This window comes from Pongo pygmaeus, chromosome 1 (assembly GCF_028885625.2).
Source record: "Pongo pygmaeus isolate AG05252 chromosome 1, NHGRI_mPonPyg2-v2.0_pri, whole genome shotgun sequence".
Taxonomy (NCBI): Eukaryota; Metazoa; Chordata; class Mammalia; order Primates; family Hominidae; genus Pongo; species Pongo pygmaeus.
Window position 1 is genome coordinate 173,753,901 of NC_072373.2, and position 144,179 is coordinate 173,898,079.

The 144,179-nt window shown below is 42.9% G+C and overlaps 1 protein-coding gene across 1 annotated transcript; it reads left to right on the top strand.

The window, feature by feature from the left end:
• The first annotated feature begins 5,598 nt into the window (after positions 1-5,598).
• PLPP3 (phospholipid phosphatase 3) lies at positions 5,599-90,875 on the top strand. Its single transcript, XM_054485682.2, has 6 exons — positions 5,599-6,694; positions 48,448-48,605; positions 61,130-61,407; positions 61,820-61,877; positions 73,439-73,615; positions 88,946-90,875. The coding sequence occupies exons 1-6, from the start codon at positions 6,556-6,558 to the stop codon at positions 89,069-89,071; spliced, it is 936 nt and encodes a 311-aa protein (XP_054341657.1). The 5' UTR covers positions 5,599-6,555; the 3' UTR covers positions 89,072-90,875.
• Positions 90,876-144,179: the final 53,304 nt, after the last annotated feature.

The window sequence follows — 144,179 nt, forward strand, 5'->3', positions numbered from 1 at the left end:
ATTTAAAAGTAATAGTAATAAAGACTTGATGGCTCCTATCTCAGACTGCCTGGGTTCAGATCCAGGCTCTATCACCTAGCAGTTAAAGTTACTTAACTTTCCTGTGCCCCAGTAGCCTCATTTGTAAAATGAAAAAAAACCTTCCTTACAGGGTTGCTTGGAATATTAAAGGAGTTAACACATATCAAATAATTAAAGCCTAAAGGTTCAATGAGGACAGGAATTTTTGTTTTATTCATTGCCATATCCCTAGCTTATAGAAGAGTGTTTGGTACATAGCAGATGCTCAATAAATTTCTATTGAATGAATAACCAATATTAGGATAGTCAAAATCGAATAGCTGTTGGCTATTATTTTATGTATGCTATAAAAGTTCTTAATTCCCATTTCAATCATTCCCCATCCCCCAATTACTGCCATTTTCACTTTGGGAGCCATGGCACTTTCCTATAATGACACAAGATGGCAGCATCACTCTCCTTTTAAGTTATCAGCCAAGCTCTAGTTGGACCAGTTTTGGAAATCTCTGAAGCATCTTTATTTGCAAGTTCCTCCATCCATTCTAATTGTTTTTTTTTTTAATGAACAACATTAACTGTTTGAATTACCATAAGATTATCTCTTAACTGCTCTAATTTCTAGCTAAGAAAAGATTACTACTTGTAAAAAGGTATAAATGTTGACATGAATCCAAGACTGCTTTCCAGTACTACTATGATTTTGTGTTCTTAAAGCTCCCTTTTTGTAACAAAAAAACTGCTTGACAAATTATGAAGCCAAATGTGTTTCAGAGACACAAGGTGCAACAATGTTGTTCCCTTCCAAGCCTGTAAGAAATTACAAACAAAATACAACTTCCCCTCCGTCTCTTTACTAAAGACATGAAGCTAATTCTTCAGTCCCTCTAAGTTACTCTGTGAATTCACTGTTGAACAGCAGAAATTTCTGAGCACCTTTGAGTGTGAGACCTTGTGGGGTAAAGAAAAAAACCTTAGTTTAGAAATTAAGAGACCTGGATTCTAGTGGCTCTTCAGGAATCTCCTCACCACCAACTGTAATCAAATCTCCTATTTTTCCAAGATTCAATTTCCTTATTTCTAAAACAAGGATAATAATCTCCGCCTTACCTATTCGGAAACAAGATCAGTGAATGTAAATAGCATTATAAACTCTAAGGGGTATAACTGTATTATAAATATTATAAACTGTAAAGCATTATACACTTCACCCTGCAGGAGCTAATGTTAGAATCATTTTCATTTTACCTATGGGGAAAACCAGTTCTATCCAGTTAAGTGAGCTTGCCTCAGTTTTCTCATCTGTAAAATGGGACTAATGATAGCAACTCCACCTACTTCAGTGAGTTGTAAAGATAAAATAAGATAATAGATGTGAAAGTGCTTTTAAAATGAAAGTACTTTCACTTGTACTCTCACAAGATTATTAGCTTAAGCAAATGGCTTTTCTTGGATTTCACAAAAAATCCTAAAGAAAACAACATATAAGTAAATCGTTCAAGAAAGTAAGTATTTTGAATTATTACTTTCTGAAACCTCAAGAAATTGCATATTTTAAAAAGACAGGAGTTGAGAGGCTGAAGATGTTATTTTATTTAGGGAAGGATGACTATAATTAAATGGTTATATTCAAGGTGGTACTTAATAAATGCTTTTTAAATAGCTGTATTTAAATGAGGTATTTTGTAGAAATAAAGTGTTCATTGAAAATATTAACATTCAACTTGCCAGATGCAGTGGTTCACACCTATAATCTCAGCACTTTGGGAGGCCAAGGTGGTCTGACCACTTGAGGCCAGGAGTTCAAGACTAGCCTGGCCAACATGGCAAAACCCCGTCTGTACTAAAAACACAAAAATTAGCCAGGCTTGGTGGCCATGCCTATAATCCCAGCTGTGGCACGAGAATTGCTTGAACTCAGGAGGGCTGCAGTGAGCTGAGATCGTGCCACTGCACTCTAGCCCGGGTGACAGAGCAAGACTCTGTCTCAAAGAAAAGATTACTTTCTTTGACAAAATTAACATTCAACTAATATTTATTGATTGCCTATTGTGTACCAAGCATTTTCAAATGTATTATTTCATTTTATACTTTTAAGCCCTCCTCACAACTACAGAAAAATGTCAGCCCCATTTAAAAGTTGAGGAAACTGAGGTTCAGGGAGGTTATTCAGCTTGCCTCAGGTCAAACAGCAGAACCCCTTCTGCTAATCCCCTGCCCCTTCCTGCCTTTTGTCAGGAGTATTACTGTAGATGTTTCCATTCAGTCCTCTGGAAGCATTCGTGATATCAAATCCAACACTTATAGCAGCAAGCTAGCAATTTTTGTTTAGTAAAAACCAGAGGTGGAATATGAATATAACAGTTTGGAAGAATCTGGATAAATAGACACTTCTTAGTCAAAACGTCTATGTCTTCTTAAGTTAATTTCAATGGCTTAAGAAACTTAGGCTCTTACTTTTTAACCATACAATCTTATATAAAGGGACTCAGCTACTTTCCTCTTCAATATTTCTAGAGCCAATTCATACCTTTTCAAAACTAAAAATAATTAATTATTAAATATTAGGAGTCAAAGAGAGAAAGAAAATTATGAGGTAATGAGAGATCTTAGAAATGAAGACCATTTAAATCTGTTGGGAGGTATCAGTTATGTAAGAATGATGTGCTGTTGTTGTCACACATAATAAGTCAATCTTAAAAAGGCATTTATCCCTGCTGATGTTATAGTTTTTATACAGACCAATTTAATGAACTGGATGTCATTTTAATGTGTGAATTTAGGTAAGTTTGTTTGCCAGAAATTCTAATTACTTAATTACCTTGAAATGACACCATTCTAAATTATCAAGTCTGTTTTGCTGCAATTTATTTGCTGGTAAACTTTAGGGTTTAAGGCAAAGAGGCCTTCAAATTTATATGTCTGGTTAGCTGCTTTATTTCCCATTATCTAAAGAAATATGTTGACACTATATTTTATTACTTGTTCAAATCAGTTTTATAATAACAAGTATTTGTAGCAGTCCCTTGAAGAGTTACCCAAATATAATACCTGTTTGCATAGAACTACATACATCAATTAACACTATGATCTTTTAGTTATGGAAAAATAGCCCACAGAGCCTTATAAATGGACATATAAAACTATTATTTAAACATCCATTTATTATCCTTTTTATCTGCTTTTGGAATAACAGACTTTTTGAGACAGAGTCTCCCTCTCTTGCTCAGACTGGAGTGCAGTGGCGTGATCTGGGCTCACTGCAACATCCACCTCCCCAGTTCAAGCGATTCTCATGTCTTAGCCTCAGGGAGTAGCTGGGACTATGGGTCTGTACCACCACACCAGTATTTTTAGTAGAGATGGGGTTTCACCATGTTGGCCAGGCTGATCTTGGAGTCCTGGCCTCAAGCCATCTGCCTGCTTGGCCTCCCAAAGAGCTGCGATGATAGGCGTGAGCCACTGCGCCCAGCCAGTCTGACTTTTAAAAATACGTGTATTCTTAAATTAATAAAAGTCATTTCACAGATAAGGAAAAGCAGACAGGAAACATACAGGGAGGTACCTATAAAATTCATGTAGTCACTATTTCTTTCTTTGGCTTAGGATTTCACCATTATTTATTGTGGTACCAAGGTCAAGGCGCTAGCCTCATGGAGTTAACAATCTTTGAGGGACAAATTATGACCACTTGCAAGTAAGACAAGCCACTATATTCCACTGCACATGACCCTGTCTGATTATTTCACTTTGCAAGTAATTTCATGATTTGCAAAGTGAAGTAATCAGACAGGGCCGTGTCCAGTGGAATAAGACCTTGAGTGTCTACTCAAGGTCTTTTAGAGCTCAAAGGAGGGAAAGATCAGAGAGACCTGCAGTTTCAAGAAAGCTTGCTTTTAGATTGGAATTCCAAAAGCATGGTTTGGTGATTTAGAATTTCAAAGATGACTATAATTACAAAGACAACTGAGTAGGCAAAGACCCTGGAATCCTGAATTCCTCTTAGAATGTCAATAATTATGAACCTGGCCTTGTTTTGTTTCCACTCTTAACATTTCAAGAGAAGGTGTTTCTCAAGAAAAAGCTATCTCAAGAATCTGTCTTCTGAACTACCCTGGCTTTTACCTGTGCTATTTGAATTGAGAGTGCTGTGTCTGCTTTGCAGTTGGATGCTTCAGCTCCAAAACTTCTTGGAAGAGTCAGATCTTCTTGCTTCCAGAAGATAGCAATGTTGTCTTTCTTTGCAAGCCCCACTTACTAACCGGTCCTAACTTGAGCTTAATTCAGTACACAGCAAATCCCGTGCTAGGTACTAGAGAGATGCCGCGGTGCTGATAACCTACACAGTTTGCTAGTCTTTACCATCTGTAACACCAAATCAGGCTGAGATAGGCTCATGCCTGTAACCCTAGCACTTTGGGAGGCCGAGGCAGGCGATAATGAAGTCAGGAATTTGAGACCAGCCTGACCAACATGGTGAAGCCCCATCTTTACTAAAAATACAAAAATTAGCCGTGTGTGGTGGCACGCGCCTGTAATCTCAGCTACTCAGGAGGCTGAGGCAGGAGAATCCCTTGAATCCGGGAGGCAGAGATTGCAGTGAGCCAAGATTGCAGCACTGCACTCCAGCCTGGGCGACAGAGTGAGACGCTATCTCGGGGAAAAAAAAAATAGTTATAAGCAAAGAGTTGACAGTGAAGTTAATTCTGTGCAGGAGTGAAGAAAGTACTCAGAGAGGAGGTGACATTTCAGAGGATACTAAAGCAAGAGAAGCATTTCCCTAACTAGAGGAGGAAAGGGTATGCATTTAGGCAGAGTGTGTAGGAGAGCAGGGGTGTGGAGTGTGAAAGGATTGTACCAGAAAGGGCAATTGTACCAGAAAGGGTTGATGGTGGCTGCATATAAAGTTATCAAAACCCAAAACAAGTCAGTGTCAGAAAGAATATGATTCATATAATGTATCAAAAAGCTACAAATATTTCCATTTCTGAATGCACACAAAGAGTCACCTGGAAAAAACATCCATTTATTGTCCGCTGTGCCCAGCTCCATGCTAGGCACTATAGAAGACACAAGGGAAGGCCCTTGCCCTGGAAATGTTTATTCTCTATCTGGAAAAAAGATTAACTCACATAAAATAATTAAAAATAAGATGCCAGCCTCTAAGGAAAAATGTTAGATTGTCTGAAACTCAAGCAGGGAGCATTTTGGCTGCCCTGGAATTCCCCATAGCAGTACAATTACTCTTGGGGCCAGGAGAGGGGTTGGATGGCCTGAGACTCCTTTACCCAGAAAAAAGGTAATTGCTAACCCTCATAGAGCACTTCCTATGTACTGGGCACTGTTCTAGGAGCTTACACGGATTAACAAATTAAGTCTTCACAACCACCCTATATGAAAAGGAACAGTTATCTCTAGTTACATATGGGGAAACTGAGGCACAGAGTCACAGGATTGAAATCCAGGAGATGTGATTCCACAGTCGTGCAGTCTTATTCATTTTAGTATTCTCAAAATCTAGCACAGTACCCGGTGCTGGATGTTAAGATCTTAAACAAACAAACAACTCGTTTTCCTTAAAAATTATATTTTCAGGGTAATACAATTCAAGTCACAATAAAGAACTGAAAGCCTCACGTTTGTAGGTGAGGAAAAATACATTTTAGCTGTACAGCCCTAACTTTTACTTGACCCAAGGCCAGCAAGAAAATGTTTTTTATTTACATATATTTTTTCTTTGGTGACAATTTGGTGTTTCTGAACGCTAGGGGCTCCCGGTTTCTCTGGTTTTAGAGTAACTTTTCCTTTTAGGACTTTTTTTTTTTTTTTTTTTTGAAGGGGGTGGGGGAAAATGTGGCCTTAATTATCCTACGTCTTAGGCAGCTTAAGGAAGGGGCTGTGCTTTCGGAATCCCATCCGAGCCAAGTAAGGAGGTCCCTCTCTCTCTCCCCCCCCGTCTTCTCTTTTTAAAGGACCTCGTGAAATAAAAGTGCAGAAAACAAACCCAGGCGATCACAGCAGCAGCCGCCGCGGCAGCAGCACCAACAGCAGGAGGAGCAGGAGGAGCCGGAGGAGGAGGAGGAGGCGGCAAAGTTGGAGTTGGGGCTGGCGCTCCGGAGTTGCTGGGCTCAGCGCAGCTCCCATTCATTAAGGAACCAGCTGCGGAGGAAGGTGGCCGAGCGCCCGCGCTGCCCACTCGCTCGCTCGCGCACTCAGACGCGCGCCAGAACAGCGCGCCCCAAGCTGCGCAGCTCTGCAAAAGTTTCTGCTCGGGATCTGGCTCTCTTCCCCTTGGACTTTCGAACGATTTAGGGTTGAGAGAGGAAAGCAGAGGCGCGCAGGAGGAGCAGAAAACACCACCTTCTGCAGTTGGAGGCAAGCAGCCCCGGCTGCACTCTCGCCGCCGCGCCTGGAGCCGGGGCCGACCCGCCACTCTCCGCAGCAGCCTCGACCAGGAGGCGACCCGGGCGCCTGGGTGTGTGGCTGCTGTTGCGGGAAGTCTTCGCGGGGCGGGAGGCTCGCGCCGCAGCCAGCGCCATGCAAAACTACAAGTACGACAAAGCGATCGTCCCGGAGAGCAAGAACGGCGGCAGCCCGGCGCTCAACAACAATCCGAGGAGAAGCGGCAGTAAGCGGGTGCTGCTCATCTGCCTCGACCTCTTCTGCCTCTTCATGGGTGAGCCCAGCCCCGCTGTCCCTCGGCCCCTCGGCCCTCGGCGCGCGCGTCCCAGCCCAGCCCGGGGCCGCGCAGCGCCGCGCCGCGCCGCGCTGTCAGCTCCGGGGGGCCCCCGCAGCCTTCCTGGGGAGCCTTCGCGCCGCCCGGCCCCGAAGCCCCCGCCCTCCCCGATCCCACCGACTTCTTGGCCTGTACTTGAGTGGGTCTGGGCGTGCTTAAGCGTTCGTGAGCAACTGTTAAACCAGCTCAGTAAAAGTCGTCTCCACGTTGGAAGCCCGGGCGGAATCCCGCGGAAGGTGTGGGTTCGTCCTTTTAGCGTAGGGGAAGTTGGTTGAGCCGTGCTCTAGAGCCAGCCTATAGCTAGCTGGTCGCCCTCCATCCGAGTGAAATGGATCGCCCCGAGAGTCGGGCTCCTGCCTGGAGCCGAGCTGCCTTCCCGGCGGCTGTATGTAAACATCCAACCCTTCCGCCTTTGCTGCCCAAGCTCACCAGACTGGCTAGCCGGCCTTTTCACTTGCTTCTCTCCTGTAGGTGCTTTCCCTGGGCTTGGTGCTGGGCACGGCTTCAGCAATCACTTGAGTGCCTACTGTGTGCCAGGTGGTAGGCGGCTTCACGGGCATCAGTTTTAACTCGCCCACTCTCTGACTCGGTGCAGTAGGAGTGATGAGCCCCATTTCCCTGATGGGCACATTGAGGCACTGGGAAAGCCAGCTGCGATCTTGTTTGGGGACCACAAATTTAATTGCACTCCCAGAAAGTTGAGGCGATGGTCCACTTCTGTTTTCCAAAGTCGTTGGAAGCCACAGCTGGAAGAGCGGTGGGAGTTAAAGGAATTGGAGTGGGAGGGTGAGGAGGATTTATGAACTCGGTAGGGGAGGGAGAAAGCGCTTCACACGAATGAACAGGACTTCCAAGGTTGAAGTCAGCCTAGGATTCTTTTTTTTTTTTTTTTTTAAAGCGAATCATGGTGTAATGGAAAACGCACAGGACTTGTCATCAGAACACTGCCACTCTTGCCACTTGCTGGGTGTGCCACCTAACTGCCTCATGGGCCTCAGTTTCCTCAGCAGTTGAATGAGTGGGTTGAAGTAGATGCTCTCCAAGGCCCCTTCCCGCATTAAGAACTCGGATTTGGTCCAGAAGCTGTTCTGCCAACTCTGCTAACTGAAGAAACATCTGTGTTCCCAATTCAGTTCCCTTAAAATAGAACTCCTGCACGGAGACTTAAGTCCCCTTTGAAATGGATTTGTCCATGCAGATTTTGCAGACCAGAGACTTCTTAGGCTGGAGTTATACCTCCCTGGTGTTCATGACTCTTTCTGTAGCAGTGTCCTTACTGTGCAGTGTCCTCTTGATGGCCCATAGTAAAGAAAGATAGGATTCTTAGAGTTTAAAAATAAGAACGGCCCTCTTCAGGTAAGGAGAGACAACTGAAAGTATAATTGTGCTCTGGAAGGGTGGAAGGGTGGAAGAAGAAAAGTCACTGTAGTTCAGGTGGCACATCCCATTTCCACATCTCTCAATATTAATTCAACATTAAGATGCTATGTAAAGGAATTGTCACTGGGGGGCCTACCTTCCTGAAGGCAGCTGGCTTATTATCATGCACAGTGGGACAGATTACTACTTAAAGTCTTGTAATCAAGCTGTTGAATTTTTAAAAGACCCTCACTGGTCCCAGGGGAGTACAAGGAAGCACTAAACACATGGAAGCTGTTTGCTGTAAACTTGCCTGGAACTCCCTGTGTTTACTCAGTGTGTTTTGTTGGTGGCAGGGTAAGCTCTTTCTAGAGTGCCTGTGCAGGATACCCTCCTACCTCCTACTTTGTGATTAAGAAAGCAGAGCTAGAACGTGCTTGACAGCCTTTGTACAATTTCCTTTCCACCCTTGTGATTTTAGAAGGCAGTCCCAAGAGATGGTGTTTTATGAAAGTGAAAAGGAAAGAGATGTAAAGGAATTTGCAAAAAGACACAACCATCAGCTATAGTTTAGCCAGGGATGTAAAAACCCAAGCTACTCTGTTGTACATTGAAGGTGTAAAAAAGGTGTGTGTGCGTGCATGCATGTGTGTGCACATGCACATTTCAGTTCTTCATTTGCCCCACCTATCCCCCGTCCCCCCAAAGCTAATATTCTAACCTGTTTATTATACTTATTCACTGTTGGTCTTATGTTTGAACAAAATGATTTTGTTTATCTCCAAAAAGCAATAAGGTGTCAGGACCATGTATTTTATTATAGAGGCACATAGCTACTTGTTTTAGGGGGTGCTTTGCCATTAAAACCATGGCAACATTTTCAAAGTGACTTATTGATCAATGTTTCCCCTGAGCACAGGCCAATTACAATATCACTAATTAAATGTCTCTCAAACACCTTTAATAGGAAAAATTCTTTGTAAGAGAAATATTTAGGTGAGGTATTTTTGCGGGAGAACTCTATTTGGCTTCCAAAAGAAAAATTAATAGCACAACATGTGATTTTAATATTCCGCACACCACAGTCCTAAAAAAAATTGTTTCCACTTTTTGCCTAAGACCGTCAGTATAATTTAATTTTTATATAGTTTATTGATCATATGGTCTGGATTACAGGGCACTAATATATTAAGAAGAGAGAGTTTTCTGTTTATTCTCTCACAGGAATATGTACCAAGCCTCATCTAGTATCTGGAAAAAATAAAAGCTGATGTGCTATGTCAGTGTTATGTAAGTGGAAATATGCAAGTAGTTTAACTTGTTTCACATACCTTTTTAGAACATTAAATTCTTGGTGAAAAAGCAGAAGTCTACTCTTGTTTGAAAGCCAAGACAATCTGGTGTCAAATAACACCAGTGGGAGTTTACCTTTCATTGGACAGCTATCTTTACCGATTAATTGCTTTTAAATACAGTTACAAATCTGCATGATAGTTTTTCTGAAATTGATTTTGTTTTCCTTTTAATTAAGTAATATTTATCACCTCCTGGTTTTTGTACATTGATTGTGGTGTATGGGGTTACAGGAGAGCGACAGACGATTCCCAGGTAAGAAGGGAGGAACAATTATTGTCTTTCTAAGCTCTGTTAGTCTCTTTTTTTATATAAATTCATGTATGCACGCTTTAATGCAACCCCTATGAATAAATTATCTCCATTTTATAAACCAGAAACCATGTCTCAGAAAAGGGAAGGCTAGACTAACACTGAAGTCGATTTGAATTGATTCCCAATTCTCAGTTTAGCATGAGTGGAGTCCTTTCCCCACCTGAAGAATCTTGAAATTCAGGTTCTTATCAGAAAATTCTGAAGCTCGGTTTGCAGAAAGTTCTGCCTCTCCCGATTTCCCAGTTACCCATTTGCACCAAAGCAGAAAAATAAAGTTGGTCCCAGTCTTCCAGTCAGTGATACAGAATTTGGGTGGTCAGCAACCGTGCTATTTAATTTGGTTGCTCCACCACGTTTTTGGATGTTTTTTGATTTCCAACTAAATGGTTGAGCTAAAATTCTAGAACTGGTTCTATATATGGGATACATAGAGTCATCATTTATTATTATTTACTTTTAATAGTGAGAGAGGAGCAGCATGGTATAGTGAAAAAAAAGACACTTAGAGTCAGAAGCTTCAGGTTCCAGATTGGCCAGTGCCACTATCGAGTTGCATTGTGTGGATGAGTTGGTTTTCTGTGTGTCTCAGTTTTTTTCCATCTGCAAAATGACTGTGTGGGATTATGTCTATTGTTGCCATTAAACATGCGGTGACCGATTTTTAGTAGAGGCTTGACATTAGAGACTTGACATATGCTGAATGTCTACTTTATGCATCTACTCTGCTGAGCTCTTCATTATATATTAGCTCTGTGAATCATCACAAACTAGAGACAGGCATTATAGTCCTGTACTGCCACTGCACTGTACAGCTTTGGAAAAAGTCATTTAAATTTTCTGAGTCTCAGTTTCTTTACCATTGCAAAAAAGGGAAGGAACTAGACCATCTTTCAGTGTCCTTCTAGCTCTAACAATTTTATAAGTCTAGACTGGTAGATATTGTGATGTGGAAACCTACCCACTGCCCCTCTTAAACCATTTGTCATTAATTGAATTGTTATATATGTATGACCAAAGAATTAGTTGAAAATTAGCTTAAGTTGGTGTTAATTCTGGAGGGGAGGTAAGCACTGCTTTTACTAAGGTTAAGGCAATATGTTGAGAAACTGACTAGATTTTTCCTAGGCCGGATGTGTCCTTTCACCTGCTTCCTGAATTTACATATTTTCATTAATCAACCAGTAAATTGCCTAGCCAACCATCCTTCGTAGATTAAAATAAAGAAAAGAGTCTCGTTGGGTGCAGTGGCTTACTCCTGTAATCCCAGCACTTTGGGAGGCAGAGGCAGGAGGATTACTTGAGCTAAGGAGTTCGAGATCAGTTTGGGCAATATAGTGAGACCTTGTCTCTACAAAAAAATCAAAAATTAACCGGGCGTGGTGGTGCAAGCCTGTAGCTGTAGCCCAGCTTCTTGGGAGGCTGAGGCAGGAGGATGCCTTGAGACTAGGAGTTGGAGGCTGCAGTGAGCCATGATTGTGTCACTGCACTCCAGCCTAGGATCATTTAGTAGGTAAGCCCTGTTGACTTTTCTAGTATGATTAAAAACTTTTTATTCACTGTCCAAAATGGTTAGGGTTTTTTTTTTTTGAGACAGAGTCTTGCTCTGTCACCCAGGCTGGAGTGCAATGGTGTGATCTTGGCTCACTGCAACCTCTGCCTCCTGGGTTCAAGCGATTCTCCTGCCTCAGCCTCCTGAGTAGCTGGGACTACAGGCACGTGCCACCATGCTTAGCTAATTTTTTGTATTTTTAGTAGAGACAGCGCTTCACCATGTTAGCCAAGATGGTCTCGATCTCCTGACTTTGTGATCTGCCCGCTTCGGCCTCCCAAAGTGCTGGGATTATAGGTGTGAGCCACCGTGCCAGGCCCCTTTTCGCTTTTAACCCTTTTGATTACCTGTCAATTTTAGATTCTTCCTTTATCCTTTCCTGTGCAGTTGTTTGGGCTAGGAAGCCCAGTTGGTCACAGCGTGATGCTAATGAGACCATAGTCAAGGGCTTCTTCCCTGCGTAGGCAGTTATATTTATGGAGAAACCCTGTCCTGTGTGTCAGTTCAATCCAGTACACATTATTTGAGGAGTAATACTTTGTTTTGGGGTTGCCTATTACACCAGTATTTCATAAACTCACCTAACATGGGGCCTATCTGGTATGAAATACAGATTCTCGGACTCTTCTCCAGGATATTCAGATTCAGCTGACTTTGAGCCAGGACCTGGGATTTTGTATTTTATAAACACTGCCAGTGATTCTTATCAGGCCAATTTTAGAATCACTATGTTGTTTAACAGCTGATATCTTAAGGGCAATTTAATTATGTAGTGGGCTTTTTGTCCCTGCACTGAATGTTCTGGCATTTTCTGCATTGTTAGGTTGTCTGTCCTTTTTTTGTTTGTTTGTTTGTGACCAGTGTACCTGTCTTTTTCAGTAAAGATAATCAAGTTTGCAAGAATTCTTCCTAATGGAAAATTACCCCTGGGTTCAGACCTGAAGGTGTCCTGTGTCTTTCAGTGCAAAGACTTGGTGTTGTTTCTAATGCCAAGAGGCTAAAATCTTTATGTATTTTCTGGTTGTAAACCGAACTCTATGTAATTGAAGTTGCCAGCCATGTGACCCCTTTGGATAAATGAGGTGTTAATTTTAAATATTTTCTTTTGAGATATTGAAGTTTGTGCATGAGTGCAAGGTGAAGCAGGAATAAATTAGATTCCTAAATAGAGCCTTTAGAAGATAAAATAAGCTTGGCAAAGTAGTGTAGAAACAATACAAGCTTTGGATTTCCCCAAATCTGTGTTTGAATCCTGACATAAAGCTAACAGCCACCTTTTGCCAGCATGTAATTTGGGCAAAAATTATTTAACCTCCTCCAGGCTTCAGTTTCCTCATTTGTAAAATAAGCAAACCTGGTAATACCTGTTTGTTGTGAAACCCAGGTGAGATCATGGATCTGAAAGCATTTTGAAAAGTTCAAAATCACATTATCATTATCAGGTAGGAATGAAGTTGCTATTGTTCTTCATAGAGTCGAATTTTCATTTTCCTCCCAGTCCTCTTACTCCTCAATGGTGCTATAAAATCCTCTTTTATTTCTTGGCAGCAAAGTTGCCTGAACTATATTAAGGAAAAAAGTTCTGAGAAGAATCCCAAGAAAACACCAAGCAGAGTGGACACAAATGTTTTCCATTAGCTAAAGAAAAGCAGTGGCAGGTTTCCTGACCCTTTCTGGGAAAGTCAAAGTGCAGGAACCTCAATAGGCTTTGGTGGTTGCATTCTTCCCCTTTGAAAGGGAGAAGGCCATATTATCTTGAGAGAAAGACAGATATGCCTTAGGAAGGGTGAGAGAGAATTTAGACACATGGTCTGTTTTAGGGTCAACTCTCACTTGTGTCATTCGTGTCATTCAACAGCCCAGAGGAAAACCGAACTAAAAGAACAGCAAGGCCAGGTGTGGTGGCTCATGCCTGTAATCCTAGCACTTTGGGAGGCTGAGGCAGGTGGATCACCTGAGGTCAGAATTTCCAGACTAGCCTGGTCAATATGGTGAAACCCTGTCTCTACTAAAAATACAAAAATTAGCCGGGCATGGTGGCGTGTGCCTGTAATCCCAGCTACTCCAGAGGCTGAGGCAGGAGAATTGCTGGAACCCAGTTGGCAGAGGCTGCAGTGAGCCAAGATCACGCCACTGCACTCCAGCCTGGGTGATAGAGCAAGACTCTGTCTCAAAAAAAAAAAAAAAAAAAAAACACACACAGAAATGATTGGAAATGATCGAAACGCTGGTCATCTAGGGGACCCTCTGTATTTGCTGAGGAAGGAAGGTACTGAGCTAGGCTACCATATTTATTATACGGGCCAATCATGTGGTATAGACACGATCCTTTTTATAGATGAGGGAACTGTAGCTCAGAGATGTTAAGTAACTTGCACAAGGGTACCTAGCTAGAAAGCAGTCACCAACTTTTCCAGAGCTCTCGTCAGGTTACCTTGCTGCCCCACTTTTCAATTTGCAATTAATTGATTGCAATTAATGCAATCAAAGCAGTCTTTTTCATCTCTTTCCATTTTATTTATTTCAGTCTTAAGGGTATTATTGGGCAGTGGAGTAGACAGAGTAATATGTAAATAATTGCAAAACAGCTTAAAGCTTGATGAATAAGCTTCTCTGTAGACATAATAAAGAGAATACCATTGGAGCAATTCCTCATTGCCTAGATTCATGGAATCTTTAGAATTTGGAAGTACCTTGGAGATTTCATTATCAACGATACCAAGGTCATTTTTTAATGTCAGTTAGAAAAATAGGCCTTTTTAAGCTGGGGAAGGGAGAGAGGTGTGAGGGGAATAGCACGGGCTTTGGAGTCAGATTGCAGTTTGCTCACTATTATTAGCTATAGAAGCTTAAGCAAGTTCATTTGATCTCTGTGATGCCTCATAAATCCTCATTTACGAAATAAGATTCTGTGTGCACTGTGACGTGGTGGGGACGTGCCTAGTACAGTGCCCGGTGCATAGAGACACTCAAGAGGTAGTTGCTGCAGTCATTATCGTCACCACGTCCTAGACAATGCCCTTGGTTCACAAACCGGAACTAGAGGTCTTGGTTGGTCAGTAATTGTCCAGTGATAGTGAAAGAGCAGGACCTAGAACCAAGGTCTTGCCTTTCTACCATTCTGCTTTTCGGATGTATACTTGTTGGTTTGAAATTTGATATTATTCACGAGGTAGAGTTCCCCAGAGAGCTCTCTCTCTTGCCTGCGTCAGTAGAAAACGGAACAAGACAAACAGGTTTAACTTTTAATCCATATCAGTGGATGTTAGCTGAGTGAAGCCAAAGATACATGGGGCAAATGTGAAGGACTAGGCAGTGTTTTGAAATATTACTTTTCTTCCAACTGGTATTTTTTCAGGAAAGTACTTCTTACCAAGATCACTACTGAATGATTTGAGCTGGAACAGGTGCCGCCTTTTTCAAATGATGTATCTCAGGGGAGAAAAAAGAGAATCCATGTTTTCAAAGGTTTTGCTTTTTATTTTATTTATGTATTTATTTATTTATTTTTGCTTTTTAAAAGCCTCTCAACAAACTCTCCTTATTCTCATGTGACTGAGGATGAAACAGTCTCGGATTAAACAGATTTCTCAAGGTCACGCATTAATTGTCAGTGCCAACATTCAAAAGAAGGCTAGGTCAGGTTCTTGAACATCCTTGTGAAACTATTCTTCTCTTAAGTCTGGGTTAAATTATAAATTATGATCTGCATTTAAATTCCCAAATTTAAAACAAACCAAACAAAACAACGCACTTCAGAGTCTTTTGGAAACCTTTGAAAGGAACTTGATTTCTGTGTGCTTTGAAAGTATATATTGCAATCAAGGTATTGGTGGTAAGTGTGTTTTTGAGGTTTGTCACAAATTAACAAAATTATATGCCTAAAGAGTTTTGCAGAGAAATGCAAATCATTGTAAGCGCCTTGTCATAATAAGTAGTGTGCTTTGGTTCCTGTTTATGTATCCCTAAAACACATAATACACATGATTACATTGACACGAAGGAAGCCATTCTCATTGATGGTTTCTTTATATCTGGCCCCCAAATTAGTTTGTGGTATCAATCAGTATAATTTCTAGAGAGCCTATTAAGCCTGTGTTTGTACCTGTCTTTCAGGTATAAGCCTTGTCTTCTGCAGATGATTCTTGAGCACCTACTATATGCCAGGCCCCAGGGTTTCCATGACCTTAAGGAATTCCCAGGCTGGTGAAAGTGAAACAGGCTTTTGCCTAATGACAAACACTATGTAAGTGATGACTTTGGAGCCTTAAGGAAGGGCCTACTCTAGTAGCACAGTGAAGAGTGATGAAGCTTGCCTGAGGGTGTGGAGCTGGGTCTTGCAAGATAAATAATAGCTCACAAGCCAGGAAGGGGGAGAAGGTATTGCAGCAGAGTGAAGCACAGGTGCTGAGACTTGGAAGCAGGGACCTATTTGGGAAGGGTGAGTAGCTGGAGGCTGGAATGTCAATATCGTGTGTTTGCACTGTGCGGGGGAAGAAAGGAGGACATTGGAGATGAGGCTGGAGAGATAGGTTAGATCTAGATTATGAAAGGGGACTGGGTATGGCAGGCAGCTAAGGAATTTGAGTTTTATTTTGGTGAACCAGGAGAGCAAATGAAGTTTTCTTTTTGTTTTTCTTTTTATTTTTATCGTGGAAGATTTCATAGAGAAACCTACTACCTAGGAGTGAAATTGCTGGGTCCTATGGTAACTCCACATTTACCTTTTTGAGGAACTGCCAAACTGTTTTTCATAGTGGCTGCACCATTTTAGAAATATCTAAAGGCGGCTGGGTGCAGTGGCTCATGCCTGTAATCCCAGCACTTTGGGAGGATGAGGCGGGCAGATCACGAGGTCAGGAGTTTGAGACCAGCCTGGCCAACATAGTGAAACCCCTTCTCTAACAAAAATACAAAAAATTAGCCAGGTGTGGTGGCAGGCGCCTGTAATCCCAGCTAATCAGGAGGCTGAGGCAGGAGAATCACTTGAACCTGGGAGGCAGAGGTTGCAGTGAGCTGAGAGAGCCATTGCACTCCAGCCCGGGTGACAGTGCGAGACTACATCTCAAGAAAAAAAACAAAAACAAAAAACTAAAGGCTAGTTACAATATGTAAGAAAAATACAATAGTTTTATAAAAGACCTTTGGAATGAACATGTTCATGAAAAGATTGGAGGAGGGAATTAATCAAATCTTATTTGGGTTTGGGAGAGATGACTGGATTTGAGGGTAGGCAACTGGGAGGCAGAGGAGCAAAAGACCAGTGGGGTGGCAAGTGCAAGCTGAACCAAGGGTACTGTGGTGGGAGCAGAGAGGGCTGGATAAGAAAGACATGACAGGGCCGGGTGCGGTGGCTCACGCCTGTAATCCCAGCACTTTGGGAGGCCGAGTCGGGTGGATCACAAGGTCGGGAGTTCAAGACCAGCCTGGCCAAGATGGTGAAACCCCGTCTCTACTAAAAATACAAAAAAATTAGCTGGGCGTGGTGGTGGGCGCCTGTAATCCCAGGCACTCGGGAGGCTGAGGCAGAGAATTGCTTGAACCCGGGAGGCGGAGGTTGCAGTAAACTGAGATTACGCCACTGCACTCCAGCCTGGGCGACAGAGCGAGACTCATCTCAAAAAAAAAAAAAAAGAAAGACATGACAGGTACTTCCTGAACTCCAGGTTGGGAGCCTCTGAACTATGGTGAGGCCACTCCTTCCAGAAACACTTTAAATGCAGGATTTATAGGAGATTTACGAAATCTATTAGTAAATGCTTCTTTATGTGCATAGCCTTATTATGAAGACGAGGCTATGAGTTATATATTCTTTTGTTGTTGTTCTGGACTTTTTAAGTTTCTCAAATGCCCCTTAAAATAAATGGGCTATAAATCCTCTTGGCTTAGAGAAAGGGTTTTTCCTGGGTTGCAAGGGTATTTTTTTCAAAGAGATTTATTGAGATATTCACATACTATGCAATTCATTTCTTTAAAGCACACGATTCATTGGTTTTTAGTATCTTTTTTTTTTTTTTTTTTTGGTTTTTAGTATCTTCACGGTTAGGTAACTATCACCACAACCAATTTTAGAACATTTCATCACTGCAAAAAGAAACGATACCCACTAGCAATCACTCCGCATTTTTCCTCCACCTTCCCACATCTTATGGCAACCACGACTCCAATTTCTTTCTTCATAGATTTGCCTGTTGTGAATATTTCATGTAAGTATAATCATACAATATGTGGTCTTTCGTGACTGGCTTCTTCTGCTTGGCATACTGTTTTTAAGGTTCATTCATATTGCAGCATGTATCCTTCATTTCTTTTTATTGTCAAATAATATTCCATTATGTAGATATAACACATTTCATTTTTACCTTCACCACTTGATGAACATTTGGGTGATTTCCACTTTTTGGCCATTATGAATAGTGCTGCTATGAATATCCATATAAATGCTTTCAGTTCTCTTGGGACTATATACTTAGGAGTGGAATTCCTGGATCATATAGTAACTTCATGTTTACCTTTTTGAGGAACTGCCATACTGTTTTCTGTTGCGGCTGCATCATTTTAGAAATACCTTAAGATTGGGCCGGGTGCTGTGGCTTATGTCTGTAATCCCAGCACTTTGGGAGGCTGAGACGGGTGGATCACAAGGTCAGGAGATTGAGACCATCCTGGTTAACACAGTGAAACCCCGTCTCTACTAAAAATACAAAAAATTAGCCTAGCCGGGCATGGTGGTGGGTGCCTGTAGTCCCAGCTACTTGGGAGGCTGAGGCAGGAGAATGGCGTGAACCTGGGAGGCAGAGTTTGCGGTGAGCCGAGATCGCACCACTGCACTCCAGCCTGGGTGACAGAGCGAGACTCCGTCTAAAAAAAAAAAAAAAGAAATACCTTAAGATTAATGCAAATATGTAAGGGAAACAATGCCAGAATTTTCCTGAAGATTTGGAATTAACATATTCATAAAACCACTAAAGCGTCACTTTGTTGTTAGAGGGATTTTTCACAAAGAAACACATTTTGAATCAGTTTAGTGGTGCCACTGGGTTTAAGATGAGTGAGCAGAGAACAATAAGCTGACTGGGAAATCGATGCTGGGTGGTCAGCTAGACTCGCTCACCCACTGAGTAGCACTTCCGCAAAGCAGGCTGTGACTGTGACTTACAGACTCTTGTCTCAGCAGAACAAAGAATGGATCTTCAGAGTACTTTGAAAACAGCTAAACATGCAAATAGTAAAACCTATATATCCCTAGGATCTGCTTTACAATATTTTAAAGGCATGAAATAGAAACCTATCTATTCAGTTCCTGATTAGGCTGATTTTTCACCCTTTTCCCCCACTCTGGATATATGGCTGTGTATCTGTAGTTGTCATCTTAGGAACTAAAATTACCATGTATCTTTTAGACTCATGGGCTGGATGCCAAGAAATATTAAAGAATATAAGACACAAATACAGATCCTGAATAATGAGTTGAGCTATAAATGCACTAAAAAATCAAGTTGTAAGTATGTGAAAATTAAACCTCAGATATTACAAAAAGGTGAGGAAAAGGGATCCCCATTTATTGTTAGGTGCTTCACATGATATCTCACTTAACCTTTTTAATAACAGAATAAGGGAAATGTTTAAAACCTGGTTTTGCAGCTCAGAGAGGGTAAATGATTTGCCCAAGTTCTTACAGCTGATATGTATCGGGGCTGGAATTTGGACTCAAGCTTGACTAAATAATGACCATTGCTGACATTTATTGAGTGCTAGCTAGGTACCTCTCACCAGGTTAAGCAGCGTGTGTGCATTCTCTTATTTAATCCTCCCAATGAGCCTATAAAGTACTTGTTACTATTGTCTTCATTTTACAGAACTGAGGTAAGAGAGGTTAAAAATAACTTACCAAAGGTGGTGCAGTGAGTGAGTTTGAGAGGTGGGGTCAGACGTCTCCCTGGTGAGGTCATTCTTAACTACTAGGCCCTACTGCCTATATTCTCCATGTGTTTCTGAGTCCCACGCTTTTCTCCACTACTCCATGCTGGCTTTCGCATTGGCACCCCCTGAAGTGTTGTCCAAAATGAGTTGGACTAGTGGTTCTCTGGACCTGTGAAGGTCTGTTAGGTCAATCATGGGGCATCCTCTGCTATTTTCAGTACTTCCGAAATATCTAGGCATACTGAACTTTCACCAGTGATTAACTTGTCAAGCCTAACTCACAGCATCAGCCTCTGCCTAGACTAGTCAAAGTATCAGCATGCTGTGTTTGTGATGTGAATGACTGCTGTCAGTTCACTCTGGTCTTGTTTATTTCTGCTAATCATGAGATGAGACTGACACTTTTTGTGCTTTGATTAGCAAAAATAAATAAATGATGTGAAATATAGTTTACTTGGTAAGTACAGATGTGTTCTAGATGTGTCATAGAGGGGCAAGAATTAACTATGAGGGATTTTTGTTGGTGAAAAGGCTGGACACGCTAGAATGGACCATCAGCTCTGAATTTTGAGGTAAGGAAGACCACTGGGTCCTGGATCCTATAGAAGGCTTTCTAAAGAAAGGAGGGGCTTTAGGCCAGGCGCAGTGGCTCATGCCTGTAATCCCAAAACTTTGGGAGGCTGAGGCGGGCGGATCACCTGAGGTCAGGAGTTCGAGACCAACCTGGCCAACATGGTGAAACCCTGTCTCTAATAAAAATACAAAAATTAGCCGGGTGCGGTTGCGGGTGCCTGTAATCCCAGCTACTCGGGAGGCTGAGGCAGGAGAATCGCTTGAGCCTGGGAGGCAGAGGTTGCAGTGAGCCGAGACGGTGCCACTGCACTCCAGTCTGGGCAACAGAGGGAGACTCCGTATCATTAAAAAAAAAAAAAAAAAAAAAAAAAAAAGAAGGGACTTTAGGCCTTTTATCATTCACATCAGACAGTGGTAATGGGTCACTCTGTTTGTGACCCTTTTTGTGCCTTAGGCTCGAGCTACTGTCCTTGTGGTTTGGTGTAACCTTTAAGTCACATTGAAAGATTTGAGCTTCTCTGGTTAGTGGCTGCAGATGCAGCTCCTTCATTAAATGCAGTACGTGGAACTTCTACCAGTAGCCCCACAAATGACCCACATTGTTGTAAAGTTAGCAACCACTGACAGGAAGTGGCAGAAAGCGTCTCAGCCACACAGCAGATTTCATTAGACACTCTCCCAAAGTAGCTGTTTGGGTCAATTTGGCCTCTGTAGGTTTCTAGAGAAGAATGGCCTAATCCATTCTTTCTCATTGTTACATTTGTCTTGCTGTCATCTTAGCCTTAATGGATGTTTTCATTAGAAGCACAGTGTCTTCCTTGGAAGCAAGTGCACATATGATCAGAGAGAGGAACTTCCAGCAAGCTGAGATTTTAAAAATATTTCCAAAGTTGTTACCAACTTACTGGAGAATCTTTTGTTTATTGGGTTTGTCATTTAAATCTGTCTGGAGAGTAGCAGCTCCAGTGACACCGCAGGAGGGATGGTGGGTTGCACTCACCTTTATGACTGATTGCTTTGAAAGGTCAGCTCTATAGATGTTATATGAAAGCAGAATTCCTAGGGACTGGCTGGGAAATTAAAATATACTTCTTGAGTCAAAGCATTCAAAATACAGGGTTTTCAATTCGAGGGGAATAATAAGCTGTCTTGATTTTAGGTTTAATTTTCCTAAGGCTATTAATGGAGTTGAGGGACCTTTACTTATGATTTTGCCATAAATTTGTTGTTTGCAGTTGTGCTTGCCCTAGCTGTGAAATCCAAGGATTTATTATTAATTAATAATTCCTTTTACTGAACAATTCTACCAAATGATAACATTTGCATCTGAGAGTTTGAATTTATATATTCTTTCTTGCCTCAATTAATTTTTCTCATTGTAGATCTCCAGTTACTTAGTCCCTCAAAGCAAACAAAACATCAGTACCACCACATGCAAAGTGTCATTGTTCACATGTCAGTTGGAACAAAGCTGGGAAACTAACCTTTTTGAGCACTGACAGTATAGTCAGACACATCCACGAATCTCATCAAATCATACAAGCCTGAACGGGAGGTATTCCTCTAACTGATTTTATAGATGAGACAGTCGTTGTGCAGAGAGATTGAGGGGCTTGCTCAGGATCTTGGGACTAGAAAATGGTGGAGCTTGTAGGCTATGAGCCAACCAACACCTATGCTCTTTCCTCCAAGAATTAAGATTGCAATTTGAATTTTCACTATTAGTTTCAATAATGAGCATATGAAGAAAGCAAGCAAGTCAGAAAATTTAAAAATGAAATTATCACGCCTTGTAAAGTGTTCAGATCTGACTTGAAGTTTAAAGTCTTTTGTCCATTTCATTATTTCCTGTTTCTTTGTAAATCACTAGAGGATAGAAGTGAACTCCAAACCTTTACACTGGAAGGGAGAGGCATGAACTTTACTGAATACTTAATATATGGCAGGTAGTGAGCTAGGGGCTTTTCATACATTATTAACTCACTTGGATTTCACAACAACACTATGAAGGTGGAGGTTGAAGTTCATTCTGTTTTTCTCAGAACTTGGTCAGCAATGTCTATGGCAGTCCTCATTGATGGGTTGGTGACACACTGTTAATAATTCAGCTAATCAGTAGCAGAGGTCATTTACTAACATTTCAGGGAAAATGCTCTGCTAGAATCTGCTTTGAGCTGGTCACTTGGGCCATGTATCCACTTTTACTGAAAATATATCAGAGAGAATCTCAGTTCCAGTTCTGTAGAGCCTTAGAAGAAAAGGTCAGGAGCTATGGTAGGAGAATACTTGGCCAATTTTCTACAGAAATGGAATATCTTTTCTGCAGAGAGATAGCAATATCAGATTGTATTGTTAATTCTTCTTATCAGTCTTCTCCAAAGGAGTTAAAAAGCCAGGGAAACGAAACATTTTGAGTGAAGGAATCTGCACTTTGGAAAACGCTCCGTGTATTTCCCAGGCTATTGTAGGGCTCCTATTCAGTTGGGATTTGAATGGTGGTGTGATTAGCATGAAAGCAAGTGTATAAAGTAGGTCTTTTCTCCCTTTCCTAAAAGAAGTTTTGTGGCATTTCTTTTTCTGACAGAGTTGGCATGAAGCTTTGACAAACACAGACCCATGGAAAAGTTAAATAGGACTTAGAGTAGGTCCATTTTGTACAGATCCTTCACACTTAGAATGCAGAGCAGGAAAGCAGCTGGCAAGAGGCCCCTCAAACCGTAGGAATCATAGCAAGGGCTCTTCCTCCACTGTGGACCAAAGATGAATAGGAAACACCCACAAGACCAATGGGAAAGTATATCCTGGGCTGTTGATCATTTTCTCTATTACCAGAAAATGACAGATAAGCACATGCCTGTGAGTCCTCTGCCTATCTTATCTCTCTCCCAGTATTTGTGGAGATAAATACAAAGTGCTGAGGGAAAGTCTAAGAAATATAAGAGGTGGAACCTGCCCTAAGGAAGAAGGTGACAAGATGAGAAGATGGACACACAGATGGAAAAAACATGGCCAGGTGTCATGAGCTGATAATTAAATGCAATTTTAAAAATATAGAGTCTAAGAGATAGCTTGATGCTGATCTTGCCTCCAGTCTCAGCTTTGCTGTATTAGCTGAGTGACCTTGGGCAAATGTTTTCTACTTTACGAATGTTAAAATGGGGGTGATGATTTGTTCCCTGCCTACCTCACAGAGCTTTTGAGACCAAATGGTATAGTATTCCACAGGTATAGAAAAATGTTTTGCAACTGCAAACTCTTGTTTGTACAATGAATATTTTTTTTTTGGTTTCTGAATTTGCTCTCTCTTCTCCATATTTCCTTTTTTGACTCCATTTTAGGCACATGCTATCATTTACCCAGATCTGAAAAAATGTCTTTACATATTTTATTTCTAGGTTGATAGTCTCTCCTCCCCCATGTATTCTTTATGCAGTGAGTCTACAGGGTCATTTGTTACAACTACAATCCCGATCACATAGGCCTGTCTCTTCAGAACAGGACTTTCTGACCCCTTGTTGACTACAGAATCCATTTCTCAGCGTATTTGAGACTTTTCAGAATCTAACCCTAACCAAACCTTTCAATTTCTTGCTTCTCATCCCCTCTACCCTACTCTCCCCCAACCCCTTCACACCCTTCTCCCAGACATCTCCACTCTGGGGCTATTCCAGGTCCTTTTCTACCATGCCATTCTTTCTCTTTGCTTGGTATGTGCTACTTACTTCCTTTTTTTTTTTTTTTTTTTTGAAACAGAGTCTTGCTCTGTCACCTAGGCTGGAGTACAATGGTACGATCTTGGCTCACTGCAACCTCCGCCTCCCAGGTTGACGTGATTCTCCTGCCTCAGCCTCCCAAGTAGCTGGGATTACAGGCGTGTGCCACCACGCCCGGCTAATTTTTTTATTTTTAATAAGGGCAGGGTTTCACCATGTTGCCCAGGCTGGTCTTGAACTCCTGACCTCAGGTGATTCACCCGCCTCGGCCTCCCAGAGTGCTGGGATTACAGGCGTGAGCCACCATGCTCGGCCAAAAAAGAAGTTACTTACCTCTTGATAGTCACTTCAAATCCTGCCTGCCTCCTCTCTGAAATCTCTTCTAAATAGATTTTGAAGTCCTTGTACATAATAGGTGCTGAAAAATTTTCATTGAAAAAAAGTATTTAAAGATATTTTAGAAAATATAAACAAGAAGTAAAAAGAAAAATAAAAATTTTGTTGCCTATAATACCACAGTCCTGAGGTAGCCACTGGTACAGTTTATCTTTTCTATAAATAGATGAATTATTATTAAGTATAATTATAAAGCTAAACACTGGGTGCTTAAGGCCTGCTTCCTGTAAGTCAGTGTGATGAAATGGAAAAACCCTTTTACTCGCTAGAGTTTGCATCAGTCAATAATAAAGTATTAACTAACCTGAGAGAATTGAGAATATGTAACTAACTTAAGAACAGCTAGGTATTTTACATTCAGTTTTGCATTCACGTAGTATTTTGAACTTGTTTAACAAACAAAATTTGTGCTAACCATGATAGCTTCTATTAAAAAAAAAATTCTAACCTACCCTAAAAGCTAGGGCTGTATTTAGAAGGCGTTACTTTTTTCATCCTCCTGTCTTGCCTTAAAGAGGGCTCTGGGCCAGGTGCAGTGGCTCACGCCTGTAATCCCAGCACTTTGGGAGGCTGAGGTGGGCGGATTACAAGGTCAGGAGATCAAGACCATCCTGGCTAACATGGTAAAACCCCATCTCTACTAAAAATACAAAAAAAAAAAAAAAAAAAATTACCCAGGCATGGTGGCAGGCGCCTGTAATCCCAGCTACTTGGGAGGCTGAGGCAGGAGAATGGTTGAACCCAGGAGGCGGAGCTTGTGGGCCGAGATCAGGCCACTGCACTCCAGCCTGGACGACAGAGGAGGACTCCGTCTCAAAAAAAAAAACAAAAAACAAAACAAAAAAAGGGCTCTGAATGGGGAGAGGAAAACCCCCTGAAGGGAAAACATAGGCAAGGTGGGAGACAAGAAATCTGAGTTTACATCTTAACTTTGTTACTAACTGCTATGGTCTGAATGTCTGTGTTCCTCCAAAATTCATATCCTGAAACCTAATCACCAAGGTGATGGAAGGTGGGGGGGCTTTAAGAGGTAATTAGGTCATGAGGGCAGAATGCTGGTGAATGGGATTAGTGCCCTTATAAAACAGGCCTGAGGGAGCTTTTTAGCCCCTCTGCCCTTCCATCATGTGAGAACACAGCTAGAAGGGGCCATCTTTGAAATAGAAAGCAAGCCCTCACCAGACACTGAATCTATTGGCACATACTTTCAGTGATGCTGAGTTTATTCCATGGAGGCAGTTCTAATTGTTTAAAAGGTTATGTTGATATAAAATCAACCTTCCCATAATTTTAACCCAGCATCAGCTATGTTTGGTACAGTTTTGGTAATTAGTAGCATTAATAATAGTGTCTATCAATTTTATAATTAAAAGCACCTGAATAAATGGTGGTGATGAGTCATTTCAACAAATATGCATTGAGCACCTTTAATGCACCAGGTTCTGTGCTTGGTGTTGAGGTCTAATGATGAGTGGGGAGAGGTTTCAGTCCTTGAATCTTCTGGAGTAGATGTTGGGCAGGTGCAGTTCTAGAAATACAATGTATACTCTGTATAGAGGTAGCTGAGTTGAAGGGATTATTAACACTATGTTTGAGGGGCTCTGGGGGAAGTCTTCTGAAAGTGGTAACATCACAGTTGTTTGGACAGGCAAATTAGTAGAATGCTTTTAGGCACCATTGTCAAGGAAGGGACTGCACTGAAGAATTCCCTTTAGCAGAATGGTTTCTTTGCCTTAGCTCTGCCCAGTACCAGTGACTGTCCTTTAGAATAATCTTAGAATACAGGAGATGAAGGGGCCAAGCATCAAAAGTTCTTCCTTCCTCATCCCCATTTTCCAGATGGGAAAACTAGGCTCAGAGAAATTAACTGTCTTGAAAAATGAGTAAAATATAGAGAAAACTTCTTCCTTCCTCATCCCCATTTTCCAGATGGGAAAACTAGGCTCAGAGAAATTAACTGTCTTGAAAAATGGGTAAAATACAGAGAAAACAAAACTCTTACCTTGTGCAGGTTCAAGTTCAAATCCAGTAAATACCATAGTTTAAAGCATCCCTTTACACAATGGATTTGGTTATTTTGCAAATCAGATATTAGCCCCATGTGTCAGTAATCTGCAGTCATTTGTACCTTAACATAAAATGCCAAAGCACAGTAATACGTTCTTAGTGTAAAAAAAAAAAAAAAAAAAAAAATTCAAGGCTGGGTGTGGTGGCTCACACCTGTAATCCCAGCATTTTGGGAGGCCGAGGTGGGAGGATCACTTGAGCTCAGGAGTTCAAGACCAGCCTGGGCAACATAGTGAGACCTAGTCTCTTAAAAAAAAACTATTAACCATACGATTATGTTTAAAAGGAATAGCCCCTTGCTTACTGTTCCTCTAAATTCCACTCCCCAGAGGCATCTATTGTTAACAGTTTTTGGTTCTGCTATCCTTATTTTGAATGCACAGGTATTCTCATTGATAACTACCTTTATCCATATTAGTCTCCTTGCTTCCTGGAAGCAACACACAGAAATCTGTATTCCAGCCTTTGTTTATGTTCTTTCCTCTGCTAACACACCCACTCTTTCTTCTCTGCCTATACGAAGAGTATCCATTCTTTAAGCTGGGTTCTGCTCACCCTACCCCCTCACTACTCCAACCTGAGGTAATTTCACCTCCTAATCTCAAGCCATTCCAGCTCTGGCACTAGTTAGTGACCTTAAACAAGTCACTTGCACTCTGTTGGTTTAAATTTTCTTCCCTAAATAATGAGGCAGTTGAATTAAATGGTCTTTCAGAACTGCAGAGGGCATCAAGTATAAAAGACTCTAGGACAGTGCCTGATAGTTGGAAGTCTTGACTGTTGAATTAACCCTGTCACAAGGTGCAAATAGGAGGAAAGATGAAGAGATTTACCACCACGAGTTACCACAGTTTTAACCCAGAATCAAAGTTTTGAAGTTTAGGAGACAGTGGAACACAGTGGAAAGAGGATATGTCTTAGAGCCAGACAGTTCTGGGTTCCGATCCTGGCCCTATCACTTGGTAGCTTATAACCTGGGTCAAGTGTTCTAGTAAACTTCAGTTTCCTCACCTGTAAAATGGAGACAATGATTTCTACTTTACAGGTGTCCGGAGAGAAAAAAAATACCTCACAGACAGTGGGCTCTTTGACATGAATATACGCTGACCCTTAAGTGTTTAGAAACTGTTATCTGTCATAAATAATTGGCAAGCTTTGGGACAAATAAATGCATAAGAGAGTGCTACCTGGGTTTATAAAATGTGTAAGTACAAAGTATGGATTAGACATAGTTTATCTGATCTTTGAAAAGTTACCTTGGAGTCCTGCCAGAGAAACATATGGCAGCTGCACAGATGGAGCTACCTTTGCATTTGTGCTTACTAAAGCATGTGTTTTCCAGTTGGGAAGGAAGATGCCGGAAATTTGTCTTTAATGCATTCCAGTGTTGGGAGATGAAACCTACCTGAGAGATTGAGCAGAGCTTATTAACCAATATCATTTCAAGTTGATTGAAACTATCATCTTAATTAAATACCAGAGAACAAGAAGTTCTCAGTCTTCTGGTAGCAATGAAAGACCAATCTGAAGTTGTTTTTGCAACTCTTAAAATAATACTCCCTCTCCTCCCTCCCGTGAAAAGAGTTTCTTAGCTATAGACATGCCCTCACATTGAGGTTTCTGAAAGCTGTTAAGGACCACAAACCTGCTGGCAAAGCCTTCTGCTGCCAAGGCATCGGAGTTCTCAAAAGCAAGGGGGTTCAAGCTCAGGATACGCTGATTTGGAAAGAGAGCCCAAACAAAGGGCCTTTTGAGGCAGGAAACTGGGCTTTGGCTGCAGCACAGAGCAATATGGGGTTGGAAAAGTGCCCCGGGGACTTGCAGAGAAGAAGGACTATGAGATCGATGGAGGAAGTATAAGGTTTCTCCATACAGTGAGGGTTTAGATTTCAAAACCCTCGAAAGTTGGTTTCAGAAGCTATCTTTCCTCTGTCAGCTTCACCAGCATGTCTATAAAATGTGGACTTGACAACGTTATATGTCTTTGAGCAGAAAAGGGAAATGATCCGTGGAGGTACATACACATAACCATTCTAGTAAAGATGTCTGACCTGAAAGCCAGTGGTTTTCTTACAAGACCCAAAGCAACTGCATTCATTAGTGCATTCATTCACCCACTTAATTATACATGTATCAATTGCCTACTATATGCCAGGTTGATAGAGCTATGAAGTTAAAAGACACGATTCTATCAATTCTGATTCAGCTCAAAGAACTCAAAATCTAGTTGATCAAAACTGGAGGATTGAAGTAAAGGAGACAATCTTTCTTTCTCTTCCTTTCCTTTTGTTTTCTTTTTCTTTTTCTTTTGAGAAGGAGTCTCGCTTTGTCGCCAGGCTGGAGTGCAGTGGCGCGACCTTGGCTCACTGCAACCTCCGCCTCCCAGGTTCAAGCGATTCTCCTGCCTCAACCTCCCAAGTAGCTGGGGTTACAGGTGCCTACCACCACACCCAGCTAATTTTTGTATTTTTAGTAGAGATGGGGTTTCACCATGTTGGCCAGGATCGTCTTGATCTCTTGACCTCATGATCCACCGGCCTCAGCCTCCCAAAGTGTTGGGATTACAGGCATGAGCCACCACACCCAGCCTCTTTCTCTCTCTCTCCTTTTCTATCTTTCTTTCTTTCTGTCTCTCTTTTTCTTTCTTTCTTTCTCCCTCCCCTTTCCTCCCCTCCCTTCTTTTTCTTTCTTCTCTCACTATGTTGACCAGTCTGGCCTCAAACTCTTGACCTCAAGCAATCTATCCACCTCAGCCTCCCAAAGTGCTGGGATTACAAGCATGAGCTACTGCACCTGCCTGCCCAGGGACAGTCCTTCTTGACAAATACTTCACACTACATTCACCTATACTGACCCTCCCTGAACCACCCAGACCAGTTTTTAAATTCAGCCTTTCCTGAAGTGAAACTTTTTTTTTCTTTTGAGACAGGGTCTCAAAAACCCAAGTCATTTTTTACACTAGCATAAAAATGTTGCTTTTTTTCTAAAGGCAAATTCATTTATCATTATTGATAATGATAAATTTAAACTATACCACGTAACTATACCACCTAAGATTTAAACTATACCACCTAAGATTTGGAAAAGACAGGGAACATCACTCATAATCTACCACAAATACTATTGCCATTTTGGCGTATTTCTTTTTACTCATGTTGATTTTCTTTCAGTTATTAGGTATATATACATATGATCATCTATGTTCTAATAGTCTTCATAATTAAAATTATTTTATCATTACTTGATCAATGACCCTTTAACATCATTCATAATTAAGTATTCCTGTATCTTTGTGTAATCTCACCTCTATATATAGCTCTGTAACCAAATTCCCCCATTTTATAGGGACACCAATCATATGGGGTTACAGCCCACCCTAATGCCCTCACTTTAACTTGATTACCTCTATAAAGACCCTATCTCCAAATAAGTTCATACTCTAAGGTGCTGGGGGTGACCACTTCAACATGAATTTGGTGGGAGAGGGCACAATTTACCTTTAAACTTCTTCTCTCTACCCCTCAAATTATGTGTGAGGAAATTGAGGCCCAAGCCAAGTAGTTTGATTTGAATTTAGGCCTGACTCTAAAATGGTACATTTTCATCACATCCTGTTTCCTACTCATGAATAGAAAATACTGTGAACCAGGGGGAAAAAAAAATGTCTTCCTTGATCTGAATTTGATTAGTGTGAGACTGTTTGATGGTTATTAACTGCTAAATTTAACTAAGTTTGGCCAGTTGAAGCCTGCATCATCATGTTATTTAAAAAGCAGGTTAAGCACACACACTAGACTTACCTAAAACTTTTTACTGAATTTAAAGTATGTGGCTCACACCTGTAATCCCCAGTGATGTGGGAGGCTGAGGCAGGAGGATTGCTTGAGCTTAGGAGTTCAAGATCAGCCTTGGCAACATAGCGAGACCTTGTTTCTACAAAAAATTAAAAAATTAGCCAAGCATGATGGCCGTTGTTAAGCATGTTTCACAAATTGTTCCATTCAGGGACACAGTGACCTAGAGGCTAACTGGCATGCCAATAATTCCCTGGTAATTGGACCACATTCCATAGTAAAAGTAGGCAGTGTTGGATACTTATCATCAATTTTTCTCTTGTTTCTTCATCTTGGGTTTTTGGGTGTTTTTGTTGGTTTGTTTGTTTGTTTTTGGTATTTTTTTTTTTTTTTGAGTGGTTGGCCTTCCTTCTCCTGCATAAGTGATTATGGCACATTGCAGACACACACCCCAACAGGCACTAGGGAAGGCCAGAACCAGTATAACAATAACAAGCTAATGTAACCAGCCAGCCCATGGTCCTTACGGTGTCCATGTGCATGGGACAGACAAAAGTCCCCGGGGAAGTCGGTAAGCAGGAGGGATTGGATGGGGCCGGTTCAGCTGCTTCCATGATGGAGGAGTGGAAATGGCAACAGCACTGGTTTCAGCCCTAACTGAGATTGAAGCCTGTGAGTGTTGTTCCTCGGAGTTGTGCAGGGCATGGCCAACTCTGTCCCTTTCCACTAAGTATCATTTGGCAAATTAAAACTCCTTTTCTTAATTTCCTCACATGAATACAAAATAGCATTTGAACTGTGATCACCACATATACCCCATTGCTCCTAAGTCTGTGCTCTGTTCATTGTAGGTGCTTCATAAATATTTATTGGGAAAAAAAATGAATGAAAGGAGAGTGAAAAATACTGTGGAACAGAGATAGGGATTGACTATGAGTGTGAAGTGAACTTGGGAAGTTCCAAGACACATTTTATTTAAACCAATGTGGAGTACGAAGAAAATCCCCAGTTATTTTTCTTTAGCAGGAAATAATGGAACATTGAAAAGACATTGGTATCTTTAAAACTCTACATAGGCTGTTTCCCCTGCCTGCTTTAAAGGGAGGGAAATACTCTCACACAGAGACAAAGAGCCACCCTAGTCATCTTTCTTTATTCCAATGTATTTTGAGAGAAGACCATGAATAATAACAATACTTTCCATGGATTGAGTATACTTTATATGTGACACTGTATTTCTTTTTTTTTTTTTTTTTTTTTTTTTGAGATGGAGTCTTGCTCTGTCGCCCAGGCTGGAGTGCAGTGGCACAATCTCCACCTGTAGCTGGGACTACAGGTGCCCGCCACCATGCCCGGCTTATTTTTTATATTTTTAGTAGAGTCGGGGTTTCACCATGTTAGCCAGGATGGTCTCTATCTCCTAACCTCATAATCCACCCGCCTTGGCCTCCCAAAGCGCTGGGATTACAGGCGTCAGCCACCGCGCCCAGCCATGGCACTGTATTTCTAAACTTCACAGTAACCCGTTAAGATTGATTCTAGCTTGTTTTACAGATGCCATAGAGAGGTTAGCAGCCTGCTTAATGTCACAGGACTGAAAAAAAGGTAGATCTAAGCTTTAAGCTTTAAACACAAATCTATTTGACCCCAAAACCTGTGCTTTTTCTGCTATCCATATTCTCAATCATCCACTCAAGTCTCATAAAAAAAAAAAAAAGCCAAAGTGGAGGGAAAAAGCCAAAGGCTTGATGACTTTCATAATACGTGGTCAGTATGTGAAATAAATAATGGATCTCTTTATGGGCCAAGACAACACTTGTCTCTTTCCTTCTTACAGAAGGCACATCATTCCATATTAATAAGAGTAACATTTACTGAGCATTTTCTGTGTGCCAGGCATTGCATGAACCTTCTTTGCACACTCTGTTTTATTCCTCCCACATCACTGTGAGAGGTTAGTCGGCTTGTTTTAGGTTAAAATTAGGACCCAAGTGTATCTGACTCCAAAATCCACATACACAGCTGTATACATGCTACTGTTTGCCATTGTACGTCAGTTGCCAGTGGATAGATTGCCTTTCTCTGGCTATTTAGTTCGAATTTCGTCTTAGGTATGGTCCTGAATATATGTGTTAAGATAACCTGAGGGAGTCTACGTAGGGAAACTCCAGCAATGAGTTTCAGAGAGGTGTTTGAAGGAAAGAGGCAACCAGCCCCAGATGCTCTTGGAGAGCAGGCAGTGTTTATTTGAGCTGTGCTGTCCAGGACCTGGTGTGGTGTCATGGCTGTGAGAGGCCTTAATGCACCTCATTCAGGGTGGATGGGATGTGTCTCAAAGTGCAGAAGGCTTTTCCTTGGGAAGGTGGTTGGTCACACCTGGGTTAGCAGGAGCCAGCTGACTAAAGCTCCCATACCCCAGTTTATCTTCCACATGTCTGGCTAGCAGGGTGTACTTGCTAAAACACAGCCTTGCCGTGCCACTCCCTTCCCCAGACATAGTCATATTTTGAGTCCCTGCTGGGATATCCAGGACTGTGGAGAGGATAAATATTAAACATTGGTCCTGCAGCTAGGAAATGAGTCTTGTTTGAAAGCCACACACATGAATCATATTTTTAGGACTGATTAGAGGTTATTTAGGCCAGCATTTCTTAGAGAATGCTCTGAGGAACCCAAGTTCTTCTGGGTTGCACATCTCCCAGGTAAAACTTAACAATAAACTCTGATGAAGGCCCTAGGATGAAATGTCCATGTTCAATTTGCTTTGGGACATGACCGGCTAGTCTAGCCTCTTCTCTTTAATACAGGCTCAGCGAAGAAAAGGGACTTTCTTCATTTGCAGAAGAATCCAACCTTGAGCTCCTAAGACCCCCCAACCTAGGACTTTTTCTGCTGCACAGAGGGCCTCTGCATTTTACTCCCCTCTTTCAGTTTTTGTCTTTAGGCAGTCCTGAGGCACATATTTTCTCCTGTATCTTGAAGCCATATGTTTCTCAGGCTTTTCTCCTCTTCTAAGATAGGCTGCTGATGTTTAGCATCTGAAATCATCCTGTTTCTTTCTTAAAGTTGTCCTGGGAAAGATACTGGAAAGCTAAGTTCCCAACTAGGCTGATGAGAAAGGGAGAGAAGAACTGCAGGTTTGAGTCCTCACAGGGTCCCTGTAGGGGAAAGATCAATTTTTCTATTAGAAGCAGGAGCTCTCTGAGGGCAGAAACCCTGTTTTACTCATCTCAGTATTTCCCACTCCTGGCACACAATAAGTTTCTCAGTAAACATTGTATATTCAGTGTGGTTTAAAATTGTGTTGACTTGGTATATGCATATGTAAATTGCATGCTATGTAAATTATATATCAATTTTTTTAAGCCCTTTTATTTAAAAATGAAATTTTTAAGTTTTAGAGTAGTGATTCTCAAATCACCTTGGGATAAAATCACTTGGAGGTCTTATTAAAAATTAGAATTCTCATGCCCTTCCCCTGAAATTCTGGTCAAGTAGGTCTGGTCAGGGCTTGGAATCAAGCTATCTATCTATCTTTCTTTCTTTCTTTTTTTTTTTTTTTCATAAGTGCCTCTGGTGGTGAATGGCTAAATCTGAAAATCACTGTCCAGAGGATAATCCCCAATTTTACATTTAGGAGGCAGACATGAAAATATGCCTTAGCCTTCAGGTCTGGAACCTTAAAACAAACAAACAAAAACCAATGTGCACAGGAATATAGAAACAACATATCCGGAACAGTCAGCCAGTAATGCCTTGTGTCAGATGCGAGGGGCTATGGAGAGAAATGATTTGCAAGCCTAATTAGACCTGCTCCCCAGTTCTCAAACCTGCAGCTCTAAGCCTTCTGCTAATTGGCAGTCCCTTAATAGATTAGGACTTGGCATTAGGTTTGCATGTTATTATAAACCACACACAGAAAAACCCAGTGGCTGAGGAACTCCTGCCAAACCCCGGCCTGGGTTTTGTGAGGCTTTTGAAGTGCACTGGTCTTTTCAGTATTTTGTATAGTCAGTGCACTGAAAGGCATCAAACCATTTCTTTGGATGGGATTTGTGAAGGGCAAGTTTGTTGAATAATTAATTCCCCAAGACCCATTCTGTCATCTTGATGGACAAGTAGGAGCTCACATATGCCATTTGCTCTCAGAAGTACTTGGGGTATGATAGGAGAGATTGTTTCTCACAGATCCTGTCCCATTCCCAGGCATCTTCTCCTTCCCCTTCGTGCTTTGAGTGGGGAGGGGAGGAGGAAACGTGTGTGTGCACCTGTTCCGAGGCAGGCTGCTTACCACGCCATCTCTTCTGCCATCCTCATGTCAGCCCTTCTAGACTGCAGGACCTGTCTTGAAGATGAGCAAACGAAGGTCCTGAGAATTCACTAATCAAGTGTCACGCTGCCACGACTTGGCAGAGGTAGAAGGGGAGGGACTTGTGTCTAGGTCTGCTAATTGCACACCACCACCAAACCAAACCAAACCAAACCCGGAAAGCCATTTTTGATTTCTCTGGTGTTCGCTTGATTAACATGGGCTGTGAAATGGTTTTCTGCAGTTCACATCGTGCGCAAGGATACCTGTGTACATCTGTGGATAATACGTATATACTGTAAGTGCTTCCCTCCCCCTCACATTATATTATAGAGTTTCCATTCTGAGGTGAGGCTACCCACGACAGAGTACAACATTGTGCAGTAGGACAGGGAGGGAGGATGGAGAGCAGAGCTTTGCCAGAGCGCGCAAAGGCCTATGGGTCCCCAAAACCACAGTAAAGTATTCCTCAGACCTTTGAACAGTTCCGGGAGCCTTGCTCTCCCCTCTTGTCCTTCCAATTAGATTCCAGTTGGGGATTCTTCCACTTCTTTTCAAGCCCACTTCCACAAAGGGGGAGCTGTTGTGGAAGCTGATATTTCCATGAAAACCTTCCATTTCTCAGGCAAACATACCAGGCAGCTCTCATGGCGATACCATGGTGAAGGGGAATAATGTTATTTGGCATTTCGCCCTTTAAAAAAGTGTATGTGTAGGGGTGGGTGGGAGGACGAGGATGGGCAGAGAGAACAGTGGGGGCTTTGTAATTTACTGCAATAGAGGGGTCAGGTGGGCTGGGTTACGAGGGGAGGAGGGACATAGAGAAGGCCTGAACCCCCCTTGGGCTTCGCAACCCTCTTCCTCCCCTCTGCCTGATTCACACGTTTTGAGAGGTTGTAAAGGGGAAGCTGGGGAGTTTTTATGTTTTGATTTGGAAGAGGGACTCTAGACATCTGTCCCTCTGAGAGAAGCTGGCTCCTTGCTGCTTTGCAAGGATTAAGGGCCTGGCTTCCAGAACCATTGAAGAAACATCCCAGGAACTACCCTTTTCTCTCAACAGCTGAAAAATGCATTACCCAGCAGTGGCTTCCTGGAGAGTTCTGGCAAAAGAGCCTCCCTCTGGAACAATAGGGTTCCTATAGCAAACCACCTAGGAGTTGTTTACTGTAGCCAGTTCTCCCAGTGTATCCGAATGCCTTACATTTTGTTATTCCCATTCTGGTGGGGGAAGGGGCAGTGCTGCAGGAGCAACTGAGGATGGTCCCAGAGTACCTGGATTTCTGACTACAGGAAGCAGCTGCCCAGTTTGTGAGTGGCTCCCCTCCTTAGCTCCAGTTAAAAGCACCTAAAGATAGAATATCTGGTGGCTTCACAGTTCCATGGAAAGTCAGCCGGACCCAGCGTCCTTTTCTGGCCTACTTCTCTGTGGCCTTATCACTATTCTTCATTTCCAGTCTTTGTAAAATCAAGCTCATACTCCTTACCCGGAAAGGATTATTGGGCAGGATAAGGGAGGTGCTGCAATAAAGTGACCAGGAAAGTGTCTAGCGGTAGCTAATGTTAATTCCCACCTCCCTCCAACCCACCGCCCATTTTTGCTGATGCCTACTACTTCAACAGAGCCAAGAGCTGCCAAACATTCGTTCCATTTTTATCTGAAGGTCTGCAGATTTTGGGGTGTTTTCTGGAGCCGTTCTTTATAAATGAGCATCTTTGAAGTCCAGAGGTCTCTGCTCAGCCAGTCTGCCTTCACAAACCTAAAAGAAAGTTGAAGGCTCCTCAGTTACCCCAGCTGGGGTAAAGGTAGGTGGTGAAGCCCCTCTATCATGTAAAGATGCTATGGAAATGAAACCTTGCTTACAAAATACTCTGCACTCCTTGGATAAAGATGAAAACTCTTAAAATTAGAAAGGTCCACAAGACACCTGGGAAAACCGCCCCTTTCATTTTGCACATGAAGAAAATGAACCCCAGAGAGCAGATGAGGAAGTGTGATCCTGTGATCACACTGGTAGTTGGTGGCAGAGCTAAGACTGACAGTAATAATAACATACAGTTATTACTTAACTCCCAAACTTGCTTGTGCAGTCTTACTGATATCAAGACATTTCTTCATTGAACCAATAACTAGTGTTGACTTACTTTCCCTGCCAGGATATTGACGGAGCTGATCCAGCTTGGACCACTTGAGGCTTCCGTTACCCAGTAGGCAAAAAGAACGGCCACACAGAGTAGAATGACTCCAGTGGATTTCAGTTTATTTCATTTTACAGTAATCCTAGTGATGACTAAAGTAGAAACCTTTTTTCCCAAGTAAGAAAATTCTTCTGGATTTAACAACATTAACATCTTTCGCTGCCAGTTCGCTTCCTTCTTAGCAAGCATCTTTTCAGCATCTATTGTTTTAGGAACTAGACAGGCTCCCTCAAAGTACTTTTCTAATTTTTTTTCTTAGCATTAAAGGTTGGGAGATAATAAGAATTGAACAAAGCAGCAGTTTTGTTAACTTCTTGGGAAGAAAACCTTTTCAGTTCTGGATTTTCTTTTTTCTTTTTTTTTTTTTTTTGGTATAGCCTTAAATTGGCTATACCAATTGGCATTCAAATGACACGGCATTCAAATGACAGCAAGGAGTATTTCAAATTCATTTACTGGGTTAGTCAGTAAATAGGTATTGCATGCCAGCTGGCTGCCAGGTCATGTGCTGAGGGTGTCCTCAGTGCTCTCACTTTAGTAATGCCCCTGTGGAAGTTCTTGTCACATTGTTGATGGGTGGTTGTTCCCAGAGTATGCATTTTTAGGGGGGCAGAGACCACATCTTATTAACTTCTGTAGCTCATAATTCTCCCAGTGAGGAGTTTCCCCCTTCAAAGGAGAAATTTTCTCCCTCGTTTTCTTGCCACCCATTGCCATTTGGAAAACTCAGTGGGCCATGGAGAAGCCTTAGATCTCTGGGAAAAGAAGTTTGAGTTGTACTTCAATTGGGTATTTTGTAATGCCATTTACTCCCTGGATACTTCTAAAATGAAAATGTAGCCTGTAAGGACAGCACAGAGAGAGGAAATCAACTACAAATTAAAAAGTGATTAGTGAGTGTTTAGGCAGAAGGTCAAAGGGATTAGTTTGGACTTCAAACTTTTCAGCTTTCAAGGTTTGTATTCAGTTACAAAATTACATCCCTGAATTATTTGTGCAGGTGGCAGCTGTCAGATTTGAAGAAAGTTTCTGTGTTTTACAAAAGGAACATTGACAGGACTGGGAATGAGGAGTGTGCTCCCAGGGTGAAGGTTGTCCTATCCACAGCACCCTGGAACGGCTCCAGTCTTGCACAATGCAAGTGACAGTCCTCGTCTGAGCTGACACAGCCCTGTCCAGGTTACTCCAGCCACCTTAGTGAGGAAACCAGTCAAGCCAGTTGATTGGCATCATGTAAACAGCTTGATCGTAGATTTTCAGGACGGGAAGGAAGAGAACTAATCTTTGTTAAATACCTGCCTTCTGATATTTCATCTTCACAGCTTTTCAAAGTGGATATTGGCATCCTCTTTTTATAGTTGAGGCTCAGAGAAATTAGGCAACTTGCTGAAGATCACATAGAGTGTCAGTGGCAAAACTGGTTTTCAAACCCAGGTCTGAGTTGCTTTCTTGAGATCTGTGCTCTTCCTCTTACTTGGAGCTTTCTTTAGGGCAGAAGTTCCCAAGAGGATCCCAGCAAATGGGTTAGGGGTGTGCTGAAATGCATCCCTTAGCCCTTGGGCAGCTGAGCAGGGTGGGGCATGGCAGCTGAATCACTGAGCAGCAGTCTCCTCAGCTTGCCTAGGAGTGCACTATAGAGTATTTTCTAATAGTATCACTATGTGGAAAAGGCTGGAAACTGAAGATGAGTGTCTTATTCTTAGCCATCCGGCCTAACCACCCATCTGAGACTTGAAGCTGGTTAAGATCCCTGTAAACATTTCCCTCAGGAATTGTCTACTCTTTATTAGGGTATGGGATGTTGTGCTGTTTTGGGGGATTGCATTAAAAAACAGGATTTGGGATGTGGGAGAGATTAAGTTAAAATTTAGAAAGTGGGGAGAAAACGATCCACAAGTCCTAGAGTGTATTTGGTAGGGAGCCAGGTCTTCCAGATTTTGGTTTGTTTCCTATGCATTTATTCAGTACACATTTGTTAAACTCCTACTATGTGCCAGGAATCCTTCCTTGTATCAGGGACACAGAGATAAATAACATGAACCCTTTTCTGAGGATCTTAGCTAGTGCAGGAGATTTATGGGAAAGGAATAATTACAATGTTAGACAGTGGGGGCCCTCAACCTTCCCATCTATTAAATGAAAACAAATGACATTAAGATCTCTTACAGTTCTAAACTTTCATCAGGATATTACTGATATGCACCTAACTCCATTCTGAGTAAGATTTATGATGCCAACAAATATCTGATGGACTTTAATTTTTAACTCCCTTCTCACCTTGCTTTTATTTTTTATTCTTTAGAATTAGTGGGCTTCTATCAGATTGTTTTTGTTTTGATTTTAGATAGCTATTGCTTTTAAAAATAAAACTCTCTGATATTCCCATTTAGTATCACATAGAGAGCTATAAGTTGGGTCCACTGTATCTTCTGAAGCATAACCATGCAATTTATTAAGATAAGCTGTTTACCTGGCCAGTAAGGTAGATGTTCATTTTGGCCTAACCACCAGCCTCATGGAGTCAACTTGGTAAGGGCTTTCTAGTTCAGCAAGGCTTTGTTTCAAATCCCTGTTCATTTTACTGTGTGACCTTTGGCAAGTTACTTAGCTTCTAAGCCTCAGTTTTCCCATAACTAAAATGCAAAAATGAACTACCTTGCCCTGGTGACTTGACATGATCTTTGGGTTTATAATTGAAAACATAGACAGGAGGCTCAGTCTTGGGTTAAGATTAAGACATACGCATAAATCCATACACACACATAACCATATACACATATATATATACATGTCTAATGTGGCCATTACTTACTATGGGAGACATTATGGAATCAAGAGTTATTTCTATTTTCATAGGTTTATCCAAGAGTCATTAACCAAGGACTCTTAACTCTCTACAGCAAGGATAAAGTCAAATGTTTACAAAGCCAGGCAATTAACATAAATGACTACAGTGGACCAGGTATAAGAAAATTGACAGTGCAAGCTCAATGAGAATGGCAACCCACAGACAGCCTTCGTGTCAGGGAGATAATGGGGAGTAGGTGGCTCCTGGAGAATGTGTATATGCTTCCTGCAGGAAGGCAGCTGCTGTTATTACTGCCTGCATTGCCACACACTTTAGAGCTGGTTTAAGAAGCTGGGAATCTGGATGTTATCTGCCTGTTATTAAATGTTAACAACTAATTTAAAACATTTTAAACCCTGGGTGGGCCAAACGGAACATCTCTACAGGCCAGATTTGGCCATGGGCTGCCAGCTTGTGACCTTTGACCTAGATCATGGGCCATGTAGCTTGGTGGCGTACCTGGAGTGCCCTTGGATTGCCCACCCGGGTGATTTTGTTCTTGCAGAGCCTCCCATAATGCTCATCTCTTCACTTTTGGCACTGCATCTGGCTCCAGTCTTGCCTTTTGACTATCTCGAACTTTGGCCGTCCCTGGTGTCTGATGTCCTGCCAGTCCACATGTTGTTTATTCTGCCACGTGGACGGGGTGTTTTGTGTACACCTGGGTAGCATGGCTTGGATGGGAGTGCACATGATGACGAATGAATGTTTAACTGCTGGAAAAATAAAAATAAATGTATTTTTCTCAACCTTATTATAGACTTGCCTCCCATACAGCATCATGTGATCTTTTGAGAATATATGGCAGGGTTCCCACTGTGATATTTCTTCCCTATGTCAGGGTTCCGGGTCTTGCTAACCACTGTCAAAGCCCCATTCGTCTACCCAATCCCAAGAAGTTCCTGGACTTATAGGACTTTATGAGCATGCTTTTGCCTGGAGATTAGATTGCGTATGGGAAGTGGCTGGTGGGCCCATGGCTACTTGCATGAGCTTTGGACAGAAATCTGGTCACATCTTACCCCCACATGAAAGCTTTTGGTGGCTCCCTGTCACATATAAGAACAAGAAATAACTTATTTTATAAACTACATCTTAGTCCTCCTAATCAACTCTGTACATTGGGAATTAAAGTGCCAACTCTTATTGTACAGTGATAAAAATAAAGTTCAGAGAGTTAAGGTCATACAGCAAGAATGACAGTTGATAGGAGTGGAATATGAAATCTTGTCTGCCTGACTCCAAAGATCATGATTAAATTGGAAAAAATAAAGAAGCAATTGATCCTGTTAGAGTAGGTTACATGGCTAAGTAAATCCTTTATTGGAGAGATTTAAGTCTTGAAGGATATTTAAGTCTTGAAAGATAAATAGGAGTTGTTTTAATTCAGATGTTAAAGACATTACTTCATGGAGTTGTTAGGAAGCTCAAATGTGATGATTTATGTAAGAGCTCAGAAATACTTTGCAGGGATGGGACTATTGCCATGTCTTAACTCTGGGCAGCCATGTTGCAAATGAATGCCTTTGGGTCATAAGGGAGACTTATGAGGCAGAGAGAGAGTGGCTGGATCTGTATGGTTCCATCTTAACATCTTAAAGAGGAGCCTTGGTTTCTGCCCTTGTCCACTTTCAAGAGTTTCGTAGCTGACTTTCTAGGTTGCTAATATGTGCATAGACATAGTTCATGTGTACTTAGCAATAAAGGCTAACTGGTCCCATCTCTGAATGAATTCTAGAGTCAGACAGTTCTACTACATATCTTGTTTATGCCTCTTATCCTCAGAGTGGATACTGAAACAAATTACAACCTCTCTGACCGTTGGTCTTTTGTCTATATCCTAATAATTAATTTAGAAAATTGTTTTGAGAATTAAATCAATTGATGTATCCAAAGCTCCTGGCACATAGTGGGTGCCCAATAAATGTATACTTACTCTCCCTTATTTAAAGAGGATTCAAAAGGAAGGAGGTCTGGGGAAGTGACTCAGCTTTACCTGGGATGGAAGGATTATGAGTCCTGTTGGCTCTGGTAGTTGTGTTTCACTAGAAATAAAACACCTCATTTGTGAAATATATAATGATGACAAAAGAGGTTTGGAGTTCTTTCAATTAAAGATATGAACCATGAGTTGCTGGTCGGTTTGTTTTATTTGCAGATGAATGTAGCAACCCTTTAAAAATCCAACAGAAAGGGCCGAAACAGCTAGAGCTGGGAATTTTAAGGAGGCTGATGTTAATTATTTTAAAAATAAAATGTTTTCACTGTAAGCACTTTCAAATAAGAAAGGACATCCAAAGTTCTTTTTAACACCCATGGTTAAACTAAAGCAGGTTTCTCTTTGTCATGGAAACTGAGACTTTCAGAAGGCAGGGAACTCAAAAGCACTGCAGTATTTTACTCACCTTTGTTTTCCCCAGCACCTAACACGGTACTCAGTACTTAGGAAAGAGCCATACTTGTTTGTTGAGTTGGACTAAAGACCTTGATTTGGGGTCAGGAAACCCAAGCACTAGGACTAGATCTGCCACTGGTTTCTTCATTTCTACCACGTAGTTGCTTTTGGTTCCAACAGTCTTCTTTTTGTGGAGAAAGGGCCTGAACTTTCCAGTACTGAAGAATGAGCAATTGCCAAGGAAGACCTCTAGACCCAGAATATTGCATGTTCACACTAGCCAACAGCAAGTGTTTTTCATGGCAGCCTGTTTCAAAGGTAGAAAAATGCCTTCATAGTAAACTTAGTTTTGTCTCATCTGGATTGTGTCCAGTCTAAAAATCTGGACAAATATCTTAAACCAAAGAAAGTTTGCACACTTCTAAGACCAGTAGCAATTAATTACTTTAAATAGAAGCCCTGTCACTTACAAGCAACACAAATATTTGTATTTTGAACCTCTAAGTAATAGTTGTGTTGACCATTCTGGCCTTAAGTGATTTAAAAAAATCAGTGAGTGATATTTTAACAGGGAATATGTTTATAAAGAAAGGGAGGGTCAGGTAATAGAGTAAGAAAATATAAGCCAAAAGACAGACAGATGTGGGTTCAAAACCCAGTGACCAATTTACTCACTTGGGGACCTTGTACCAGTTATAAAACTTCTGGCCTCAGTTTTCTGTTGGGTATACATGAAAATAATAACCCACAACATTTCATAGCTATCGTGGAGATTAAATTAATTAATTCCTAAACTCTAAACTCCTTCAAGGTCCAGGGTCTTCAGTCTATATTTTGAATAGGTGGTCCAAACTGGGACCATTGCTAGCTCTGCATTTTAGGTGAACTGATGAACATTTCTGATCCTCAGTTTTTCCATTTGTAGGATGGGTAGAACAGTACCTACTCATAACTCTATACTGTAGGTAAAATATATAAACTTTTTATCACAGAGTTCTTTTTTTTTTTTTTTCCGAGACAAGGTCTGGTTCTATCACCCAGACTGGAGTGCAGTGGCACAATCTTGGCTTACTGCAACCTCCGCCTTCTGGGCACAAGTTATCCTCTTACCTCCTGAGTAGCTGGGACTACAGGCATGCACCACCACACTCGGCTAATTTTTGTATTTTTGGTAGAGATGGAGTTTCATCATGTTGCCAAGGCTGGTCTCGAACTTATGAGCTCAAGCAATGCAACTGCCTCAGCCTCCCAAAGGGCTAGGATTACAGAAATGAGCCACCGCAGCTGGCCTTGTCACAGAGTTCTAATAGCTGCCCAATTTGTGTAATTATGCTGTTATCAGATGCCTACTTTTGTGCAACCAGTATTATTTTGTGGATAGATGTGTCGGCTTTCTGCAGATGTTAGTTTAATTATTCTCGCAGATCCTGGACTTCACATATTTTATAATGACTATAGATTGTTTTGATTGGAAAATTGAACAACTCTGGAAAAGGACATGAAGGACCTGGTATGTAGGAGACATAAAAGTCCCCTCCTGGTGCTCTGATTTTGGTCAAAAAATGCAAAGATTCCTTCTTCACCCTTCCCGTCATTCTCTTCTTAGCCTCACCAAGGGCTTTCTAAAAAGCACTTTATGAGAAGGAGGCTGTGTTTAATTTTGTGCAAAGGTGAACTGTGGCTACAGGGAGCAGGGCTTTGGGGCCAGGTCACTTGGGTAACACTTCCCACATGAGTTTATCAATGGGTGGGCCACAAAAACTTAGTCTGTGTTTTTTTACACTCCACCCCCAAACCACCCAACCTGCGCCAGTGTTAGTTTTTCAAAGCCAGAGAAGTTTCAAAGGCCTGAACCCAACACAGGGGCCTTTCTTCATGCTTTGATTTTATGCCCATTAAGTGTTTGTCAGTGAGTTCGTATTTCGCCTCCTCTGCAACCTACACATCCCAAGAAATCCCCAGAGGTATAGGAAGTTAATTGAACCTTAATTAAAGGAAGGAGAAATGCTTGAGTCTCGGTCTCGGTCTGCACTCACTAGATTTTTTTTTTTTTTTTTTTGGTCATGCTTTGCAAAAATTTTGTAATGCACCTTTTATTACGAATACATTTAAACTCCAGGCTATTGCCTTCAGAGTTTGATGAAATTAGTTACCTAGCACATGTGTGATACACAGTGAAAGTTCAGTGAACTTGAGCCAGTGCCGTTCCCTTGATTGTTCTGAACAGTGCCTTTTTCATCAGAGGCCGTGAGATTTGCTGAGCTTCAGTTAATTTACTAATACTTATAGGTGCTTCCTTCTCTGAAGAGTGACTCACTTACTTTATAGAAAGCACCCAAAATCAAGAGTCAGATCATTTGAAACCTGTTCAGCTCCATAACTTACTTGCAGAGTGACTGGTAAGTCACTTTAATCTCTTTGAACCTTAGGGTGGCTTAATGTATTAGTTTTTATGACCGTTTATCCTATTAGCCTTTGGGCCACTTGAAGGTTGGAACGTAGCCTCTTTCATTTCAGTGGCCCAGTCAATGCCTAGACCGTGGTAGGCAGCCAGGTTTGTCAGTCTACAATAGTTTATGTGGGGACCCTCAAGACAGTTTGGGCACATACTAACTGTTTAGTAAATGTTACCTATTATTTATGCTTTGTGCTAGTTTCACCTTTCTTTCCTTCATTCCCTTCATCTCCTAGCTCTGTAGGAAACTTTAAAATTGTATTCATTTAATAGCCATCAGTTTTGTGACTGGCAATATTGAAATCCCTAAACTGCACTGATTTTTTTATGGTTTTACTTAGCCCGTGGACTCTAGAAACCCCTCCTACTTATATAAAGGTTAACTGAAGTCTCCCACCCTCTGTTGGACACCTTGAAAGCCTCTAGTAGAATAGTCTTTGTGTCCTTGGTGTACTCTATGCATATGTCAGTCATCACACCAGAAATAATTCAGTGTTCTTGCTTTTTTGACTATCTAACACTGTGAACTCCTCCGGGGCAGGTTCTATGATGTATTCACTTTCAGAATTCCAGTGTCTAGCACTGGGAAATTTCTCCAAATGAAGTGATAAGGGACTATAGCAATTGGTAATAAAGATGGTGATGGTATTGGAACTAAAGGTTGTTGGAGAAGAACAGCCTCTTCTCTGTGTCCTGGAAGGGCAAGGCACAGTGTTATATCTCTTAAGGACTAGCTGCCTAGTTGGGGGGATGTTTATGCTTTTCCCATCAACTGAAGGAAATCTGTGGTTACTCTTCCTGGATCAAAATCAAGATTTGACTGGCATCACCCTCAATAATACCACAAGTTTATAGGGGAGACAAAAAAAAGCCATTGGGTTTTGTAAATGCCATCTGCATGCCTTTCAAGAAAATAAACAGAACATATTTAGCTCCAATTTCTTGTCTGTTTGTGGTCTTCATCCACATAATCAGAACCGGAAACCCTCCCCAAGCCATAGGCAAAGAAAGAGGAAAAAGGATTTGGACTGTTCTCAGTTTAAAAGTGAGCAAAGGACTGACCAGATTTTCTTCCCTTGCCTTCTCTGTGAGGCTTTTTTCCCTTCTCTTTTTAACATTCATTGAGGGTCCACAGTGTGCCCTGGACTCTATGCTGACATTACTCAATGCTATTGCCTTGACTTTCTTCTCAACCGATTTTGATGCTATGTGTCTTCCCCTACTGGATTGTAAGCTTCTTGAGGGCAGGGTCTGGGTCATCTTTGTGTTCCTTGTAACTTAATATATATAGTTAAGACTCAATAAATATTTGTTGAATGAATGCTTTAATTTTTATATAATCCCAACCATCCTAAAGTTAGATTTCATTCTTCCCATTAAATAGATGAAAAAGGGAGTTTTGGAGATGTGAAATAACTTACTCAAGTAGCAGGGAGCAGAGTCAAGATCATTAACCCAGTTCTGTCTAACTCCAGAACTCTTTTATATGTGTTTTATTGTCCATAGAAACATAGGTTTTACAGGCCTATCATGTGAGCACTATTAAAAATTGAAGCTGGAGGCCTGAGAGTGGAGTGCAAATGTAAGGAACTTGGGGTCTGTTCCCTTCCTGAGTTTATTAGCAACACTTTGGCTCCTAGGCACCAGAGCAACTGCAGCTCAACTTTTAAATCTCAATATGTGGAACTTTAAAAGCAGACTATTAATAATATCATACTGCTGGCTTCTCAGCTACTTTTCATAGCCAACTTGGTTGCATTTCAAAATGTTTAGGCAGTGGCATGAAGATGGTTCAGGACCATATGATTTCTCTCCCAGGCCCCTAACCCCTAAAGATCATTTCTAAGCCAGAACGTTTATCCACTGCCTTTCCCTGCCCCCTCTCCTCCATTGCAGAGACAAAGTTTTAAAACCTAATGGCTATTGCCTGTCAGGGCCCCTCTGTGTTTACTTTGAGAAGGTCAGGCACAATACTGTGGTGTGTTGCTGTTCTTTCTTTTCAAAGCACCAGTATGAATTTGATAAAGTAAATTGTTGTTCTAGCAGGAAGCAGTTAGGGGTCACAAAATAAATAGCCATAGAATTCAAATAAATCCAAAGAATAAAACCAAATAAATCCATGTGTGTATGCACAGTGATACATAAATACAGTTTTTAGAAAGTGAGCATTTTTATCACTGCCGGTCTGGACCAAAGTAATTGAAAAATTGTGGAGTTCATGGTACTTTTTTTTTAGAGGTGGTCTGGGACTTCAAGCAACATGACGTGAATTTAATTCTTTTTGAAAAACATGAAAAATGGGATTTTATCTTTTAAACAACTGTTTATCTTGGGATTTTTCAGCTAATGAAATTCACATTTGAATGAAATCAATTTGCAAAGTTAAATTAGGGATTTAAGCATTTGGAGGTGGACTAAGAGACCCTGAATGAGCTCAGTATTCTCTCTGAGTCTCTGTTCCCTCCGCTTGAAGATGGGTGGTAGTGCTTAAATACTACTTCAATGCAAAAATGGATATAAAGAACCCAACACATTGTGAGTGTGCATTCAATAGTGGCTGTATTATCCACTGTGTGTGTATGTTTTTTTTTTTACAGTCCAGAAGTCTTGTATTTATTTTATTATTTTTTTTAACATCTACTATGCCATGAGTTCATAGGGAATACGTTCCAGCAGCAGGCTCCTTCCCATTGGTTCTCACAAAGTTGCGCTTCTCTTGGTAGAGCAGGCTGGTGCTTCAGTTGAACTCTTTGGCTTTCTTTTTCTGATCATTTTCCTTCATGTTTTTTAGGAAGCTATCTCAGCTCTTGGAGTGCTTAATGTGCTCAGTACACACATTAATTCTCTTGGCAAGAATCTTCCCCTTAACTTTTTTGTTTACAACAATACCAACGGCATGCTGGGGAACACTGCAGACTCTTCCAGTTTAGCCATGGTAACACTTGTGGGGCATTCTTTTTAGAACAGTACCCATTCCCTTAGATGTCTACAACATCACCTTTCTCATAGATTCTCATATACGTGGCCAAATAAACAACTCCATGTTTTCTAAAAGGCCTAGAGAACATCTGTAGGGTACCTCTTCTCTTTCCCTTTGTGTTCGTCATTTTGGTGAATTACTGGAAGATGGCAGTTCCAGCTGAAAGGCCGCTGTGTTTTTGGTGGTCTTCCCTAGTTCCAAGATTTGTGAAAGAGCTGGTCCTTTTACTTTGCGAAGTGTCATTGGAGCTTGGTATTGCAGTTGGGTAGTTTGGGAGGAAGAAGTATTTTGGTCTAAGAGAATAGCATGAATCCACAGTCTCTGTGGACTGGTTTCTTGGAGGCTTACTGAAGAGGAGCAGCAAAGCATGAAGCTGGAGAGATGTCCAGGTCATGGGAACTCCTAAAGTCATACTTAGAGACTTTATTTCACCCTGTGTTATGGGGAGCCATTGAAGAGGCTTTAGCAAGGCTTTGACATGCTCATGGTCCAAGCCCTCCAGGAAGCAAACTGGTGGCTATCTGTAGAAGGGAATGAGGGCCATGAGCCTGATTAGGAGGCTCTTGTAGCATCCAAACAAGAGTTATCATGGGCCTTTGCTTTTTAAATCAAGGTTTTGAGGGATTTTTCTTGGCAGGTGATGGAATCCATTTGCCATGACCTTTGAGAGAATGGTATCTGAGCTGGCCACTGATAACCAGCAGCAGCTGCATGAGCCACTTGGTTCTCCTGGGTGCCTTGGGCCCTCTATCCAGGTCTGCAGGCAGCAGGGCCAAGCTCAGCTCTGCTCACTCTTATTGGTAGTTCTTTGAACAGTGAAAGAAAAGCCTAGAAAATGGCATTCATGAAGCAGCTACTATGTGCCAGGCACTGTGCTAGAGGTTGTGTGTGCGTTGATCTCCTTTAGTCATCACCACAACTCATTTTACTGTGGGAAAAAACTGGGGCTCAGGGAAATGGAGTGGGAACCAGAGGAAGTGGTGGATCTGGGGTTCACATCCAGATTTTTTTACTCCAAGGCCTTCACTACCCCAGGCAGCACAGCCTTAGTGAACTTCTCAAAGGGGAGATGGTTAAGAGCTAAGAAATCAATGCCCTTGGAAGCATAAATCATGAGATTTGGAGCTATATTAGTAAATGTGGCGATTCAGGCTTTAATTTTTAGCAGGGTATTGTAGAACAGTGGGAAAACCCCTGCTCTGGCTCTTTCACTGCCTACCTCCGACCTCTTGGGGAAGAGAAGAGGATAATGCCTCTCTCCTCATAGGGGTATGGAAAGGAGGAATGGGGATGTGCATAGGGAAAGCTCTCTCTAGGCAGTAGATCTCTACAAATGGAAGGAATGATTATCACTCTCGGTGATATTTGGGATAGTCTTTTCTTGAGGTTCCTCTTTGGCACTGATGTTTTCCCCTTCCTTTTTTTTTTTTTTTTTTTCTGGTATATGCCATGGTTCCACCTGGACCAGCGGGCCTCCCCTTCCTCATCATCGAGACAAGCACCATCAAGCCTTACCACCGAGGGTTTTACTGCAATGATGAGAGCATCAAGTACCCACTGAAAACTGGTGAGACAATAAATGACGCTGTGCTCTGCGCTGTGGGGATCGTCATTGCCATCCTCGCGGTAAGTGTCCAGAGTCTGCTGTGGTGGATCCTGTCTGACTTCTTCCTGTATTGTCATATTATAGAATGTCTGAGCCAACAGAGACTTATACCAAGTAGAAGCCAACTTTCTCTGGCCTGTATTTAGCCAAGAAGGAAGGTAGTTAATCCTAAGAACACTAAATGTGAAGTAAGTGCTATCACCCCCATTATACAGATGGGAGAGTTAAATGACATACTCAAAGTCTACAGCTACAAAAAATTCAGGTTCAGCCTGTGCCTGGCTGATTTCAAAGCCCCCTTTCCATCTCGCAGACTTACAGTTCAGGAAGGCTAACCTGTCCAACTGAACTGCTCAAGGAGATAGGCAGTTAGCTTATCTTGCCTACTCTGGATCAAATGCAAGCTGCTGATGTTACATGTACGACATTTCATATAGTTTTCTTTTGACTTGCCCACTCTGGAGGTTGGTTGTAAACTTTGAGACCCCTCTTTGTTTTTTAATAACATCGTAAACCAGGCACACAATCAACAGCTTGAATTTGGGGAGGGGGAAGGGAGGCTAGTAGAATTCTTTCCAACCTTTAAAAGAAAAACAGTCCATTTGGCAGTAGTTTCTTAAAGGTGGACTAAGGATCTTTGTGTTTGAAAACTGAAAAATGAAAGGTCTAGTTTTCCTGTGTGCTCCAAATTGACAGTTGTGGGTTTGGGTTTCTAGGAAGAATGGCTTTCCCTGAAAAAGGTGTTTGTCGTGGAAGGCAAATAATTGCACAGTATCATGTATTGAGGTTTGAACAGGTGTTTTTGAAAGTTGGAGGATCAGTTAATTGAACGCTTCAAAGGAGCCCACTATACCCAAGAGTGTGGTGAGATAAGAAAAGCACAGGGACAGGAATGTCACATGCTCGTCACTCTCTGTGGCATTATTCCCAGCTTCCCTAGTGGGCTGCTCCCAGACACAGGGCAGTGGAAAGAGACATTCTTCAGAGCCTCTCGTAGCTATGTGAATTAGGTGGATCATTGATTTCTTTAACCCTCAATTTCCTCATCTGTAAAATGAGATTGTTGTTTGGATTCCCTCAAGGGGATCGCTGTAAGAATCAAATGAATGCCATAATGCCTGGAATTGCACTCTGCAGCAGTGGGCTCACTGGAACGTTCAGAGTCTTTTAGTTGGGAATGGTTCTGGTTTTCTGACCTGGCCCCAGGATGGGCAAAGGAAAATGCTAAAGTAGCTTCTTTAGAGTTCATGTGTCTCCTCCCATCCTTCCTTCCCCAAGCAGAGCTTCAGGTCAGCAGCTTTTCGCTTGCTGCTTGCCAAGGCCAATCCCTTTCTCCTTAAGGGATGTCAGCATTTCTTAGAAAAAAATGTGCTATTGAGAGCTTCATTGTGGCTTGCCCCTTTCCTTATGTTACGTTGATATTTTAATTACAATGCTTCCCGACCTCCCAGGTTTTCTTGAAGCAGTCATGTGCTGTGGCCTCATTATACAATGAGCAACAGCATTGCTTCCCCAACCGATACAATGGCAGCAAAATGGATTAGATAGTGCTTTCCTATAGTTCCAGAGAAACATAAGCCAAGAAATTACTGCAATAATTGTTATCTCTTGTCCAGTGCTACTGTGTATGGGAGATACATGTGGAAAATGTGGATGCATTTCACCCTTGAAACCCCAAGAGCTAGATATTCTTAGGGTTTTCAGTTTAGCACAGGGTTAAAAGCACATGCCCTGGTTCAGATCTGAACACCTCTGCTGTGGACCATGTGGCAAATTAACCTTATGGTGCCTCCGGAAATACATCTGTTACATGGAGATACTATGTCTCCTTACTAAGGTTTTGAGAATTAAATGAGCTAATGTATATAAAGTAACTCAGTGCTTGGCACGTATGGTATGCCCAGTAAATGTTAACTATTTTTATTCTAAATGAGTAAACAGAGTCAAAAAATGGTGAAGTGACAGCCAGATGTTATAGCTGGCAAAAATATAGTAAGGAAAGGAACCCCAGCCTTAGCTACACCCCCCACTCCTATCTTATAGTTATTTAATTAGAACCCAGGTCTCTTGATCTCACTCCTCTTTGCCATAGGACTTTCTTACCTCTTGGTCCAACTGCTGTTGCATTTCAGCTGGAGACACATGTGAATTGGGGGCTCCTAATGAAGCCTACTAGCCTGCTTACCTGTCATAACTATCAAGGGTACTCACAGAAAAAGGTAGAAGCAAAGACCTCAGAGGTGGAGGGGATAATTCACTTTTGCATTTTCAGTCCTGGAAAAGCTATAGAGTTTAAATTTAAAGACAACAACAACGATGACGGTGACACATTTCCCACTTTCCCAGCTGGCCCCATCCAGAACCCGGTTCTGATTAGAGGGCAGGAGTGACAGTCGTGGAGGGTGAGGGGCCCAGAGCTGGAAATTGAACCATCATCCTGCTGCTTGCTGTCCTGAGCCTTCTCCTGCTGAATGTCAGGTTTGTTTAAAACAGCAAGAGAGGCCTTGACTGAGTTGGATGCCCCTGCTCCCATTTGGATGGTCCCCACAACAAAGGAATGGAATGGCAGTGGAGGAGACCAGTGTGGTTTAGAGATGCAAATCATCAGGCCTTATGGAGAAAGCAGACACCTTTCAATGGCAGGAGATATGGAAAAACCTAGTCATGTTGACCTCTTTTTCAGATGTATCTCAGATTCTGGAATTATAGCATAATAGGAATTCCTTCCAAATCCACAAAGCAATGGTTCCTATCCCTGCCTTGCAAAGGCTTAATGACTCTAGCAGCAGTAAGACTAGGAGCAAACAGTAAAATATCATCTCCTATCTCTCATTTTGTCTTGCACTGTATTACAACGAGTATCATAGGCAAAGATTTAAAATGGGAAGAAATGCTAAGTATTCATTTTAAATATACATGGGCTCAGTGCTTGCCTCGCTCAAAACCTAAAAGGGGTTTATTCAGATTCTTAATATCTAGGAATTGATGCATGGTTGAGTCACGGATGAATCCCCTTCTCTCCCTAGCCATAAAAATGCTACCGCACTTGAATCTGACTTCTGTAATAATATTCCTAACTAGAGAAAAAGTCAAACTTAGGCATCATCTGACTTAGGTACATGTCCCAACTTGCGTGCTTAACTCATTCTGTGACTTGTCCTTCAACCTCAGGAGAGCCATTGGACCCCTTGGAGCTATACTTTGCTTTTCTATAAATTGGTCACAATGGTTCATCAATGCTATAGGCTTGTTTTGGTTGTCAAATCATGTGATATTATGTGTGTGAGCCATTGGACCCCTTGGAGCTATACTTTGCTTTTCTATAAATTGGTCACAATGGTTCATCAATGCTATAGGCTTGTTTTGGTTGTCAAATCATGTGATATTATGTGTGTGATAAGTGAGAATCATCCTTCATATTTCTGTAGTGTTGTACAGTTTACAGCATGGCTTTTATGTGCACGCTCTTCTTTGCACCTGGTGGTAATCCTGGAAGGTTGATTCTTACAGCTAACTCAACCGGGGCTCAAGGATATTAAGTGACTCTCTCATAACTAAGTAGTGGCATGGCCAGACGAGGAGTCCTCTGATTCCTGCTGCTGTCTTCTGCAGCCTACCCTCCTTCCACAATTACTTATCAAGTACCTGTGATGTGTCAGGTGTTCACCACACAGTAGTAAACCTCAGCATAACCAGCTGCATGTTGTCTCTTGTGATGAAACTTAGCAGCTACCCCATCTCGAGCAGGCAAATAACACCTTAATACAAACTGTCATAGGCCAAGGCAGGTGGATCACTTGAGGTCAGGAGTCCGAGACCAGCCTGGTCAACATGGTGAAAACCTGTCTCTACTAAAAGTATAAAAATAAGCTGGGCTTGGTGGCACGTGCCTGTAATTCCAGCTACTTGGGAGGCTGAGGCAGGAGAATTGCTTGAATCCAAGAGGTGGATGTTGCAGTGAGCCAAGATCATGCCACTGCACTCCAGCCTGGGCGACAGGACGAGACTCCGTATCAAAAAAAAAAAAAAAAAAAAAAAGGCTACATAATAGGTTGCTGGAAGACAGGGGCCAGGTCTTTTCCTCTGGGCACATGGTAGGTACTTAATAAACACCAGGCGGACATTTCTCCAGGAAGCATTCCATAGCTGTCTCCTCCCCCACCTTCCAAAGGTCACAGAGAACCCTGGGCCCACCTCTGTGGCTGCAGTCACTGTGCTGATTGTCATGTCTGTTTACTTGTATATTTCTTGGCTACCCTGTTAGCTGCACAGGGGAGGGACAGATCTGATTTGATTTGGTGTTGCTAGTGTGAGACATAGACCTGGGTGCTCAATATATGTTTGTGAAAAATCACAGAAGAGGCCATAAACTGGTGGCAGAAAATCAAAAGCATTAGGTCAAAAGATATCAGAGGATTCACAGAGCAGGGGAAAATGTCCTGTTTTCTTCCTTAAAATCTCAACGATGCTCCAGGAGTCACATGGGAACACACTCTGTACCACATGCAAATTTCTTGCTGGAGAGACAAGAAGAAGAGCTTAGTACCTGCAAGATTTGTTTATTCAGTATCATGCTTCACTTTGCCCACATCTGGACTTCATTAGTTCCTCCCCACCCCTCCATCTCCCTTTATCTACAAGAGCCCTGCCAAGAAAACAAGGTTCCCCAACATTGCCTCCTCATTAAAGGCTAGTCGAGTTTTCAACTCTGAAAAATGTGCAGTTGTGCTGGCCCAGTGGTGCATTAGTGGGAGACCCAGTCCCCCCGTTTACAATCCACTACATCTGTGCAATTACCAAGACCACCAACAGAGAGAGGCCACATTAATCCTTCAACTGTGTTGTCCCCTGATCAGATGGCTACAGAGTTCTTCTGAGACCTTCTTATCCCTGGGGTAACAGTGGGAGGGGGCATCTATTTGTGATTTAACAACACAGGCATGGAGATTGCACTAAATTTTCATCTGTTCCCTTTCTCCCCACCCACACTCACTCTCATGTCCTGGAAGAAGTGAGAACAGCAGCAGTTCTTCCTTAGTTAGGTACAGCTCTTAGGGATTCATGACTATTTGAAAAACGTATCAATACGAAGGTGATGATATGCTCCATTTGAAGTCATAATGCTTAGGAGGCCGGGAAATACTTTCTGTGAGGGGCAGGGTGTGTTGGGGATAGGGTGGAGAATCAGATAACATTTATGAGCTATTCAATGGACCAGAAACTCATGTCTTATCTTAAATCCTCTTCAACAGCTATGTGAGGTTGCTATTATTTACCACATTTGACAAATGAGGGAGGACACTGAGGCTTATAAGGGTGAAGTGACTAGCCCGAGGTTACTCTGCTTAGTGAATGGGGAAACATGAATTAAAACCTAGGTCTGTTTGGCTGAAAGCCAAAGTGCTTTAACAGATGCTAATGAAGGCCCACTCTGGTCGGTGCTATGTAGAGTGCTCTTTATTTAGTTAGCTATAAAAGCTTTTAGTTACTGGGCTTGGAGAGTTAAATGTATGGAGGAAGATAAAACATCTAGACCACTGGGCAGATGACTGCCCAAGATTGACAGTGTGCATCAATGGTTTGTAGAGATGGTGATCACCTGCTGTATGTAGGTAGGTGCAGGGTGATACCTCCCTTATAGCAAGCAGGCTTTGTGGTAGGCACCTTGGCCTATAAGCTGATGTGTAAAATACAAATCTTGCCTTTGGATCTTATGGTTTAAAGGGAATTCAAGACAAGTACAAGTCTGACTATAGGATTAGACCCTCGAGGAAAGGAAATAATTAGTCTGAGAATAAGAGGAGAGTCAGGACAGTGCATGGTGGTGGCTGCTAGGGAGGGGAGAGCTTCAAGGACGAAACATATCAAATGCTGCAGATTGTCTGAGGTCTAAATAAAGTGCTATGGGAGTTCAGAGGAAGAGCACTTAAGGAAGGCTTATGCCAAGGCTTCATCATCATCATCATTCACTGAGTACTCGTCCCATATAATTTTCACCACAACCCTGCTTTTGATACTGTCATCATCTTCATTTTTAGAGATGAGGAAACTGAGACTTAGAGAGCTCAGTTGTACAAGACTCATAAGTCAAAAAGCCAAACTCTAACCCAGGACACTAGTTGGCACCTGAGCTCTACTTTAAGGCATAAGTGGGATTTTCATCAGAGAACCTGACCTAGGCAGAAGGAGTTGCTTCAGCAATTTTAGAGACTTCAAAACAATGAAGTGTTTTCAGGGAATGTAGAGCAGACCTGTTTGGCTGAATGAATGGAATATAAGGGAGTAGACAAGGTTACAGTAGGAAAAGAAGACTGTGGCAAGATCGTGAAGACCCTTGAATGCTGAGGAATTTTTACTCCAGCTAATTGGCTAGAGGTTGATGAGAGTATTTTAAGTGAGCTTGGTCAATTTTCTAATCAAGGTAAAGATGAGGCCTGAACCACAGTGGTGGCAATGCAAGGGAAATAGAAAAAGATGGATGCAAGAGACCTTGCAAAAGCCAGATGGACAATGGAATAAGGGAGAGGAAAGAGTCTAAGATTGCACATCTTTGTCAGTCATATGCTTGGTGGCATCTTGAGCAGAAATAGAGGGAAGAGAAGTGAAGTTTGGGACAGGAGTGGGAATGGGTGTGACCTTAGACTTGGTTAATTTGAAATGCTAATAACATCTCCAGTTGGGAGAGTTAGCAGAAGATTGGAATTGGGCCAATTAGGGGAAAGGGGTAGGCTGAAGCTAGAGAGAGACAGAGAGATGCCCTTTTGAAGGTCATCTTCACACAGGTAACGATTGAAGCTATTGAAGCAGCTGAGATCACAGCAGAAAGCCAGGAACACAATCCTAGGGAAGACCCACATTTATTGGGTGGAAGTCAGATGTGGAACCACTAGAAGAAGCAGACATACATTTAGAAACAGTAACAAAAGCATGATGGTGTGATATTAAGGAAGCCTAGGAAATTCAAGGTAAAAAAAAAAAAAAAGAGTAAGAGGTTGCAGTAGGCAATGCTGCAGAAAGAACAGCCAGGAGATTCTTGCATGGACTGGCAGAGTTGGGCATTCAGGAGGCCCATGACTCTGAGTCCCTTTTGGGAAAATAATGATGCTTTATGCCTCAGACTCTCTTCTTCATGAGACTTGTGGGCACAGGGCAGCCACTGCTAATTTCAACCATAAATAGCTTCTGTAGCCCCTTTCTGGCCTCTTTGCTGTCTTTATTCTAGATATTGGAGTCCTGACTTACTCATAAAGCCCAGAAATTATACTGGTGTCTTTGGACAGATCTGTGTCTTCATTACCTTTCCCAGATGGTGAGGCACTGATCTCCTGAAAAAGGCTGAAGATGATAACCAAGTGACAGAAGAATCAGAGAATAAATTTCCAATCAACTATTTCTAGTTACTAAAGACGTTGCACTTTATTGCAGTAGATGGAGCAATCAGCGCCAGAGAAAATACAGCCATACATCTGTCTCCATCCTTAGAAACAGGACCCAGATACATTCTATTTTTCCTTTCCTTTGGGACTGAGAACTAAAGTGAGAAATATGATTCTCCCTTCACGATTCTCCATCATCAACAGTTTGTTGAATTAATCTTTTCTGGGCAAAAGAAGTTCATCAATTCATGTAACCGAGATGTAAAAGAACAACTTGACCCTCTGTGGCTAGCAGAAACTTAGAGGTGCAGGTGCCTTTCAAGATGGCAGGCCCTTACTGGGCGTTCTGTGAACATCTGTCTCTCTGGAGACATACATACTACTGCCTAGTAGGACTTCTAAGAGAAAGCCAACTCGATGCCATTGGGAACAGCACAGGAATTAGAACGAGGAAGCCCCAGCTTCAGTGATGGTCTTCTTGCTGTCTCATTTTTATCAGAGTGATTCACTGCCCTCTCTGGCCTTCATCATACTCATTTATATAAGTGTTGGTAATAATTTAGTAATTCATATGGTATTGTGAGAAGCAAACAGTATAGTGGATGTGAAAGTGCTTTGAAAGCTGTAAAGTACTAAGCCAATATTATTAAAGCAGATCAGAGTATAGGAAAGTTTGTCCTTCAGACTCAGCGGTGGAAGATGAGTTCTCAGTCTCTGAAAGAGAGATTGTTAGGCTGCTGTGCAAAAATATTACTTTTCTTGGGATAATTTATAAATAGAGTGGAATGTTAAAAATAACACAAAACAGTAGAGTAGGGTTGTCCCTTCTGCTTTGGGTTTAGACTTTGCTTCTGTCTTGATCTGCTGAAAAAGACATACTAGATAAAATGATCAAAAGCAATGTCATCCATACACACATTTTCTGGTCCTACCCTGGAGGGGTGGTATTTCCAAACTCTTCAGTTAGGTATGGTATCGTCCAAGGAGCTCTTGGAAGAGATAGTCTCTACAAAACTTGTTTTTTATTTGTTTGTTTGTTTTCCTCTTCTCCAATGGAGGGAAGAAAAAAGTTAACTTTTGGAGGGCTCTCCTGCTAGGTGCCAGGCAATTGACATATCACCTTATCTACACCCTGGCAATCCTGCCACGTAGATATTATTAACCTTATTTTATAGATGAGGACATCTAAGCCCAGAGAGGTAAAGTCACATGCCTAATGTAATAGGCAAGATTCAGACAGGTTTTTCTGGCTACAATGTTGTTGCTGCTTTCACCACCTCTTGCTCTATCTTTTCCCAAAAGTCTATCCTAATTTTTCTTCATATTTCCTCTTCATAACAGTTAAATATTTGTAAATATGTGGGCAGTTGAGCTCTTTTTCACCAGAAAAGACAGGAAGAGGAGCTGTCTTGCAGTTGGAGCCAACCTCTCTCCAAACTGCAGCCCTTCTCAGGCAAGGACTGATCCCTTTCTGTCCCCTTGTAGCTTAATTGCAATGCTTTCCCATTTTGTTTGTTTCCAGATTCTGTGCCAAGTGCTTTAAAAGGCAGGTAGGGAAGAATTCTCTGCTTGCCTGGCAGCCTGCCATCACCCCCAGAATCTGTTGCTTGCTGTTTCAGAAAGGGATCAACATTGAAGGCATTTTTCTCAGCAGTGAAATTTACATATCAGAACCTTGCTGACTGAGGCAGAAATGAGGGCTCTAGGGGCAGAAGTCTGGGAGTGGGGACAGAGTCTTTGTAGGGTGAGGGGGAGGGAAGAGCTTATTTTCTTACCCAGGAATAAAAACACTGTGAGTAATGAATAAAGTCCGAAAGCAGTAAATCTGGGACTCGAGAGTTAGGTGTGTAATGTGTCGGAGAACAATTTAAGCCTTCGCCTCGTCTGTAGAGGTGAGGTATTCAGGCTGCCTTTCACAGCCCAAATTTCATTAAATAGACTTTTAAGGGTTAGGATTACAAGAAGCCAAGTCCGGCTGGTTCATAATGATGATTTATGGCTGTGTTGTCGACTCCCCGACCCTTCTGTACAAGGGGATAGAGAAAATACATAATTTGTTGCTCATTCACTCTAAAATCTGTCAAGGCTGCCCCAGAAGCCATGCGGTCCTGGAGTCATGTGTCTGCTAAATGGCTTCAGCCTGGCCCTCTCCTTAAAAATCTGCAATTGCTCTTCTACAGTGGAAATTGGTTTTAATTACAATAGAAATAATAAAATTATCTCAGTGTAGTCTGCTGTGGGTCTTTGAGCTTAAGAGTCAGAATACCTGGGCTCTACTCTTAACTCTGTCACTTACTGGCCTCAAATCCTTCAGAAAAGTCACTGTCTCCCAGAGCCTTAGTATCTCCATCTGTAGAATGGAATATCTTCTTCACAGAGAAGATTCAATGAAACTACAGTATAAAATAAATGTAAGAGATGGCTGCTGTTAACATTATTATTAAGAATTTGAGGTACTGCAAAATGTTCTTTTCATCTCCTTGTTTTCCCTTGAGTGAAGGAAACATTTTACTTTGCAATTTACTACCTTAAGACTGTGGCACTAAAAATGGAAGTTTTAGAGATGGGACATTAGAGCTGAAAAGAATCCCTGAATTGTAATCAAACCCCGTCTCCCTAAAGTAACTGGAGCAGAAAGGTGACTCATCTGAGATTAATCAGTAAATTCATGCAAGAGATGCTAATTTGCATTGGAAACTCACATGTTCTTTCTCAGCATCAAACAGGAAATCGTGTTGACTGATCCTCAGGCCACACCTGCTTAGAAACAGTTCCTTAATCTGTAGCAGTGGCTGGTTCAGGGAACCAGAGAGCAATCTGAGGTCAGGGATTTTATCTGGGGCCTTGGTTCTGCTCCCTGCTTCTGGTGTCATCTCTGAGCAAGTAACTTTCCTCTGCCATTGCTTATTACCTGTGCTTGGTTGGCAGGCTAGTGGTGGATGGTGGACGTAGCCCAGGAGAGTTGAGAATAAATGTCATTGCAGTTATGAAGTCATAAATCAGAGTCTAGCACCCTCGTTTTGCAAATGCAAAAACCAATTTATCCCAAATTCACTAAACAAGTAGGGACTTGAACCTTGACTACTTGACTCCTAGTTCAGTGCTCTTCCTCCTGCATAAAAAATCTCATATGACTTATAAATAAGGAAGAATAAAAATGATTAAGAGAACATGATTGTGGTAATAAACATCTGGAACTTGTTTGCCTGTGAGGTTACATAGGGTAAATGTATAAACAGGTTCAAAAGGGGAATTAGATCATGAATGGTAGGAAAGAATGCTGGGCGGGGAGTCAGTGCACCTGGGTTTAATCTTTAGATGGGAGCTAATTTGGACCTAAGTTTCTTCTAAATATAATGGTCCCTTTCATTAATGGCTTGCCATGCTTCCTGGAGTTTAATCTCTGCAACGTGTTATCAAAGCATTCTTGGTAATGTTGAGGGGATACTTCCAATTTTGTAATAAGGCAACTCTGAGGACTACCGTCCTGCTCCCTTTCATTCATTTGTTCCTTCAACTGATAGTCTTTGAGCATCTGTGCAGGGTCCCATACTAGTTTTGCTCTCTCAGGAAATGGCTATGCCAAGATGCTGGCTAGAGTGGCCTTTGCCTATGTTCCTCTTATACAGAATTGTACTCAATATGTTCTGGGGAAACAAAATGTAGCTCTTATATATAAAGCATTTATGAACACAGAGTCACTATATCGATGTTGGCAGTGATAGTAGCTGTTCTCACTGCTGCACCTGTTTGTCCCTGGGCCCAGCTGGTGTTTCCTTCCTACATGGTCATCCTTCCCAGACTTTGGAGCCCTTGAGGACCTTGATCAGACCTCATGCCCTGATGCTTTCCTCCACTGTAAAAGAATATTGGGAGCCTTTGCAAAGGAGTGTCCGGATATGCCAGACTATTGCTTCCCTTGTGGTTGTGCACATGCTCTTTTCCCTCTGAAAGGGCAAGTGTAACTCATCATCCTGCCCTGGGAGGAAGTATGAAGGGACTTTTGTGGTGAGTGATGAGTTGACCATCACTGTCTCTGGGCTGTGGTTACAAGCAGGAAGTGGCCATGGCTGGGCTGTGGAGTTAAGACAAAGGCAGCAGGGTGTGTGGTTGTGCACATCATAGGCATTTTCCTTATAGAACATCAGCTGTCCCCCATCCTTAATGTAAATGATGTCACTATATCTGTCTTGAGCATCAGGATTTCATGACATAAAGAATATAAAATCAACGTCTGGTATGTAATAGATAATCAGTAATTGGTGGATTGTTTTCAGTAGTGATAAATCTCCTCTAAGCATCATATCATAGATACAGTATGAAAATCAAGAAGGATTTGAGAAGGATCTTCAAGCTCAGAGAAGACAGCACAAACTGACTGGAGAAAATTCACAAACACTGAAGGGCATCGTACTACAAGTTTCTTAGTTGTTAGACTGGTATTCTATTCATCACACTCTACTTCTAAAAAGTAAAAGCATCACTTTGTATGATCCAGGTCATTTCCCATTCATGTTATCCTATTTGAACCAACAGCTGCAACAGTGAGAAGGTGAACAGCCTCCTTTTATGGAGTGGGAGGCCGAAGCTTGGAGGATGTAGATTATCGCTGAAGGTTACCAGATTGGTGGCAGAGTCTGAATTCCCCAGGACTTAACCGTGGTGTGTCCACCTCTTCATACAGAAACTCTCACCATGGCCAATGTCAGCACAAGGCTGAGGCCCTTACTAGAGTCAGGTCATTGTTGGTGATCCTTTACCCCAAATCTCAGAATCTCGAGATTTGCTCAGACCCTGTGACATCATAGCTACCCTTTACCTTGTCCTTGTTTCTTCATTTAGTATTTCTTTTCTATAGTTAAGTTTTTGTCTCTCCCTTAAAAAAAAATACACACACACACACACACACACACACACACACATATATACATATAAATATATTTGGTTGTATATTTTTGTTGTTACAAAGGGGCTTAAAACACCCAACTATATTAGCGCTTTGATCTTTTCGTCTGAGCATATTTGTGTCTGTATATTTCATAAATAGAAAATTAGGACACTCCTTTGCAAATACTGAATATTCTCCTGTGTTGTTGAATATCCTTTACGGCATCAGTGTTGATGATGAATCTTGATACTGCCTAATTCCCCTATTGGATTCCTTTTAGATCATCACGGGGGAATTCTACCGGATCTATTACCTGAAGAAGTCGCGGTCGACGATTCAGAACCCCTACGTGGCAGCACTCTATAAGCAAGTAGGCTGCTTCCTCTTTGGCTGTGCCATCAGCCAGTCTTTCACAGACATTGCCAAAGTGTCTATAGGGCGCCTGCGTCCTCACTTCTTGAGTGTCTGCAACCCTGATTTCAGCCAGATCAACTGCTCTGAAGGCTACATTCAGAACTACAGATGCAGAGGTGATGACAGCAAAGTCCAGGAAGCCAGGTGAGACACCACCTCCCCATGGCCAGAGCCTGGACCCCTTTGATACAGTGCAGTTCAGTGAGCACTTACTAGCTGGGCCCTGGTTTAGATGGGTGAATAAAGCATAGTTCCTATTCTTGAGGAACTCACAGTCAGATGATTGAGACAGATATGTAAATCAATACTTCCGATATAGCATTGGTAAGTACCTTCATTCATTCATTCATTCATTCATTCATTCTTTTGTTTATTCATGAATTCATGGGTGCCTGCTATGTTCCAGGCATGGGTCCAAAGCACTACCAAGGATGTAAAAATGAACAGGGCATAGTGCCTGCTCTCAAGGTTACAGTCTAGGGAGGGAAGACAGACAGACAAGTGTGTATCAGGGATGTGAATACGGCCCTTTCATGGCCCTCTCTTGCTCTTGCAGGAAGTCCTTCTTCTCTGGCCATGCCTCCTTCTCCATGTACACTATGCTGTATTTGGTGGTAAGTACCCACCCTTTGATTTGAGCAGTGCTCAGTTCCAGCTTCGATCCCTTCTGATATGATAGCCCTCAAAATAGTTTAGGGGCATGACATCACTGTGATATCCTTGAAAAAGAGGTTAGCTAGAAAAGTTAGGTTTAATTCTGAGCACTGCCACTGCCTTAGCAGAAGTTATTTTACTTTCTTGTTTTTTCCCCCCAATTTTCAAATAAAAATAGTATTTGCCATAGCTGCTTGATAAGCATTGTGGACACATTTTGGAATTTTAAAGTGATAAAGACACTTGTATTAGATTGGTGCAAGAGTAATTGAGGTTTTTGCCATTACAAAAACCCCTGGACTACATTACTTAAATGGCAAAAACCAGTTACTCTTGCACCAACCTAAATATAACATTTTAGGTTACAAGCACTGTTTTCTGAAAATCTATGGTGGGAAAAGATTGCTAAGTAAGGCTCAGATAATTAAAGTGAACTGCCAAAATGTACATAACAGCAGGACTGTTGCTCAAGCCCAAGCCTTCTGATAAATTTTTTTGCAGCGTTCACCATGTCAGTCCTCCGTATTCTACAGATGGAAGGGCTTTAAGGATTATCATTACCTAAGTATTTAGAATAATTTTGAGTTTTGCAAAATACTTCTGCTCCATGAGGACGCATGACTTCATAACAACACTGTGAAGTATAAAATCCATGCCCCATTTCTCAAATCCACAGACCAAGGCCCAGAGAGGATAAGCAGCATGTTTGAGTTCCTTCAACCAGTAGTGGAACCATGATTTGATTCCCATGTTGCTCTTCTCATGGCCGTGTCTGCTCTGATTTCCTGGAGACGGTTGGGTAATGCAGGTGAAGTGCCCTGCTTGCCTCCAGCTGCCGGACAGACAGAGGGCTGGTCTGTTTTTCTTTGTCAGTTACATGTGGGTTTCCCTGCCTTTCCTTTCCCCTTGAATGAGGTCCGTGTGTGCCAAGGCACTTCCTGCTTTCAGCCGCTTTGATAGAATTCAGAGCGAGAAGGTGCTGAGAGGTCAGATGTAGCTCAGAGGAGCACAAGCTGTTTGAAAAAAGAACATTTTGATTTCAACTTATTGAAAAAGCATAATTAGGAATTGGGAAAAACAGCAGAAAGTTTGTTTTATTTATTTATTTTTCCCCCCAATCCTTTCTAAGTTTAGAGGCCTCTAAACTAAGCCAACATTGGCTTCCCATTACCCAGGATGCAGAGCTGAAAGATGAGCCCCAACCTATGACAACATTAAACATGGATTTTATGTGTTCATGAATAGCACTTCCCTCCATTCTTCATCTTTTTGTTTTTGTTTTGCTCTTAGAAAGGAAAATTTAGCAAAGATATTTAGGTTCCTGCTCCCTGTGTGTATTTTACCCAGGGCTGGAAAAAATTTTAAAAATGTAATTTCAGTGTTTTATAAAAGTGCTTAGAGGAACTGGGTAATTCCTGGAAAATTTTTTTTCATATCTCTTCATTTTATTCCAAATGAAAAATACTGAATTGTTTTGAAGCCAGCACTGTGCACTGTGGCCTTCACAGCTGCGCAGCAGGTGAAGATGCTGACACACTTTGGATGCCTTCTGTGTGCCAGGCACCATATCTACTTACTCTGTGACATTTGCTTCTCAGTGACCTGACGAGGTGCATTTTGATTATCCTATCCAATTTGAATCTAAGAAGTTCAGTAACAAAAGTTCTGCCATCAGTAAGAGGCAGAAAAGGTATTTGCAGGCCAGACTCCAGCATTGTTGTATGTTCTTTTCATTGTATTGTGCTACAAAACTCAAAACAAACAAAAACCAGACCTCTTCAGGTTGAACTTAAGGAATATTACCTCTTAACCCTAACTTAAATTTTGCCTGAAGGAGACCTGTCTCCTTTTGCTTTGATGGTTGAGATGTCCCCTCCCTCCCGTCCCCAACTCCAGTTGCCTCCTTACCAGCTAGAGATCTCTGTGGGGATGATGGGTGAGAGGTATATTTTCATTGAAGGTTTATTTGCATCCCTCAGAGGGAGGAAAAAGTTGTAGTGCTTCCATATTGCTGGAAGAAAGGAAGAGAAAGAGGGAAGCAGGAGAAAAGGGAGAGAGGAAAGGAAGAGAGGGCAGGGGGAGAGCCTCCTTTGGCTGGGCATAGTGGCTTATACCTGTAATCTCAGCACTTTAAGAGGCCAAGATAAGAGGATCCCTTGAGGCCAGCAGTTCGAGACAAGTCTGGACAGCATAGGGAGACCCTGTCTCTTTAAAAAAATAAAAAGAAGGAGAGCCTCCTTAATCCATCCTCTCCTCAGCATATTATTATATCCCCCACCTCCCACCCCACTGTGCACATACACTCTTCAGAACTCTTGTACAAACACACATTCAACACTCACAACTCACATATATAACATATATATACACAGCTCTATTTTTAGCTCTAAGGTTATCTTGCCCTAAAACAACCTGTGAAGATAAGGGTCAAAAAGTGAGGACAGCACTCTTTGCTAGGGCATGTGTTTATGTGATATTACAGAGAAATCCCAGCTCTTGTAACATCTGATCTGCAAAACTTTCTTTGTTCTTCTTCTTTTTTTTTTTTGAGACAAAGTCTCATTCTGTCACCCAGGATGGAGCACAGTGGCACCGTCTTGGCTCACTGCAACCTCTGCCTCCTGGACTCAGGTGATCCTTCCACATCAGCCACCTGAGTAGCTGGGACCACAGGCACATGCCACCACACCCAGCTAATTTTTGTATTTTTTTGTAGAGACGAGGCTTTGCCATGTTGGTCAGGCTGGTTTTGAACTCCTGGGCTCAAGCGATCCAACCACCTTGGCCTTCCAAAGTGCTGGGACTACAGATGTGAGCCTCCGTGCTAGGCCGATTTGCAAAACTTTCTTTTCTTTTTTTTTTTTTTTTTTTGAGATGGAGTCTCGCTCTGTTGCCCAGGCTGGAGTGCAGTGGTGCCATCTCGGCTCACTGCAACCTCCGCCTCCCAGATTCAAGCAATTCTCCCGCCTTAGACCCCCAAGTACCTGGGATTACAGGTGCGTGGCACCACACCCAGCAAATTTTTGTATTTTTAATAGAGACAGGGTTTCACCATGTTGGCCAGGCTGGTCTTGAACTCCTGACCTCAGGTGATCCACCCACCTCAGCCTCCCAAAGTGTTGGGATTACAGGCGTGAGCCACTAGTCTCAGCTGATTTGCAAAACTTTCTAAAGAAAATTGAAAGGACACCATTTCGGCCCACCAGAGGAGGTGGGAAACTCTGCAGTCAGTCCGAGAAGCCCTTAGACCCTCCCCCAGGGCTTTTATGTTGGGCTTCAGGAAGTTCTGGAGTTGGGCAAATAGACTGGCCTCCCCGGTACACCCAGTGCTGTTTTTTTTGTTCATGCAGCCTGTGATTCATAGCTTCCCTGGGGTGTTGGGGAGAATCACATTTGGGTCAGCCAGGTTTAGCATTGACAGTTTTGTCGTTAGAATCAAGCAGATGTGGAATCAAATCTGGCTGTATCCATGACCAGCTCTGAAGCCATGATTGGGTTACATAGCTTTACAGCCTCAGCATACTCATTTAGAAAGTGGAAGTGATCATGTCTATTTTGCAGAGTTGTTGCCACTTTTCCTCTCTGGACCCCACTTTCCCCATCTGTCAGATGCAAGAGTGGGATGAGATGGCCTGTCTATTTCTCTCTCAATCACAATGGCTCTATTTGAAAAAAGTCTGAACTGCCCTAAGTGCTAAAAAGGAAGATGGGGAGCCATCAAGACAAACTTATGCCTACATTACCATCGAGTTCAGAGAATGGAGACCGGAGGCACCAGCCAGCTCCACTCCAGGCCTTTCAGTAGCCGCCACTTCTAGAGCCTCCATAACTTTAAGGGCACCTCATGTTAGGTCAATGAATAAATTTTGCCAAATGATGAGCTTGGAAAAACCATGCCCCAAACGCCAAATTATCCTGCACACAGAAGCTTAAGGGGTGAGGTTAAGGCTTGTTAGAGATTAATGCAAGTTCTAACTAAAAAAAAAAAACACACAGATCCACAGCATATATAAGCATAAAGTATGCTTTATACCTCTGAGCCCTGGCCTGAACCCCAGAGGACCATATCTGGATTGACCCTGCACCTCCATGGTTGGAGACTGAGGATGACATGCTATCTGGATAAAATGTCAACACCAGGGCAGACACCAATTCATGCAGCACACCTGGTGTCTGCTGTGTTGTGCTGAGCCCTGCCCTTAAGGAACTCACCTGTGCATCCAACATTCAGCATTTGGTATATGCTTAGTGAGGGACTATGATGCACCAAGCACCAGGCTAGGAGTGGGAACGGGGAGATGGTTACAGCCCTTGCATACTTTAGTCTAGAGAAACAGTACACAATGATAATAGTCTGATATATTGTCCCTCAGGGGCAAGGGGATATGTAGGTTATATTACTGAATCTCAGAATTATGACCCCTAGGCTCACCTGGAGCAGAGAGTGGCAGTAGAGGTAGTTAGTCACGTGAAGATAGAGGAGACTGGAAGAACTACATGCGTGAAAGTGAAAAGGAGGAGGTGATTTGGAGAACTGCAGGTATTCAGTTCAGTACAGCTTGGATGGCTGCTAGGAACCAGGGAATGGAGGGCACGCTTGAGAGTGGAAATTACCTTTGGGATCAGTCCCAGCTCCTCATTTTGCAGGTGCATTAGGCAGCCACTTTGTGTCAAGGCCTTTCCTTACCTGCTGTTCTCCCTACACCCCACCCCGAAATCTGCACCTTGCCCCCTCAACTTCTTTAGAAGCCTTTCCTGACTACCCTGTTTAAAATGACAACCCCCTCCTCTGACACTGTTCTCCCTATGCCCCTTTGCAGCCTTACGTCTCACCATCTGACATACTACATACTTACTTGCTTGTTTGTTTCTTTCAACTAAATTATAAATTCTGGCTGGGTACAGTGGTTCATGCCTGTAATCCCAGCACTTTGGGAGGCCAAGGCAGGAGAATTGCTTGAGCCCAGGAGTTCAGGATCAGCCTGGGCAACATAGTGAGACCCTGTCTACATAGATATTAAAAAAAATGATTAAAAAAGATTGTAAATTCCCCGGGGGAGAGATTTTTTTGGTCTCTTCATTCACTACTATATCCTACTTCCCAAAACAATGCCTGATACCTAGTAAGTGTGCAATAAATATTTGATGAATGAATGAATGAATTTCAGGTCTTCTGACACTCTCGGGCCATCCGCCTTTCCATTCCAATCAGAACTTTTTTTGTCTCCTCATCACGGACTTCATAGATTGCTAAGGGCCTGTGTAATGTAGGGAAAGTCTTTGCTGTCTCTTTGCTGAGCTCTCTCCCTATTGACCCTTTACTGTGCTGTCCCATGAGAACTGTTTGTGTGTCAGAGGGTTTGTTGGGTGCCAAGGAAACAGAAGTGGCTGTGCTCTGACAGCCCTTTCTCTGGGCTGTGCTTGTTAGTCATTGAGGTTTTGTTCAGCATGTATGGCGCCCTGGAGCCTGGGGTCTGGTATGCCCACAAGGTGTACCCACAGATCCTGGGAGTGGCTGTAGAAACTCCTTCGGGGAGCAAGATTGTTGTTTCCAAGGGGAATAAATCACTGTACCAGATGTTTTTCCTCTTTTTTCTCCCTATAGCATTCACTCACCCCACCACACATCCATCTGTTTCTGAGTACCTATTCTGTGACAGACCCTGTGCGAGTGCCTGGGGACACCAAAAGAGCTCATAATTTTGTGTGGAAAGCCAGAGAAGTAAATAGTGGCCAAACAGCTGGATGCATGCTCTGCTTAGGGGTGGACTGAGGGGATGGAAGTGGCCCTCACCTCTGCTATGAGGTATAATGAGTCAGCTCTTAGACTCCCTTCAGCTTCAGATCAGGTCAGAGATTATTCCACTGTAACTCTTACAAAAGCTGTACACTTGTGTTTCAAATGTGGAGGTTGATGGAAGTGTGTGCAGGTGAATTAGAGGAGTCTGAAGTTCCAAATGTCCCCTGGAGGTTGTCCTTTGGTGTAGTGCCCTCAAACTGCCTCTTTTCTCCAAAGACAGAGGTCCAGTATAAAAAGACCAAGACTTCAGGTGAAGCAGTAATTCCCTAAGGAAGCCAGGTGGTTCTGTGCTTAGAGCACAGACTCAGAAAGAGGCAGATGTACTCAATGTACATCATGTCTCTTGGTTACCTTGAGCAAGTACTGTGGCCTCTTTTAGCCTTGATTTCTTCATCTGTAGAATGGGCACAGTGGTATCCGCCTAACAGGATTATTGTGACAATTGCAGGTAATGTAATTTAAAGCACCTGGCCCAGGGGCTACACCAGTGCTCAGCAAAACGGTAGTTTACTTTCCTCCCTCTGATAGTGACAGAAGATAAGATTGGATTTTCTTCTAAAGGAAAAGTCAATCGAAAATTCTTTTGTCCTGAAAGTAGTTAAAGAACATTCCAGAGAGATTCTACAATATGTTTGCAAGCTACCCACCAGGCACATGAACCAGAGCCCAGTGAAAGCCATAGAGGAAATTAGAGAAGGGAGAAAGTTTCTCTCTGGGTGTCAGAGGTCTGGACTGGCTTCCAGGAAGAGGATAGGCAGGGACCTAAGGAAGGACAAAAGCCTCCTTTTCACTCTTAGCAGAGCTATCCCAAGAGCAATGGAAATGAAGTGAGAGGACAGTACAGACCTGTTCCACCAGTATGCAAATCATGTAATGAAACAGAAATGACTTAGCAAGAACGAATGTGACTCACCCATTCATCTGACTCTGCTGGTTCAGACCAGAGGAACAGCCTCAAGTTCAGTTGGACCTTTCTAAGGAGGTTTTGTTGGAATTCCACAAGACCCCAGTTCTGAAGGTAGGACAAGGAAGGAGAAGAGAACTCCACTGACAGAGTGAGTTCTACATGCCAGGGCCTTACATACATCATTTTGTGGTATGAGAAACAGACATACACCTTTCTTTTTCTCATATCCACAATCAGCAGTTTTTTTTTTTTTTTTTTTTTTAAGCAACAGAAAGCGAAATCTTAATACAAGAAAAGGCCTTTAAGATTATAGACAAGCTGTATGTAGCAGAGAAAAGGTTCCAATCTAGTTGCAGTGGCTGCAAATCACTTTCTGCTGTGTCATTGTGGTGCTTGGGAAGTAGTTTCAGAGGGCGGATTCTCTAGCCCAGAGGCCTTCATGCAGATGGGGAAGTGAATGCAGATAAGCCAGAATGTCAGCAGTAGACTAGAAGAGGTCAAGATGATTAGGCTTTCAGGTTTTGTCCAGCTCTACTTACCCTTTCAGGGCACCTAGGACTTTACTAAAGCCCCTGTGGGTATTCTGATCTGGGAAAGTGTGTTTTGGTCCAGAATAGGGGGATGACATCATCTATCAGCAGGGTTTGACTTCCTTTCTTGAATAAGTTGTACCTGTCTCCTGTGGAGTGGGAATAAATGGAGCCTCCAGAGTTACTTGTCCCCAGGCTCCAGAATGTACTCACTGATCCTAGTGAGGCCCAAACCTGTGGCCTGGAGTGGCTCGTGTGAACTGGGTTCTACACTGGCAAAATCCGATCCATTTGTCAGCAGTGAAATTGGAGTGGGATGGAAAAGGTCATTGTATCCTTTCATCAATCTCAAAGCCTGTTGCTACCAGCTTGTTTCTCATATCAGATGTAGCCACTGGATGGAAAGTCATTGTGCAATCTCATTCTCGACTCTTCTTTAAGTTTCACCAAAACTTACTTGTTTTGGTGAAATTGCAACAGTCATTGAGTAAATGTCATTCACCAGGGCAGAAAGGTAACCTGGATTTCTGAAAAGTATCCGGAGTGCCCGTCCTGTGCCGGACAGGTTCCTTTCCATATCATCTCCTTTGATCCTGGCAACCCAGAGAAGGAGATACTACTGTTCTACCTATTTTACAGATAAGGAGACTGAGGCTTATAGAAGTAAACTGACCACCCACTTAGTAAGTGACAGAGCCAGGACTGGAATCAGGGCTATTGTACCCCAAAATGCACTTTACTATTGCACTGCTTTCCCCAAAATCCCCTGCGGAACAAGCTCTCATCTGCTTACTGTGATGTCTGACTGACTGCTTCCCAAAGGTGTTCTTTTCCCTGGGCTCCCTACTCCTTTCTCATTCATAAGCACTCCCTTCCTTTCTGGAGCTATTCTGGTGACTGGTCTCTTCCTCTCTTCTCAAATTCTTCTGGTGTATTTATTTTTTTCTTGTATTAAGCTCCAACCTTAAGTATCTGAATCAGGGGAAGGGGAGATGTGGGCTTTGTCCGGTTGGGAAACACACCCTTCCTCTGCCCCACCCTTGGTTTCCAAGGCCTGTGATCTAAGCCTGCATGCAGGGGCAGGGGGAATGGTTGAAGGACTCATAATAAGCATTTTCCGAGGACCTACAGATTTTTCAGCAAGGGAAGTTAGAAAATCTTGTCGCTCCAAATTAAGAAATGTGATTAAAGAATAAAATCACCTATTTATTGAGTAGTATTTCATGCCATCCTCTTGATCTACGACATCAACTAAACTGGACCACAGCCTCTAAGAAAGTGGTTGCTACACTTATTTTATATGTGAGAAAACGGAGGCTCAGGGAGGTTTTCCTGATTAAAATCTGTGCTCTGTCTGTTATGCACCCCACCTTTGTCCACTGCCAAGAATAGCTGAGGGAAGGGCAAACATACTGAGTACACTGCAAGTGGATGATTCCTTGTTCTTGAATTTGCCATTGTCCTGAAGACTTGTGTTGAATTGGAGCTAGACTAACACCGTCTTCATCCCCATTTCCAAAAGGAAGCATCTTTTCATCCACTGATAGGTCATTAAGGGAGTAGTCTTTGGCCTATAGCTCCAATTCACTGACTTTGGTATTGCCTATAGTGACCCAGTCTTGCCTAGAGCTCTTGAAAAGCACTGAGAGTGTGGTACTCAGTGCTTTGCATGAAATCATTTAATTTTTCACCATTGCTTACAGTAATATTTTCCAATTGTGATTCAAATAGGTAGATGTTCTCTGAAAATAGTGATTAAAGGTCAAATAAGTATTCTTTCCTTCAGGACTTCTCAGAGCCTTTAGTAATCTTATAAGCAAGATAATTGACAAAAATAAGGATTTAATATAGAACATTCACGTATCTTTTTTGAAGAAACCCTTAATATTCAGTGGAATATGGTTTGGGAAAGACCAGCCTCCAAAATAAGATCTGGGTTGTTTAGTTTGACACTGAAAGCCCTTCGTGAACTAGGCCCTCCTTGTCCCTGCAGCCCTATTTCTCACCACTGCTCACCCCCCTTCCCCAACACCCTCTTCTCCAGCTGTACTGAACTATTTGAAGTTTTGGGGAACTTCGATGGCAGGCCTCTGAGCCACCCCTCTGCCTGGAATATATATCCCCTACTCCTGCCCCCTTAAACCCAGCAAATACTCATTCACCTTTAGGATTCAGGTCAAGTATCCCTTCCAAATAGTAACTGATTCCAGCCTCTAACTTCTTTCATAGCTCCTATAAAACACATTAGTACACTTATTTATTTTCTTGTATCCCTCAACTGTCTGCTCTATATGTCAGGATTTATAAATCCTCATTTTTCTTTGTCTTTGGCACTTTTCATACTGCCTAGCTTCTTTCTTTTTTTAAAATTTAATTTAACATATTTATTTATTTATTTATTTTGCCTAGTACCGCAGATTTGGTCTTTTAGATTATCTTTAGAATATTTTTTTCTCCAGATCTTTTTAGGATGTCCATGGCAATCTAATAGTATTTACATATCAACTTCTGAATTTAAAAGTTGAGTGTTCTAAGTAAAATTCCCACTCTCTGTCTCTTCAAATTGTCCGTTACCTCCTTTATTCCATAAAGGCTCTATGCTATCTTCTTTTACATTTTTAACTGGTTATTATTTATATATGAGAAAACCATTGTTTTTATCCCTTGTTTAGCAGGCAACGGCCTCAGTGCGATCTTTTTTGTCAGTATTCTTATTTTTTCCTCTGAAGTTTTTCCAATAATACATTTATATAATTTCAAAATGATTATAAAGTAGTCTGCTATCTTCCATGTCTGCTTATTTGAAATAGTGTTCCACGTAGTTGAGGATTCAGTCCTAGACACTTATGGCTAAGAATGATTCTGGGATCTTCCACTCTTCTGTCTTGTCAAGACTGGCCACTGGCTTGCTCTTTTCTTGACACCGACGGAAGGTGTCCATCTGTCCCAGGAAGGACAAACTCATGTCTTCAGCACTGCCGCAGGTCTATCTTTAGGCCATCAGCCTCCTCCCCTCTGCTCTCTTCCCTTCTCCTGCCTCTCCAAATGCTTTGATTTGTAGTCGGAAGTTCCTCTTGTCCACTTGCCTCTTCCCCCTCATTTCCCAAGTTCCCACAGGAACCTGGGAATAGGTTGTGCCCAGAGGTTAGAACGGAAACTGCAGCAAGATAACTCTGAGGGGACAATGCCCAGTTGACGTCATTTCAACTACTTTGCTTCAGCTAGAGGTGGTTTTTTTTTTAATCTTCCATTTTTCTTCAGGTTACTCTTCTACTCCACCCTGTCTAGTGTCTGTCAACTTCTATTTGAAAATTCCCTGGCATTGTCTCGTTGGTTTATTGTTTCCTTATATTCTCATTCAATATCCATAGTTCCAAGTGGTGACTTAGAAATGTGTTCTTGATAGAGTTGCTTTCTTCTGAAGCAGAAGCATCTCACTGGGGATATAATAACTTCCTCTTATCATTGCATATTTAATTTCCATGCTGACACCAGGTAGTGTAGGGATTATATAGCCATAATTCCCAGGGAAATACACAAATGTGTTAAGTAAGTTGTCATCAATTGTAAAAAAAGAAACCTTTACAAGCCCTGGTTACTGCTCTTTAATTATTAGTTTCAGTCAAGAGGAAGATAAAAGGAAACTATCATTTATTACGTTCCTACTATGTGGCAGTGTGCTAAGGCCATTTACATATATTATATTGCTCAGCTTTCCCTAGTTTATCTCCCTAGATAAATCTATTTTTCCTATTTTTTTAGTGAGAGAACTAAGACTCAGCATTTATTTACTTATTTACTTACTTACTTACTTATTTATTTTTTTGAGGCAGAGTCTCACTCTGTTGCCCAGACCGAAGTGCAGTGGTGCGATCTTGGCTCACTGCAACCTCCTCCTCCTGGGTTCAAGTGATTTTCCTGCCTCAGCCTCCTGAGTAGCTGGGACTATAGGCACACGCCACCACACCTGGATAATTTTTGTATTTTCATTACAGATGAGGTTTCACTATGTTGGCCAGAGTGGTCTCAAACTCCTGACCTCAGGTGATCTGCCCATCTCAGCCCCACAAAGTGCTGGGATTACAGGCGTGAGCCACAGCGCCTAGCCAGGCTCAGCATTTAAATAACTGGCTTGAGGTCACGTTCAAATTGCTTTATCTACAACATGCCACCCAAGGTCCAGATGGTCCCTGTTCGTAGAAATGTAGTGTGTGTCACCTGGGGTTATAGTGCATGTGAGTGGGGAGTCACTTAATGTCTGTTCCTTTTGTCTCCTTTCTCCAGCTATACCTGCAGGCCCGCTTCACTTGGCGAGGAGCCCGCCTGCTCCGGCCCCTCCTGCAGTTCACCTTGATCATGATGGCCTTCTACACGGGACTGTCCCGCGTATCAGACCACAAGCACCATCCCAGTGATGTGCTGGCAGGATTTGCTCAAGGAGCCCTGGTGGCCTGCTGCATAGTAAGTAGCATCTTGTCCTCAGTATGCAAGTGGAGCCCTGGACTGTTGCTTGTTAAATGTTTCCAGTTCAGTGACTAAAGCTAGAGAGCCCTGGTTCCTGTTTTCTGCTTGGTGCCTGAAGAGTCACCTGGCCTTAGGCCTTAGGACTCCTTCAGTAAAATGAGAATAATTCCTGCTTCTTCCCAGCCTGTGAGTTTTGATCTGACAGGGTCTGTAAATCTTCTCTGTAAGTACAGAGGGTTTGGGCTCGTAGAATGTTGCAATTGGAAGGGAGCTGAGATATTGTCCAACTTGCTCATGTTATAGATGAGGAAATTTAGGGAAGAAACTTACCCAAGGTCGTGTGTCAGCAGGTCATGCTTAGTGTCATGCTAAGTCTGTTGACCTAGTAGCAAGATCTAAGTCTCCTGACTCGAGTGCTCACATGCTGTTTTGGTGGACACAGTACGCAACGGGACTTCTCAGCTTCTTGGAAAATGCCTCCTCTTCCCTCTGTGACCTTGAGAGTGACTCAGACAGACCCTAAACTCAGTGTTCATTGGAGAAGAGGAGGTTATCTGAAGGCTGAGCCCTCTCTCAGCCTGAGGGCCTTGTACATCGAGTCACAGACTTCCTAGGGATAACCTGGGATGGACCACATACTGATTCGCCCCAAATGAACGGGTTACCTTTTCACATACTTCATCTCTGACTCCCGGTGAAGGTGGGAGAAGGCATTGCCCTTCTCTGAGCCTCCATCTGTACGCGCTGCTTTTCCTGCCTGCTAAGAGTTTTGAGGGGCTTATTCAGCAAACATGACTGAGCACCTACTTTGATATTGTGACTTCCTGGGCCCTACTGAGGGGAGCTCACCCCAGCCCAGCAGGAATCTCAGAATACAATAATGGCTGGATATTTAAGCACCACACATGTAGGTTGTATTGTTGTTAGTATTATCCTTGCTCATTCACAGTAAGAATTATGAACAATAGAGAGATCTAAACTAGCTTCTTATCCTTTCCTGGTGTCTGAGCCTTGTTGCAGGCACATGTCTCCCTATGCAGCCTCTCCCCGGCTCCTCTGTAACAGCACTTAACACTCTGGATTGAAATTGTCGATGGGTGTCTTCCTTAGGCTGTAAGTTCTTGGGGGCAGGGACCATGTGTAACATATATGTTACTCTCCCTGTCTTATCAAGGCCTCTCGGGGATTCTAGCTCAGACTAAGCAAATGTGTGCCTAACAAGCAGAAAGCCAGAATCAATGAGTTGATCTAACCTTCTTGAGAACACTGTAGGGAGTATTTCTTGAAGGTATAGGAATGAATAAGGCTCAGCCCTCCCAAGGAAATCCCATTCTTGCTCCTCTCACAGCCAGGCCAAGCACAGAGCTCAGTGCCATGGGGGCTGTCATAGTGACATGTGTAGGGGGCTTCAGCAGGCAGGGAAGCACCTGACTCCATGTGCAGGAGTCAAGAAGAGGGAGAAGGAGTTGCAGCAATCGGAGTGGGCACCACGAAGAAAGCAGTGTGTGAACTGCCTGCAGCCTTTGACATGGGAATCCCAGCCAACTGGACTGGCTGTTTTAATGGCTTTCTCCCTTGCTTTCTTTTTCTTTTTTGTTTTTTAAGAGTAAGGGCCAGAAGGGAGAGAAACTGGGGGAGCAAACCGTTAATGAGAGCAGCTGTCACTGACCGGCTTGTTCTCTGGTACCTGGCCCTTTAATGTGAGGTGACAGTGGGGGATGGGTGTTTGCACTGAAGGGTAACCCTTTGCTGACTGTGCCCTTCTGAGCTTTGCTCTCAGCAGGAGGACAGCCCGCGGGGGCCTGCTGTTGTGGTTCCTTCTTGGCGCCACTGCCCTAATTGGAGTCCCCTGCACCCCCAATTAAAAAAATTAAAAGGTTGGGGGATCCTTACTAGCCTTCCTCTCTTTTATATCCTAAAACATGGGCCATAAGCAATTAGACAGAGTGTTCAGGAGGACTATGGCTTATTTCCAAGAAGTGAAATGAGGGTTCTGACTTGTGTCCTGTTTGGCTCTCGCTGACTGTAGCACAGTATAGGAATTTGATCCTAGCGTTTACAAAGCACCTACTCTCTGCTGGTACCATTCTGATACTTTAACCATTGTCTTCCTTTTTTTTTTTTTTTTTGAGAGTCTCGCTCTGTCACCCAGGCTGTAGTGCAATGGCACGATCTCGGCTCACTGCAACCTCTGCCTCCCAGGTTGAAGATTCTTCTGCCACAGCCTCCCAAGTAGCTGGGATTACAGGCACCCACCATCATGCCTGGCTAATTTTTGTATTTTTGTAGAGATGGGGTTTCACTGTGTTGGCCAGGCTGGTCTTGAACTCCTGACCTCAGGTGATCCGCCAGCCTCAGCCTCCCAAATTGCTGGGTTTACAGGTGTGAGCCACTGTGCCCAGCTGCCCACTGTCTTCTTTTAGTCACATTAAGCCGTTGTACTACAGACATTTTACAGAAGTAACTAGCTCAGAGAGGTAACTTAAGTCATCCAGGGTCAGAGAGCTAATAGACAGCTGCACCACGATTCTCATGGACTCAAAGCTATGCCCTCTGCACTCTGCAAGGAGAGGGGGTCCCTGAAGCTGAAGGCCCTGCAGTTAACCCGAAACAGAAGCTCCATAGTTAGCTGCTTAAAGAGTATCATTTAATTGTGTCGCAGAGTCCTTCCTAACCCTTTGGGTGGATCCAGTTATTGCTTTGAGTTTGAAAGCCTGATTTACAATGTAAAGATGGTTTGGAAAGGGGTGATAAATCTCTTTCCCTGCCTTTAACTCACTCACCTGTGAACATGCAAGAACAGGGACTCAATCTTACTTATCATTTTTCTCCAAATGCCTGACACCCAGCCTTGTGCTCAGTGGGACCTCATGGTCCAGAATGGCTTGGAATCGCAGCACTGAGAGATTCATTTCATTGAAGCCGTCTGAGAGGCCAGGACAGGGAAGTGCCTGGAAGCTGTGGCTACTCAGAATAAAAGTTTGGAAATGTTCAGCTGGGAGGAAAGAAGGTAGTATCTTTTCCAGTCGTAAGCTCCCAGGATTCTGTTGTCCTGGGTTTGATTGTAAGGGAGACAGAAGCAAAGCTCCGGACCCTGGATTGAGCAGAGATAGGTAGATCTGTGAGGAGGTGTGGGGAACCGGAGACCATGTGATAAAGACACCAGGTGCCTGGGAGAGGGAACTGTGAGTAGGATGACGGGCACCTGCCTCATGGGTTTTGCAGCTTTATCAGGGTTGTGCAATGTGGCTGTCACGTGCCAGGCAGGAGTCTGTGGCCGCTGCTCTGCTTGTGCCACATGACAGAACTTTTCCCCACGAATCAGGGCCGCTGCCCCAGGGAATCCCAGGAAGGACCAAGTTCTCTTCTTACTCACGACTATGGCTGTATTGAATGGTTTTTGAAACACAGAGACATCACCTGAGGTTAAGAGGATCGATAGAAAAGCAGCACGTATGGCACAAAGGCCACCACTTGAGGTGCCAAGAAATGCAGAATCCATTTTCCAGTCTGCCAGATAACCTCCTGAGCCAAGCCTCTACGGACTCCCTGTTAATTGAGTTGTAATCTTTGCTGACATTTGCTGAGAGCCCATGCACTCAGTGAGAAGGTAGCAAAGCTGGAGTTGACCCCAGACAGCCTGACACAGAGCTGGCACTCCAAGACCCAGGCTTCGGCAGGCCTCCTCTCATCTCTCCACCACTTCACCTCCCGGCATGTCAAACATTTCAATATTTTCCAACACCTGAGTTTCTATATTAGATAGCTGTCCCCTTTGATGGAACACAGTCCCAGTGGCACCTCATCTCTGATGAAACCTTCTATATTAGTTGCCTCTGGCTGCTGTAACAAATTACCACAAATTTAGTGGCTTAAAAGAATGCAAGTTTATTTTCTTACAGTTCTGGAAGTTGGGAGTTGGAAAAGGGTCTCACTGAGCTAAAATCAAGGTGGAACACATTCCATCTAGAGGATCTAAGGGGAGATCTGTTTTCTTGCTTCTTCTAGCTTTCTGGAGCTACCTGAGTTCCTTGACTCGTGGTCCCGTTCTCCACTTTCAAAGCTAGCAGCATAGAATCTTCACTTCTCCCACTCTCTCTCACACACACATATACTTTCTCTGGCCTTTGCATCCATTGTCACACCTTCTTCTGTGACTTTTGTCCTTTTGCCTCCCTCTTTTACAGATGCTGGGACCACCTCGATAACCCAGGATGATCTCTCCATCTCAAGATCTTAACTTAATCTCATTTTATCATGTAGCTTCATTCATTGCTTCTGGGACTTAGGATGTGGGCATCTTTGGGGGACATTGTTCAGCTTTCCACAACTTCCCCAGTCCCTGGAGACAGTATTGTCTCACTTCCTTCCAGTCCCCCATGGCCTTTTGCACTTTCTTCCTGCCATGGCTTTAGGCCTCATCTACTCACGGCCTGCTCATTTGTCTGTCTCTTCAGCTAGATTGTGGGTGCCTTAATAGCAGAATCCATGGCTTAACCTTCTGATTATTTATTCTCAGTGTGTAGTACAGCAGCTGACACAATAGGTGCTTCATCAGCATTGGGTAAATGGTGAATGATGAATTAGCTTGTGGCTTCAGGCCACACACTTCCCTTCTGGGCCTAGTTTCCTCACCTGTGAATTGAAGCTGGAGGCCTTGTAGCTCCATGACCTTTGTGCACAGACATTCTATGGCACAGCTGACTTTGTAGTAACTGACTGAGGTACAGTGCATTAACCCTAGAATGCTGGTTCCATAACTGCAGAGCCTTAGGCAACAGGCATGACAGCCGAGAACTTTTACTTGGGACTGTTGAGGGTAGATCCTGTCACAGCAGGCAGACTTGTCTAGACAAAAATCACATGTCAAATGGAAGTCTGGTTTCCTCCTCCACTGCTTACTAATTGAATGCTTTCCAGAAAAGGAAGACAATGGAAGCCAGCACAGACAGAAAACCTATACAGTGTCATGAACTCAGCACAAAGACACAAGCACTTAGGGTCGGACAGGCCTGCCTGCACACCTTCAGAGATCTGGACAGAGGTACACAGGACAAAGGAGAGAGCCACAGCCCAGATAGACCATGAGGTGCATGGGCAGACCCAATCGTACTCAGAACCACAGACACACATAAACAGACAGATGAATAAAAAAAAAAAAAACACAGGCTCATATTGACTCTCCCAGCCCCCTCCCGCCTACACACTCACTAAGTCACCCCTACCAAAGATGTGAACTTTACAGTTGGACTCACCCAGGGACTAGGACGAAGGAACAGACATCGGTTCATTTCCTGTCTGGTGACAACTTGCATATCTGGTCACCTCCTCCCTGACCCTCTAACAGATGGCAAATTAGGGGCCCCTGGGAGGGGTCAGGGGAGGGCCCGGCTGCCATTGCTGTGGGTTCAGCAGAGGAAGCAGCTGCTCATGGATTTCGTAAATACGCAGCAGAGTCTTTCCTGGTTTTCCTCTTCCCGGGGGTGTGGCTCCGCTTGCCATTGCTCTTTTGTGTGCTGCTATCTTCCTCCAGATGTAGGGAAGGGCGAGGGCATTCTTTGTCTCTGCCCCAGTGAGATGACCTTGGGAAAAGACACCAGCAAGAATGCCAGTGTGAAGAAGAGTTCAGCGATGACAACCCCTGCAAAAGGAAACTGCAGTGCAGGGAGAGGCCAGGACACGCCCAAGGACACATAGTAGCAGAGTAGGAACCAAATCCCCAGTTTCTTGATTCCATCTAAGGGCTAAACAGTAAATTCCAAGCATGCTTGGCCATGAATTTGCAAGGCCTTCTTCCTTCTCTAACAGGAGACAGTCCCATCTATTCCCTTCTGATTTACTCCAGTGCTGCCTGGGCACAGGGGAATGGATGAAATGAGCTCCCAAACCTCTTCTGGCCCTGCAAAAGTCTAGCTCTTTGCCCAGTAATGTGACCTTGAGGTAATGTGATCTTGCCACTGCTGGCCCCCACTCTTAGGCAGGCAGAAACATGGATGTGGGAGAGAGAAGGAAGCAAAGAAATAAACTTTGGCCGCTAATAGATAATGACACTATCTTTGTAGTACTCTACAACTGTTCAAAATACAGTTGACCTTGAACAACATGAGGACTAGAGGTTCTGACCTCCAGCACAATAAAAAGTCCAAATAGAACTTTTGACTCCCTCAAAACTTAAAACTACTAACAACCTACTGTTGATTGGAAGCCTTACTGATAACATAAACAGTCAATTAACACATATTTTGTATGTTTTATGTATTATATACAGTATTCTTACAATAAAGTAAGCTAGAGAAAAGAAAATGTTATGAAGAAAATTATAAGGAAGAGGAAATATATTTACTATACATTAGGTGGAAGTGATCACCATAAAAGTCTTCATGCTGGTTGTTTCCATGTTGAGTAGGCTCACGAGGAGGAAGAAGAGGAGGGGTTGGTCTTGCTGTCTCAGGGTTGGCAGGAACAGAAGAAAATTTGTGTTTAAGTGGACCCATGCAGTTCAAGCTCATGTTATTCAAGGATCAACTGTACTTCTAAAACTTCCTTTCTTGTTCCCCTGCTAAGATGAATGAGCTAACGAAGTAGAGGTTCAGAGACGGAAGTTGTATTCCTGCCACTTGCTAGGTAGGCTGTCAGGGCGAGTCACTTCACCTCTCAGCCACCTTTTCCAGTCCCATGAGGTTGAGATGATAATACCTAACATGATTTTTGGATTGAGGATTCAAAGAATTAAAGATGCATCATGCTTGGCACATGCAACATATTGATTGTGAATTGTGCATTAAGTACTATGCTTTGTTTAAAGATTCAGAGCTAAAAGGAGTTGGTCCTTAAAGAGCTTATCTAGTACAGTAGCTTTCCAAGACTTGACCACCATCTATAATAAGAAATACACTTTATATCATAACCCAATAGAGGCACCCACACATAACTAAAACAAATATTTCACAAAATAAGACTTGCCCTTACTGTGTGAGAAATTCTAATATTTTCTATTAACCTTCAAAAATGCTGGTGGTGACCACCTAGTTTGTTGATTTTGTAGCTTGCTAATGGCTTGAGAATGATCTAGTAGGAATAGACATGTAAACAGACAAGTATGATAGAAGGGCACAGCTGCTGGGATGGGATACACTACTGAGGACAGTGGGGTTACAAGAGAAGGGGTGATTAATTCTTCTTGGGGTGCTAGAAGACTAGAAAGAATTTTTAGAGTGGGTAATTCTTTAAAGATGAATGGTCATTTGCTGTAAGATACAAAAGATAAGGAAGGGAATTCCACGCAGAAGGAATACCACAAAGACATGGCGATGGGTGAGAACATGATATGTTTTGTGACCCTAGAAATGCAGAACAACGAAACTTGTGGGATAATGGGGAGAGGTGACCTCAATGAATAGTAGCCTCATTCTCCCTTTCAGCTTCAAAATTGGATGGTTTCTGGGAATGGGGTCCCCTGCCTTTGTTGAGCCTTGGTCATCTTTGGGTACTATGTTCCTAAGCTCCAGCTCCTACTGCATTTAGCACCCCATAGACAGAGCTGTCAGTCCCCTGGGTACTCCTTATCAGACACCCTCCCTAATAGCCTATGAATATTTTCCTGGAAGGTTCCTTGGCATAGATTCCTGTTCTCCATCAGTATTGCCCACAACTTTCTTTAAACGGCGGGGGCGGGTCTTGCTATGTTGCCCAGGCTGGCCTTAAACTCTTGGGCTCAAGCCGTCCTCCCACTTCAACTTCCTGACTAGCTGCGACCACAGGGACACAGCAGCATGCTCCGCAAAATTGCTCTCAACTTTCTTTGCACCTCTAAACCCTCTTTGTTCGTTTTGTGGGACTAATTTCCTTCACATTCCTCAGTAGCAGTGATGATTTGAATAGTCCTTCATAAGGCTGGATGCGTAGTGGCTTACACCTGTAATCCCAGCGCTTTAGGAGGCCGAGGTGGGTGGATCACTTGACTTCAGAAGTTCAAGACCAGGCCAGCCAACATCCCGTCTCTACTAAAAAAATACAAAAATTGGCCAGGTGCGGTGGTGCACACCTGTAATCCTGGCTACTCAGAGGCTGAGGCACAAGAATGCTTGGACTGGGGAAGTGGAGGCTGCAGTGAGTGGAGATCGTGCACTGTACTCCAGCCTGAGTGACAGAACGAGACTTTGTCTCAAAATAAATAACTGAATGAATGAATGAGTAGTTCTTCATAGCTACAAAGTGTTTTCACATATATTCCATGTAAGCCTTATAGGAACCACAGGTAGGTGGAATTTCTTTCTTTTTTTTTTTTTTTTGAGATGGAGTTTCACTCTTGTTGCCCAGGCTGGAGTGCAGTGGCGCGATCTCAGCTCACCACAACCTCCATCTCCCAGGTTCAAGTGATTCTCCTGCCTCAGCCTCCCAAGTAGCTGGGATTACAGGCACGTGCAATCATGCCCGGCTAATTTTCGTATTTTTAGTAGAGAAAGGGTTTCTCCACGTTGGTCAGGCTGATCTGGAACTCCCCACCTCAAGTGATCCACCCACCTCGGCCTCCCAAAGTGCTGGGATTACAGGTGTGAGCCACCGCGGCCGGCCGGTGGGTTTTAAAAATAACATTTGCACACAAATACAGGGCAGACCCATCATCTGCAACTATAAAACCTTTTAATCTTGTATAAATTCAAGACAAGTGTGACAGCTTGGATCACACACCAGTAGAAATTTTGGGACTATATTCTGCTGTCTGATTTCCAGTGTCACACTCTTTTCCACCTCATCATTTTCCCTCTCAGATATACTAGGAAGTCACTCAACAGAAATGCTCACAAATTCCCAGTGCCAAAAGCCACTGAAAGCCCTTTATTGAAGTCAAAAAATAATGATTGCAGTTGGATGATCCCATCTAGTTAAAAAAAAAAAAAAGGCTGCCAAAGATGGCTTTTCTTTAGATAACACTTACTGTACTTAGGGCATGAGGGTGAGCCAGGTCCCAAGGCTTTCTCCTCCAAAGAGTTATTCCTTCCTTAATCCATGAGATTGTTCAGTATGGTAGACCAGAAAGCTAAAAGGAAATCCCAGGGCCAAAGCACATGGGAATGCATGCAAAAGGAGCAACAGCCATGGTCTTTACACTCACATGGTGGAGCTCTATTAAGAGCTACAATTTTTGAACTCTGAGAACAGGGATGACTCAACACAATCCATGCCCTTGAGTAGCTAGCTCAGTCTAGAAGGGGAAATATGACACAGCATTTAAAGCATCACGTATCAAAGCCTTGGCCTAACACTAAGATGGAAGGTTATTAAACGTTCAATATGGGTACCAAAGAGAGAAGAGAAGGGTGGTTCAAGAAAGGTAATGTTGTGCCCAGTGTAGATTGTCTAAGACACACAGCCATGCAATGGCAGATCTAGGATCTGAGCCCATCTGTTCATCTCCACAGATTGTCCACTAATGGCTCTTTTAACTGTACTCTGCATAACAAATAACTGTAGTGTTTGCTAAAATGCAGATTCCAGATTCTCAGTAGGTCTTAGATGGGCCCAGGAATCTGCTATATCAGGAAGCTCCCAGGTGATTCTGAAACAGATGGTTTGAGGACTACACTTTAAGAAATGCCAGAATAGGTGATGCTCAGTTTTCTTGAGGTTCTAAGATTCTAAAATTCTTCTGCTTTTATAGTTATCTACCCTTTGCTAGCATTTTAGCTCAATGTGTTATATAAGGATGGGATTCCTATTTTCAAGGAGTTCACTTACACTCAGGGACCCTAGGAACATTTAAAGGATAATTTTATTGTCATAATCTGCCCTTAACAAAATTAACAAAATGACCCTCAAAATTTGCTGATTCAGCCATTTCTAGCAATGAAAGGAGGAACCTGGCTACCTGCCAGACTTCTTACTTCTGGTGTACTTGGTTTTTGGTGACCTCTAGGCAGGCAGCACCCCAGCAGGGCTGGACTGTGTGTGCTCCCTGGAAGGCTGACATTTCCGGAGTGTAAAGGCTGGCATTTCCGGAGTGTAAACGCTGGCAGTAAGACATCAGAAGCATCTTCCTCTTTGAGTGTGCCAACTCTTGGCCAAAGATAGCCCTAGAAATTGTAAGAACTTTGAGAGCAGATTCTGTTTGTCCTATAGAAAACTCCCATCAGCATATTGCATCTACATCCAGCTAGAATGTGTCAGATTTCACATGTTCATTCATAGTCTCAACCACTCTTTTTTTCCCCCTCTTTTTTTCTTTTTCTAGTTTTTTTTTTTTTTTTTTTTTTATCTCTTCATCACGGTGAATGGGGTTCTTACAGCTTAGAGTTGTCTTGTTTATGTGTACTCTTGCTCTTGAAGGAAGGGGCTGCATTGTCCACAGTGCTTGGGTAAATTAGATCATATTCCACCCTGGGATCACAGAACAGTTTACTCCTTTTGACTCAGGAGGAGGTCAGAATCACTTCCCCATAGATAAATCCATAGAAACAGAAAGCAGATTGATGGTTACCAGGGGCTGGGGAGAGAAGGGAATGGGACGTGACTGCTTAAAGTTTATGGAGTTTTATTTTGGGGTAATGAAATGTCTTGGAATTAGATAAAAGTGATGGTGGTACAACACTATACAGTATTACATGCCACTGGCGTGGGGGGCAATCACTCCCCCAAGACAATGTCACAGGCATAGAAAAGCAGAGTTACATATATTTCTTTCCTAGCATAGTTATCATAATTTTAAGAGTTTTTATGGGAATAAGTGCAAAGATTTCTAGAGTTGAAAACAGAACTAGAAAGAAAAACATTGCCTTCCTCACACACATACCCACCCCAAACATATCACCTCTACCAGCTGCAGTCCTGTCCTCAACATTTCAAAATCCATCTCTTCTTCTTTATCTTTACTGTAAAGGTGTTGTTCAGGACTCATCCTCTACTAGACTCTGTAATCCCTATCTCCAGGCTCACTGCATGCTTTTTGACTCCATCTCCATTTTAGTTACCAACATGTTTTGTTTTTTTTTTTTTAATCTGAGACAGAGTCTCACTGTCTTGCCCAGGCTGGAGTGCAATGGCACCATCTTGGCTCACTGAAACCTCCGCCTCCCAGGTTCAAGTGATTCTTCCGCCTCAGCCTCCTGAGTAGCTGGGATTATAGGCACCCACCATCATGCCCACCTAATTTTTGTACTTTTGTAGAGAGGGGGTTGCACCATGTTATCCAGGCTGGTCTCGAAATCCTGACCTCAGATGATCCACCCACCTCGGCCTCCCAAAGTGCTGGGATTTTAGGCGTGAGCCACTGCACCTGACCTCCAACATGATCTTAATGCAGGTCTTTCCAACGTGTTGCTTTCCTGCTTTCACCTTGACAATGATTCCTAGAGCCAAAAGAATGAGATCTGAACTTTTAACATGTCCCAAGAGGCTTTTCAATATCTAGTCCTCTCCTCTCCAGCCTCTTTGACTACTCCGCCTTAAATATACTGAGCTTCCTGCAGCTCCCGGATGTGCTGTACTCCCTTTCTCCTGTGCCTTTGCACACACTATTCCCTTTGCCTATAGCATCCTAGCATTCACTGCCTGGTTAACTCCTCCTTATCCTTCAAAGCTAAGATCAAATAGACAACCTTTAGGAGAAGCCTTCTAAGGCCTGCTTCCCACTCCCCTTCAGTCTGGGTTAAATGCCACATTCTCTGTGCTTCCTCAACACCCTTGCTTCCCTCCATCATAATCCTTAATATGCTGTATTGTGTTCATCTGTTTACCTGGCTCTCTAACTCATTGGCCTATAAACTCCTGGAGGGTAAAAGACTGTCTTATGTATATTCATCTTCATATTTTTGGAATTTAACACATAGCAGGAATCCAATAAGTATTTATTGATTGCATTCATTCATTTTCCAAAAAAAGAGTAATTTATAAAATTCAAAGAATTGGAGAAACGGAATTGAAAACAAATGTTCTGCACATTGTAACTTAGATCTCTTCTCTGTGCTTAGGGTATAGTTTTTCTTGTTTGCTGGAACTGTATTTATTGTCCAATGTGTCCTTTTGCCCAGTAGAGATCTGTGGAGTAGGATTGTGGGCTGGGAGTGGGTTTATCCCACAGACCTAAGACAGCTACTTAATTTGTATAGACCCTTCCCAGCCTGGGCCTCTGGGTTTTCTTTCTGGGTGGAGATCATCTTCTGTAGGAAATGGAACTGCTCCAAGCCAAGAAGCTTTTACTTACGTACTTTTACTACGTCTTTTTGTGTCCTGCTGTTCAAATATTAGGAAGACTGAACCCTGTTTCAGTCTTGACAGTATTATGTTTCGTGATCCCAAAAAAAAGTGTTTGTGTAACCTCAAGTCATGCTGAAAGTGAAATACAGCTTAAAGTGGGATTCTGCTGGACCTGACTCAACTTTTCACCTCACCGCTTGGCTCCGTGCAGGCAGTATTTGAGTATGTGGTTCCCCCTCAAGTCTGTAGGAGTTGTATTGCCAATAAAGTCCAAAGCCAGAGTGCTTGCTTTCTAGTAAGTAGAGAGAATTTTTGAAATTCAACGACAAACATTTATTAAGCCCTTGTTGTGTACAGGGCTCAAAGCTAAGTGCTTTGGGTGATTCAGGGTGATTAGGGATAGGATTCCATCTTCAAGAAGCCTCCCATCTAGGAAGAAAGGTCGATAAGCATAGTTTTGGACACATGGGAGAGGATGGCTTTCTCTGGGCCCAGTAATTACTTTGGTATCCAGATCATTAAAGAACAGAACGCCTTCTGTTGAACTATGTAACAGTCACAGGTTTAGATCTTCTCAAGTTATTATTGCCTTTAATCTTCATATGATTCCTATCGTGCAGTTACGAAATGGAAACCCTAAGATGTAGTGACTATGAGCTCAGAAAATTAGATTGCGAGATAAGCCAGTAGATTGAGGTGGTAGATTGTTCAAGATCTTGAAGGGGAAGGTGTTTGGGGGGGTACGGGGGAGCTGTCCCCAGCTATATTTGCCCTTGGCAGATGGGATGGATTCTGGGAGAAAGCTCTAAGAAATTAGGCCTGTACGACTTATTTTCATGAATCTAGCTGCTAAGCTGGAATAAGTGAAGTTAAAAGTAGTGATGGGCCAGGCACGGTGGCTCACACCTGTAATCCCAGTTCTTTGGAAGGCTGAGGCAGGCGGATCATGAGGTCAGGAGTTCCAGACCAGCCTGGTCAGCATGGTGAAACCCCGTCTCTACTAAATATATAAAAATTAGCCAGGCATAGTGGCACGTGCCTGTAATCCCAGCTACTCAGGAGGCTGAGGCAGGAGAATCACTTGAACCTGGGTGGCAGAGGTTGCAGTGAGCTGAGATCGTGCCACTGCACTCCAGCCTGGGTGACAGAGTGAGACTCTGTCTTAAAAAAAAAAAAAGAAGGAAAGAAAGTAGTGATGGGGAGGGATTGATCAAAACCTCTTCCTCTGAGACAAAGTGAAAGATAAAGAGGAGGATAATTTTGAGCTACAGATGAGGACATTGTTGTCTGCACCTCTCAGATGATAACATCATGTTAGTACAAAAAGAAGTAAGGCCACTGGGGGAGATAAAGGAAAATGTGGGGCTGTGGCTGGGGTGGAGAAGAGTTGAAAAGTTTAATTATCTTCACATTGAACTTTAGTCGAGTGTTTCCTTATACTGGGGACTCTTGAAAACAGTTTCCCAGACCAACTACAAAGAATTTTCTGGCAGGGGAGCCTAGAGCCTACTGGCAGGTTGTGCACAGATCTTTTCTTTCCTGATCCTCAAGTTTGACTCTGACTAGGAGACAAATCTTTTGGAACCATGGTTTTCACTGTGCAAACCTCCTGACAAAAGAAAGGGAGAAAAGACTTAATTTTTTCTCTTGCAAAGTGGTACATCCAATAGCACTCAAACTGTGAATGTTTTAAGATGTTACACTTCTTGGCTAATATTTCATTTTCTTGTAGTAGCATAGAAATAGCCTAGCTTTATTTTTTTTTAACAACAAAATAATACTTATTATATGTTTTGGTAGGTAATATATGCAATGGGTACAAAATTCAAAAGGTACAACAGGTTTTACAGTGACCAGTAAACGTCTGTTTCACCTTTGCCTTCTAGCCACCCAGTTCCCTTCTCTTGAGGTAACCAGCATCACCAATTTCTTGCTGTGATTTTTATAGCACTTTCTTGATTGCCATGTTGCTACAGAAGGGACATTGTGAAAATCAGTTTAACAAATAATTCAAGTCCCTACTGTGGCCAGGCCCTGGATCGCTAGAGCCTTAGTTTTGGTAAAATCTTATTAGGAACTTCATTTTCTTGCCTATAATGTGGCCAGAGTGAAGCCACAGTGCTGTCATTAGTAGTGAGCACATTACCATCTGCAGGACAAAGACTCATCAATTCAGAAAGCTGTTGGATATAGGAACTTTGATAGTGTTTTAGTTGCTATTTTGAAACCCAGCCATGTGTTTCCTATTAAATTACATGACTGATTGCTGCCACTTATGGTTACTTAGTAAAAACTCCTGTTGCTAAATGGCTCAAATGGATGTCTGTGTATTTATTTTGCCATCTAATACAAAGCATAAATTTTTCTTACTTCAGTAGCTCATCAAGCCCTTGAATCTTTCATCATAAGCTCATTGAAGCAGGAACTATGCCTGTGCCATCCTCACACCTTTGCAAGTGGCATTCAATAAATGTTTCTCAAGTATTGTTCAGACTCAGTGAGGTCACATCCCCAGGAGGAAAAAGGACGCTGGGAATAAGTGATAGGAGATTTGTCATTAACCGTTCCTCCAGGTTAGTTGCCAACTTTCTCAGCAATGAGAACCTGGTTTCTTGACCCCCATCAAATGGTTGATATCACTAAGTTTTCAGGAAAAAGTAGTCACCACTGCCTGACTTCAGCTCTTGCTGATAGGAGTTCATGTTGGCTGATCTTTTTCGGTTACACCCTGGATTCCTTTGTGAGGAAAGGGAAAGTAGTGTGAATTAATGACTATAACTAATTATGACCTGCTTCCTTTGTTTAGGAACTTATCTTTCATTGCTATTCGTTTGCCTTGAGAAATAAGGAAGTATGGGTTGCAGATATGGGCACTGGACTGAGAGTCCTTAGAAGTGGATTCTACTGAACCGGTGTTGTGCAACCTGGGACATGTCACTGCCTTTTCCTGGGTCTCAGTTTCCCTATCTGTACAATAAGTCTTGATGATATGATCTCTGTTGTCCTTCCCTATTCAAAGAGTTATGATTTGGGGCCCCTTTTCCTGAAGTCTGCGCTCCTCTGACCTTCCTTTTCCCTCTGTACCCAGACCCCCGATGTCAGTTACTGACTTCGATCTCTGATTTGTGCTTCTAGGTTTTCTTCGTGTCTGACCTCTTCAAGGCTAAGACGACGCTCTCCCTGCCTGCCCCTGCTATCCGGAAGGAAATCCTTTCACCTGTGGACATTATTGACAGGAACAATCACCACAACATGGTGTAGGTGCCACCCACCTCCTGAGCTGTTTTTGTAAAATGACTGCTGACAGCAAGTTCTTGCTGCTCTCTTATCTCATCAGACAGTAGAATGTAGGGAAAAACTTTTGCCCGACTGATTTTTAAAAAGGAAAAAAAAAAATGTTTTACTTTGTGGCCTTCCAAAATAGGTAGTGTTCGCCTATGTGGAAACAACAGCAAACTAACACCAAGTGCCAGAGTCCTGGATGTGCAATTGGGTTAAGTGTTCATGTTCTAGTGAACACTGCTTGTTCAGGAACAAACACTAAAATGATTTGAGTAGAGGCTGCTGGTCACCTTTTGTGACCTGAGGAATCCCAGGCCTGTGAGAAAAGCAAAAATTCACATTGTAGCACACGATGCCAGAAATAGCACTGAATCAAGAAAATAGCCATTGCGGAGCTGCCCTCTTGGGTCTTTCTGTCCATCCCATTCTATTCTGTACTGTGACTTTAGTTCAGGAAGTTTTGTTTTGTGTTTTAAATAGAAGGAAAGAGCAAGTTTGCTCAGTCAAGTGATCAGATCCCGAATCCAGATTCCCAGTCCTAAGGCCTTATCACCTCCCCTGCCCATAGGCCAACAACCATAGTTCCTCACATTAGTGATTAGCAGACTCTTTGTGGACGAGTGAATTTCACAAATAGCACAATTTCAGAAGAAATCGAGGGCACAAGCCCTCACTTTTCTTCTTTTGACGCATCATCCTGTGATGTTGAAATGTCAATTGCAGGGTGCTGATGTTGTGCACGTCAATCACCGGGCACTTGCACACTCTTAGAAACAGTTCGACTTCGGTTACTGCCTTCTCCCTTGAAATCCTTGCTGCGTGCCCACCAGGATTTCCTGTGAGGGCCCGGGGATGAGCAAGGCATGGTCTGCCACCAGCTGATGGAAAGCAGCCTTCTGTACAACAGATGGGAGGGTGAAGGGGGCAGAATGAAAATCGAACCAACCTTTTAGCTGTTGCAAATCAGAAGGAGCCAGAGAAGCAGGCAGTCTCATGCCTGAGAGGTTACCCTTCAGGATGACAGAGCCGAGGGTCTTTGTAGGAGTTGCTCTTGCTGTGTAAAGCACTATTGTCTTGGGGTTGACCCCTAAGGCAGTTCTTGGTAGGTTCTGCTGGGCAGAACATATGGGTTAAATCTCGGTAGAGAGTTTTCCTCATCCTCTATCCATAAGTGTCCTTCCATGCAAGGTCCCACTCTAGGTGATAGGCAGGGACCCCTTCTACTGAACCTTTGAGGAAAGGAGGAAGGAAGAAATGCGTTTAGATCTTGGATGCAGACCTTTCAAAGGGTTAAATGTAACCATATAGATCAACCACATGCACATCCTTACTACAAAATCCGTCCTTTCATTTCAACTTATAGCAAGCTATGATTTTTATATATAAATATTATATAAATAATGTATAAAACATTAAAAGTTAACTATGTAAGATATTATTTCTGAAACAATTTAGCTATATCCACTATGATTATAAACTGTGTCTCGACCTGTGTTATTTACATTAGCTGCTTAAAAAAGCATTGAGTTAATTTTTTTAAATATCAACTAAAATATCATAGTTCTGTGGTAGACATTGTTTTATAATGAAAGAAATAACTGCAACTAGAGAAAACTGTATAAAAACATTGTCAGTATTTTTATAAGGTTCCATTTTGTAAAGAGAATAATATTCAAAGACTTTTGTAGCATACAAAGTGAAAACTTGTATCTGCGAAACTATACTTGTATTAAATGTGCTTTTTAAATAAAAGCTCGTAACACAACTAATTAAGGACTTGCAAGCCTGGAGTGTTTGAGAGATGTTTGTCTCAGGTGTGTGGGTAGGAGAAAGAAGCATCGTGGGCTGGCCTCTTTGAGTGGGCTTGCCTCATCTCAGGGCACCGACTCCTGATTTTTTTCAGTGGGAAATGTGGTTGTTATAGGGTAGATACTGATGTCTGCCCTGCTCTTTCATCTCTGAAAGCCTGTTTGCAGAATGAGGCCCTGGCTCTACCCTCATCTCAGGCTCTTCTAAAGAGCTTTTGTATTCTAAAGAGGATTTTTCCATCAGAGAGGTAGGAGCTGTAGGAACCCTGAGGGCAGATAAGCAGCCTTCACTCTAGATAAGGTATGCTGGAGGAGTTTACAGAGGGAATCCTGTACACAGCCCACATCAAAGGAAGGCTGAGAATGGCCTGTGGCTCCTGCTTCCCTTCCTTGTGTTTCTCCAACCTGGAAGAAAAGGGGAAGCTAGAAATTCACATTTATCGAGCACCTGTGTGCCAGGGATTTCTGCCTATTTGTTCTGTCTGATCTTCACAGCAGTTATTTTGAGAAAGAAGGAATACTAAAGAATGCAAAGATGAAATGATTAGTCTAAGATCCTAGAGCATTAAATTGTAGGACAGGTCTTATATTAATTTGCTATGGCGGCTGTAACAAATTACCACAAACGTAAAACAACATAGATGCATTGTCTTACAATCTTGGAGGCTCTAGGCAAGAAGCTGTTTCCTTGCCTTTTCCATCTTTAGAGGCCACCCACTTTCCTTGGCTTGTGGCCCTCTTCCTCCATGTGAACATGGAGGAAGCAACATTGGGTCGAGTCCTCACCCTGCCATCTCTTTGGTTCTCCTCTTCTGCCACCCCTTTCACATGTAAGGGCCCTCCTTGGTGATTACACAGGCCTGCTCATAATCTAGGATAATCACCTATATTAAAGTCAGTTCACTGGCAAACTTAATTCAATCTGCTGCCTTAATTCCTCTTTGCCATGGAACATACATTCACAGATGCCAGGGATCTAAGACATGGCCATATTTCGGGAACCATTATTCGGAGTACCAGAGTTCACCCTCTGGCCCTCAAAAGATTCACATCCATCCCACATGCAAAACAGATCACCCTATCCCCACATCCCCTAAAGACCTAGGATATGGCAGTATCAAGTCAAAATCCTAAATCTTAACAACTTAAACACCCCAAATCTCATCATCTAAACTAACCCATTCAAATTAGGTAAAAAGGAGGCTCCACATTTAATCCACCCTGGAATACACTGCCCTCTATGAACCTGTGAAACTTAAGAAACAAGTTATCTGCTCCCTAAATTCAGTGGTGGGACAGGCATAGAATAACAGTTATAATCATTACTATTTAAAAAGGGAGAGAAGCCAGGCATGGTGTATCACTCATGTAATCCCAGCACTTTAGGAGGCCAAGGCGGGCGGACCACGAGGTCAGGAGATCGAGATCATCCTGGCTAACATGGTGAAACCCCATCTCTATTAAAAATACAAAAAAATTAGCCAGGTGTGGTGGCGGGCACCTGTAGTCCCAGCTACTTGGGAGGCGGAGCTTGCAGTGAGCCGAGATCGTGCCACTGCACTCCAGCCTGGGCGACAGAGTGAGACTGTCTCAAAAAAAAAAAAAAGAGAGAAAGAAATAGACGGAAAAAAGACGTCATCAATCCCAAGCAACTTCAAAATGCAGCCAGGGACCAGGCATGATGGCTCACTCATGCCTGTAATCCCAGCACTTTGGGAGGCCGAGGCAGGCAGATCACTTGAGGTCAGGAGTTCAAGACCAGCCTGGCCAACATTGTGAAATCCCGTCTACTAAAAATACAAAAGATTAGCTGGGCGTGGTGGCACACGCCTGTAATCCCAGCTACTCTGGAGGCTGAGGCAGGAGAATCACTTGAACCCGGGAGGCAGAGGTTGCAGTGAGCCGAGGTTGTACCACTGCACTCCAGCCTGGGCAGTGGAGTGAGACTCTGTCTTAAAAAAAAAAGAAAAGAAAAATCCAGCTAGGGATGCTCCATTTGGCTTCAAGGCCCGGAAATAGACCCAAGTGGCTCGTGTCTCGTTTCTTGCCACCAAGGTCAGCCTGCTCTTTGCTGCTAGACAATGCAGCGCCCTCCAGCCCCTGGAATAGCTCAGCAATTTCACAGCATTTTTCTATAAATGGTGATGTCCCTTTGAGCCCCAAAATGTAGCTAGGAAGATCCTTAATGCCAGAGGCCAAATTTTCACTTCAAATCTGAAGAACCAATGCCCAGAGGGGCAGAACAACTTTTGTTGGTGGGGGAAGGAGAGGGAAGGCACCCAGGGAGTGGAGGGACTGGTGAGACCAGAGCCCAAGCCTCCTGATCCGAGTACCCTAGTCTTTCCATTTTACCTTCCAACAGTACTTGACAAACCAAACTTGAGAAGTAGCCCCGTTTCATGCGGACTTCAGGAAACAATGGAGCTGCATGGTATTGTGAGGAGCAGCATGATGTGGAGAAGGAAACAAGAACCTGGGGACTCAGACCCAGGTTGCAGTCTTGGCTCTGACACTTACTGGCTATGTGATGTGACTTTGGGCACGTTTCTTAACCTCTCTGAGCCTTGGGTTATTGCTCATTAAAGATGAGATTTACAAGATCTGTTTTTATACCTCTTTGCTCACGGCATTCTGTGAGCCTTCACTTGCTTCTTTAAATGTGGTTCACGGACTAACAACATTTGTATCCCTGGGGAGCTTGGTAGAAATATAGACCTAGGAGAACCCTGCCCCACCCCAACCTACAGAATCAGAATCTTCCTTTGGGTAAGATCCCTAGGTGACTCATATACACAATAAAGTTTGAGAAATACCCCCACTCTTTGCTCATTAAACCTGCAGACTCTTTTCAGGTGTGCTTCCCCCAAGCCACACTCCTCTGGGGCTTGGCTCGGAGCATGCTGGGTGCAGACATCAGTAACCTCTTAGCTTAATGTACCAAAATTGAATGCATAAAGGTCTGTATCAAGACTGTCAGATTCTCAGGGGCAGAAGCAAGTCTTATCCTCTGCAAATCCTGCATGTCTGCCTGGCACTGAATAGTTCCCGGCAATTTTGAACCAATTAATCATCATCCAGGTCAAAAAGTCACACGATTCTTGGTAACCATCCAATTAAACAGGCTGCAGGGACATAGAGAATTGCAAAACATTGACCCTGTCCTTAGGAATTAATGAGGACTTAAATTTTCTCTGAGGTAGAGATAGAAGGAAAAAAACAAAAAACTTTAACAGCTAGAAATCTGCATAAGATTCCTGCCAGTTAGAATAAATTCATACATTCATTTGTTGATTCCAAAGTATTTCCAAAGAACTGTTTATGTGCAAAATCCTGACGCAGGTACTTTCATGCAGTCTGCTTCATTTAAATCTTCAAAAATCACTGTTAAAGTAGATAGGATTGGGGGAAAATGAAGAGAAGTTGGTTGATAGGTGAAAGAATACAATTGATAGAAGGAGTAAGTTCTAATATTGGATAGTACATTAGAGAAATTGTAGTTAACAATAATTCATTCTGTATTTCAAAATAACTAGAAGAGAAGAATTGCAATGTTCCCAACATAAAGAAAAGATAAATGTTTTAGGTGATGGATATCCCCATTACCCTGATTTGATCATTGTATATCACATACATGTATCAAAGTATCACATGTACTCCAAATGTTTGTACAACTATGATATATCAATAAAAAATACAAAATAAAAAATGTAGCTATGAATAGTCTCATTTTACGGAGTAAGAAACTGAAGCTGTTAAGAATCTTGTTTTAGTTCACACATCTAATATGGGATAGATCTGGGATTCTGATCTAAATGACTTCAATTATCCATTGACTAATATTTATTAATCACTTCCTATGTGCCAGGTACTGGTAAACACCAGAAGTAAAACAGTAGATAAAATGGGATGCCAGCTTCAAGGAGCTTATAGTCTTAAGGGGAATACAAACAGTCAAATTACAAATATGTAATTAAGAACTGGGATGAGTGTTCTGAAGAAAGAATGCAGGAGGAGCTATGAGAGCTCTCAGCAGGAGGACCTGCTATTGAGAAGGGCTTCCCTGAGACCCACCTAGGGCTGAAGTCTGGTTACGGCACTGACTCAACAAAATGAATGGAAAGAGCCCGGCCTTTCAGGAGCGGAGAGCCTAGAATGCAGGTCTAGTAAATAATGAGTAAATAATCCCAGTAGTGTGATGGGGAGGAGGGGCCTTTATGAAGTGCTGTGACATGGAAGGAATCAGAAAGACCTGGATCTGGCCGGGCGCTGTGGCTCACGCCTGTAATCCCAGCACTTTGGGAGGCCCAGGTGGGCGGATCACGAGGTCAGGAGATCGAGACCATCCTGGCTAACACGGTGAAACCCCGTCTCTATTAAAAATACAAAAAATTAGCCGGGCGTGATGGCGGGCGCCTGTAGTCCCAGCTACTCGGGAGGCTGAGGCAGGAGAATGACGTGAACCTGGGAGGCGGAGCTTGCGGTGAGCCGAAATCGCACCGCTGCACTCCAGCCTGGGCAACAGAGCAAGATACTGTCTCAAAAAAAAAAAAGAAAAGAAAAGAAAAGAAAGATCTGGATCTGCTCCCTACCCTGTGTAAGCATCCCTTCTAGAACATCTGACTCTGACAAGAAATGTCAGGTTTGTTTGTTTGTTTTTGCATAAACCCCTCTGATATGGTTTGGCTGTGTCCCCACCCAAATCTCATCTTGAATTCCCACGTGTTGTGGGAGGAAGCCGGTGGGAAGTGATTGAATTATAGGGGCGGGTCTTTCCTGCACTGTTCTCGTGATAGTGAATACGTCTCACGAGATCAGATGGTTTTAAAAAGGGGAGTTTCCCGGTACAAGCCCTGTTCTCTTGTCTGCTGCCACGTGAGATGTTTCTTTCACCTTTCTCCATGATTGTGAGGCCTCCCCAGACATGTGGAACTGTAAGTCCCATAAACCTCTTTCTTTTGTAAATTGTCCCGTCTCAGGGAGGTCTTTATCAGCAGCATGAAAATGGGCTAATACAGTAAATTGCACCAGTAGAGTGGGGTGCTGCTGATCCAGGCCTCCTGCTTTTTTATTTTTTTGAGACAGATTCTTGCTCTGTCACCCAGGCTGGAGTACAGTGGTGCAATCTAATCTCGCTGCCACTTCCACCTCCCAGGTTCAAGCAATTCTCCTGCCTCAGCCTCCCTAGTAGCTGGGATTACAGGCACGCGCCACCAGGCCCAGCTAATTTTTTGTATTTTAATAGAGACAGGATTTCACCATGTTGGCCAGGCTGGTCTCGAACTCCTGACCTCAGGTGATCCACCCACCTCAGCCTCTCCAAGTCTTCTAAAAGAAGACAACAAATGAGTGAATTATCAGAGATAAATATTAGTATCAGGGAGGCTTTGGTGGTATTCTTTTGATTCCCAAACTGTGTAAATAATAAGAACAAGAGAGACAACCTATTTTTAAAACTTCATAACAGGATATACAAGTGGGAGATAAACATATAAAAGCATGCTCAACTTTTTAGTCATGGGAAAATGCAAATTAAAATTACAATGAAATATCATTGCATATCTATGATATTCTTGTCTAAAGTCAAAAAACAGAAAACAAAAAACAGCGAGTAGTACCAAGTGTTGGTGTGGATGTGAAACAACTGGAACTCTCATTCACTGCTGCTGGGCATGTACACTTGTACTATCACTTCGGAAAACCTTTCCAGTATCTACTAAAGCCAATAATACACATACCCTATTCTCCAGAAATTTCACTCCTAAAATACATATCCAACAGAAGGAAATATGTGTGCACAACAAGACATGTACATGAGTGCTCATGACAATACTGTCCCAAACTGGAACAAACCCAAGTCCCCATTCGCAACTGAGCACCAATTAAATAATGAAATTAAATATTCACTTGAAGAATACTATTTAGCAATAAAAACCAACAAACTCGTAGACATACAACAATATGAGTGAATTGCACAAAAAGAATATTGAATGAATGAAACCAGGCACAAAACAATACATACTATATGGGCTCATTTTTATAAAGTTTAAAACAGGCAAAACTAATCTATGGTGATAGAACTGTGATTTGTGGTTACCTTTGGGGCTATACATTGACTGGGAGAAGACTTGATCTGGGTGGTGGTCACTGTGTGAAAATGTGTTAAGCTGCATACTTATGATTTATGCACTTGTCTATTTGTAGGTCATACTTCATTGAAAAGGAGAAATGAGGGAAACTTGTATAAACAAAATTTTTAAACACCAAAGGAAAAAGAAGACTGGTAGTATATTGGCAATATTACCGCTTAAATAGCTTTCAAATCCATCCCTGACCACTAACCTGTGCCAGACCTCATTAACTCTTTCTTAGCCTATTGCAAACAGCCTTCTTACCGGGTCTTCCTGCCTCCATTTACCCTCTGCTAAGACCTCTTCCACTCAGAGGTTGGGGGAGCTTTCCAAAGTACAAATCTAAACTATGTCACTCACTTGCTTAGGGAATAAAATGCTTAGCATGGAATTTATTCTTATTTTTAAATTTTGTTTTATCTTGAAAATATACTATAATACAGAGAATAACATGAGACCCCTGTGCCTAGCACTCAGCTATAACAAATTAGCATTGGGCCCTATTTTTCTGGATCAAATGTTGTTGTTAGGAAATAAACCATGGAGATAACATTTAAGCCCAGTCACTCCATTCCACACGGTCCCTCCCCAAGGTAACCATTATCCTGAATTTTGGTATGTGTCTTTTAAATTCAGGTTTTCTTACTTGATCCAAAATATGTATGCATCCATGTGCCATATAAAGAACCAGTTATGAGTTTTAAATGCATATACATGTAAATATTATTAAAGTAGTATGTATTTTTACTATATATTCTGATCATTCCATGTTGTATTTTGCACTGTATACGTGATGGCACATAGACCTGGTGTGGTTCATTTTAGCCATCTGTGGTGTCATTATATACGAATAAACCATAACTTACTCATTCATTATAATATTGATGGACATTTAGGTTGTTTCCAGTTTTTCACTGTTTCAAACAATGAAGTAACAGAAACCCTATGTTTTCTCCTTATCCAAGTAAGACAGAGTTTTAGTCTCAATGGATTTAGCAATGAAATCACTGCATGGTAAAGTATATACATCTCGACTTTAATAAATATTGCCAAAGTGCTCTTCAAAACAGTTGTATCAAATTTATACTTTTAGCAGCAGCATCTGAGATTGACAATTGACTTCCATTCTCAACTATTTGAAAGTATGACAAAGTTATTGTTATACTTTTAAATATTACCAGTCTGATAAGGATGAATAAGAAAAATCTTTTTGGGTTTTAATTTTTATTTTCGACACTAAATAGGATGCACTTGTATGGTTTATAATTTTTTATTGTGAGCTTATCTATAGCAGGGCTTGTGTTTTCTCTGCGAGTCTATATGGCCTGATCTCTAGAAGGCAGTTTTGTGTTTGCTTCTGTCAGGAAGGAGACACAGAGGTTTCTTTGGCCCTGGGCTAGGCAAATCTAATCACGCCATTCTCTTTCAAAACTCTTTACAGAAAACTTACAAAAATAGTTCAAACTGCTTAGATAGATACATAACACTGAATGATTTGGCCTCTACTTCTCTAACTTCAACTTCAGCCTGAAGGTATTACTTAGGTTTTTGTTGGTGTTGTTGTTGTTGTTGTTGTTTTGAGAAAGAGTCTTGCTCTGTAGCCCAGGCTGGAGTGCAGTGGTGTGACCTGGGCTCACTGCAACCTCCGCCTACCAGGTTCATGGATTCTCATGCCTCAGCCTCCTGAGTAGCTGGGATTACAGGCACGTTCCACCATGCCTGGCTAATTTTTGTATTTTTAGCAGAGACAGGGTTTTACCATGTTGGCCAGACTGGTCTGGAACTCTTAGCCTCAAGTGATCAGCCCCCAAGGCATGAATCACTGCACTCGGCCTTACTTTGGTTTTATACTCCTCCTTTCTGATTTATGAAGCTTCTTTGGATCTGGTCATATATTAATGGGAAGAGAAAGTTGTTTTTCTATGTATTTTTTTTTTTTTTTTTCCTGGAGAAGGTAGTTCTGGATTAGCTAAGTCTGCCATGTTATTAGATTTGGAATTTCAGGCCAGGCGCTGTGGCTCATGCCTATGATCCCAACACTTTGGGAGGCAGAGGCGGAAGGATCACCTGAGGTCAGGAGTTCAAGACCAGCCTGGCCAACATTGTGAAACCCCGTTTGTACTAAAAGTACAAAAACTAGCCATGTGTGGCACATGCCTATAATCCCAGCTACTCAGGAGGCTGAGGCAGGAGAATCGCTTGAACCCCGGAGGTGGTGGTTGCAGTGAGTGGAGATTGTGCCATGGTACTCCATCCTGGACAACATAGCAAGACTGTCTCAAAAAAAAAGATTTGGAATTTCAGCATGAGATTCCTTTCATGATTTAGAACTTGCCTATCTCTCTACCACTATTTCTTTCAACACATCCTCCTTTCCTTTTGTCCCCTAAAATCCAGCCATTCTGAACTACTTGCAGTTTTCCCAAACTCATACCACTTTGCTTTGGCATATGTATTTACTTCTTCCTAGTCCTCTTCAAGGATCAGATCCACCTCCACCTTCACCAGGAAAACTGAGCCCTGAGGTTAGACTGAATGGCTTTGCTGGCCTTCTACTTCTTTCTTGCTCTGTAATTGACTGTCTGTCTGTCTGTCTATCTATCTATCTATCTATCTATCTATCTCATCTATTGACTGTGAACTCTTTGAGGGCAATGATGAAGTCTTTTTTTCCCCCTAACTTTTACTTATTTATTTATTTATTTTGAGACGGAGTTTTGGAGTCTTGCTCCGTTGCCCAGGTTGGAGTGCAGCGGCGCGATCTCAGCTCACTGCAACCTCTGCCTCCGGGGTTTAAGCAATTCTCCTGCCTCAGCCTCCTGAGTAGCTGGGATTACAGGCGCATGCCACCATGCCCAGCTAATTTTTGTATTTTTAGTAGAGACGGGGGTTTCACCATGTTGGCCAGTCTGGTCTCGAACTCCTGACCTCGTGATCCGCCCAACTCAGCCTCCCAAAGTTCTGTGATTACAGGAATGAGCCATCATGCCTGGCCTCCTAACTTTTATTTTAAATTCAGGGGGTACCTGTGAAGGTTTGCTACCTGGGTATATTGCATGATGCTGAGGTTTGGGGTACAAATTATCCCATTGCTCAGGTATGAGCAGCGTACCCAATAGTTTGTTTTTCAAATCTTGCCCTCTTCTGTCCCTGCCTGCTCTGGTTGTCCTCAATGTCTATTGTTGCCATCCTTATGCTCACGAGTACTCAATGTTTAGCTCCCACATTTAAGTGAGAAGATCTGGTATTTAGTTTTCTGTTCCTGCATTAGTAACTTAGGGTAATGACCTCCAGCTGCAGACACGTTGCTGCAAAGAACATTTTTTTTAATGGCTGCATACTATTCCATGGTGTATATGTATCACATTTTCTTTATCCAGTTCACCATTGATGGGCACCTGGGTTCATTCCATGTCTTTGCTATTGTGAATAGTGCTGCAATGAACACGTGAACACATGTGTCTTTTTGGTAGAAAGATTTGTTTTCTTTTGGATATATACTCAGTATTGGGATTGCTGGGTTGAATAGTAGTTCTGTTTTAAGTTCTTTGAAAAACCTCCAGACTGCTTTCCACATTGGCTGAACTAATTTACATTCCTACCCACAGTGTATAAGTGCTCCCTTTTCTCCACAGCATTGCCAACATCTGTTATTTTTTTTTTGACTTTTTAATAATAGCCATTCTGACTGGTATGAGATGGTTATCTCATTGTGGTTTTGACTTACATTTCTCTGATGATTAGTGATGTTGAACATTTTCTCATATGTTTGTTGGTCACTTGTGTGTCTTCTTTTGAGAAGTGTCTGTTTATGTCTTTTGTCCATTTTTTAATGGGGTTTTTTTTTGTTTGTTGAGTTGTTTAAGTTCCTTATAGATTCTGGATATTAGGCCTTTGTCAGATGCATAATTGGTGAATATTTTCTCCTGTTCTGTGGATTGTCTGTTTACTCTGTTGATCATTTCTTTTTGTTGTGCAGCAATTCTATAGTTTAATTAGGTCCCACTTGTCAATTTTTGTTTTTGTTAGAATTGCTTTTGAAGACTTAGTCATCAATTCTTTCCCAAGGCCAATGTCCAGAAGGTGCTTCCTAGATTTTCTTCCACAATTCTTATAGTTTGAGTTCTTACATTTAAATCTTTAATGCATCTTGAGTATGGTGAAAAGTAGGGGTCCAGTTTCAATCTTCTACATATGGCTAACCAGCTATCCCAGCACCATTTATTGAATAAGGAGTCCTTTCTCCATTGCTTATTTTTGTCAACTTTGTTGATCAGATGGCTGTAAGTGTGAGGCTTTATTTCTGGTCAATGACAATGTCTTAGCCTTCATTTTTTCCTTAGGCTAGAACATAGTAGCTGGCACAGAGTAGGTTCCTGTTAAATACTTTTTGATTGAATAGATGACTGAAGAGTCTCCCCTTTAGTTTACATGCAGAAGTGTATGTGTGTGTTATGTTATTATATGTGCAAATATGTATACGCACTTGTAAATATATTATGATTGGATATCCACACAACTTTGTGTGTCTGTGTGTGTGTATCTAAGTATACATGTGTATGCATATGTTCACTCTGCTTCTCCTGAGTGGGTGACACAAACTATTAGGTGGCATTTGTGGAGATGCTGCATGCAATGTTTGTGGTGAAAGTGGAGAAGGGAAATAAAGGATAATTGCCACTTTAGTGGCCAAACCATGGAATATGTGGTCCAAGCAGCTTTCATTCAGAAACTCTTGCTATGGAAGGTGCCTGTTATGGAGGTGGGGGGGGTCCAGAATTATTTGTATCTATGTAAACACCACACTGCTCTTGGGTTCAGGGTGTTGGGAGGACAGGGTGGAATGAGTTTTGACACAAATGGACAGCCTTGGTGGACAATGGTTCCCACAGACCTGATCTCTTCAAATCCAATTAAAATTTGTGTGCCCAGTTTTCACTTTTCATTTTCTCTTTAATCCGTTGAGGCCAGTTCCTGCTGCACACAGGGGTCTCTTTCTAACCCATTAAGTCTCTGCCTTCTATTTCTGTGGGGTTTTTCCTCTCATTCTCTGGCATGTGTGGGAAAACAGAAACTTACTGCTGGCACTCTCTCTTTCAGCTTGATTCATGGGATGCTGTCTGGGGTCCACCTTTATTGGCAGAGGAGTTTCATGACCATGATGTTATGTCTGCTCAGTTGGAAGACCCCAACATGAATCAAGACATCAGAGGAAATGAGTGCTGATCCTCCAAGAAGACAAGCTCATGAAGTCATCATCAGTGACGGCAAAGGAAATTAAGGAAAACCAAGGTCAGAGTTATAAGAGTACAATCAGTGTTTGTTTATTCATTCATCATTCATTCAATAAATGTTCACTGGGTCCTACATTGAGAATTAGGCATAGTTCCTTCCCTTAAGAAATTTGCAGTCTAACCAGCAAGATTGACCTATGGACAAAAAGAAAGACAAAGGTAAGCCTAGGATGCTATGAAAAACCCAGATAAGATGAATCTAAAATACAGGAAGATCAGAGAGGAAGCAAATTGCACTGATAAAGTGCATGGGCTTACAGCGAGATAAACTTGATTTTAAATCTCCTCTCTACCACTTAACTACATAAGCCACTCACTAATTGAGCATCCATTTCTTCAGTTGGACATTGGACATAATACCTATGCAGAATGGTGGTGATGATTAAATAAAGTGAACATTTTAGCATAGAAATTAACTCACTGCAAGTATTAAAATGGAAGATATTTTATTATATATTTTATATAGATGGTGCTTAATGTTAAATTTTGAAGCAACATGTAGAAATTGGCTAGATGAAGAAAATGAAGCATGGTGTTCTAGACAAAGAACACAACATCGTCCAAAGGTCATGTTATGCAGTTTGATGTGGTTGAGGTAAAGGGTTCATGTGCAGAAGTGGTAGAAGCTGAAGTCAGAGTAAATAGAGGACAAATCATGCAGGATATCTACCTAAGAAGTCTGAATTATTTTCTGAAATCTATATTTAGAGATTTTAAAAAGAGAATAACATGTTTAGATTTGCATTTTTTAAAAGTTACTTCGAGGCAACTTGGCAAACTTACCAAGAACCTTTGATCTAATGATTTTACGTCTAGGAATTTATAAGGAAATAATCAGAGATTAAGAAAAAAATTATGTACAAGAATTGAAACATTTTATAATAATGAAATTGTGAACAATCTAAATGTTAAATAATTGGGAAATGATTAAATGAATTATGACATAGTCAATTGATGTAATATTTTAAAGAGTTCAAATGTATTCAACAACATTTAAGGGTATAGAAAAGCATTCATAATAAAATGTCAACAAAAATTTCAAAGCTTCAATACAATGACCCAGTTTGGGTTTAAAAGAGAGAAAGAAAGAAAAAGAAATATCTATATGCACAGCCAAACTATTAGAAGTAGCAGTACAAAAAATTTTTTAAACCTGTAGTTACTTCTGTATAGTGAGATTATTGGTGATTTCTATTTTTTTTTTCAAAATTTTCTGCATTTTCCATATTAGAATTAATGTGTAGCTTTTACAAATTAATGAAATATTTTTTAAAGTGATCCCCCTGGTAGGTATTATACAGAATAGTTGAAAAATGGTTTACATAGGAGAGACAGAAAGAAATGAACAATTAGATGACTGTCATAATAATTCAGAGGAGAAGTGATAAGATTTTTAGCCAAGGCACACCCAGAAGGTAGGGAGAACCAGATATGGATTCTAGAAATATAAAGAGTTAGAATTGAGAAGACTATTGGATACAGGTGGAAAAAGAACAAATCAAACATGTTGCCCATGTTTCTGTCTTGTTTCTCTCCTAGACTTGGTGGAGTTTGTACTGATCTCAGAGAGAGAGGGAAAACAGGGAAAGGGTAATTTGGAGGAGAAAGTGGTAGAGATCATTACTGCTTTGGATATGTTGAACTTGAGGTGTTTGTGGGATCTTAAGGTGGACAAATCTGGTAAAGAGTTGGATAAATAGGTCTGAAGTTCATTATTCATGTATTCATTCAAATATATTTATTGAGCATCTACTATGTGCCAGACAAATACAAATTCAGAGTTGCGTTTGGACACACAGCAATGTACAAAAGAGAATAATGCTTGCATTCCAGTTTGGAGCTGGAACTTCCAGCTCACAATAGACATCTGGGATTGAAGATAGGCTTTTAGGAGTCAACAACTCAGAGACGGTAGTGGGAGATAAGCCTTGAGAGGTGAATGAAACAGATGGCCCAGTGTGGGGGGGTGTAAAATGAGAAGAGTGGGTTTAGTTTGGATGAAGTTCAGACAGGCTATTTCTTTTCTGTAGCTCAGAGGATTGAACTGCTTTGCTAAATATCTGCTAACCCCTTAACTATGATAACTACTTTCTGATTATACTCAATTCCCAACCTAGCTACCCCTTCTGTGAGAGGTGAACAAATCACTGTCTGTCTCCTAGACTTGGTTGCCACACCTCTAAACTAAGAAAACGATAAATTTTACCTGCTTCAATATGATCTTCCTGCCGCAGGGCCTCTGCACGATCTGTCTTCTGCCTAGCACGCTCTTCCCTGTGACCTTCCCCTCCTTCATTCCTTCTTGTCATTCATATCTCTGCTCAACGAACACTTCTGCGGAGAAGACTTTCCCGATCTTCCCTGTATAAAGCAGGATGCCAAGCCCCTATGACTCTAGCACCCTATTCTAATCATTTCTCTTTCTGATATTTCTCTTATTATTTTTACTTATTATTGGTTCTTCTAACCCCCAACTAGAATGTGTGATAACAGTATGGATCAAGCTTGTTTTGTTCTTTATTTCTGACTCCTGGAACAGGGCCTGGCACATAGTAAGCAAGAAATAATTTGGGGATTATTTTAAACTTGAATTTTGAATTATTTGAATAATTTTAAACAAATAAGACCAGCTTTAGGAGTAAACAATAAAAAACAATTATTGAGCATTTCTAGGTGCCAAGCACCTTGTTAAAGACTGATGATGTAGAACAAAGTCACAGTTGTTTCTTATTTGCAAAGAGCTTTACATGTCATGAGAGATACAGACACATATGCAGCCCTTATAAGGGAGCCCTTATGAGGGAGTGAGTTGGTACAGGGAAGGATCTCAAGATGTGTTTGTATTCACGGAGTCTGGAACTAGATAGTCTCAGGTTCTAAACTGGAACACTGGGATTTGGGATTAAGGTGCAAACTTGATATTCTGACCCACAGACTCAAGTGATGAATTAAAAGATGGGACAGGAGAGTGAGTCTCCTTTTAAATCTTTGCTAGATTTTGAGCTTTTTATCTTTCTGGTTCACATTGTCCATCCAGAGATGTATATACACAAACATAGTAGGTACTCAGTAAATATTTGTTGAATAAACAAAAACCTCATTTCAGAGTGAAATAAAATTCAGACTTGGTGTATACATGTAATGGAGTATCATTCAGCCACAAAAAGGATATACATTTTGACACATGTTACTCCATGGATGAACTTTGACGACATTATATTTAGTAAAGTAAGCCAGTCACCAAAAAGACAAATACTATATGATTTTCCTTATAAGAGATACAGAACAGTCAAACTCGTATAAACAGAAAGTAGAATGGTTGCTGCCAAGGGCTGGGGAAAAGAGGGAATGGAAAGTTGTCGTTTAATGGGATTAGGGTTTGAATTTTGCAAGATAAGAAATCCCAGAGATTGGTTGCACAACAATGTGACTATGCTTAACACTACCCAACTGTACACTTAAAAATGGATAAGACGGTAAATTTTTATGTTGTGGGTATTTTACTAAGCTTAATAATAATAATAATAATAATAATAATAATAATAAAATTCAGAGTGTGTGGCTAATTATTTAGCTGCACCTGGATCTTACATGTAAATTTATATTGGGCAGTTTTAGATACAACTTACAAATGTGTGTTAGAGTACACAATTTTTCTTTTTTATTTTCTTTTTCCCCTGCAAGGCAGGGTCTTGCTGTGTCACCCAGGCAGGAATGCAGTGGCGCAATCTTGGCTCACTGCAACCTTCGCCTCCCGGGTTCAAGCTATTCTCCTGCCTCAGCCTCCCAAGTAGCTGGGATTACAGGTGCCTGCCACCACGCCCGGATGATTTTTGTATTTTTAGTAGAGATGGGGTTTCACCATGTTGGCCAGGCTAACCTCGAATTCCTGACCTCGTGATCCGCCCTTCTTGGCCTCCCATTGTGCTGGGATTACAGGCGTGAGCCACCGCGCCCGGCCAGAGTACACAATTTTTCAAAATTATCTTCTGCAGGCAGGTGAACCATACAAGTTTGAAGCCCCTTAGCATAGACAATTCTTGAAGAGCTGGCCTGTAAATGGAAGCTGAGAAATGGGTTAAGTAGCTGGAGGAAGATAGGGAGCCAAAAGAGACTCTTGTTTTTGGTTTGCTTTTGTTTTTAAGATGGTAGAAATGTTAGTGTCTGTGCGCTGAGGAGAATGATCCAGACAGAGGAAAAGTGATGGTGCAGAAGAGAAGAACTCTGGGAGGGTTTTCAGAGCTGTGAAGGGCTTGGGTGTCGAATGCAGGTGGAGGTTCGGCCTATGGCAGGGCAAAACTGCTTTCATGCGAAATCATAGGTCGGAGGGCAGAACAGGATGACCACCGGGCAAGCCACACTACAAATCAGGTGGGTGCCTGGGGAAAGCTTGCAGAAGTTCTGGCCTGATTGCGTCTATTTCCTCAATAAAATAGCAACAAGGTTAGCAGCAGTGAGGAAGGATGGGGGAGCTGAGAAAAGAGAAAATGTAAAATATTTGTTTAGAAGAGTGGAAGAGAATCCACTGGGAAAATGTAGTAGGGATGTAAGTCAGCATTAACCACCCATTTGGGGTTAGTGTCAAGAATTTATTGGGAATAGTCAGCAAGGTGGTGTGCCTTGCCCGGCAGATGCAGGTGAGGGTGGACAAGAGTTGAATTTAACCTGCTTGGGGTTTGGCAGGTGCGTACACCTATGGGTTCGAGTGGCAAGGGAGTTTAGACCGAATAATTAAAATGACGGAGCATGGACTTTATGCTGAGGAAGCAGAGAAACCGACGGCATAGGGATGGCTGGGGGCAGTGAAAAGGCGGGTAGGATCAACGGATTGTTGTGTCCCTATGGGCTGTCGAATGCTGCAGCTGGAGTGTTGACTTTTATTTTGTAGATTTCAGCATATATACATATACGCTGAAATTATATATTACATGCTATATATGTTATTATATGTTATATATTATCTGCATATATACACACACATATTCCCAGAGGAAGTTAAACTTAACCTGGTCTCATATATACTACACATATAAAATATGTATATACACATATGTATGTATACACACATAGACATGTATACATACATATATACGTATGTATATATAAAAATATATACAGATATTTTAAATTTCATATATATTTTCCCTCCCCTCCAAGAGCCCTTTCTGACCCCTGACTCCCTTCTTTAGCAGCCCCCAAATGGTTTCCGTGGGTGGAACATCTCCCCGCGTTTCTGAGGACATCAGCGCACGTGGTTTCTTTCCCGGCCGCCGCAGCCCACTTGGTCAGTTTCCTCCTAGTTTTGGTCTGGGGACCTCCCGCCAGGGCTCTGCCGGGTCTGCGGGTCGGGGCCGTCCTTTCACCCTGGAGGAGAGAAAGCAGAGATGGGAAGCTGGCGCGCTCGGGCGGGGCCTGTCCACTGAACCCGACGAGTCTTGGAGGGCCCCGGAGGTGGGCGCGCCTCGACCGTTCCTCCGCGGCGGGGGCTGCTCCGGACGCCCCGCGTCTCGGGCCTGGGATTCAGCCTGCGAGGTGGGGGCGGCCGGGGCGGCGGCTGCCGGGAGGGGCTCATTGTTCTGCCGGCCGCTTTGACTTCATTTTCTGCTTTTCATCCCAGGCCGGGACGGTTTGGAATGCAAATGCGGGCTGCTTTTGTAGCTGTGCGTTTGTCTGGGAGCCGTGCGTTTGTTTGGGGTGAGATCACAGCAAAAGGGTTTTGTTTGGCTTTTTAAATTCTTCTGGGGAGAGCAAAAGAAGCTGGAGGAGCACTGGGCGCGGAAGACCTCCCCGGCGGGAAGGCGGGGCAGGCATGGGCCCAATGGGAGCAGCCGTCGGCTTCTGCAGGCCTGGTTTGGAAAGGAACCGGGTCAGAAGGGTGTTGAACATTAACTCCTTGTGGCCTGGCGGATGGGGAGTTGGGGGTTTCCAAGCTGCTCACCCCAGAACATGCAGTCCACTAACACTGTATTTCGTGCTTCCTTTGTGCCACACCCTGGGGACATTTCCAAAGAGAAAGGTGACGTCCAGCCCTTTCACGTGACTGCATCTAAGTGTCCTCTGCCAGCAGTGGATATTCGGGCACTTCATCCTCATGACCCTGTGTTGTAGATATTACTGTCTCCATTTTATAGATGAGGCAGTTGAGAGTTAGAACATCATCCAGATAGTATGGGACAGAGCTTTCTTGAGGCTGGGATCCGCCTTCAAAGCCCAGGCACTTTGTTACTCCAGGCCGACCAGGCCCTCGAGGGGTACCCAGCTTGGTAAGCAGGGAGAGAAGGAGGGAAACTAAGAATGATAAGTCAGATTCAGAAGAGTGGTATCCAGGTAAATGCTCGAAGCATAGGAAGAAGCCAATGGAGTGTGTTTGTTTGTTTTTGAGAAGGAGTCTTGCTCAGGCTGAAGTGCAGTGGCCTGATCTCGGCTTACTGCAACATTTGCCTCCCGGGTTCAAATGATTCTCCTGCCTCAACCTCCTGAGTAGCTAGGATTACAGGCACGCGCCACCATGCCTGGCTGATTTTTATATTTTTAGTAGAGACGGGGTTTCACCATGTTGCCGAGGCTGGTCTTGAACTGGTGACCTCAGGCGATCCACCTGCCTTGGCCTCCCAAAGTGCTAGGATTACAGGCGTGAGCCACCTGTGCCAAGCCTATTTGTTTGTTTTGAGATGAAGTCTTGCTCTGTCTTCCAGGCTGGAGTGCAGTGGCGAGATCTCGGCTCACTGCAACCTCCACCTTCCAGGTTCAAGTGATTCTCCTACCTCAGCCTCCCAAGTAGCTGGGATTACAGGCGTGTGCCACCACAGCCAGCTAATTTTTGTGTTTTTAGTATAGGCAGAGTTTCACAATTTTGGCAAGCTCGTCTTGAACTCCTGACCTCAGGTGATCCACCCCTCTCAGCCTCACAAAGTGCTGGGATTACAGGCGTGAGCCACCGTGCCTGGCCTGTTTGTTTGTTTTTGAGTGACTCAGGGAAATATTCCCATAGGAGGTTAAACTTAACCTGGCCAGAGGATGAGAAGGGAGTAGGTTTTCCACAAGCACTGCTAGACATATCAGGTCCAGGGAGCAGCAGGTTCAAAGATGGATTCTGTACCAGAATCTCTGTACACAATTCTGGTACACAGAATGCAAGAACTAGAAGGCCCTTAGGAAGCTCCCACCCTTTCATTTTACTGAAGACATAAAAGGAGACCCAGAGAGGGTAAGTAATTATTTAAGATCACAAAGCAAGCGAGTGACAAAACTGGAACTGGAACCCAGGTGCTCTACCCTTTAATCTTTCTTAACTCAGTAGTCACACATACAATGTAAGGGAGTTCACACTTGTGTAGCACTTAACAATGGGCCAAGTACTTGATATACTTTCCTCTCTTTTAGTCCTTGTAACAAATTCATGAGGTAGCCACTGTTTTACAAAGGAGAAAACTAAGACACAGAGAAGCAACTGACTCAAGATCACACTGCAAATCACGCCCCAGAACCCATGCCCTTTCCTACTCTGCCACAGCGCTGATAAGTAGGTAAGGAAAGAAGGGAGGCCCAGGGAAGGCAGTTAACAATTTTAAGATCATAAAACAGGCAAGCGAGGAAAAACCATTTCAATGTAGAAATTTTGACCCCTGTATTCAGATGAGGAAATGGAGACTCAGAGGTGTCCAGTGACTTGCCCAAGAGCACAGTGAGAAAGTGGTGGGCCTGGCATTGGAGACTATACCTGTGTTCTTTCTGCTCTGTCTGGCTCAGCCCCCACCTTGGATGGAGAAGCAATCAAAGCTCCCCTTCTCTTGGTATCTTTCAAATCTTTTACAGATAGCCCTAGTCCTGGTCCAGTTGCATGTTCAAATCTCCTTCGCCTCCTGGATGAGAAATTACCTGCGTAAATGACTCACTGTGTGAATAGCTGGGCAGGGATCAGAACCCCGGTCTCTCTGCTGCCAATGTAGTGATTTTCTATACTCTTTGCTTTCCCCTGTGCAGCATGGCATCAGGGAATCTGGATCACATTATCCCCAAGAGACCAAAATGTGAGTCACTTTTGGCTCTTGGGGTCTTTTAGAGAAGCCACTTGGTGCAGCAGCTTTTTAGGTTTGCAGGATAAGGACTGAAGGGGCAAAGCTGGGTCAGGACAGCCTGCATTGGAGGCATGGGACCTGCTTGAACTTAGTTAGCATGTCTTTTTTGTTGTTGTTGTTTTTTTGTTTTTTGTTTTTTGTTTTTTTTTTTGAAAAGTAGTCTTGCACTGTCACCCAGTCTGGAGTGCAATGGCCCGATCTTGGCACACTGCAACCTCGGTCTCCTGGGTTCAAGCAATTCTCCTGCCTCAGCCTCCTGAGTAGCTGGGATTACAGGTGCCCACTACCACGACCAGCTAATTTTTGTATTTTTAGTAGAGACAGGGGTTCACCGTGTTGGCCATGCTGGTCTCGAACTCCTGACCTCATGATCCACCCCCCTTGGCCTCCCAAAGTGCTGGGATTACAGGCGTGAGCCAGCGCTCCTGGCCCAGCATGTCCTAATTCTGGGTGAAGAGTGACGAGCAGACAGAAATAAGAATTGAGGTAGAAAAATGAGTCTCCCTAAATATTTCTGAATGCCCTCACTGACCCGGCGAATACGATGCATGAGAGTGTTCAAAATTAATTAAGTTCGTCTGACTTGTCTTCACCACTAGCTAAGGTGTCTCTGAGGACTTGACTTCCAGAAGGAATATTTGGAAGGAAGATTTCCACTGTGGAAGAAAGCTCTAGACTAGATTTCAGGAGGTTTAGGGGGCTCAAGCCAGCTGTGCCACTTACTGGCTGTTTGACTCTGGAAAAGTCAGTTCACCTCTCTAGGCCTCACTCATCATTCATTCATTTACTCTGTCATTCAATAAACATTTCTTGAACCCCTCCTGTGGGCCTGGCATGGTACTGATGCCTGAGAACTTCTAACCAGACAGCCCTTGCCGTGGAAGAACTCACTGCCTTGAGAGGGAAACAGACAAGTCCAGAGATTGTGAGTGGACTCCAAACTATTTTGGGGTGTGAACCAAAACCCCCAGAGGAACTTGTCAACAGGACCACAGTTAGCTCTGTTGGAGCCTTTGTGAAAATTTGAAAAAGGCACCCCTTTTTGTGGGTGACTGTAGCTCCATGGCAGGATGCCCAGCTTGGCAAGCGGAGCACAAGCGGAGATTTTTCACCCTTAGTTGTCCCCTAGGCTGGTTGCTCTTGCCTGGTGAGGCATCTGTAGCCCAGAATGTCAAGATTGAGACATAAAGTTTCGATAGAGGCTAAGTTGGAGGAGCCCACTTCAGGCTGAGGAAAAAAACACATGCAAAAACTGCAGGCTTGGGGAGGAGTTTCTCACACTTGGGCACCTGGATGCGGTTCAGTGTGATCACAGTCAGTGGCATATGGGAAAAGTGAAGAGAGATGAGATTAGGAAGATTGGCAAGGGCCGTTTATTACTCATTCGTTAAATAAATAGGTATTGAACATCATTCCAAGTTGAGTGTTGTAAACACTAGGGAAATAGCAGTGAACAAAATAGACAAAATCTTCTGCCCTCGAAAGTCTCACATTCTGGTGAGATCCTGATGGCCCTCCAGCTATAGAAGGGCATATTAATTTCTACCCAGTGTTCCTTCTAACATTGTGTGAGTCCCCAAATGAGATAATGCGTGTAAAAGCCCTCTGAGAACTGGGAACATCTGGATTATTCTTATGAATAATCACTTTTAACTTTAATCTGAGTGACCAACATTAATGCCTAAGAATTTGGAAGCCTATTCTTGACACCAGGCACTGACCTGACCCTTCCTTTTGGGAAGAAGACACCTTTGGTCATGATGCTACAGGAACTGTCTGGGTCAGCTGAGATGGCTGGCTGGCCCCTGACTTCCCTGGCCTGTTTAGGAATTTACCAGCGCATCCTCAGGGTATGGTACCTGCAGTGGTTAAAGGCTCTTTCTCTTCTGAGTGAAAGACAGATGGAGATAAGACAGTCATTGAAAAATTATGAGTAAAAAAGAAGCTTTCTCTATGGGGTAAAAGTGGGTTGAGGGACTTCAAGAAGCCTTGTCGGGTTGTTTCCAGGTTAGGCACTGGGTCTGGCTTGATCAGTAGGTCTGATTCAGGTGAAAGGCTGGTTTCTAGGCATGGGGAACTTGGCCTCCCCCTTACTGTGAAACTTCGGGCAAACCACTTCCCCTTTCTGGACTCTAGCTCCTTCCTCTATTAACCAGGAGGTTGGACATATTTGAACTTTAACAACAGAGCCTTTTGAACTCTCCTATAAAACCCTAGTATATAAACTAGATTAAAGCAGTGGTGCTGTGGTTGAGGAGAGGATGGGGACCCAAGGTTCTCTTTCTTCTGCCTCCACCTTGTCCTGCCTCCTGCTCTCAGGACTTCTGTCTCCACCAGATATTGCCCTGGAGTCACTGAGAAATTTATTTTAAAATGATTGGATTAGGTCATATTTTTTTCTCTCTGATTGAGTTCCTTGGGCCTCCAGGCTCAGGGTAGAGGTGAGGCCAATTTAAAAGTTCTGCAGTAATTTGTATAAATTTGTGTTTACGTTGAAATTATTATCCAAACCTCTTCTCATTCAATATAAAACAATCGGAATTATTTAGAGGACCCTTCCCCTCGATTTCCATTTATAGACATGAGGTTTCAGCAGTCCTGTTCGAATTTGTATTTATGGCTCTAGCAGCACCATGAAAACATCTGGAGTATTAGCATTTAACTTTCCATGTGGTGTGTTTCCCAAATTGGGAAATTAGAGAGTTTTTTTTTCTTTAAAATGAATGAATTTGTTAGGAGACAATGGCATAAACAAGATAGGAATTTATTTCTCTCTCAAATATAAAGTCGAGGTAGGTGATCCAGAGCTAGAACGATGGCTTCACAATCATCAAGAGCCCTGCTCTTTCCCTCATGTTGTTCTGTAGTGCTCAACACTTGACTTCTACCTTGTGATCCAAGACTGCAGCTCCAGCTCCTGCCATCAAGTCTGCATTCCATCCAGCAGGAAGGAGGAAAGGGGGAGAGCCTACTGTTTTCTTTCAGGGACAGAAGTTGCCCAAATCACTTCTTTTCACATCCTATAATTTGGTCATATGGCTACACCTAGCTGCAAGAAATCTCTTTAGCTGGAAAGTCTTGCGACCAACTAAAAATTCTATCACTATGTAAAAGAAGAGAACAGATAAAGGGGGCATATAGAAATCTCTCCTCCAAGGTCTGTCTACTTCTCAAGCTTGAGAAACACTTATTCCTGTAGCCCTTTCCAGGTATGAGATTCTGTGATGTGAGTAGAATCAAGGGCTTAAAGCCAAAGGGGATCTCAAGAGGTTAGTGAATGCAGTCTCCATCAAATGGTGAAGATATTACAGACCCATTTTGCAGACAATTGGAGGTCCAGAGAGGTGCGGTGACTTGCCTAGGGTTAACTCAGTCAATAAATAGCAAAGGGAGAGGTGAATCTTCTGTAGCTAATCACAGGAGTGGTGGAATTCTTTGGGCACCTGGAAGGGCTCTTATTTCTGTTTCTTTTATTCCCATTCTCATGAGGTCCTAGCTACTGCTTTTTGGGCTATACTTTACAATTATACCATCATTTGGGGGATACACTGGGCTCTGCCCTGGTGATTAGGATATTCTGAAAGGAGCACAAGCTTTGAAATCAGACATAGCTGGCTTTGAATCCTGGTTCTGCTTCTTATTATCTGTGTGGCCTGTGCGAGGCATTTCATCTGTTGGCTTTAGTTTTCTCACATTTAAAAGCAAGGTAATATCCATCTTGCAGGTTTCTTCCATTTCTTTTTCTACCTTCTCTTCGCTTCCCTTCTTCCCTTCCTTCACTCCTCCTGTCCCTCGTTCTTCCCTCCTCTCCATCCTCCCTGTCCCCACCCCACACCTCTCTTCCCCTTCTTTCCTCTCTCCTTCTTTTCTTTCATTCATGGAATAATATCAGTGAAGGGGCCTGGTATGGAACTGAGTACATAGAAGTGTAAACCAAAGTTACTTTCCTTCCTTCCTTTCCTCCTCTTCCTTTTCTTCCATCTCTTCCTTTTCTTTCTTTCTTTCTTTTTCTTTCTTTCTTTCTCTTTCTTTCTTTCCAGTATCATATGGTTTTGTATTTTTTTTCCTACCAAGCTTAACCGTAAAACCTAGAAGACTGAATACATTTAGTTGTTGGTGTGCCTTAGATTTCTTTCAGAATATTTGGTGCCTGTAAATAATTTGCCCTGAGTGGTGAACTTTTACTTCCTTTTAACACTTGTGTGTATTTTTTAATCAGACAAGAGCTGCAGTACATTGTGTGTTTCCCCCTCTGATTGTCTCATCACTAGACTCTGATGTGGCTATATTCTCCTTTCTCTACTTGACTTCTGAACTCTTTAAAATAGTTATATAAATTGCATGCCTACTGTAGGTTTTCCCCCCTTGTCTTCAGCTACAATTTTTCTGTGAGCTTGCGGAGGACAGGGAACGTAAATCTGTCTATCCGTGCAGCTTAGCTCAGGATCTGGCTGAGAAGAGGTGCCTGGTAATCTGTGCTGACTACGTATGTACACATGTTACTGCAGAGAAATTGGTCAGGGGAGGACATATCTGGAGAAGTTATCCATTCCCACCTTCACATTTTATAGATGAGGGAACTGAAGCCACCTGGAGATTAACTTCCTTTGAGCAAGGATCCTCTGTTAAACTTCTTTATATTCATTACAGTACTTGTTGAGAACAGAGGAAGAAAGAAAGCGTGGAAGCAAGGAAAAAGAAAAGAAGGAATAGAAAGAGAGAGGAACGAAGAAAGGAAAAAGTGGGAAACTAACAATTATTAAGCATTAAAAGTAACAGTTTTAATTAAATGCTGTTTCATTTCCTCTTGATAAAACACATGTGAAATAAATGTTATTATCACATCTTTTGAAGGATGAAATTGAGGCTCAGGAGGTGAAGTCACTTGTCCAAGTTCACACAGTGCATAGGAAGCAGAATGAGAAACTGGAACAAGGTCTGGGAAGTGGAAGCAAGCTCTTCTTGAATCATGAGTCAATCACTGGCACCGTCAAGCGTGATGATTAATGAACCTAATAGAAAGCTAAATAATCCCTTTTTTTAAAAAAAGTTCTATTTTATAGATTCAGGGGTACATGTGCAGGTTTGTTATATGGATATATTGTGCAGCGGTAGGGTTTGGACTTTTAGGGTACCTGTCACCCAAACAGTGAACATTGTACCCAACAGGTAATTTTTCAACCCTCTCTTCCTCTGACGCTTCTCTCTTTTGGAGCCCTTAGTTCTGTTATTCCTCTCTAGATGTTCATGTGTACCGATTCTTTAGCTCCCACTTGTAAGTGAGAACATGCAGTATTTGGTTTTCTGTTTCTGAGTTATTTCTTTTAAGATAATTGCCTCTAGCTCCATCCATGTTGCTGCAAAAGACATGATTTCATTCTTTTTAATTGGTGGTGTAGTATTCTATGGTGTGTATGTACCATATACGTCTATTTTTGAGACAGAGCCTTGCTCTGTCACCCAGGGTAGAGTGCAGTGGTGTGAACTCAGCTAGCTCACTGCAGCCCTCCACCACTCGAGTTCAAGTGATTCTCCTGCCTCAGCTTCCCAAGTAGCTGGGATTACAGGTGCGTGCTACCAGACCTGGTTAATTTTTGTATTTTTAGTAGAGATGGGATTTCGCCATGTTGGCCAGGCTGGTCTCAAACTCCTGGCCTCAAGTGATCCACCCACATCAGCCTCTCAAAGTGTTGGGATTATAGGTGTGAGCCACCGCACCCAGCCATGTTTTCTTTATCAGTTCAGCTGCTGATGGACACTTAGGTTGATTCCATGACTTTGCTGTTGAGAATAGTGCTGCAATAAACATACAAGTACAGGTACGAGTACTGGGTAGATACCCAGTAGTGGGGTTGTTGGGTCAAATGGTAGTTTTATTTTTAGTTCTTTGAGAAATCTCCATACTGTTTTTCCTAGATGTTGTACTAGTTTACTAGTTTCTTCCCCACCAACAGTGTATAAGCATTCCCTTTTTTCCACATCCACACCAACATCTGTTGTTTTTTGACTTTTTAATCATAGCCATTCTGACTGGTGTAAGGAATACCTTTTAACAACAGTAATCGCCAAGTTATATGACCTCAAGAAAGGTAGTTGCTGTCTCTGAGCCTCAGTTTCCTCTTCTGTAGTGAAAAATGGACTCTGAGTGCCAAGGTCCCTCTCAGCTCTCGGGTGCTGGGATTCAGTCTAACTCTCCCTGAATTCCTCAGCCATCATGTGAGCCATTTAAAAGTGATAGATTCTTCCAGGAGGAGCGATGTCTCTTTAACTAGAATCGTCAAGGTCAGGCCAAGCAAACTTATTTGGGGTTTTTGATGGGATCGCTCTTAATTGATTGGGGTGAAGAGTTCAGAGCTAAGTTGGAGGATTGGCTTTTCAGCTCGGTGCTGGCAGAGACTGGGGCTTGACATGATTTGAGGTTGTCTAATGACAGCAATGCTCTTAAACAGCTGACGGGAGAGGCTTTCGTCCAGAACTCAGCAACACTTTCCACTCCCTGGAGAATAAGAAGGGAGCTGCTGAACAATGAATAAATATGCTGTCTTGCTCACCAGTGAAGCCATGTCAGATTTCTGGGGCTTTCCTATCTTTTACTCAACTTACTGCCTGAAGGATTTTCGGTGTTCCTCGTGTGTATACGTGTGTATTGTTCCTTTGTTTGCTTTTCTCTTTCTTTTTTTTTTTTTTTGAGACGGAGTCTCGCTCTGTCGCCCAGGCTGGAGTGCAGTGGTGCAATCCCAGCTCACTGCAAGTTCCGCCCCCGGGTTCGTGCCATTCTCCTGCCTCAGCCTCCTGAGTAGCTGGGACTACAGGCGCCCGCCATCACGCCCGGCTAATTTTTTGTATTTTTAGTAGAGACGGGGTTTCACCATGTTAGCCAAGGTGGTCTCGATCTCCTGACCTCGTGATCTGCCTGCCTTGGCCTCTCATCTTTTTTTTTTTTAAAGATTTTTTTAAAAAATTCTAGGTCTGAAAACATTTAGGATCATATGAAATTTGATTTAGTTTGCTCTCCAGAGTCTATGAGTGGTTTTTATCTCTTCTGATATTTGTATTTTCTTTCTCCTTATTACTCATTTAACTAAGATTTATTAATAATAGTAAGAGTTAAAATTGGGAGAACTTAACCTATCAATGGATACCAGGCACCATTGTTTCAGATATGAGGAGGTACTATATTGTTTCAATCAATAAACATTCATTGAACACCCAACAATTTCTAGACATTATTCTAGACAAGAGGCATTCAGCAATGACGAAGGCAAAGTCTCTTTCTTCATGGGGTTTAGACTGTGGTGGGGAACACAGACAATAAGCAAGTAAACAAATATTTGGTATATTTTCAGGTTACCTAAATACATCTTCAATGCAAAACAACCTTAACATGGCAGGTATTATAAATTCATTTTTACATATGCAGAAATACCAACGTGCAGATAATGAACTCACCTGCCCAAAGGGAGATGAGAGATTGGATTTAAATCCAGTCTTTCTAGTACGTATTGAGGCTTCTAGTACATGTTGAAGCTTTTTATTGTGATACATCTTTACTGAGCCCAGAGACAGATGAAGTGTGAAGCTGCAAGGCTTAAACTCCAGGGCGCTTCACTTGCATGGGACCTTTCTAAATTCACTTTATACCTAATTTTTAATCTTTTTCCCAATGAGGGCCTACTGCATTTTGTAAGCCTGGGGCAGGGAGGATGGGTCTCACAAAATCTAGATGGACCTTCACTGAGCTACGGATCCAAAGGCGTTCCAGTTTCCCTCAGAAGCCAGTGGAAGAGACAGATGTGAAAACAAATAATCTTTTTTCTTTTTTTTTGTGAGATGGAGTCTTGCTTTGTCACCCAGGCTGGAGTGCAATGGCACGATCTCGGCTCACTGCAGCCTCCATTTCCCAGGTTCAAGTGATTCTCGTGCCTCAGCCTCCCGAGCAGCTGGGATTACAGGTGTGCACCACTGTGCCTGGCTAATTTTTGTATTTTTAGTAGAGACGTGGTTTTGTCATGCTGGCCAGGCTGGTCTCCAACTCCTGACCTCAGGTGATCCGCCTGCCTCGGCCTCCCAAAGTGCTGGGATTTCAAGCGTGAGCCACCGAGCCCGGCTGAAAACAAATAATCTTAATACATAAAAATAAAAGCTATAATAGAAGTGTTACAGGCTTAATTATTCCCTTGCCCCACTTCATATGTTGAAACCCTAACTCTTAATGTGACTGCATTTGGAGATAAGGCTGTTAGAGAGATAGTTAAGGTTAAATGAGGCCACATTTAGATTTAATTATAACCCTAATTTAATAGTGCTCTTAAAATAAAAGGAAGAGACACCAAAGACACTTGCACAAAGAAGGAAGTCCCTGTGAGGACATAGGGAGGAGGTGGCTGTCTGCAAGCCGAGGAAGAGAGCCCTTAGCAGGAAATGAATTTGCTGGCACCATGATCATGAACTTCTAGCCTCCAGAACTGTGAAGGAATCAATTTCTGTTGTTTAAGCTACTCAGTTTGTGGTATTTTGTTTTGGCAGCCCAAGCAGAGTGATACAAATCGGATGGATCTGAGGATGGGGGAAGCAATTCTAGCAGGGAAAATAGCCCCAGCAAAGGTAGGGAGACTTGAGAGAACATAATATATGTGTGGAACCATAAATAATAATAGTGTATTTTTGTGGAGGATGAAGGCAGAGCAGGAATGGCTGAAAGATGAGTGATGACAAGCGGGCAGGGACAAGTCACAAAAGGCATGGCATGCCAGGCTGAAGAATTTGGGCTTTATCCGATAGGTGTGGGGTGCACCTGATTTGCCTTTAAGCAGAGGGAGAGTCAGAATCCTCATGGTGGCAGAAGGGGTCTGGGTGAGAAGAGGGAGATTAATTAGGTGGCTAATGTAAGAGCTCAGGTGAGAAAGCGTGTGGCCCTGAAGTAGGTCAGTGGGGATAGAGATAGAGATATGTTTTGGAACTGGAATGAGAGCAAGGGAAAGAGAAGGGGAAGAGCTAGAATGACACATGGGTTCCTCGTTTGAGTACCTGGGGTGGATAGTGCTTGGAATATTCTGACCTATGTCTAAAATGATTTAAATATATTCGTGGAATTCATTTACTTATGTTAGGACAAGGGCTTGGATTTCTCATATTTCAAAGAACTATCAGGTGGGGGTGTGCTATTGTCCTAGATCTGCAGGTCAACAGCATGCTCTGCTGTTTGGGAGCCAGCAAAATAGAAACAGGATGGCCAGGAGGTGTGGGAGAAGATCTACTGGCAGGCTTTCCTAGCAACATTACACTTCTTAATAGGATGCTGGTTTTGCCTCCTACTTTTTTTTTTTTTTCTTTCTACAAACCCAAAACTTGGGTGAAGGAGGTTATATCTTGGAGAGAGTTGAGGTCAAACTTGGGAACTACTTGGCTTAGGGCAAAGAACACTTCTGTCTTGACCTGAGTCTTGACCCAACTTGCTGTATGCTTTTGGGTGAATCATTTACTGTCTGGCCTCAGTCTCATCTTCTCAGAAATGAACCACTTGGATTAAATGATCTTTAGTTTCTCTTTTAGTGTTAATATTCCATGTGCCAATGTTCAAATAACTTTTATAAAAACTGTACAGAGATTAAGAGTCGGGGAAGATTAAGGTCTCATTTCCAAAGACAATGCCTAATTCATTCCTGAAATGACAAGCTTTAACTCCAAGTCCCATTTTATCTCAGTCTGGATGCATAGACTCATAGAAGACACTAGAGAGGAGAGGATATTTGGAAACCATCCAGTCCAGCCTCTTTATTCCACACTTAAAGAGACTGCCATTGCACTCCAGCATGGGCAAGAAGAGTGAAACTCTGTCTCAAGAAAAAAAAAAAAAAAAAAAGAGAGACTGAGAAATGTGAAAAGCATCATCCAAGGTCATACAGCTAGTTAATATCAGAGCCAGGAATCAAACCCAGGTCTCCTGACTAGGGCCACTTGAGGTACCCGGCCACCAGGTTATGCCCTGCATGACTCCATACACTCCCATGTGACTGGTGCTCCCCTGGAGTCGTGTAAGGTGGAGGCCCTGCTCTTGACCCTCATTTTAGCACTCCTCTCACTCTATGTGTCTAATTATGTAAAGTGCCTCCTCCACCCACTGGGTACCTGGGCATCCTCCTTCCTCCTTTGTACCTTCCTGGTGAAATTCTATTGATCCTTCAAAACTCAGTACAACTATTACCTCCATGATAGCTCTTTCTTCCTTTGGTACATACCTCTATGACTGTATATACTTAAATATCACAAAGGAATTGGTTTTTTATCTCTCCGAAGTTGACCCAATAAAGGTGTTAACCATGTCTTATCTATCTTTTTACTTCTGGCATCCTGCCCAGGTGCTTAATTAATGGCCTCGGAATTAATGGACACAACAGATAAGTGATGGAATGAATATAAAGTGAGGTCCTGGAAAATATAGAATCAAACAGAAAAGGCCTAGGAAGCCACATCCCATGAGGTGTAAATAAGACCAGGGTTTCCCTCTCATCTGGTTATTTCTTGGACCTACAGGTCATCGCCCTCATTAAGGACAGCTCCCCTAAGCTGTAAGCAGGAAATGCCTTGGTATCAGGCCCAATGGCCCATATTGAACACATAATCCCTTGGCCAGTGACTCACCAATGGATTCCAGAAGGCACGGTGTGGGTGGGTGGCCTTCCTCTATCAATCAATAGTTGAGTGTCCTAGCCTGTGATTGGAGCTCCTTCTTGCCACCCAAGCTTATAGGTCTCTCAGATGCAGCCTGTATGGAGACCTCTGGCCATCAGTCCTGCTCAATTTCTAACCACCCACCAGGAGACGCAGGGAAGCGTCCATAAAAACTAGCTTTTATGACCACTGACACCCCCTTGAGCATGGTCATTATGATTATTTAACATTTATGAGACACCCTTGCTGCAGTGGGGGCAAGGGAAAGGCAGTTTGGCAGCTTCAGCACAAGCGGATGTTTCTATATAACCCCCGAAGGTGCTCCCTCCCACCCAGATGAGTTCATTTGCAACTACATTCAGGAGCTCATAGAGGCCAGGGCAAAAGTCACTTAATGCATCTTGTATAATATTAACCCAGGCATTTCCAAGGAACCTCAGTCAAACAAAAACCAACAGAGGAGACGGGCAATTAATCAGATTTTGAGTTGTGCACTTCTATTGATTTGTTTTCTGAGTGAGGTTGATTGTGCAAAGTCTTTTATTCTTTCTTTCTCTCTCAGTAAAATATATAGACTTCTGACTTTATGGCAGACCCTGTGTCTGGTCTTGGCATTGTCTAGACAAATAAGGCAAGCTGTGCCCCCAGAGAACTCAAATTTGTGGAGAAAATAGGTATGAAAACAAAACTATTATTACAGCTGATGCGTAAGAGCCAAGTTCATAGAAAAGTGGAGGTCTAGAGGAGGGGGTGGTCAACTCACCACTGGGAAGGGGCAGGCTAGGAAGGATTTGCAAGAGGAAAAGCTCAAATGGTGTTTGATGGATGATGACAGTTTGGGTGTGTGTGGTTGTGGAACTTACTGGCAGAGGGAATGACCAAGCAAAGGTATGGGAGGGTGAATGGTGTGGCCTGTTCAGGGAACCCTAAACCATGCAGACAGGCTGGAACCCACAGTGTGAGGGGATGAGGTCTTGCCCATCATTGAAGAAGGGCGGCCATGACTGCTGCATTTGGAAACACTGGTCTCTTCTTGGAATGCACTCCTCCCCTGGTTTGGAGTGCACTCCCTTCAATGGAGCAGCTCCTACCTCTCTGGATGCTTCCCCTCTGTTGTTTGTACGAGATTGTCTTTCTCTGCCCACTCTTTATTACCAGTGTTCCTCAGGGTTCCCTCCACGGTTTTTCTCACTCTAGACTCCTCTCTAGGAATTTTTCCACAGCAGCGATACCCCAAATGACATATCTCATCCAGATGAGCTCTATCCTGAACTCCAGATGTGTACATGGATCCAGCTAGTGGACCTCTCTACCTGATAGGAGTGGCCATCTGCTCCCTAAACTTTCATGCATTCTCTACTTCCCATGCTTATGGAAAGCATTCATGGCCGGGCACGGTGGCTCACACCTGTAATCCCAGCACCTTGGGAGGCCGAAGCAGGTGGATCACCTGAGGTAAGGAGTTTGAGACCACCCTGGCCAACATAGTAAAGCCTCATCTCTACTAAAAATACAAAAAAATTAGCTGGGTGTGGTGGCAGATGCCTGCAATCCCAGCCACTCAGGAGGCCGAGGCAGGAGAATCACTGGAACCTGAGCGGCGAAGGTTGCAGAGAGATGAGATCATGCCATTGCACTCCAGCCTGGGCAATAAAGCGGGACTCCATCTCAAAAAAAAAAAAAAAAAAAAAAAAAAAAAGAAGAAGAAGAAGAAAGAAAGAAAGAAAAGCATTCATATCCAGCTATTCACTGTATCCTCAAACATCAAGTTATCCTAGACTCTACACTTACCCTCATACGTTACACCAGGTCTATCAACCATTCATTCACTCACTTATTCAATATTTATTTAATTCTTCCTTTTGCCAGGGCTTTGGCTAACAGCAGGTGATATGAGTGAAACAGAGTCCTGGCCCTTGAGGAGCTCACAGTCAAATGGGAACAAATGCACATGAACAGGTGGCTGTCACTCTTGGTGCACAGTGCAGCAACAGAGGACCATGGGAAAAGACACCTACACCAACCATGGTGGGTGGGGTGGGGTAACAGAGGTCGAGCAAAGCTTCCTCGAGGAGGTGATGCCTGTGCTGATCCTCAAAGGATGAGTAGGAGTTTGGCAGGGCAACAGGGGGTGTGAGATGGTGAGGAAAGGGAGGCATTCCAGGGAAAGGGAATAACATGAGGCAATGAATGGGGGTGATACATGGTTTCTCTCCTGCAGCTCTGACTTGCTTTTAATTACAAGCAAGTCAGAGCTTCAGGAGAGAAAAATGAAATGCAGAAGTGGCTGGGGATGAGGAGAGGTGATTGAATGAGGTAGGGCCTCGTGTTCCCTGATAAAGAGTTTGGATGTATCCCATTGGGAATAGTGATCCAACAATTTGAGCAGGGACTAATTTGACCAGGTTAATTGTTGCAGGAAGATCATGATAACAGGTAAAGAAGGTTGGCAAGGGGAGCAGGGCTGGCTGCAATTAGAAGGCCCAGAGAGCGAGAAACAGGCCTGAACTAGAGCAGGTGCTCCAGGGAGATTACAGGAAGTGATATTGGCGAGTGATACTGGGAAGACATTTCTTAAGTAGAGTCGGCTGCTTTTGCTCATCATTTGAATGTAGGAATGACACAGAGGTAGAATAAAGATAGTGAGGTTTTTTCCTAGCTGAATGACAGGTGAAAATCAGTGTGGTTTACTGAGAACACAGGTGTGGAAACAAGCTGAGCATGATGAGTGAGTACCTTTAATTTTAAACCAGTTTTGAGATATTATACCCCAAAATGCTTTGTAAGCTTGAAAGATATTTTTCACACAGGGAATGGGGCTGACTGCAGCTCCTGGATCTGACCTTGTCTTCTGGGGGTTGAATCCATACCCTTGAAGTGGGGACAACAGCTCAGGGCGGACCGTAGACTATTAAGCAACGTGAACAGCCAGGATCGAAGTCACAGGGACTGTCAGACTGAGAGGAGCCTTTGGTAACTTTGCAGGCTGGCTGTGCTGGGCCTCCTGCTCTCTGCCTCTTCCCGCTAGGAATGCTGGGATGTTTGGGTTACACAACAAATCCCCCTCTACACCAGAAGGGGGAGGAATCTCTTGAACTCTGCCCATCCGTGCCTTCATTGCCCTCCACTTCCACGTGTTTCTCATTAAACGACTGATAGAAGGGGCTGGGGTTGTTGGTAGATTTATCATCACTCTGTCCTCCTCCAACTCAATCCTCCAGAAGAGCTTATGGTCTTAAAGGAAAAGGGGCTTTGAAGAATAAAGTGCAACTATCAGGGAAAAATGGATTTTAGGGCTATGTCTAGATATTGGTTTCCTTTTCTTTCTCTTTTTGCCTCTTTATTTTGTTTTAAAGGGCAGGTGTTTTCTGGTGTTTTGGGGCAGAACAGCGTCTCTGGTATTTCTTTGGAGCTAGTGAAATCCTGACACACCTCTTCTTGGTCTGTGGAGGCTGGACTACATGGAGTTGAAGGTCCTCTCAGTCCTGAGCATCTAAGATACAGTTCTAGTGGTCAGTTAGTTGAGGAGCAACCACCATGAATGCAAAAAGCAGTAGGTCAGGAGTTCTTGCTCTATGTGACTGCTTTGAGACCCTGGGAAATTCATTTTATCTCTCTAAATCTAGATTTTCTGATTTTTCAAATGAGGACAATTATCCTGTGTGTATACATTGTAGGCTGTTGTGAGGATCAAATGGAAATGTCAAAGTTTAACCTGTAAAAAGCTATGTACTTCCAAGGAACTTGTACCTAACTGGTGACTTTACCCAGACATCTGCTTCACCAGTTTTTGCCAGTTGAACTGTGCCTGGAGGCCTAGAACTTGGGCAGTGTGTGAATAACCAGGACCCATCTTCATGGGGACCCAGATCTCCTCATCTGTACCATGAGTCTAATAGTAACTATCTTATAAGGCTGTAGTGAGTAATAAATAACATAATTCCACCTGCCTCTTCTTCCATCCATCTGTCCATCTATCTGTCTATCTATCTATCTGTCTATCTATCTGTCTGTCTATCTATCTATCTATCTATCTATCTATCTATCTATCTATCTACCTATCTATCTATCTATCCATCCACTCATAGATTTGTGTTGAACCTTGTTCTTTACCCTTGTTTCTATGCTGAGTTCTGGGGATACAAAAATAAGACATGATCCTGTCCTCTAGGAAAGCACAATCCAGGTACGGAGATACAAAACCAACCAAAAAGTTATAAAAGAACATCAGAATTCAGGGAAACACCTCCATTGGAGGTATGGGAGATCCCAAGGGAGAATAGCATTTAGATTAGCCTGGGGGCCTGGGGGGTGTCGTCAAAGGCTCCTTACAGGAGATGGCACCTGAGCTGAGACTTTTTAATTGTAATCTAAAATTTTTGTGGGTATGTGGGAGGTGTATATATTTATGGGGTATATATTTATGGGGTATCCATCCCCTCAAGCATTTATCCTTTGAGTTACAAACAATTCAATTACACTCTTAAGTTATTTAAAAGTATATAATTAAAGTTATTATTGACTATAGTCACCCTATTGTGCTATCAAATAGTAGGTCTTATTCATTCTTTCTAATTTTTTTTTTTTTTTTTGGTACCCACTGAGCTGAGACCTGAAGGATGAGTCAGCCAGGTGTGGGGCTTGGCAGGGCATAGGAAAGGTGAACCACTGTTCAGGAAAAGGGCTGGCATAGAATGTTCTTCCTCCATAACTTCGCATGTCTTGCCTCTGACTTCTTTCAGGCCTCTGCTCAAAATGTCATCTCCTTATAGGCATTTTCTCTCTGCACCCTGGTCACACTCCATCCTTTTACTTTGCTTTAGTGTCCTTTTTATCACTGAAATCATACTATATACACTTTGTGTACTTATAGTCTGTCTTTCCTATTGAAACCTAAGCTCTATGTGGACAGGGACCTTTTCCGTCTTGTTTAGTGCAATATCCCTGTCACTTAGGATCTGACAGTGTATTGCTTTGTTAGGGCTGACATAATAAGGTGCTATAGACTGTGTGGCTCAAACAGCAGAAATTTATTGTTTCATAGTTCTTGTATTAGTCAGGGTTCTCTAGTGGGACAGAACTAATAGGATAGATGTATATGCGAACGGGAGTTCATTAAGGAGAATTGACTCACAAGATCACAAGGTGAAGTCCCACAATAGGCCATCTGCAAGCTGAGGAGCAAAGAAGCCAATCTGAGTCCCAAAACTTCAAAGTAGGGAAGCCAACTGTGCAGTCTTCAGTCTGTGACTGAGCCCCTGGCAAACCAATGGTGTAGGTCCAAGAGTCTAAAAGCTGAAGAACTTGGAGTCTGATGTTCAAGGGCAGAAAGCATTCAGCATGGGAGAAAGATGAAGCCTTGGAGACTCAGCAAGTCTGCCCCTTCCACATTCTTCTGCCTACTTTATTCTAGCCTCACTGGTAGCTGATTAGATGGTGCCCACCCAGATTGAGGGTGGGTCTGCCTCTCCCAGTCCACTGACTCAAATATTAATCTCCTTTGGCATCACCCTAACAGACACACCCAGGAACAATACTTTGCATCCTTCAGTTCAATCAAGTTGACACTCAATATTAACTGTCACAGTTCTGGAAGCTAGAAGTCCAAGATCAAGGTGTCGGCAGGGCTGGTTTCTTCTAGGGGCCATGAGGGAGACTCTGTTCCTTGCCTCCCTCCTAGCTCCTAGTGGTTCCTTCAGTGTTCCTTGGCTTATAGTCACATTACTCCACTCTCTGCCTTCATCTTCACATTGACATTTCACTTGTGAGTGTGTGTCTATGTTCAAATTTTCCCTTCTTATAAAGTCACAATTCATATGGAATTAGGGGCCCAGCATATTTCATTTTGTTACACCTGCAATGACTGTATTTCCAAATAAGATCACACTCTGAGATATCAGGTGTTAAGACTCCAGCATATGAATGCTGGAGGGACACAATTCAACCCATAAGCGACACATAGTAAATATGTCTGTTGAATGGAGGAATGAATGGACAAAGGCACGGAGGCAAGAACTAGCATGGAGCCTGTAGAGGGCTCTGGGTTGTTTGGGATTCTTGGCTCAAAAAGAGCAAGGCAGGGAGTGGTGAGGGCTGACACCTGGAGGTGTATGTAGCGCCTCGTTAGCACACGGGGAGCACTCAGATGGTAGCTGCTACAATTTTCATTTTTACTTGTCGTTAGGTGAATGCATGACTCTCTCTGGGGCAATGCATCCCTGCTCTTAGAAGACTCAGTTCACAGCAAGCGGGGCTGACCTGTCAGCAATTTGGGCTGGCATCATCCTGTTTTCCAAAAGCCACGTGTTCACCAGCTTGCTCAGCAGGTCCTTGAGGCACACATCTTGTACAGAGGCCTTCTAACCTGGTCGCTGTTCCTTTATACTCCAACAATAGGTTGTATTCTGCCCGCTGATAAATAGTCTATTATTCATGAGCTGAGATCAGGGAATGGTTGGTGGGAGTTCCGGAATGTTTCCTTTAGGGTCATAACCACTGACACACAATTTCTGACTAATCAACCCTTGTGATACAGCATGGGCAAGGTAGCAACATAAATAGCAAAGGAAACCAAGATTAATGTGGAAATGTCCCTGGATATCAGGATAGGAAATTGCGAAGGAGCCAAGGGGGCTCCTTGGAGAATGAGCTGGAAGTCGGGAGAGATAACCTAATGGTGGAGTGAAAAAGGGGCTCTGGTGTTGACACAGCCTAACATGAATCCAGCCTCTTCCTCCTATTAGCTGTGGGATTTGAAGCGAGTCACCTTCCCACTGTGAATCAGTTTCCCCTGCTCAAAGGTGGGAATAATATAACCCATTGTGAAAAATGGGAGAATGCATGAGAATTTAACATAGGGCCTGGCATTTAAAAGAGCTCAATGCATGGTAGCAGTCATAATAATAGCTCACATCAATGGAGGTATTATAATGGGCAAGGCATTATTCCGATTGCTCACCCATGAGGTCGGAGCATCATAAAACTCATTTTGCAGTTGACAAAACAAGTTTGGAGGGTTTAAATAAAAGCCTAAAATCACATGGTTACTAAGTGGTAGAGCTGAGATTCCAACTCAGGCAGTCTATGCTAAGAGCTTGTGCATTTAACTATCACGCTAGGTAGTTGTAGGCATAATTATAATTGACGTGAATGTTCACTAGCCACAAGGTAAACATTTGGGGCTTTCTCAGTCAAGAAAACTGGAAAGAAGCTAAATAATAAAAGTGATTAAAAGTTATTAAACAATTCTCAGGTTCCAGGTTATAAAAATACTTGGATTATCTCAATAATGCTCATGTTTGGCCTGGAAAAGATGTATTCTCACCCGCATTTTAGAAACAAGGAAACTAAGACTCAGAAATATGGCACAGCTAAGATTCAAATCCAAATCTGTTTGAGTCCAAAGCCCAGCCTCTCTCCATCATACCTGCTGCCTCCAGGAAATTAACTAGAGGTCACCTTCTAGGGGCTGCATAACATCCCAGAGCAGGGATGACTAAAACCTGGGAGGCTCTTCCTGACTTGCGTCAGAGCTGACAGGGATGGAGAACCACGAACAAGTTCCCAGTATAGTGGGTCCAAAATGAGTAACAAATCAGACACCCAAAGGAAGTTTAAAAGGCAATAGGAAAAATACTACTGGGATCTGATGGACCATGGAGTGCAGAGGAAACATAGCAGAGCAAGGAAGATGGATAGGAGAGCCTATATTTAAAACTGGCTCGAGGTAAGGAAGGAAGCGATCGACCTAATTTTAGAAAGACTCAGACTCTGAGGCTCCTAAGGTATGAGACATGGAAACTTGGGTGAGGATTATCATTTATCAGCCTTGGCTTCCAGAGGAGGGGTTGGGGCTGATTCAGCTGAAAAGCAACCCCCATGGGCTTTGAAGTCAGGTAGATCTAGGGTTGAGCTGAATTTGGCTGAGTGACTAAGTTCACCACTCTGAGCCTTGGTTTCCTCATCTATAATATGGGGCAATAGTATCTGCCCAATAGCGTTTTTTTTTCCCAGAGTTAAATGAGAAAATATACAAAGGGCCTAATAAATTACCTGGCCCAGATGGATACTCAATTAATGTCATTGAATGAATCTTCATGGAGAGACCACATGTTTATAAAAAAAAGTCTTCAGTGAATCTTGATAAGAGTATTGCCAATGGTCTCTAATTTCTTTAGATTAGAAAAGAGGTTTTCATGTTGGTTGCATTTGGTCTTTTCCTTATTTAATGTCTACCACACTCTGAAGACTTTAAGAATGTTTAATAATTGAATGATTCTGTATTTATATACTCAAACCCTGGCATAAAATATTCTTGCTAATTACATAATGCACTCTGGTTTACATTATAGGACTTTTGGGTTTTTTTTTTTTTAACACCATAATCTCTTTTTTCTTCAAAACTGAGATAGCTTTATTTATTTTTTCCTGGTTCTAAAAATAATAAAAGTTCATTCATTTTTTTTTTTTTTTTTTTTTTTTTTTTTTTTTTTGGTCAGAGTCTTGCTCTGTAGTCCAGACTGCAGTGCAGTAGCGCAATCTCAGCTTACTGCAACCTCTCCCTCCTGGGTTCAAGCGATTCCCCTGCCTCAGCCTCCTGAGTAGCTGGGATTACAGGTGTACACACACCCTCGGCTAATTTTTGTATTTTTCATAGAGACGGGGTTTCACTATGTTGGCCAGGCTGGTCTCGAACTCCTCACCTCAAGTGATCCCCCTGCCTCAGCCTCCCAAAGTGCTTGGATTACAGGCGTAAGCCACCATGCCTGGCCAAAAATAATTTATGAACTCACTGTGCTATGAAGTAGAAAGTGAAAGAATACCCTCTAATTTGACTTCCTAGATATAATCATCTTTTATGTGTATATGCTTTTAGATTTTATTGTATACTCTTATAAGCACATATGTTGCATTGCCTTCTACACACACTCACACACACACACACTTAGTGCAGTCTTGACTTTTAGCTGAATACATTGCCGCCTAAAGTAAAGACAACGTGTCCTAGCCTCCCCTCCAGCTAGATGTGTCCATATGGTTAATTTCTGGCCATTGACAGAACAGAAGACATGTTGTGGAGCACCATAGAAGTAGCTTAAGAGTCATTGACTTGGATGAGAGGAGTGTCTTTTTATGCTTTTTTCTGCTCTCTTTCTTCTGGACTACAGAACAGATGTGAAGCAATCATCTTTTTTTTTTTTTTTTTTCTCGAGAGGGAGTTTCGCTCTTGTTGTCCAAGCTGGAGTACAATAGCGCAATCTCGGCTCACTGCAACCTACGCCTCCCAGGTTCAAGTGATTCTCCTGCCTCAGCCTCCTGACTAGCTGTGATTACAGGCATGCGCCACCACACCCGGCTTATTTTGTGTTTTTAGTAGAGATGGGGTTTCTCCATGTTGGTCAGGCTGGTCTTGAACTCTCGACCTCAGGTGATCTGCCCACCTCGGGCTCCCAAAATGCTGGGATTATACGCTAAGCCACTGCACCCAACCTGAAGCAATCATCTTAAGCCATGAAGTGACCCTGAGGAGGGAACCACACACTGGACACCGAGGGAAGGCACATGAATCATGATAACTTAATGGAATAGCCATGCCAGACCTGATTGCCCTTCCTCAGGCCTTTCTTATCACTGGAGAATAATCCTCTGTGATTTTATGTCACTGCAGTCAGGTCATCTATGACTTGTACTTGGATAGAGTCTCTAAATGATACACAGTCCTCCCGCCCTCTTAAATTAAATTTGTATTATAGATATTTTCCACTGTCAGTGCATAAAAAATCTACCATATTCTTTTTAATAACATAATATTCATAATAGTCCATTGCAACGATTTATCAAAATTTTCTCAATTCTTTATTGACAAAACTCAAAATTTCTTTGGAAATTATAAACACTGTGGTGTAGAAATCTTTGTGCACAATTTAATATTCTCTTAGGATAAGAAGAGGAATTTTAAGGCTAAAAGATTTGTGCATTTTAAATGGATAGGTATTGCCAAATTGTCTCTAGAGAAGTTGTTCCAGGCTATACTTGTTAGGTAGAATTACATATTTATGTAATTACATATATATATGTTATACATTCAAAGCATGAAGAATAGCATAAGAAATGTGATATGCCTTAAGGCCGGGAGCGGTGGATTACGCCTGTAATCCCAGGACTTTGGGAGGCTGAGGTGGGCGGATCATGAGGTCAGGAGATTGAGACCATCCTGGCTAACACGGTGAAACCCCGTCTCTACAAAAAACACAAAAAATTATCCTGGCGTGGTGGCGGGCACCCGTAGTCCCAGCTACTCTGTGGGCTGAGGCAGGAGAATGGCATGAACCCGCGAGGCGGAGCTTGCAGTGAGCCGAGATGGCGCCACTGCACTCCAGCCTGGGCGACAGAGTGAGACTCCGTCTCAAAAAAAAAAAAAAAAAAAAAAAAAAAAAAGAAATTTGGTACGCCCACTATCCAGTTGAAGAAACAGAACATTTCCACAGCCCTTCTGAAAAGTCCTGTGCACCAACCCTCATCAACCAGCAGGCTAGTATCTCTTTGGCTCTTTCGACAACCCTTGAAGCGAGTGGAACTCTTTCACGAGCAAGTGATAGACAACGCACACCCTTGCTCTGCAAAAGAATGTATCAGTTCATACAGTTTCAAGATCCTGGGCTGGGACTGGCTGGAGGGGTCTCACATGATGTCTCTTCCTCTCTCAGGACTCCTTTCTTCCATGTTGGCTTCGGTCTCAGTTTCCAAATAGCACCAGGATGGGCCAGCAGCTCCAGGCCTCCATTCTCCAGGTTTATATCTAGAGGAAAAAAATACTGCATCTTCCCTTTAGCTCCCACACACGACCTGGCTTCACTCTGATTAGATTAACCAGAGTACCGAGCCAGTCCTGAGTATACTAGCTCCCACTATGGCTTTGTCATCTGGAGTCTATCAAAGCCTTTCTGATGCTAATTTATACTTTCTGCCTGTATTGGGATAACAAACCCCAGGAGTTAACTACTTTTTTTTGTAATGCACTCCCTGGTAGAGGACAGTACAGAGATAATGTCTGCTAACATTTACTGAGTGCTGCAAAGTCCCAGATGCCTCATCTTATTCAATCTGCCTCATGTCTCTGCAAGGTGTGTATAACGCCCATTTTATAAATGAGGAAAGTAGAGAAGATAAGTAACTTTGAGCTCACACAGCTTGTGTGTGTTGAGGCTGGGATCCAGCTGCAGATTGACCTCACTCCAATGTCTAGTGGCCACGCGGCAGGCCACATGGCCTCCGTTGCAATAGACATGTGTTTACCTCACAGGGTTGTTGAAAATGTCACATGAAAACACTGTGTCAGCTGAAGCACTTCACAAACATCAGTTCACCGAACTCACTGATATGCCCTAGATTTACCTCCTTCGAGCCCCCACGGGGAAAGGAAGAGGACAGATTGGTCACTGGCCTTGTCATCCTGAGATCAAAAAATTAAGCAGGAGAAGAAAGAGACAAATTATTCCCCGAACTGTTTTTCTGTATTTCTACAAAGCCTGTCTACAACTCTTCAGGATTTTAAGAATTATACAAAACACTTTTAAAAGAACTATGTACTCTAGACAAACAAGGTGCTGGGAGGACCCTGTGAGGGGTGGTAGAAATAATTAGAATTCAGAGTGGACAGATCTGGGTTCCAGCCCTGCCTCTGGCCATTGCTGGCCCTACTGTGTGCCTTGGAGCATGGCCCAGTCTTCTTGCTGGCCTCAGTTTCCCCATTGGTTCAACAAGGGGTTTGAATAGAGACATTTCCCATCCTAAAGTTTTTCATCTGTAGAATAAATTTGGGGTGGGGGTGATGAGGAGGTGATAGTGGCCCCAGGCTCACCAGGTTATCATCTCTGAAGGTTTCAGAGAAAAAAGAAAATATCTTCCATTGACATTAGAACAACCTTCTTGTGGGCTGAGGAGGAGCTGAGGAATGGGACCCTAGGGGTTTTCCTGCCTCTGGAAATATTTGGCTTTGGTTATTCCCCAGCCAAAAGCTTTGCGACTCCTGCAAGGAGTTGCTTGGAGTACATGGCCAAGCTCCAGTTTGGATGTGAGGAATATAGGTCATTAGTAAGAGATTTTAATGTCCCGTAAACTGGCTTCCTGGAGGGGAGTGCTCACTCCAGTATAATTGAGCTGTTAGTGAGAAACTCAGCCTGTTTGCAGCCAAAGACATGCAGAGTTTGGGGAGAACGTCCTGGGGAAGTGCAGTGTCAGGAGATGAGATGAGCACTGGCCTGGGAGTCAGGGGCTATATTCCAGGCTCTGTCACTGACCCGGGCAAGTCACTCACTTCTCCCTGGGCCTCATTTTCTTTGTTTTCAAAATGAGGGGTAGTATTGAATGTGCTTTGCGGCTTTCCAGTTCAGACAAAAAGCATAGGAGGAGGTTAAGCCAACAGATGCTGGAGCCACCCTGCCTGAATTCTGATCCAGCCCTGCTGCTCACTGTCTCTGTGTCCTTGGGTGATTTATTTTAACTCTCTGCACTTCAGTTTTCTCATCTGTAGAATAGGAATAGACTCACCACATGTGGTTTTGTAACAATTAAATGTAAAGCACTTAAAATAATGCCTGGCATAAAGTAAATGCTCTCCAAGTACAAGCCATTATGTGACTAAATTGCCATAACACATTATGAAGGCTCACCCATTCCAGAGCAGGCAATGCCCTCTGTGCAGGAGGATGGGAGGAGCAGCGCTTCTGCTGTGGGGATGGCCAGCCTGCGAGGCTTCAGCCATGCACCAGGCTTTCTATGGCAGGGGGAAGGGGACTTTGTACCCAACCAACTCTGTCTGTTGAGGACTGTACAGGGAGGAGGCATCTTGCTAAGGAAAACTCTCTGGGGTCAAAGTCTAAGACACACTGTCTCATGGCAGGGAAGAGGGAAAAGTAAAAGAAAGGAGGGGAAGAGGAGGTGGTTTCCTCTGCATACAGTCGGAGTAGGGTGTGCTTTGGGTGAGACATGGGTTCACATCCTGGCTATGTTACACTCACTTGTTGTGGGAGCCTTGTATGAGTCTGTGGATTTTTCTGTCCTTCTTGTCACTCATTTGTCAGATGAGAACATAGTACCCAGATCTGTGATCTGCAGATAGTGTGAATGGAATAATGGCGCAGTGTTGGCTACGATGAGGACGCTGAAGTGTGAGTGGAATCAGAAGCAGAAGACAGGAGGCTGTGGCCTGCGACAGCACCAGGGCAGGCCAAAGAGCGGGGGGTGGTTGGTGGTGGTGGTGGTAATATGTGTGTGTGTGTGTATAAGGGTGTGTTACAATGTCAGTGGGGAAGGAGAAAGAGGGATGGTTTGCAGTTTCTTGAGGTTTGGTAAGGACTTACCCAACGACATGTCCAAGTATCTTTAGCTTAAATTTCCCTGCCGTGGTTCAGGCCCACACCCCTTCCACCTGGACACCTGTACCAGACTCTTCCCTGGTCCCCTGCCTTCACTCTTGCTATGATCAGTCATCCTTCTAAAATGGAGGCTGGGCACAGTGGCTCATGCCTATAATCCCAGCACTTTGGGAGGCCGAGGCAGGCAGATCACTTCAGGCTAGGAGTTCAAGACCAGCCTGGCCAACATGGCAAAACCCTGTCTCTACTAAAAATACAAAAATTAACTGGGTGTGGTGGCACGTGCCTGTAGTCCCAACTACTTGGGAGGCTGAGGCAGGAGAATCGCTTGAACCCAGGAGGCAGAAGTTGCAGTGAGCCAAGATTGTGCTACTGCACTCCAGCCTGGACAACAGAGCAAGACTCTGTTTCAAAAAAAGAAAAAAAAAAAAAACAGTAGAGATTTGATAGCATCACTATGATGGCTACCCCCGTCCTTGGGATAAAAAATAAGCCTCTGAGTAAGAGTATCTTCTGACTGCCTGCCGAGGTCCATTGTCCTGCCTTCCCCACCCTGCTGTGTGCCCCAAGACTCTGACCTGTATGGAGTACATTCCTGGGCCCACACACATTTGCATTTTCAGTTGGATTCAGCCAGTGAAGCCCAGCAAGAGACAGGAGGGCAGGAGGAGAGCAGTCAGAGTGTTTACCTTTCGCCTCCCTCTTGCCTGGTCTTCCTTCTATCTGGAGGCCACAGCTCCTGCCGTAGTGTTCCCTATGCTGTTTCCTCCTCTTGCCCCTCCAGGCTTTGGGGTGGTAATGGCTACTAGCCCAGGAGTAGTGCAGCATCCATGATTACTTCTCATCTTCCCTGCCCATAGTTTGTGCAAAGTTCCTTTGCTAAACTTTTCTTAAACCACTCAGGTGAGCATGCCATCTCTTTGCTGCTGGGTCCCTGACTGACAACAGCTTACAAGGTCCCACAGGATCTGCCCCTGCCTATCTTTGCCCTTGCACCCAGTGTTCCAACTTCTCTACACTATTCAAAGGCAACAGCCTCTTTCTCAGCCCAGAGCTCTCCTGCAACTGGTGCTTTGCCCAGGATGACTTCATTTCTCTGTACTGACTTCCTCCAAGAAGTCTTCCTTAATCCCCGTGGGCTGGGTGTGAGCCCCTTCTCTGGCTCTGATCCCTTGCACTCCCCATCACAACATGCACCGTATATACTATGATTGTCTGCTTACTCTGTCTTTCCTACCAGACTGTAACCCCCTGTGGGCAGGACAGGAACCATGTCTCACCCTTAGAGAAGGGAGAGGTGAAGAGCACAGACTCCGGATCGAGGCTGCGTGCTTTGTCACTCATCAGCTGTGTTTATGTAGTCTTAGCAAGATCCTTAGCCTCTATATGAACTGTTACCTCATCTGTAAAATGGGGATACAGATAATATCTACCTATGGTATTGTGAGGATTAAATTAGCTCATATACATAAAATACTTAGTTTTACATGTGGGATTACTACATGGAAAATGTTAGGTATTGTAGTCAGTTTGTGACACAAAGTGTGTGCTCGATGAATAGAGAATGAATGAATTATATCTAATAGGTATATCATAGCACAATACTCTTTCTCATTTAGTTTTTATAGCAGCCTTGTGGGGGACAGAAGGCAGAAATTCTATTCCCACTTTTCAGACGGGGACCCTAACTAAAGCTTGGAGGGACTTGCCCAGAGACCCACAATTAACACAGAGCTGAGGGATACATGGAACCTGGGAAGTGAGATCCCCTAGCTGGCTGCCCACTCCTGAGGGTTGGGCAGCCTCTCCTTCAGCTGCCCCAGGGTATGAGGAGGCTGGTGGGATTCAGCTCCAGCCCGTTCTCCTGCTCTGGGATAGGGGAAGCTGCAGAGTATAGAATCCAGTGCCCTTAGGGGCCTCAGCTTTGATCACTTTCCCTGAAAGTCTCTGAGTCACCTTTGGGATTTTCCGGGCTGTAAGGTCCTGGAGGGTTAAAAACAAAAGTCCAATGTGTCGCAAGTTGACCCAGGCGTCCATCTGGGAAATGCGGGAGCTAGTGGGAGAACCCCAGGAAGTGAGACTCAGAAGGGAATATGCCTTTAATGTTTCAATGAATAGCAATGATAATAATAATAATTTATTTAAGGTCAGTCATAACTAAGAACATTTATTTGGTGCTTCCGGGAGTACACGCATGCTCTGATGGCACTCGGCATGCTGCACTCTGATCAGTCACATCTGTGCCTGTTGTACTTGTCAGTGGAGATTCTCATTTAACCCCTGAACCCCGGAACCCACCTCGTGCCTGATAACCCAAAGGAGTCCCAGTGGTTGTGGAATGACGGACCAAATACATGACTGGATCTAGCATCTTCCTTGTTCCCCGCACAACTCCATTTTACAGATAAGGAAACTGAGGTTCAGAAAGGATAAATGCTTCAATGAAGATAATACTTGTGAATCCAGTTTCTCCAGGAGGCCTCATGGTTTAATGACGAGGAGCCAAAGTTTTCAGGTCAAACGGACCTAGGTTCATATTCTCAATCTGCCAGCTACCTGCTGTATGATATAAGTTACTCAACCTCTCTGAGCTTCAAGGGTGTTATTGGCGAAATGGGCACAGTAATAGTAAATATTTTATCTGGTTGTTTTAAGGATCAGCCCAACGCATGCAAAAAGACTGGCACACTGGCACAAAGAAAGAGCTCCGCAAATGTTGGTTACTGTTATCACTATTCTTATTGCCTTTATTATCCTTTTCATTGTTATTCTTTCTTATTTTGTAAAAGAATGTACTACACTATGGGTTATTTTGATTATTGAATATGCACCTGGCATATACTAGGAAAATGACCAATTAGTGACTGTCCTTTCTTTTTGGGAGTTTCCTTTTATTAGTCCTTTTCTTTCTGGGGGTTAGTCTAGTGTAGCCTCTACTATGACTCATGGCCCCAGAGCTGAATGTTTTCAAGGGGTTCATGAAGCCCTGACTCTTGCTGATATGGGAGCATGGAAAAGGATGATGAAATTGGGGGTGATGACCTGGGAGTAGGCTTGCTACAGGCAGGTGGGCAGAAAATATTGCTCAGCTTCTAAGCAAGCTGAGAATCACTTCAGAACAGCCCCAAATTGCCACACTTATCCTGCTCTGCTTGAGAGAGGTGGCCATATGAGCTATTTCAGGGACTTTCCAAGGAATTCTGGAAGCTTCTTGCCAGTCCCTCTCTCAATCTCTCCTTGGGGAATGAGGCTAATTCTTTTTATATCTTCTGAGATACGTTTTCTCTGAAAGACAATTCAAGGGCCAGCAACTTGAATACTATTTTATAATCCAATTAGGAGCCATGTTGTCTCTCCAACATGGGGAGACTGTACTGATGGGCCTATGCTATATCAGGTTTATAAACCTGGGAGATGCTTACGGCCTTTTCATGATACAGAAGGGGAAACTGAGGTCAAGTGTCATGGTTGGGAAGAGACCCAGACTGTGGGACTCATCACTAAAGAGTCAGCGTGAGGGAGTAGGAAATGTAAACCAGCCTGGGCTATAGCCTGGTTTTTCTATTTATTACCTGAGTGATCTTGGGCAAAAACTCCAATACTCTGGACCTCAGTTTTCTTACCTGTGAAATGAGCATAATGATACCTTCCTCCCAGGAGCAGCAGAAAGCATAGAAAAGATAATGGAGAGAGAAGCCCCTAGCATAGTACTTGGCATAAAATAAGTCCCCCTTTCCTCCTGCCTCTCCTTCCTTCCTGAAATAAAGAGGGGCTTTGGAATCAGACTGGCCTGGGTTCAAATCCTGTGTGAACTTGAGAAAAGAATTAACTTTTATGGGTCTTGGTTTTCTCATTTATGAAATGGCAACAAGAACAACCACGTTGAGGGTCTTTGAGGAATCAGAGATGACAGATGTCACATAGGAGGCTCTCCTAGACAACACTGCTCTCCTTCCTTCCACTATCCTCTGGGATTCCTTCTGCAGCCTCACAGGCTAGGGTTCCCTACTCCGAGCTAAGGCAGCAGGGAAATGTGTCTGCAAGTCTCTAGCCTCTCTGGGCAGGTACAGTGTACCCAGCTCAGGGCTCATCAGCAGAGCTGGTGGTGCTGGGGACAGGACACTCCCTTCCAGCCCTCAGGCCACTTCAGGACACAGATCCCTCAGGGGGTGTCAGACCCAAAGAGGATCACTGCAACAGTTTCCAGAGGGGTTGTTGGAGACTTGGACACATAAATAACCCCTATGAGACAGCCCCTTGGCATGCCTTCCTTGTGGGGAGTAAACATTACGTTATTCAGAGAGACACTTAGGTTTCAAACCACTTCATATTTAATCAGCAATCATGCTCCCTTCCAAAAGCCATTCCAGGAAAAACATCAGTTTAGTTTTTGACAAGAAACAAGGCGTCCTGAAAACTTGTGCACATAGCCCGAGCCTCAAGGGACAACAAACTCATGGCTCTGTTTCAAGTCAGAGGTGGTGTTTCGACTTGGGACACTGTGGCCAAAATGATGCACTTCCGTCCGGTGTTTGCAGTTGTCCTGAGGAGCAGTGGTGGATTGCTGGAGAACAGAGAGAGGGACGAAGGCTGCAGGCAGAAGAGACTTGCACTGGAATCCCACCTATGCCTTTTATTAGGGCTGTGCCTTTCAGCAAGATGTTTAACCCCTTGGAGTCTCATGGTCTTTACTGTAAACTAGGAATAACTATGTCTGCTTGGAAGGTTGGGATGAGATCTAGCCAATGCATTAGGTTGAGCCATATGAAATTGCCATTTTTAAAGGTCAAAAATGATAGACTATTGGCAATTGGCAATTTCATATGCTTCCAACTACTAGATAAGGTGCCTGGCATATGTGAACAGTCTCTTAACTGTGCTAAGCATTTTACATAATCTCAAAAGTTTAGTAGGCTTAAGAAATGGGGGCTGAGGCCGGATGTGGTGGCTCACGCCTGTAATCCCAGCACTTTGAGAGGCCGAGGCAGGTGGATCACCTGAGGTCAGGAGTTCGAGACAAGCCTGGCCAACATGGCAAAACCCCATCTCTACTAAAAATACAAAAATTAGCCAGGCGTGGTGGCAGGTGCCTGTAATCCCAGCTACTCAGGAGGCTGAGGCAGGAGAACTACTTGAACCTGGGAGGCGGAGGTGGCAGTGAGCCGAGATTGCGCCACTGCACTCCAGCCTGGGTAACAAGAGCGAGACTCTGTCTCAAAAAAAAAAAAAAAAAAAAAGAAAAGAAAAAAAAAAGAAGTGGGGGCAGTGAGATATGGGTAAAAAATCTGATTTAGAAGATCTTCGGGGGAGCCTAAAATCTGCATTTTAACGAACTTGTTATTACTCCTCCAGGTGACTTTTTTTTTTTTTTTTTGAGACAGGGTCTTGCTCTATCACCCAGGCTGGAGCACAGTAGTGTAGTCATAGCTCACTGCAGACTCCAGCTGCACTCCAGGTGATTTTGATGAGGTGATGCTTAGTGCTCAGTTGATCAAGGCTTTGAATGAATAAAAACCTGAAAAGAAGGGAATAGATAGAATAGTAAATTGCAAATCCCTCCCTCAACTCACTGTCTAGGTCTGTTTGTTTTCTTTTTTTGATCCAGATGGGTGTAGCAAGATTAGCGTGTGTGTGTGTGTGTGTGTGTGTGTGTATGTATGACAGAGAGAGAGAGAAAGAGAGAGAGAGAGAGAGTTCACGCATGCACTCACAAGAGGGCACTTGGAAGTCCCTCTGATGGCATTTAAGCCACCTAACTTTAATATCTGGGACTTCTCTTCCCCTTTGAATTACCTCAGTCTTTGGATCATTCTGAGGTAGGGGTTGGTCAATATGTGTTATACCCTCAGTAGCTGTCTTCAATATTCTAATATTTAGAACAGTTTCAGCTATTTCAAAATGTCCTTTAAAGTTGGAGGAAGAGGTATTAGCCAAGAGGTATTAGCCAGTAGGGAATGTAAATATCAGATCTGGAAGCAAGTTGTGAGCCTGATCCCAGCTCTGCACCTCTCAGGTGAGGAAGACATAGCCAGGAAGGTGATGGCACCTCCCAAGGTTATGCAATGTGAGTTCGGGCAGAGGTGGAGGTGGAACTCAGGTGGAACTTTGCTCTCCCGGGAGCCTGTAACTAACCTTACCTTAGTCTCCTTATCGCTGTATGGACTTAACAAATCCTGGCCAGCGGGGTCTGAGTTTCCCCAATGTGTACCTACCTGACTTCTTTCAAATGCTCCTTCCTGTTGCAATTTATACTGTACACACATCTTCCAGGTAAAACAGTCCTATTAATTCTTCTATTTATTCAATAAGTATAAATCAAGTACACTGAGGATGCAGTGGTGAGCAAATCAGGCATTATACTTACCCTCATGAATCTACAGGCTTCATCTTCCCAATAGGTATAATTATGAGTGCTCTAAGGTAAATGCAATGGAACTTATGTATAATGGCGAGACCTGCTCTAGTTGAGGCATCGTAGAGGTTGCCTGTTCTTTACCTTATGATGGGTACCTGGTGATAAGTCCAGGCTCCAAAATATTTTTGCAAAGTTTTTTGAATCCATAGTAATCCCAGGCACCATGCTGGTCTTTATAGCTTAGCTGTAGATGTAGAAGAAAGGAGGATGAAGCCAGAAAGAGCACCGATACTGAAGCCAAGCTGATATTGGCAAAAGCTTTGTACCTCACACGGTTAGGAGGAGTCCTACTTCCTGTGGGTAGGTGGTCTTGGGGTCCCCACCAACCTCAGAGGTGCTACCTGTGTTGCTTGGTCTTCAGCTCTGTCCCCGCACCTGCAAAACAGAGACAATAAGACTCTTTCCCTCAGAGGGGTTATTGTGAAAATTAATTGAAATAACATGAAGAAGTGCCTAACTCTGTGTCTTATCTTATAGTGCCTGAAGAATATTAACTCATTTCCCACAGGAAATTTGCTCCACACAAATTAGACACTATGTGGCATGGGCCAGGCTTGAGCTAGGTGTGTTGGACTCCTAGTCCAGAGCCCTCTGACTCTACGATGTCCTGAGCTCTCATCAGGATAAGTTGTGGAATGTTCCAGAAAACCTTAACTTTATGCTTTAAGTCTGAACTTTTATTTGGGAGATATTAGGGATCCACTCTGCTCTTTGAGCAAGGTGTCATATGACATAGCTGCTTTTAGGTGATGAATGACCAGGTGAATGTGGGGGTTGAGGAGGAGATGAAAGCTAGAGGCCAAGAGTCCATTTGATTTTGACTATCTCATGAATTCAGTTCTATGGGAACCCTCAACCCCTGAAGCAGGGCAGGGAGCAGCTGGGAGGGACAGATGGGAGTGTTCATCTCCCCAGTAGAAGCACTTAGCGGCTGCCTGGGTCATTTGAGCCTGGTTCTGATTTCATGGACACGGTTCATCACCTGCATCCTCAGTGTCTACTTCAGTGCTTGTTGCTGCTGGGTTGGCTGGTGACCATCTTGTTTTGCCCTTTGAAGGAGGCAGTGGCTTCAGACACCGGATTTAAGTTGCTGTCACTCAAAATTAAGGGGGTATTCACTCTGCCAGTCACCTATTAGAAATCATGTCATAGTTGTTTTTCATGCTAGATCCTTTCCAGACATGGTCTGTAGTTTTCACAGCAACCCTGAAAGGTGGGCATTAGTATCTATATTTTACAAATAAGGAACTCAAAGGTCTGAGACGTTAAACCAATAAACAATGTGCCGAGGAAACATAGTTTACTAAGTGAAAGAAGTAGAAAATGGGCCCAGCCTGCTCTGAGTGTGAAACCTCTTGCTTCCTTCTCAGCCACCTTTTATAGATGCTCCCCTTTTCCAGATGAGGAAACTGAGGCTCAGTAAAGCAAAGTGACTTGGCTAAAATCATGCAGCCAGCACAACAGCTAAGTACCAGATAACTTTAATAGAGGGTTCACTATGTCTTGGGCAGTGGGCTAAGACCCTAATGTACACTATCTCATTTAATTCACATAACAGCTTGCTTTATGTCACATAATAAATGTGAGAACTGGTATTTATGATCAGGCTTATCTGGCTTCGGGGTTTTCAGTGGTCCAATTCTGCTTTAAAGAAGGCAATCTCAAGTCTTCAATGGGAGAGAAGTCATGGTGGCTAAGGAAGCACCTAATCAGAATTTATGGGGTGAAGCTGCTACAAGCCACCACTTCCTCTGAATGCAATTCCTGTCCATTCTTTAATGATGGATAGAAAGCTATGCAGTGAGGATCAGGAATGTCTGGCCTCATGTAATGGGCATTTGAGTGAAGTGCACCAGTTACTTGTTATGATCAATAAAGAGATAAAACCCTAAAGACACCAGGATGGCTGAGATCAGATGGATGGGTGCAGGCTGCCTCTCTGGGATCTTTCTTTCCCATGGAAATTGATGGAAGATGTGTCAGGTTGAGCTCACAGCATTCCAGCCCAGAAGGTCAGCTGTCCGAAACCTGTGCATGCCCTCCACCCAGAGATGAGGGGGCTGGGGAAGGGTCCTCACAGTCCCTGACCCAGTAGTGGAGATAAGGCCCTGTCTGCTCTGTAAATACTGCAGACATTCCTGGGAGATGAAAGACAGTTCCACAGGCAGCATCCTAAGCCCCTCCAAACTCCAGGCATGTACTGGCCATCTTAGCCAGCTCACTCTTTAAACAACACTGACGATACAGTGACTGCTGTGAAGGGCCCTGGAGGCTGGATGGCAGCAGTTTTATCAGAAGCACAATTTATTTTCTATGTACATCCCCAGGACAGCGATCACATTATTGATTCAGAATAATCATAAAGTTAATGGATATTGTTAGAAAGTTTTGCAGCTATATTGAGAGCTTACATATCCACAATCTCTTTTCTCCCTTCTAATAGCCCCATAAGGAGTGCATTGTTATTATCCCCACTTTATGAACTAGGCACTAAGACCCGGAAAGAGTAAGTTGTTTGTCCTTATGCCTCAGCTACTAAGTAATAGAACAAGGTCTTTTGCTCAGGATGCCTAACTCTGTCTCACCTTTTTCCTATCATGTGACTTAGAGATCACTTGGTTCAACTTCTGTCTGCCTCCACCACATATTGGACAGATGAGTATCCCATCTACTTGAATATTCAGTGTAGCCCATTCCAGGGTTGACAGCCATAATTTAGTGTTAAAAGTAATGGTAACCATTTTTTGAACTCCTAATAGATACCAACACATATACTCAACGCATATTGCTTCGAATCCTCTGATCAACTTCACATGGTTTAAATTTAAATAAAATGAGTCTTATAGAGCTCAAGCGACTTGCCCAACATTGCCCAATCAGGAAGGCATGGAGCAGGGATTCACATTCAAGTCTGTTATATGACAAACTTCCTGTATTTATCCATAGCCTCACACTTCCTTCTTATGGTGAATGGAAATCAACTCTAATTGCCATATTGATGTCATAGTTCTGCCCTATAAAAGCACAGGACAAGCCTGCTTGCTTTTTCACCAGTGTGTCCACCTGGCTGATGCCAGAAGACATCTGCCTTCCAAGTCTTTTCTCCTCCAGGTGCAGAATTTCCAGTCCCTCCATCTCTTCATAATGGGATCAACTGTCGGATGGTTCATGTTCCCACCATTCACCTTTTAACACAAAGCATAAAGTGGTAGAAAGAGCATGGGGCTTGAGGTCTAATAAAGCAGGCTCTTTTTCAGTTTGAAGTTTTTTTTTAAATTTTTGAGATGGAGTCTTGCCCTGTTGCCCAGGCTGGAGTG

Excerpts from the sequence above, each read along its gene's own strand:
- PLPP3 (XM_054485682.2), top strand. The coding sequence starts at position 6,556 with ATGCAAAACTACAAGTACGACAAAGCGATCGTCCCGGAGAGCAAGAAC. Across the intron at positions 6,695-48,447 it reads CCTCTTCTGCCTCTTCATGG|CGGGCCTCCCCTTCCTCATC; the intron begins GTGAGCCCAGCC and ends CACCTGGACCAG. Across the intron at positions 73,616-88,945 it reads CCCTGGTGGCCTGCTGCATA|GTTTTCTTCGTGTCTGACCT; the intron begins GTAAGTAGCATC and ends TTGTGCTTCTAG.